Consider the following 115,043-nt stretch of genomic DNA (forward strand, 5'->3'; position numbering starts at 1 on the left):
TTTTTTTTTATATAAATAATATTAAAAAATATAATTATTTTTAATATATTTTTTTTTATTTTAAAAAAATTTTATAATTTAATTTTAAATATAAACATAATAAATATAATTACTTTTATATTAAATAATATTTTTATAAAAAATTTTTATTTATTAAATATTAATATTATTTTTATTAAAAATTTTTTTTTTAAATAAAATTCCTCCCGTTTTTTTTTTTATAATTTATTAAACTTTTTAATTAATTATTTAATCGTAATAAACCAATATAAATAAACATTTTATTTTTATTTTAACATTTTATAAAATATAATATAAAAAACTTTTAAAAATTTAAATTATTATTATTAATTTCGGTAATAAAATAAAGTTAGTTAATTTTTTTATTATTATATTTATTTTAATTTTTTTATAAGTAAAAAGGTTAATTATTTGTTATTATTATATTTTCGTTTAATTAAAAAAATTTTGCAATTTAAAAATATTAATAATTTTTTATTATTAATATTTTTTTTAATAAAATAAGTAAAAATATCGTAAATATTACGTTTATATCGTTAATATATTTTCTTATTTTTTTTACGTTAATTAATATTTGTTTAGTTAATTTTTTAAAAAACTTTTTTATTTAAAATTTATTGATTATTTTTAAAATCAGATTTTAGTTTATCGGTAAATTTAAATTAATTTTTACTTTTTAAAAATTAATTTTAACTTAAATTAAAATAAATTTTTTTACTATAATTTTATTAATTTAATTTTAAATGTTTTGTTATTAAAACAGGCTTTTTTTTTACTGTTAAAAATTTTAAATTAATTAATATATTTTTGTAAATTTAACCGGTTTTTTAAATTATAATAAAAAAATTTTCGTTGTTATTTAAAATTTTACTTTATTTAAAATATATTAATTTAATAATTTTATCGAAAAAAGTTTTAATAATATAATTTTAAAAAATAATTTTAAACTATTAAATAATTTTATTAAAATTTAAAAACTTTATAATATATTAAATTACGTTTTTTATATATTTAAACTTGTATATTTTTTTTAAATTTTTATATTTTTTTAAAAAATCTTTAAATCGTTTTTATAAAATTAACACATAATTAATTTATTAATTTACAAAATAAAACCGTTTAATTTAATTAAAACGTTATTAATGTTATAATTAAACTTTATTTATAAATAACAATTTTATCCAGTTAATATAAACGTAATTTTTAAAAAAGTTTTCCGTATAAATTTTTAAATATAATTTAACTTTTATTTATTAAATTCGGAATTTAATAAAATCTTTACTGTTATATGTAAATAGCTTATTTAAATATATTAAATTAATAATTATAAAAATAAGTTTAATAAACTTTTTTAACGTTTATAATAATCGTTTTTTAATATTATTTATACGTTAAAATTTTAAATTTTATTTAAATTTATTAAATCTTAAAAATAAAAATCTGTAAAATGGTTTTTAAAATAAACCTTATAATTTTTAATTATTATTATTATTATTAAAATTTCTTAAATTTTTTTTTAAAACTTTTATTAATATATAAAATAATTTTAATTTTTATTTTTATTTTTTTTTAATATAATAAAAGATTTAATACGTACTTTTTTAAATTAAATATGGGCATTTTCCAAAATTTATTTAATTTAAATGTTTTATAATATTTATATTAATAAAATGCTTTTAATTTTAATTTTTAAACTAAAATATTTAAATAAAAATATTTTCGTTATTATTAATTAATAACTTTAAAAAAGTTAATTAAAAAAAAGCTTTAATATTACCTTTTTTTTAATATTTTATAAAATTAAGTTTATAAAAATAAATTAATTAATTGTTAATTTTAAAATAAACTTGGTTAATATAACTTTTATATAAACTTAAAATTTCTTTAATTATTTTTAAAAATGTTTATTTATATATGTTAAATTAATATATTTTTAAGTTAAAAGGTTATTAATTTAATTTTTTTTTTAAATAATTTAAATTATTACCTTTTTTAACAAATTTTTTTAAAATTTTTATTAAGTTTAAAAGTTTAAAAAAACTTTGTATTATTTTTAGGTAACATTTTTTAATTTAATAATTGTTATTTGTTATATTTTATTATTATTAAAAAAATATGTAATTATTTTTTAAATTTTTTAAAAAAATATTAAGTTAAATTATTTAATTTATTATTTAAATTAAATAATTTATTTAATTAAAACCGTTATATTAATTTAATATATTTATATTATAATATTATATATTATTTATAAAGTTTAATATTATTAATTAAATTAATTTTAACTATTTTTATAATTTTTATTTATTAAACGTATAAAAAATTAAAAAAATTTATAAATTTTTTTTATTTATCCATATAATTAAATTAACTAATTAAATAAATTGGTAATAATAAAATTAATAATGTTAATTTCGGATACGTTTTATATAATTATTTTATAATTTTATAATTTATATAAAATAAAAATATAACTATTGTTAAAATATATTAAACTTATATTATCGGTTTAAATTAAAGGTAATTTCGAAATATTAAGTTAAATTAAAAAACATTTTTAATATTTATTTTAAAAATACTTTTTAAAAAAGTTTTAATTAAAAATTGGTTTAATTATACGTTTATAAAATATAAAATCTTTAAATTTTTTCGTAAATTTTTTTTCTAATTAAATAAAAAAGGAAATAATTTTTAAAAGTATAAGTTTTAATATAAAAAAATACCTTAATTTAGTTTTTTCTTTAATAAATAATAATAATAAAAAAAAATAACTAAAATAAAAAAAATTTATTAATAAAAAAAAATAATAAAAAATTTTCTTTAAATTTTATTAAACTTTAATTTAAAATTTTAATATAAAATAAAATAAATAATAATTTAAAATATATATATTATTTTAAAATATTAAATCTTTTTAAAATAATAAAAAATTATTTATAATAAAAGTTATAAAAAACTTAAAATATAATTAAAATTATTAATAATTTTTTAAAGTTTTAAAGTTTTTAATTTTCCTTTTTTTTTTTAAAAAAAATCTTAACTTATTTATAAATAATTTAAAATATATATTTATTAATTTAGTTAAATCTTTATCGATATATTAACTCCGTTTATATATAACTGCATAATCTTGTAATATTCTTTATCCAATAAATCCTGAAATAATTATCTTATATCTCTTATTGGTTGTTTTTTTTAACCAACAATCTCTTGGCATTACTGTCCGTATGACATATAGCATCTTTTCGAACGACGTTAGAGGACGCGGACTTCCTGTAGGCCGGGCTCTTCGGAGGTTTGTATCAAAGAGTCGATGGAAACCCTCGATGCTAAATCGTTAGATAGTCGAGCTCTTGGTATAATAGCAACTGGATCCCCAGTCCTGGTAAATACGACAATTGGCCGAATCTTTCGGTCATGTCGTCTCTGGATGTAGCTTATTACCAGATGATAAAGCAATACTCCGCTTAAGATTCTAAAGAAAATGATATATTAGCATATATAGGTAGTACCTTAGGCAGGCAAATCATTTCAATGGAGACCTTACACGACAGGGACCCATAGAAGGGTTGCAGAAATATCAATAGCGATGGAACTATTCAACTCTAGAGAAGACTTGTCTTGATACGAAATAACAAAATACATCAAAACAACTATTCCAAACGGTATAGCTACCTCTATGGAGATAGATGTTTTAGATGCCGTAGTGTAGGGACTGTCGCTCTTTAAGCAAAACTTTTCTAATAAGTCCCATAGTACGAGAAATCCAGCCTGATTTTGGTCAACTTGGGTTCTCTTTCTTATTTGAGAAACATGGATAGGTAAGGAACCTACGACAGAAAAATCGACCATAATATCAACGATAGCGTTATCATGCAATAAGTTAAGGGTCAATTGGGTAAGGTCAAAGAAGAGTCGGGTTCCATTAAATAAAAGACGAATCGTCCGAACTGAACTCCATTTAGGCGCCGGGAGGGGTTGTAAGTCGTTAAAACCCTGGGTTCTGCTTGTACTCTCTGTTCTTGTTCTTTCAAATGCTCCGGCTTCTATACATTGGCCTTGGGCTGTCCTGAGTTCGTATTGGTTCCGATCCTGTCGCCTTAACGAGTAGATGTCTTCATTATCCAAACGTAATATACTAACAATTGGGAGTCTCATGTTCCTACAAGATATCGGAAATTTTGATAGATTATACTACTGTGCGGATATTCTGGTTTTGTCGCTACCAAGTCGCGATACCGTTGTTATATTTCCTACTCCGAGTCGTAGCATAAGCCGCCACTTGTGTAACTGATATGCTGTATTAAGGGGTAGATAATATTACTTTAATTCTTAGTGCGGTGGCTGAGACAGTAAGGCAGATTTTCAGTTCGTAGGCGATGACATCTATTATTTCGCTTCTAACCTCCCTAGTGTTAGTTTCATGGGCTATTTGGCCTATGATTATTCTTATTTAGTCCCTATCTGCAATTTAAAAACATCGAAGTGAACATGGTATCATCCAAAGACATTGCGCAAGACGCTTGGCGGCGGACTGGCTCCATCAATATCGCTCTAATATCGACGTGCGGAATTTCGTTGTTGGTATGTCTTATCATAAGCCTCGAGAGACCAGGAACCTCCATAAATGGAACTACTATTATATTCGAAGGAGAATGCAACCGCGCGTCTGGGCTTAACACGATACTTCACCTACTTCTCAATATACTATCAACCGGTATCTTGGCGTCCTCCAACTACTTCATGCAAATTATAAGCTCCCCATCACGTAAAGATATCGACAAAGCTCACATGTTCCTACACTCTCTAGATATTGGAATACCGTCTTTTAAGAACATGGGGCTTGTTTCCCATTTTAAAAGAACGTGCTGGAGTGTCTTGCTCTTATCATCTCTTCCTATACATCTTTTTTTCAACAGTACTATTTTCGAAACACAATTCCAAGGCTCGAATTGGCACGTTACTATTGCAACTAAAGCTTTTACGCAAGGCGCGGACTTCTTCCCCCCAGGGGCTAGCCTAGCACCTGCCGGATCAACACACCCTGCGTATTATCTTTCCAATGAATCTTCTCATGGTAATTGGCCCACCGGCTTCGGCGGTATGGTTCCCCTGGAACAATACTCGGATAAAATGTCAGAGCCTATGCAGGATATCAGCAAGGCAGCAACAAATGGGAGAAACTGGGATAATTTGGATCCCAATACCTGTCTTACTGAGTATAGTTCTTGCAAGCCGAGAAACCAACACCGCGACGTGGTTATCGTTGTTGAGAAAGGCATTAACAATAATACAAGGGGATGGAGTAGGATCGAAGTCTTCAACTTAACTTATGACCTGTCTCTGCAATGGGACAAATACGTCCCTCCCAATCGTGTCAACTCGTTATGGTACTCTACACAGTGCAACATAACCCGAGCAGAAAGATACGACGAGGAGGATTGCAATAATAATTGCAGGGAAATATTTCCAACCAACAACATGACGAAAGACATAAATGGATCTATGTCATCAGACTGGATGATTTCTTTACACCAAGGGGTGGAGTTGTCTCCAGTTGTAAAGGCTACATTTGGTTTTAATGAGAAGTTTGACAACTTGTCGGTCAAGCACTGTCTTGCCGAACCTTATCCAAGAGTCTGTAAGGTCGGTCTATCCAATATGTTGTTGCTTGTTGTCATTATCTGCACATTTACCAAAGTTATCCAGTGCGCCGTGATTCTCTGGAAGCTACCGGAATACACAATCGTTACTCCAGGTGATGCCATAGCATCCTTTATAACTAAACCCGATGCCCACACGAGCGGGCTTGGGTCACTGGATATTCTTGATAGCCATCGGCTTAATAATCAACCTCGCCGATTCTGGTCATCAGATGAGGTATCTTACTTAACAGAAACGACAAAACCTCGCCAGTGGTTTGATCAAGAGAGGCGCTATATATCAGCTATACCTCGGGCTGTATGGATCCGTACGTATATTTTATTACTGCTGCCTTCAATGGGACTACTATCTGCAGGGTTGGCACTCTCTTACGAGGCAAACAATTTTTCCTTGTAAGTCTTCAGGAGTTTACAGTTTAATATCGAATATCATAGATATTAATTCCGCCTAGCCAGGGTCCATTCGGTCAGTCCGACACAAACCGAAGAAGTGGTGGAATGGACGAGGCTGGGTATCTACTCGTGATTATTGCTGCTAATAGCCCCCAGCTTCTATTATCAATCTGCTACTTCTCTTACAATGCATTTTTTACCCGCCTCCAAGTTGAGCGGGAGTGGAACTCCTATAGCCTAGAATATCAACCCCTTCGGGTTTCTCATCCTAGAGGCCAGCAAGTCTTAAGCTATAGGTTACAGCTACCTTATAAGTATAGCATACCCCTCATAGCTACGAGCGTGGCCTGCCATTGGCTTTTGTTTAATGCATTATTTTTGTATATAATCGAAGGTGGTATGTAAGATAAATCACCCCATAACGGCCATACCTTATAACAATTATAAGGTTTTTAAAAATACGTTTAATCCATTTATTAATTTAAATTTATTTATAATAAAGCTTTCCCACAACTTAATTTTAAATTTAATTACATTATTTTATTACTTAAATTTTTTTTTTTTTTATAATATATAACTTTTAATTTAATTCCGCGCAATTACCGTTATATACGACGTTAAAAATAAACAATTAATTTAAAACACGTTGTAATATTACCAAATTAATCGCATTTATATACGACGTCGCATTAAAAATATTTAAACAAAAAAAGATTATAATAAAACTCGTTAAAAATTATCCAAAACTTAAAAAAATTATTTAACCTGTTAAATCGTTATATAAAATACATTAAATTATACGCCGTTACATTTAAAATTTAAGTTATTCGTTTAACGTTTACTTTTTTATAACGGCGTATATATATCATTCGAAAAAAACTAACACGCCGGTTTTTTATGTTATTATTTAAAAATAAATAATATAAAAAGTCGTATAATAAATTATAAACGTTTAAACAACGTTACAACCAAGTCGTTAAACAAATTATTTAATTGATTAAACCTATTAAAAATCGCCGACATCTTTTTTACGTTACGTATAAACGCCAACAAGTTTAAGTTATAAAAAAGTGTTAAAAATAATACTTTAATATTTAAAAAAGCTTATTACAAATATATACTGCTTAAAAACCTTTTAAAACAAAAATAAATCATTATTTTAACCGTTATTATAACCGTTAATAAAACGTTACCACCGTTAATAATTTTTAACGGCGTTAACGTATAATAATAATGGTTTTTTAATATAAAAGATTAACTGTATAAATCTTAGTATTTTATTACGTTTTTTAACAGTTAAACAAATAAAGAAATTGCTTTTAAATGGTTTAAAAAGGTTTATTTACTTTATATAAAACCCGAAAATTTTAATTAATAAAAACTTTTTATATTTAACGGTTACGGTAATTATACAAATAATAAATTTATATAAAAATACTTAATTCACAAAGTTTATATTTTATTCCTTTTAACCCATGTATTTTATATATTTTAACTTTTTAATGTAAATATATTCGCCGTTTTTAAACGCTTTTTTTAAATTTTATTTATAAATGCGTTTATTTGGTTAATTTTTATAAAATGTAAACAAAAAAAACTTTTTTTAATTGTTTGTAAAAACATAACAATCGATAATAATATTAAAATATATTTTTATAAATTGGAAATATTTAAGATTATGGTTAATATTACCGGCGCAACCGTTAAAAAACTTATATTTAATACAAAATAAAAACTTTAATATTATTATTTTATTATTTACCATTTTTAAATTTATTAATTTTATAGTTATAATGGTTAAAATCGATTTTAACACGTTTAAATTATTATAAAAGTTAAAAATTATACAATTAAAATTTAATTTATTTAATTTTATTTTTTTAACGCTTATTACGTAGCTTTTATTTTATAAATTTAACAAGGTTTTTAATATAAAAATTAACGAGTTTACCGCTACCGAGTTTTAAACCGAGTAATTATAAGTTACATTAAAAAAAATAAAGTTTAAAAAACGTTGTAAAGTCATTTTAAACTTAAATTAAGCTTTTATACGTATAAAAAATATAAAAAAAGTTAAGGTAAAATTAAAGTTATGTTTAATAAAAAAGCCGATTAATATACTAGTAAATATAACCTTAATATAATAAAAAGTTATTTAAAATAATTGGAAATTTACGTAAAAGTGTATTAAAGTTGTATTGGTAAATTTTGAGTTAAAATACGAAAATAGTGGTGAAGAAATAAACAAATAGATGTAAATAGGTTAATTGACGATAGTTTTAAAATTGCTATGGCTGTTATGGGGTATGGCCGTTGTGGGGTGATTTATCTTATCTCTAAATGGCTTCTTTACCAAGAGCATGATAATAATGGATCAACAGGATTCTGGGGAAGAAGCTATGCAGCAAGCACGAAAGCATATTTCCGGGTTTCTGACAACTCTTTGGTTGCTTTCGGGTATTCACCGCCTGCTATGCTGTCCATCTTTATTGTTTGTTGTGTCCTCGTACCCTTACCACTGCTCTTCAGCCTGCGAAAGCCCAAAGGGAAGATGGTGGTAGGGGGCTCGGACTCCTTGGTTGTGTCAGCGGCTTGTCATTGTCTTATATCTTCTTCGACCGAAGCTCAAAGTCAAACAAGTCCACCCTTGAACAACGAAGGCAAGTTAAGCATATACATTTGTAAGCAATGATAACTAGGACTAATAAGTTTAGTGGCCGTGAACGCCCAAGACCTTGAAGATGATACTACGAGGTTAGCAACAGATGATTTCGATGACCGGGAGGAAGGAATGCTGCGAGAATTGTCTCAGTCGAAATTGAAATGGGGTGCTACATCTCTACCAAGTGACCTTGCCGAGGCCATGAATGAGCAGAGTGGAAATGTAGTAATGCACCTTGGCTTCGGGGGTGAATCGTCTAATGTTAGATGTCCTGAAGAAGGGGAATGGTATGTGTAGTTTATGGGTATAGCAACATATGGTGTCTTGTTCACCGCCCTCGCTCTCTATACAGACTAGAATCATCTCTTAGTGGTTTTAGACAATAGATTATGAGTTAACGTTTATAACTACTTTGTTTTCTACACTTTAAAACATTACGTTTTACGTTGGCCCCTAGAACAAATCCTTTAAACCGTTAGTTTTATAATCTTTTGGGATACTTGGTTTAAGGTGTTTATAGATTAGGTACATCCTATGTGAATTAAAATATGATTGGACCTAAGCTAATCCTTTACATTCAGCGGGGCTATACATGTTTTTCAATCAAAGTAAGAGATAGAGTTTCCCCATAGGAGATAAGCGTAACCGAGACAAGAACGTAAGCATTAGGTACTAACTTAGGTAAGTGCCTAGACTTACTAGGTAGCACACTTACTACAACCCCCGCCGATGAACGCGCTTACCTGCGGTATCACATCTATCTGTACCTGTAGCATGCTGTTAAAAACGTAGTTACTGATAACGGGCTGTGTTGATGCGGGGAACCTCTTGCCACAAAAACACCTAGGTGCCATTCGTCCGCCCGCCTGATAGGGAGAGAGCGATATTATAAAACGAGAAGTGGGAAACCGCTGGGAAACCGCTGCCCCTCTGGCCATGTTTCAATCTATTGCCAGAGCTACTATTCGCGCTAGTTTGACATCTCGCCGTCTAAATAAAAACAACAACTTATCTAAGCTATTATCCACCATGGCAGACTTAAAGGTTGATCTCACTGCCCCAAACGGCAAGAAGTTCACCCTCCCTACGGGTCTCTTTATCAATAACGAATTCGTTAAATCAAGCTCAGGGGCCAAGATTGCGAGCATCAACCCGACGTTAGACTCCCCCCTTCCCCCTTCCCCCTTCCCCCTTCCCAAAATATAACCACTTAGATAGATATTAATCAATTCAACTTTAGAAATGAGCAAGAAATATGCTCCGTTGAAGCAGCTAGCGTCGAAGACATTGACAAAGCCGTAGCTGCTGCGAGGGCTGCATTGAACCATGAGTCGTGGCGAGATATCTCTCCGACTGATCGCGGTAGGATGATGTATAAATTGGCGGATATAGTCGAACAAGAAGAGGATATCCTAGCTACTATCGAGACTTGGGATAATGGCAAACCACTCGGCGACTCTCATGGAGACGTATCCGAGGTCATCAACACCATTCGATACTACGCTGGCTATGCTGACAAGATCCACGGCGAAACTATTCCCACCACAAGCCAGAAGTTTGCCTACACATTGAAACAGCCTATTGGAGTCTGCGCTCAGATCATTCCTGTAAGTGCGACACCTCGTGACATCCTTCACTCACCTACTAGTAGGATCTGACATGTGATATAACATGTGCGGTCGAGTGCTGATATCTGGAAAATATAGTGGAACTACCCAATGGCGATGGCGGCGTGGAAATTGGGACCAGCACTTGCCTGTGGAAATACAGTTGTGCTGAAGCCTGCTGAACAAACTCCTCTATCCATCCTATACCTAGCGAGTCTCATACCCAAGGCTGGCTTCCCTCCCGGAGTTGTCAATATTACCAATGGGTATGGTAGAGAGGCTGGCCATGCACTCGCAAGCCACCTGGATATCGACAAGGTTGCATTCACTGGCTCGACTGTAACAGGAAAGCAGATTATGAAGACAGCCAGTGTCAACATGAAGAACATCACTCTCGAAACTGGTGGCAAATCTCCTCTGCTAGTCTTCGAAGACGCTGATATCGAGCAGGCAGCGAAATGGGCTCATGCCGGAATCATGAGCAACATGGGCCAGATCTGCACGGCGACCTCGCGTATCCTTGTCCAAGAGAATATCTACGATAAATTCGTAGACAAGTTCCGGGAGGAGGTCAAGAACACGAGCAAGGTCGGCGACCCCTTCGAGGAGGGCACATTCCAAGGTCCTCAAGTCACCAAGGCGCAGTACGAGAGGATCCTGAGCTTTGTGGAATCAGGTAAGTCGGAAGGGGCCACGCTGACGGACGGAGGTATCCCCTGTCCGCTCAATGGAAAGGGTTACTTCGTCGCGCCTACCGTCTTCACCAATGTGAAGAATAACATGAAGATTTACCGAGAGGAGGTGTTCGGGCCTTTCGTTGTCATCGTGCCGTTCAAGGCTGAAGATGAAGCAATCACGATGGCGAATGACACCACCTACGGGCTAGGCTCAGCTATTTTCACCCAGAACCTCGAGCTTGCTCATCGTGTCGCTGCGCGCATCGAGGCGGGCATGGTCTGGATTAACTCTTCCAACGATTCTGATTTCAGAGTCCCGTTCGGAGGCGTGAAGCAGAGCGGTATCGGCCGAGAACTGGGTGAAGCTGGTCTCGCCGGATACATGCAAACCAAGGCTATCCATGTGAATCTAGGTCAAAAATTGTAAGAACATCAAAGTCTATCGCCCTCGGAAAAGTACGGCAGATCAATCCTATAATGATATCAACTGTTGGAGCTTAATAGTCTAACTTAATCTTGCTTTCCAATTTGTGTTATACCGATCTTACATGTTTCCTCTCATAGGATGAGGTGAGAGCCCCATTGCTAGGTGGGGGTTAAGCTGAAGGATCGCGGCATTGGGAGCTTAAAATTGCATTGCTTGGTTCGGCTCCACACGACGATGGAAGCAGGATGGAAGGAATACATACCTATGTATGCGAAAATGAGCTGCCTCTTCCTTGGAAGTCTGCTGTTCCTGACATGACAGTATGATAAGCATGCCATCGTCTGAATTACTTGAACTGGGATTCTTTGGCTCCATTATTGAATCCTAGTGTCTGATGTCGCTCGTGATTCGTCAATTGATCCATATTACTTGCCATCGTCTCCTTTTCGTAGGGCTCAGCTAACATCTGTACGAAGTAAGCCAGCAATTATGATCGCCTTGTTATAGTTAGTCGTTATTAGTAGAAGTTCGAAGTTTGACATGTGCTCGGTCCCAGAGCTAACTCTGTATTTCTCGCGCGATCCCACGAGCTAGAAGGTTGTCAGGCATTGCCACGCGGCTGCACGCGTTAAATTAACCCACGAACGGGGCTAGTTTAGCCTTTAGGTACCTAGTTTGTTGACGGTCTTCCCGTCTTGACAAGGGGGCTTTCAAACTCTCGTCGGCACTTGTAGCCGCGACGTCAACGCTAACTACCGGCGAACGGACGTCGACGATGCCATGTACCGGATGCCGTTAGGTAACTTAAATAGGTAGGTAGGTAGGTAGCTAATAAAATCGTCCGTGGGCGTGGGCGTGGAATATCCGGCGCTTGTCTATGGGCTAATTCGCGTGGCCGAGTCTTGGGCCGTTACACTAAGATATATTGACATTTTCCCCAGATGTTGATGCGACCTCATACCGGTACTGGCTTGGTGTAATAGGCTGACTGACTGACAGGTTCTCTGGTGGCGTTGGCGTTGGCGTTGGCGTTGGCGTTGGTACGCTATGCTACCTTATTGTCACATGACTAGGGTCCATATGACCCACTATAAGTCCACACAAGTACCCGGATCTTACAGACATTAGAGAATCCCTCAGATACTTTCACAATACAACAATAATTCATGATAAGATGCCTATATAGCCATCATACCACACTTATGCTGGCATTCTTTCGGGCCTTGGTCCAATCGGTTTAGTCCACATAGGGTAAATCATGGGGTGAAGATCCCTTCCGCATTCTCCTAGGTACAATCCTACACGTTCACTGTCTAGGATCAATTGCCAGGGTCGCTTTGGCTTTGGGATCTTTTTATTTTTATTTTTAATGAGCTGTCCCGAAAAGAACATTGCCCTGGGAAGCAAAGATTAGCCGAGTGGGCAATTATTCTCGATCCTTTAGACGAGAGAAGAGGAACTGCATTAATTAACGAGCCAATCAATCATATCAATCTCGTTAAGCACGTACTGCATAGAGATCTACTTGCCCATTCCCGTGTAGGGGAACGATACATAAAAAACGTCTAGAAATAAAAAAGAAAATAATAAAATATCCTTCCCCGCCACCTAGCTTCTCTCCAGGTCCAACAACCTTCGTTCAACTATCCAAAACCAAGTACCCGTCCAAGCGGCTGTCAGTGCATATCGCCTTATCACGCAGTCGTCGCCGCAGAACCGACCCGACGGCACGGTCTAACAAAGTAACGTTGCGGCGCGTGCTAGCGGGAGAGATAGCGAAGGACGAATCCCGGCATCTTGGGGGCAGCTTTCCGACCTATTCGGCCTGGCCTCCCATCCATCGCCTCTCGGGCGGATTGCCTATAATTGCAGGAGTAGCTGCGCCCTAGTCCGGATAGGAAGCCGGCTCCAAAAACCCGGTTCGCGACGCTGAGAGGCCACTTCGTACAGCTGTCATAGGGACACCTCGTAGTTGGAGTTGGAGTTGTTTGTTGGAACGGCAAACGGACCCCGGCCTCGAATCAGCTTATCGTCGCAATCGTTGGACGCGCCTAGCTAGCTGGGGGGGAAGCATTGGATAAGATCTGAATTAAAGATCGATATCCACTCCTAGACATTCATTAATTCCATCCTCCCTCCGTCTTTTCTTGGTTTTCGTGTTCTACAACCTTCTACCACCGGCGCCATGTGGTCGAAAGCTGTTCTCTCATTGTTATTGCTTACCGTCACGTCGGTCCAGGCTATCTGGCCGATTCCGGAGTCCATCAGCACGGGCAACTCCACGCTTTGGATAGGAGACGTTCTATTAGTCACTTACAATGGAGATAAAGTATGCTAGTCTTTCTTTTAGACATCTAGGCCGTGCTGCAAATGTTGACATAAACTGACTAATTTGGTAGATTCCTTGGATTAGGAATTACATCCCGTTCGGTGGCCCCAAGTTCTCTAGCAAGGAGATCGTCAAGGGAGGAGTCTCACGTATGGTGAAGAATATCCTGGATAACAACTATGTCCCGTGGAAGTTATACCCGCGACTAGCGCTCGAGCAGACGGAACCAAGTCTCTGGCAGCACAAGACTTACATAACTTGGCTCGAGATTGTTCAGACTGGAAAAGACACGGCAAAGACGTTTAAGCCCCTCGCGGGTGATGTTGACGAGTCGTACAACCTAACTCTCAACGCCAACGGCAAGGCCAGGATCACAGCCGTCTCCTCCACGGGTGTTCTTCGAGCTCTTGAGACTTTCTCGCAGCTATTTTTTAAGCATTCCAAGGGCCCTATTTACACCAAACTGGCCCCGGTCAAGATTAGCGACGCGCCTCAATATGACCACCGAGGTATCCTTCTCGACGTTTCTAGAAACTACCTCCCCCTCGACGCCATCTACCGAACTATCGATGCCTTATCGTGGAGCAAGTTGAACCGACTTCATATCCACGCCACGGACTCACAGTCCTGGCCGCTGGAGATCCCCTCGCTCCCGGAACTCCACCAGAAAGGCGCATACGCTCACGGAAAGACATACTCGCCTATCGACGTGACAGCCATCCAGACGTACGCGATACAGCGCGGCGTACAAGCTATTATCGAGATCGACTCTCCCGGACACTTTGGTATCGCGGCCCTGTCGCATCCGGACTTGGTTACAGGTTGGGGCGCATCTCCGTGGACAAGTTATTGCGCCGAGCCTCCTTGCGGTCAACTCAAGCTCAACGAGCCTAAGGTGGATCCCTTCCTCGACACGCTGATGGATGATCTCCTGCCGAGACTTGCGCCGTACTCGGCTTACTTCCATACCGGTGGTGACGAGGTCAACTTCAACGAGTACAGCCTCGACCCTACGGTCGGTACGAACGACTCATCGGTAATCGTGCCACTCCTGCAAAAGTTCATCGACAAGCACCACGCGCGAGTGCGCAAGGCCGGGTTAGTACCTATGGTCTGGGAAGAGATCCCCGCGAGCTACAACGTTACTATCGGAGACGACGTTGTGGTCCAGTCTTGGCTCGGAGACGAAGCTATTAAGAGCCTTACGGCTAATGGCCACAAGGTCATTACTAGCAACTACAACTTCTGGGTAAGTAGATTTAGAGCTTCCAAGTCAAGCCGATTTTGAGCTTCTGCTAACAGTTATTCTAGTATCTCGACTGCGGCCGCGGCCAATGGCTCAATTTCGCCGAAGGCGAGTCCTTCGAGGAGAACTACCCATTCAACGACTGGTGTGGGCCAACCAAGAACTGGCGTCTGATCTACTCGTATGACCCGCGGGCGGGCCTAACCGACGAGGAGGCTAAATTAGTCATTGGCGGTGAAGTCGGTGCCTGGGCGGAAACTATCGACGAGATTAACCTTGACAGCATCCTGTGGCCGCGCTCTAGTGCCGCAGGCGAAGTGCTCTGGTCGGGCCGCCTAGACGCTGCGGGCGAGAACCGAACGCAGCTTGATGCGGCGCCGCGCCTGGCTGAGTTCCGCGAGCGCATGTTGGCGCGTGGTGTTAGGGCCGAGCCAATCCAGATGGTGTACTGCACGCAGGGTATGGATGCTAATACGTGTCTCTTCCAATAAGGGACTATACCATCACGCCTCAAGAAATATAGGGGCCGCGCTCGTCGCGTCAACGGCGATTTTCTTGTACATACTTAATACTTTTGCATACCTAGCTGAAAAGGGGCTAAATATGGAGGACAGACAGATTGGTGTACATCCAGACTAATACATAATGACAGCTTGATCCTCGAGTTGATGCTTGCTGTGTTGGAATGTGGCATAAAGTCTACAAGGTTAGTACTTGTGATTGACTGTGTTTAAGTATGTTTTTTATGACAATAGGTAATGAAGGAGACGCAATTTCCATACCCGTAGGATTTATAGTTTAGCCTCGGCTGTAGTGCCAGACTACCTTCCGCACATTCATGACTCGCCAATGAGAAGCTGCGCCTCTATACCTTAGACTGTAAAGTTTAATAATGTATCTTCATGTCAGCATTGACATTATGCACCTCAGTACCTATTCGTGCTTTACTTCAACGGACATGGAAGAACTTGAGTCCCCATTTGTTGTGTTCGGAATCGGCATCATCCGTAGCTATGTCCTCAAGTGCGAGGGAGATACGGTACATTATCTACTTACATCTGATTTGTTGAGACTTTTGCACCATTCCTAAAGTGGCATGTTTTGAGTCTTTTCAAAGTCTTAATTTGTCAATATAAGTGGAATATGTACCTGTATCTCCCTTACACTTGAGGACATATCTATGTCGTATTTAACTCAAGTACGGATTAATTATGGAGTCATCGCTTCGTCGAGCTACGATGACCGGCTCGGCAACTTTTCTCTAGCGAGCTAGACTGACGAGATACAGATGTGTTCTTAGGCAGGCGTTACACGACGATAGTTACCTTAACTAGATGCGATAACCCGGCCAGGTTACAGTTACCTAACTTACCTGTCAACGGGATAAGAGCGAGATCTGCGTCACGCCTTTTTAATACGTGCCAAATGCAAGCCATGTAATACGTCACCCCGCACCCGGTTTCTGAGACGCCTCGGTATTACCGTATTCGCACACCTAGCACGTCGATCTCCAACGTCCAAGTGGGTAAGGTGAATCGGAATACGGATCCGTAATAGGCACGCCAAACATAAAGAGTATAGCTTCAACGCTTCTCGAGGACCATAAATCGGCCGATCTTGTCAATATGTAATCATCCGACTTCTCGGCCTCCCGTATGTTCCTCCCCCCCGATTGGATATACCTTGGATATACCTAAGATATACCTAGGATACACCCCATGAACGCTGTAAACCGGCGAACGCGATACCGAATGTGTCCGTGTCACATTACTCATGCCGACCGCTGTTTGTCGCCTAGAAGCCTGTCCTCTCCTAATGACCTGGTTTCTACCCCTGGGGTTTCCTCGCCCGCGGACCCCGCGGGACCGTATCGCTTCGAAGTTTTCTGTCTAACAAAAAATATTCCCTCTCGATAAACCCAATGTGATACACAATGTAAAGTAACCGTAGATGACTGATCTCGTACTCTCCTTATGCTCGCTTAAATATAATAAAGATTGGCATAAGAAGTCAAAGACTACCTAGGTTAGATTCAACAGCCATCCCAAACCTTCGTCCATTTCGTTTTGCTCGTTATCATGGGGTTGATCGAAACGGCGCTGGACCATGTGTCCTTCAAATCCGCCTTTATAGTCCTCGGTGTCGTCTATGCCTTGTGGACTATATACGTCAAAATCGACGAAACAGCTCGACTGCGACGGCTCGGCGTCCCGGGTCCACAGATCAAGAGCAATGCACCGTTCGGTAAGTATCAATGAAAGATAAAGGCCATCTAGGGATTAGTACCCTAATGAGTAGAACAGGCATAGATATTGTCAAGAAACAGATCGTCGGTTCCATCACTCACACAAGCTATGAGGTATTCCTCCAGTTTGTGGCCGATAAACCAAACTACACCGCCGAGTCCGTCCTTCTCGGAAACCGCGTAGTCACGACTGCCGACCCCGAGAACATTAAGGCGGTCCTCGCTACCCAGTTTGCGGATTTTGGTAAGGGCGAGCAGTTCCACAAGGAGTGGAGCGAATTCCTCGGCGACAGCATCTTTGCTACCGACGGCCACCAGTGGCATGCCAGCAGACAGCTCATCCGCCCTCAGTTCTCGAGGGAGCGTATCAGCGACTTGAACTGCTTTGAGTCTCATCTTGAAACCTTCTTCAAAGCTATAGCGAATGGCGGTGTTCTGGATGGCGAGGAGCAAAAAGTCGATATCGAGGCCGGCAACGGTAAACCATTCGATATCTGCGATCTCTTGTATAGATATACTCTCGATGTCGCCACCGACTTCCTGCTAGGGCTGGACATACAGTCCCTCACGTAAGAATGCCCTGCGTTTTCCCATCTACCCTCGTCAAGGGACAGAAATGACTTACACGCAACAGCAAACCACGCGAGCCCTTCGCCGACGCCTTCAACGAGGTGCAGAGAGTCCAGAATATCCGAGCGCGTGCCGGCCCGCTCGATCCGTTCGTGCCTAAGAAGACCTTCCGTCAAGGCCTCAAGGTGGTCAACGAGCTCTGCAACATCTACATCGACCGCGCACTGCGCCTCAGCCCCGAAGAACTAGCGTCCAAGACCAAGTCCGATCAGGACTACACCTTCCTACACGAACTTGCCTCCTTCACCCGCGACAGGAAAGTCCTCCGCGATCAACTCGTCGCCGTACTTCTCGCCGGCCGCGACACCACCGCCTCCACGCTATCCTTCACCTTCTACGAGCTCGGCCGCCACCCGGAGGTCGTGCGCAAGATCCGCCAGGAGATCGTCGAGCAAGTCGGCCTGGACCGCACCCCCACGTACGCCGACCTGAAGAGCATGAAGTACCTCCAGAACGTAATCAACGAGACCCTGCGCCTGTACCCCGCGGTGCCGTACAACGTGCGCACCGCGCTCAAAGACACGACGCTCCCGCGCGGCGGCGGGCCCGACGGCTCTCTACCGCTGCCCGTGCTAAAGGGCACGGCGATCGGGTACTCGACGCTGGTGATGCAGCGCCGGCCCGACCTGTACCCGCCCGGATCGAGCCCAGATGCGTATTGCCCGGAAAGATGGTTCTCCTGGCAGCCGAAGCCGTGGTGCTACATCCCGTTCAACGGGGGCCCGCGCATCTGCATCGGCCAGCAATTCGCGCTGACGGAGATAGCGTACGTGCTCACGCGCGTGTTCCAGCGGTTCGAGCGCGTCGAGAGTTTTATGCACGAGGTTGACGGGGGCAAGCCCAAGCTTAAGTCCGAGGTTGTGATTAAACCGGGGGATGGCGTTAGGGTTGCGCTGTGGGAGGCGAAGAAGGTGTGAGGTGATACCTAGAGGAGAAAAAGGAAAATGGAATATTAAAAGAATGAAAGGAAGAAGTAGAGACTTCGTAAGAGAAGCTGTTTGATAGAATTCAAAGTCCCCGTGACTTCACGTATATATCAAATATCAATCATACTGTACCTTTTAGCATTAGGTCAATTCTGCTATCGCGCAGAATACGAGAAACGAAGCTACGACAGGCAAATTTCTGTATATAGGCTGGTATATATAACTCCAATTGACGCCGGTGTAAAGAATTTTAGTTGCGTCCGGGCAGTCATTCCTTTAAAGTATTCCAGTTTGCCCGATTTATTTCGGCCGAGCTGACGGCATAGGTATATTAGGTGTGTATGTAGTAGTGATGCGCCGCTGACGCTGACGGACACAGTAATATGTATGCCGGAAGGATTGAGCTGCTTGCTTACCTATGCGGGGGGTCTAAAGTGCATTTTTGGAATGTCACCTGAACCTTTATATAAAAGTGTCGAGTTGGAGTGTGAGTTTCCAAAGTGATAGATCATTTTGGAAGAAACGGGCATGTTACATTTTCATTTTTATCCGACGTCGTCTTCACCGTTTCCGATAGATACATAGCAAATCGATGCTTATTATTATGGCTCATCATGTGATTTTATATCAAATGCTTAATTAATGTAGACCAACTTTTACTAGACCAACACTATACATTTATTTTACTTCGTTAGTATTTATGCTGTTGTATAAATGGGGAAATTAGGTAGGCACCTAGTGATCAAGCAGTAAGTATCAATATTCTAAAGAGCGATTGTATTAGTATTGTAGCGCAAGTGTACGTTAATATTCTACGTTCGACTCTTTCTTATATCATTATATTGTTTGTCAGGTTCAATTTGTGAAGACGAGACAACATAACAAGTCAGTAACAGTCTACCAAGATACTACTAGAGATAAATATAGTGTCAAGTAGAAATGATACACACAACCGTGGTATGTCTACTACTTCCGCCTTGGGACTCCGCCTGCATTGGTTCTATTTAACTGGTATATTATTATAAAGCGAGTGTTAATGGCACCACGCCGTTAGATGGTAGATTCTATAGTATGGCTTTACATGGCCTCCTTTCCTTTCCTTCCCTTCCCTTTAAATACCTCCCCCTTTATGAAATCAAATTACCTCCTCCTATTAATTTCTCGTAGGTATCTCTAATCATTAGCAGCTATAGGCGACCCTGCCGCTAAATGTGTGAAGTCGGAACCTCGAGTACCGAAAAAAAGAGAGGATAGAACACAGATATTGAAAAAGACATGCGCCAGCCGCACTAACAGTACGGTAACTGCTGTCAAAGCGTCGTTTAATGAATATCTCCGCGTGGAAACCATGCTAAGTAATCAAGAGCCGCGGGAGGAGGAGGAGGAGGAGTAGTTCTTAACCTCGTGGTAGAAACAACAACCGGAAATCACGTATCGAAGGATATTCCCTTCTCGTTCATCACGCTCATAGTATAGACGCCTTGACACCTCTCTCTGTTTGAGACCCATCGTGCTCCTACGTGTCCGATGAAGCTGCTAAGCATGGCGGCGCACGAGGCCCATGGCACGATGCCCAGTGTAACCACGTTGGCGCTGATACCCGTTCCCCAGCCGATACACACGGCCCAGACGATCCAGGCCGCGAACACGACGGGTTGGTATGGATCCCGATCCCGCCGGCGGTGCGTGTACGACGACAGACAACACCCCAACACCAGACAGGAGCCGAGTGCCAGTCCCGGTGGCACGTTTTTTAACAGCAGGTCGAGTCTAACTGCGCGGAGGAGGCTTTGGCTATAAGACTAGAGAGTCGGAACGGTTGCTTTCAGCGGGAGGGTATCAAAAAAAGGGGGTTGGGCTGACAACGCACGTCGATATTTACAAGGAAATCCTCCCGCGCCAATTCTGCGCGAACGATATAACACGTCGTAAGAAAACTACAAGTCACGGCGGGAACTAGCTCAGCAAGTTCTGACAGCGAAGGTTTTCGCCGTGACGGTAATATGTATTGTTGGTGATAGACCTGGTTTCCAGGGGGTCCGAATGAACGACATGTTGCGTACATCTGAAGAATGTGCGAAAGAAAGATCGGTATATTCAATTCAGACACATCGGAGGATACGATATAGGCGCACCGATTGAAGATGCCAGCGATCAAAATACCATTCTACCACAGGATCCTTATACTCTCTCCCGAGATGCCCAAGATCAAGTTTGGTGCTTACGCGTTGGCCAATGACCTTGCCGAACTTCGCCGGCTTGCATGGCTACAGAAATTGGAGTCTAGATGATGCAGTCTGGGTTAGCTGACACTCTGACTATCTTCGTCTCACATCATGGCCATCATAGCGCATTTTACGGAACACAGGGCGTTGTGTTACTCCGCATAGTACCAGTTGGGCTCCAAGGGGGCGCAGCAAGTTGCATATCCGTGAGCTGCAGCCTTCGATGCTAGGCTGACTGCGAGGCTATATGACAATATCTTCCAATATCTCCCAATAAGATGTCTACGATGATACATTGGATTTTCGGTGAGTATTCCTTCGGTGTATATTTGTTGGTTCGACTGTAGTTAGGCAAACCGCTAACAAGAAAAGACCTACTTATATGCCATTCCGGAATGACTCAAAGGCAATCCCCCTCGTCGCACGGCAGCGAAAAGACGTGTATAGACATTGGGCTGCAACGCGATAGCCTCTATTCTACTCGGATAGGGTGGGTTGCCTCTTTTAGTTGATTGTATTGTTATGAGAACGGGTGTCCTCCTAAAATCGCCTGCTCGTTAAATAGAGAGGCCTCTGGCTAGACAGACAAACAAACAGGCGTCGTTTCCTCCAGCCACACTCAGCAGGTAATAATCTCCCTCCTCCGCATTTGTAGAGATCCCCTATTGCGTCCACTCATTCAGCTGTTTATTGAAAATTATATGATATATGGTATACGGGCGGCTTTTGATTCGTACTATCCCCTGACTTTTAATACGGCTAGCCGCCCCGGTCGGTTTGATTATTCTGAGGCACGTATGGCCGAGGCTAGGTTCGACCGTGCTAGAGTGCTATCTGGAGGCATCATGGTCGGTGCTGCCATGCTCCTACCAGCTTTCCAGCACGAAGAGGCCTTTTACCGATACCTGTGAGGTACCTAACTCATCGTTGATTGAGTCGTGCTGACACTGTAAGCATTTTATGGCTCTTCGGGATCTCTACACTCGTCCACAATGCTCTTATTTGGGAGGCCGTCGTCAATTACTTTTTCTTGGCCCTGGCTACGACCGTTGCAGTTATCTTCATCACGATACCGCATTCCAACGTCTCGGTATCTTTCCTGCTCGGCCGTGCTCCCCTCTTAATAGCTCTAATGAGTTTATTTGTTGATGATTGTTCAAGGTTAGTAGATTATCTTAGACAACTTTTGGACGCATCGAGGTGGACCTTATACTAAACCATCTAGGCGCTTCAACCAAAATAGTCACCACAGGAAAAAAGCACGAGACCCAAAACTGATACCTCCTGGCGCTGAAAGTGATGTGGATGGACACTCGTTCTTCATGCTTGGCCCCCATGACGAGCTATTTTCTCACATGAATGGCGGCGAGATGCGACAATATAACGCGCCGAGTCAGCACTCATCGGAGATATCTCTATCAAATCTTGGACCCGGACGGTTGCCGTCGTCATGCGGTAGTATGATACGCGATTTCTGGCGCGATGACCTCAATGGGTGTAAAAAGGAGGAAGGGCAAGGTGAAAAAAGCCCGGATCTTAATAAGGCTGTTTCGTTTTGGTGATATGTAGTCTGCCTCAAAAGCAGGCTAGAATAGCCTGAGAGTTCGTTCCGTTCCGTTTCGTTTCATTTCCTTGTATACTAGTAGAGAATACTTGGAGAATACTGGCTAACACTGTAGAGCCTCGGAGTTCTGCGGTTATTTTACCAAGGTCCAAGGACAGTGTTATGAAGCCAGTATCAAGGGAAGACATATATATATGTCGGTTAACATTATCATATTATAGGGTGACATTCGGTTTCTAGTTCCTCATGCTCATACGAGAAGAGGCGAATGCGGAATATCAATATTATTTTCGTTCCCGGACGGGCGAGAATTGTTAAATAGTTGCTGGATTACTTAGCGCCTGAACATCATAGTCCACTTACCTAACTATTGAATTGCTTTTCCACTTGGACTGTGACTACGGATGACTGGAACATGGAAGTAATTGTAGAACTAAAAGGAAAAGGAAAGTTGACTATGGTGGTAGGTTTGACGTCAGTCGCTTCGGATGGTATTGTTGGATGTGATTGTTGGATGTGATTATGGTCAGTGCAACCTTGGACTCTGTTTGAACTTTGAAGGTGTTTGATTGGTGGAGAATAAAGTGACGTTGGTAGAGCAACTTTTTATCGGATCTCGATAAAACTCGAGGTCCACTACATATAGTTCGTACGTAATGTTCCTTCCCGATAGGATCCAAGATTTCGGGTTAGGGCCGGTTAGGCGTTGCCAACACGGAAGGAGATTGATTCCATTAAATTGTCCTAAGCGCCTTGCTTCCCGACATTTTCCAGCCACCTTTAAAAAGTCACCTCCAGCCTCATGGATTTATCCCGGCACAGCTGTTCCGGGTACGATGGGTCCACCTTGCTAGCTTCTATGAGCCATAAAGCCACTTGGCTTGGCGCTACTTGGCGCTATTTGGGTCAACTAAGCTCTACTAAACTTTAGCGTGGGACACCGTTGGTCGCATCTTAACGTCGCAACGCCAGCGGTCAGTAGTTGACCTACCATATGTCAATATCGTATGCCATGGAGGAATCATCTCACCTTGGGCCCTTGGCCAACTCACATGCACATACAATTCACATTCGTATTCCAGGTCTGGACCCTACTGTTCCACTGTCTTCCATTTCCTGGCAGGTGTTGTTCACATCTGTCGTATTTCTTTTCAGTCGGGGATGACGACGATGTATCAGCGTAGTGTTACCCATGCTGCCATGCCGCCATCTGCCATGATCTTACATGGGCCATGAATATGGGCCATGGATATATTGGGTGGTTGGACCTCTCTTCTTTTCTCATCGCTCTCCAAATCTCCCTTGCTTTGCTTCCTATTGCTATTCTTACCCATACGAGTTGAGTTACTTGCATATTTTCTGCGATCTGTAGAACCCTTCTTTTACCCTTTTGGCAAAAGATAATCTTCTTTTTGCGCATAACGTCGTACAATACTGTACATACACCGTTACCATTGAGGGATCATTCCGAGGATCACTGTATAGCACCATCCATGACCTACTTTCTATACCAGTGTAACCAATAACTTGAGTGTTGACTCGGAGTTCTGACATCTGTTTCTTCTCCCCAATACACGCACCATCCCCGTATCCTTGTAGATGCATGCTCCAGCTATCATGGCTTCTTCTATTTGGAGATGCGCCATACTAGCCTCTGTGCTGTTCTCAGGCCGGAGTATAGCCCAGACATACACATCATGCAACCCTCTAAGTTCAAGTAAGTCAATCTTCCTAGTCTCCCAGGTTGGCACTTCAATGGCTTACATCTCTTAGCCTGCCCCGCGGATACCGCCCTCGGCATGGCCATAGACGTCGACTTTACCCAAGGAGAGGTGAACTCGTTCACTACATCAGGCGGTCAACCCACATACGGCTCCGACGGCGTAACGTTTACGGTTAGACAGAGCGGCGACGCGCCGCAGCTTTCTTCTGTCTTCTACATCATGTTCGGCCGAGTCGAGCTTAGCTTGAAAGCTGCCCCCGGCGCCGGCATCGTGTCTTCCCTCGTATTACAATCCGACTGTCTCGACGAGATCGACTGGGAATGGCTGGGCGCTGACTCGACCGAGGTACAATCGAACTATTTTGGAAAGGGGATAACTGCTTCCTATAATCGCGGACAGTTTCATGAAATGGGAAACAACCAAGACGGTTTCGTTACCTACGTGATAGATTGGACAAGTGATCGAATCATCTGGACCGTGGATGGGACCGCGGTGCGGACGCTCCAAGCTTCGGAAGCCGAACAGGGCCAGTACCCTCAAACGCCAATGCAGGTTAAATTCGGCGCATGGTCTGGGGGCGACTCTAATAATCCCCAAGGCACGATCGATTGGGCGCGCGGCCCTACCGACTACTCCCAGGGGCCGTTTAGCATGAGCGTAAAGAGCGTCAAGGTGACAGATTACAGCACAGGTCATTCTTATACTTACGGTGATACTTCCGGCACATGGCAATCCATCCAGGCGGACGGCGGCCAGGTCAATGGTAATTTGGGTAGCGCCGGCACTCTTACTACCACCGCGGTTGCGAGCGGTTCGACCGCGACCGGATCGGCTAATGTTCCTGCCGGCGGCATAGGCGGTTCAGATAACCAGGGTTCAACCTCCTCTAATAACTTACCCGAGGGTTGGGTTATGACTTCGGAGGGGAAGATAGTGCCATCAAGTTCGACTATCTTACGTATGTTCAAAGTCCCCCCCGCCGCTTAGATATGAGACTAACATGTGTACTCCTTAGGCCCTACATACCACTTCATCTTTATCTTCACTCTCTGCGCTATCTTGGCGAGTAGCCGAAGGTTTTGGCCTTGAAGCACTGCGGTATGACAACTGCGCTAAGGCAGACAGCGGAGTAATAAACGATGAAAAGCAAATTAAGTATTATCATGAGGATGACTTCTTATGAGTAGAGGATTTTACGTTTTACGACCGAGTGCGTCACAAATTCTCCTGAATCGGAGACTGCAAATTAGTAGACATATGCTTTAGTCGTGGGACTAGGGAACGTGTCCGCGCAGGGTTACGGTTCCGTCTATCAACAAATCAACTGGCTAGTCGATACGAGCCTATTAACCCCAGTCCGACGCACCTACGGCCCCCAATCCGACGGTCGCTGCAGGAAGTACGTACAAAACGGGATTACACTCGAAGATTATCGCGGCGACTAAGGCGGAAAGGCCGTACGTATGCAAAGACAACTGCCTCTTCGGGATTTGCACTTTAAAGAGCGCAATCGCAGTGTCAGCCTGGGTAGTCGAAGATTCACCGCCTCATCACCGGGCTTTTCGGTACCTTAGCGCCGGGATATGGGCCGTCGTCGTAAAGATTAAACCAATCTCCGTTAACTTATCTAAGAAGGATCCTTCTTTCTCAACGTGCCATTTATTCTAGATTTTCGACATTTAGGGACATATTTTCCTTAATCATCTATGGCTTACTAGGAGCAATTTATAATATTATCGGTAGAAGCGCCTGCGGAAATAAAATAGACATCGACTCGGGTCGCGGGATAGGTAAACACTGGCGTTGACATTTACAAGCAAAGGGCGTATAATGGAGCAAACAACAAGCAAAAGTCTAGACTTGATACGGATGATGGTTATAGATAAGAGATATGACAAGGCATCGTATATAGGGCGCCGTATGCATTATGAGCTAGGAAAGCATAGTTTATTTAGCATAGTTATAGATAGGTCGGAAGGTGAGTATCATAACGTAATTGATGGTCATATCTTTATAATCCCGAGATGAATTAGCTAGGTTAGTACGTATTCGCATTGGCATTAGCATTAGCATTGGCATTGGCATTTGGAGATAGTTACGAGATGGAAATACTATAGTAATTTAGGTACGTATGACCTAAAGCGTCAATGGGTGGTATAAACCGGGGAATGGTATTGGTTACCTGAGGCCGGCTACAATCGGCCGGAGCCCCACTATCGTCCCCCGTTATCGCACCGAGGCCCGTGTGACTCGGTGAACAAAGGAAAGCCGCATTATGAATTTATGACAACAACTTTTCGACCACGAGTCTACGTTTTTCGGGTCTCTTAGGTAATCATTAGTTTTGAAGCCTGTAATTAATATATCTTGTACTCTAGAACTCTTGCTCCTGGACATAATGCCGAGGCTTAGCTGCAATCCCTATCGCACCCTCTCCTCGTCGTTGTTACTTGTTCGTTCGGCTCGACGCTTTGTACCGGCTTCTGGAAAGTACTTGTTCTCTACTAGTTCCCGGCACCGTCAGTCTCCAAGTATCGCAGGCGAGATGCTGGTGGAGAAGAAGGATCCTGCTGCTGGCCAGCAGGCCCGCGAGCGACTGACGATCGATGGCATCAAGGAGCGGAGGACAAGGGCAGGCAAGCTATATGCTCCTACGGCGTCTTATTCGGATAGTGACATGTTTAAATCTCCTGTGAGAAACTCGCTATCTTCCCGTCCCATGCCATATCTAGTTTTATTTATTTGTTAGAGTTGTTTAACTGACGTTTAGTATGAATGTTGCGATATAGCAAGCACACGATAAGCCCAAAGCAAAACGATGGGATCGTGAGTCAAACTTATCTATCCTCTCTCGCTTATATAGGTAGCAATAACGTCTTAGCTCTAACACCCCCCCCCCCCTCCCATCAGACCGTCTCAGCCAAGAGTCCATCGCCCGGGAAGCCTGCGTGCTCAAGCTAGCGGCCAAGCACCTCAAGAAGCCCGGGCTCATCTCCCTCGGCGGCGGACTGCCGTCGGCGGAGAACTTCCCCATCGACTCCCTGAGCATGCACGTGCCTACACCGCCGAACTTTACCGAAGCAGAGACGGCCTTGTCGGGCCAGGACGTCAGGATAGGCAAGTATGATGTTGCGAATAACGAGAATGGCGGCGTGTACGATCTGTCTATCGCCATGAACTACGGCCAATCTATTGGTTCCGCTCAGCTGTTACGTTGGGTCACCGAGCACACGGAGCTTGTCCACCGCGGCCTGCCGTACTCGGACTGGCGATGTGCCTTGACCATCGGCAGCACGGGGGCTCTCGAGCAGGCGTTGAGAATGTTCTGCGATCGCGCGAGGGGAGACTCGATACTCACGGAAGAATACAGTTTTTCCACGGCTCTCGAGACGACCGCCCCATTAGGCATCCAGGTATTTGGCGTGCGTATGGACGGACAAGGTCTGCTACCCGAGAGCATGGACGAGATACTATCGTCCTGGGACGAGGAATCCAGAGGCGCCAGGAAACCCACCTTGTTATACACGGTGCCCTCGGGGCAAAACCCCACCGGCGCAACGCAGAGCGAACAGCGCCGCCGGGATATCTACGCCGTGTGCCAAAAACACGACGTCTATATCCTCGAGGACGAGCCGTATTACTTCCTGCAGATGCAGCCGTACACCGGGCCCAGCACCCCCGCCGTCCCGCCCCCGACTACCGTCGACGAATTCCTCGACAACCTAGTCCCTAGTCTACTCAGCATGGACGTAGACGGGCGAGTGATGCGCTTAGACTCGTTTAGCAAGGTGGTTGTCCCGGGGTCGCGGGTCGGCTGGATTACCGCCAGCGAGCAGATCGTCGAGAGGTACATCCGACATGCGGAGTGCTGCAGCCAGGGCCCCAGCGGGCTCGCTCAGATCCTCATGTACAAGCTCGTGGACGAGACGTGGGGGCACGAGGGATATCTGAGATGGCTGATGCACATGCGGCTCGAGTACACGCGGCGAAGGGACACCATCCTAGCTGCGTGCGAGAAGCATCTGCCTCGCGATATCGTGAGTTGGGTTCCGCCGGCTGCGGGTATGTTTGTGAGTTACTCCCCGTTTCTTATACTCTCTCTCTCTCTCTCTCTCTCTCTCCTTTACTACTCTACTCCCATTCGCACCACACCCCCCCTGGATCAGAACTAACTAACTAACTAACACCCACCCCACCCCCCACAGCTCTGGCTCAAAGTCGACCACACGCAACACCCGCAAGCCTCCACCAAATCCATCCTCGAAATCGAAGAGGAAATCTTCAACTCGTGCATCGACAAGGGCGTCCTCGCCATCCGCGGGTCTTGGTTCCGCGCCGAGCGCGACCAGCCTCCCAGCGGCCTATTCTTCCGCACCACATTCGCCGCCGCCTCCGAGGCCGCCATGGACGCCGCCATCGAACGCTTCGGCGCTGCCGTGCGCGAGAGCTTTTCTACCGCTAACGGCCACTAGGTAGGGAAATTGCACTTGCTTGTGCTCGGGAAGATTACTTATTTACTAGTTGGAGTTGGAGTTGGAGTTGGAGTTGGAGCCGTGATACTTACCCCCTTAGCCGTGTAATTACATATACATACACCCACCTACATAAATAGCTATCCCATCAGCCTAGAGGCTTATATCTGTTAGCTTGGCTGTTAGACCCTTAGAAAGAGTTAGGCGGTAGCATAGCATACAGGCCTTGTGAAAAAAAAAAAAAAATTTTGAGCCGCATAGGATTCGCATAGATAGGACATGGATGGACGAGAACGGAAGACCTCTAGCTGGCTCTAGCTCATGCATGTTCTACATACCGGCGAATCAGACACGGGTGGCTTGTATGACGTGTGGGCTGCTGCGGTGTAAAAGATCCAATATATCGAATTAACCTGTATGGTCGGGCGCTTCGTCGATGCCTAGCTGATGTGTAACGAGTAAGCGCATATATTGATTCTATATTGATTCCGTGATGTTCTGCCTAGTCGTAAAGAAGGCTGGATAGGCTATTACTTGCGTAGATACCACTACCCAGCCATATTGGCCTACCGCTATTTTACAATAGATCCGTTCCAAATAGCCTCTAAGCACGTATATAACAATTAGGTAGGTAGATAACTGGACCCTAGCTAACATACCTAGGCACTACGTATGGTTGTAAGGTAATCACTACTTCGTAAAATCAGTCCAAGATGACGAAATTAATAATGCATCGTATTTCTGTCCGTCTAGAATTACTCTCTAGTGGAAGCGACACAAATCGAATTGCCCATGAACCGACCCCGACACTCGCACCCCCCGGAATGCACCGCGCCATGCTAAAGTACCTGGCTCGTCCGATCATGCTCGTCGATCGTAGCTGGTCATGCTGTAGAAGTGTTTTTATCTCTCCTCTCACAAGCCCTTGCGCCTTCTTCCTTTCCCCGGTCCGCTTCTGAGACCACCCATCCCCGGCTCTCATCTCTTTTCTACGTCTCTCTAACCATCGAACGCCATTAGCGGGATGTGTACTATACAATAAATATACTAATGATGCGCCAGAGTAATAATAATAGATGGGTAGCTCATGGCTTTAAAATTCCCAGTGATCGTCGTCCTCTATCGACTTGATAGCCCAGTTGAACTTCTCACGCAGAGTCTTAGAGAAGAACTTCTCAATAGGAACGTCAAACTTCTTAGCAAAGACAACGGTGAGACGGGGATCGATGTAGTTCTAGACACCAAGTTAGCATCCGCTTTGATGAAAGCATGTCTCTAATATAACTTACGATCTTGGAAGTGCCGAGAGCAACCTCCTTGTTACCGTCACGGTCGGCAGCTTGAAGCTCCAGGGTTCTAATGCGTTCTTCTATCTTCTGGATGTTGCCTTCAATCTTCTCAATAGTCGGACCTCTTCCTTCGGCTTCTACCTTCTTAGTCTTGTTCTCTTTCTTGAATTTCTTCGCTAGTTCATCTGCAGCTTGGAGACGCTCCTTGAGCTCCTTATCAGGGAACGGCTTCTCGCCATCCTCCTGGCGCTTCTGGTTGTCTTTCTCAAACTTCTTTTGTATCTTCGTTCGCTGCTCTTCGACTAGAAAGTTCTGATGCTCTAGGATCCAAGCTTCGTTGAGATCCGAGTCCATTTCGAAGAAATCGGCGCCCTTCTTCTTCTTCTGCTTGGGGTCCACATCCAGGAGCATCATCTTGTTTCGCCACTTCTGATACTTAAGGCCCTTAATACGATCACCAAGCTTTTCCATCTGTGCTTCATGGCTTGCACCGACAGTCCGCTTGTGATTACAAAGAATAGCGACCTCCCGATTGCAATCGTTGTATAATTTGATCTTCTCCGCCATGGTAGCATCTGAGACCTTCAAGTCCTTGAGTAGGTTCGACATGGTGTAAGAAGCATTATATGTACGGAAGACCTTCGCAGTCAAACCTGCCATGTAAGAGGAAAGATGTTTGTTCAGCTGCGCAGTTGTTAGGCGATCAAAGATATCATCGCCCTCCTTCTTCGGTGGCTTCTTGAATACTCGAAGGTTCTTAAACACCTGTCGGTCAACCGTGACCTCATCGTAGAATCTAATACTGTCTTTACCCAAGAAATCGAAAATGACGGTATTGGGCTCTTGGAGGGTGACATGTTCGTATTTGAGCGAACAACAACCCACCGTCTCGGCCTCGTTCTCGGTGTCCTTTTCGTTACCAGCTCTCAGAGCAAACTTGTCAATCAGGTAGACAGCTGTGGCTCGCTGACGGTCAGCCATGGCTTCTGCCTTTAGATCCTTTGTATAGTCCTTGCGGATCCTTGCGATGTGCTTCTTCAACTCTCGAGCTTTTTCGAATTTCTTGAAGTCGCTCTGGCCCTTGACAGCACTGGTCGCGCCGAGCATGACATACTTGTATGAACCATTGATGTTCTCTTGCCACATTGCCAACCATGTGGCTTTGTTGTCGTGTTGAACAGCCTTCCATTTGTGGCCCTCAGGTGGGACCGGGACCTGTGCGTTCTTGCCAATGTTGATGGTAATCTGTTCAGGCATAACTCGTTTCTTGACTTTACCAGTCTTGGGATGCTCGCCACGACCACGGAATAGCCCGGGAGGTTCGACTCGAAAGTTGCCGACCTTTTCTTTGCGACCATCCCATTTGCAGTACATATACGGGGCTTCAGCCTTATCCCTCTCCGCTTTCTCCGCCTTCTTTTCGGCAGCCGGGCGGGCCTTCTTCGCCTCGTTCTTGGCATGATAATATTCGAAGATGGGTTTGAAGTCCAGCTTGGAAAACTCTTTGATGTTGACCTTGTTGCCTTTTCGATCCGTTGCTCCACCTGTCTTGTCGAGCACCTCCTTGAAGTCGCTGAAGAAATTCTTTTGGAAGGTAGGATTCTCAACGTTGTGGGTCGAGTTGAGCATCGATCCGAAAAAGCCAGCAACTTCCTCAGCTTCAATATGGAGATTTACCGGAGTACCGTCGTAAATGAGCTTCACGTCTTTTGGAAGGGGTTCGTAGGCCGGAGGGAAGAGAACACCATTGTGCTCAAGAGTGGTCCACTTGACGCTGTCGTCCTCTTTCTTGGGGGCGTCCCACCAACGGTACTCTTCTTCCTCATCTTCGCCTTCGCCTGGCTCTTCGCTCACCTCCTTCTTGGCTTTCTTGGCAGGAGTTTTCTTAGCTGGGGTTGACTTCTCAGCCTTCCCATTAGCCTTGCTAGGGGCGGTCTTTGCCTTCTTGCGAATAGGTGCGTCGGAATCAGACTCTTCTTTCTTGACACCGTTAGCCTTCCCCTTTCCATTGACGCCGTTGGATGGTCGCTTTCTCCCCTTGGCACCTGCTAAGGGCACATCGTCATCAGACTCGTCCTTAACGGCCTTCTTTGGAGTAGGCTTCTTCGATTTGGAAGCGTTCGCATTGATGGCCTTTGCTTCCTTCTCAGCATTCTTCTCGATAGCCTTCCTCTTAGAAGCAAGTTTGGCATTCAGCGGCTGATCATCGTCCGAATCTTCTAACATAGAAGTCTCATCAGCAGCAGGTGGTAGCTTAGTCTTTCTCTTGCTGAGAATCTCATCGTCGGAGTCGTCGGGAACAACTTTTCTTTGACGCTTCGCCTAATTTGCGGGTTAGTATAGACGTTTCTACCTTGCGGTACGGTTCTGGCGTAAACACATTCGAACATACCAATCGCCCATCTTCAGACTCCGACGCGTCCTTGTAGCTTACGTTGTTGGTAGAAGCCCGCGACTTGCGCTTTCCATTGCCGTTTGTTTGCGGAGAAGCATCGTTGACTGGCCCGTTGCGAATGGACACGGGAGCAGGCTTAGGCTTGGTAGCGCTGTGGTTCATGGCTTTACCTTGGGTCTTGGAATTACTCGAGGTCGAGACTAAAACATCGGAAGGCGCGTTAGTAAAAGCGAGGCCGAGGGAAACTAAAAAGGTAGGTAGATAGGTCCGAGTTTGACGAGTGAATGAAGGAGTATGAATTTGGTATGTTGGGATGGCGCAAGGCAAGTAAGTGACACTAGTATGATAGACTACCTAGATAAGTCACAAGTAAAGAAAGTCAACTTACGATGGCCGTTGGTGCGAGCCAGAGGCATGTCGTCGTCAGAGTCGGACATTGTGGGCGCGTAACGTCGGGAAGTTGCGAGTGCGAGATGTTGACTTAGCAGGGGATTCGGGTAAGAATTCAGGATTCGAGAGGTAAAGGTGCGAATAAAGAGAGCGCGAAAGATGGGTTTGAAGTGAATTTTTGCGATATTGAATAGTAGAAAGGGTGGACCACACCGTAGTGCACCACCCTATTCTATAAGATGAAGAGAACAGACAAGCAACGAGAGTGAAGAAGGGGGAGAAATGGTGAGATTGGAAGGGGAAAAGTCAGAGACGACGAGTGTGAGGACTTGGAAAAGAAGGCTTCATTGGAAAGTCTAGCCCGTTAGCCACAGGTTGAGTCCGCTGCGGATCCTATTGGCCAGGTGTTGTCCTTATGAGTGGAGAAGAGATGAGTAGGGACTGGGTAGGAAGAATCCAAGAATGCCCTGCTGCTGCGGCCGGGCTGGTCTGTTGCTACGTGCTGGACTGCTGGCTGCTGGCTGCTGGGCTGTATGTGGTAGAAAGTAAAGGAAAAAAAAATGTTAGTGAACCCGGTCAATCAAGACCAGGTAAAGAAGAGCCCAAAATGGCTTAGAGCGGATAGAAGAATGATTAGATAATATATGATTAGATAATATAATACAGGCTGCATGAGATGAGTCGCTTCCGAATTAGTATGGATCGTAACTACTTGTACCGTGCGCAAGGACCACCAAGTGTACATAGAAAAGATACAAAGTACGTGTAGCTTAATTTGCTTGGCAAAGCGGTTCGTCTGGGCCGAGAAATTTCCGGACGTGGGAGAAAGCGCAAGTGTGGCCCGGTCGGGAACTGGAGGAAAGAAGCTTTTGGTGGAAAAGAGGAAAAGAGGAAAAGAGATCAATCGAACCTCCATCGAAATAATTAATCCCAGAGTCACCAATTGATTGCGCCTCCCCATCGCATCGCATCGCAATCAATCCTTAATCTAAGGGCTCAGGACACGACTCACCCTCCAGTTCTTCAAGATGCTTTCAAGGGTAGCACGACCGGCTCTGAGAGCTGGAGCTGCGGCTATTCCTGCTCGGTACGTCGGATCTTGAAGTGGGATGGATTATGAGGCAATTCGCGGGCAATTCGCGGACTAGCCTCAAAATGCATCCCGACCACGTCTAAGAATAAGAAAGTAAGAAATTTAGAAAGAAGGACGTACTAATAGTTGAATTGGTACAGTGCCGCCAACAATGCAGCAGCTGGCTACGCTACCCTGCGAGAAATCGAAGGTCGTCTAAAGTCTATCAAGAATATCGAGAAGATCACCAACACCATGAAGATCGTGGCCTCCACCAAGCTGACCCGTGCCCAACGTGTCATGAACGACTCTCGAAAGTACGGCCAGACCTCCAACGAAGTCTTCGAATCCGCCGAGACTAAGCCCCTCGAGGGTGAGGGCAAGAAGACCTTGTACATCGTGTGCAGCTCCGACAAGGGTCTCTGCGGTGGTGTTCACTCCGGTCTCTCGCGTTTTATGCGCCGACAACTGGCTGCCAGCGATCAGCCTGCCGACCTAATCCTCATCGGAGAGAAGTCCAGGGCCCAGCTCAGCCGTACGAACGCCAAGGACATCGTCCTCAGCTTCGCCGGTATTGGAAAGGATATCCCGACCTTCGCCGATGCCCAGGCCATCGCCGACCAGGTTACGCAGCTTCCTACCGACTACGCCGACATCAAGATTGTGCACAACAAGTTCATCAACGCTACCAGCTACGAACCCATAATCATCGAGGCTTTCTCGGAGGAGGCCATTGCCAACTCCCCCAACTTCTCCGCCTTCGAGGTCGACGAGGAGCTTCTGTCTAACCTCCGGGAATACGCCCTAGCTAACTCTCTCTACTGGGCTCTTGCCGAGGGACACGCCTGCGAAATCTCTGCCCGACAACAGGCTATGGATGTAAGTTTAGACCGTCAAACTTAACCTCGTCAAACTGCCAGGCCCCCACCTCTAACCTTCTTCATAGAACGCCTCCAAGAACGCTGGTGAGATGATCAGCAAGTACCAGATTCTTTTCAACCGAACTCGTCAAGCCGTCATTACAGGCGAACTGGTTGAAATCATCACTGGTGCCACCGCCTCGGAGGACATGTAGAGCGGGTGATAGAAAAATAGATGGGGTGGTGAATAATCCAATCACATCTTCCCTTTGTATCAAAGTACCCTAAGCAAAACCTCGGCGCTGTCGCCTTGGATGTATCAATTCAATGAACTAGTTCCTCAGCCCTGCTTGCCCTCTTTGTCCTCTTTGTTTTATGTGACGCGGTTCTGCATCCGACTGAAACATCAACTTACCCCCGAAGCAGTGCTTGGAGGCTTTCTGCGCGAGTTAGCTGCAGTGTATAATCACCTAACCTACACCGACCGTCCCCATTAATAAGGTGAGAGAGCAGACTATATCACTACTAGTACCATATCATATAGAGATAGACAAGGTACCTCCTATCATTTTCGACCACCCGTGCTTCAAGCTCACCTGGACAAACTACCTACGCGACGGCAATCTAAAAGGCATCTATCTTATCGCGTGAAGCCGTCTATCTATCCTCCCCCCTACGCTTTAGCGTTTGTAGCCGCTTAGTTGATATAATTTGAGATAGGCAGGTTTACCCCTATACCTCCAACAAACACCACTACATCCTCAGGCTATATCAACTAGCTGAGCCATGTCTTGACTCACACGTCACAAGCCCCCAGGTCCACAGGCCCGTTTTCCATTATCAATTTGGATACTCAAACAAATCATGACAGATTCAGAAGCACCCTCCCGCGACGTTACTGTGTATACATACCCCTTTCACGGCAAAAATACTAACCAACTCCAGGAAACTACATATGGACATATAGCAGAGTTTGTGACATTATTCCAACATGTTTGCCGTATAGTCTACAGGAGCAGTCTATATCCTAGAGCTTTTGCTGACTATAGTATGTTGAATAGGTATCTAATATGCAAGTTTCCTAAAACACAACACCCACCTCACCCTGTTTGTTAGCTACTAGGTTAATATAATAGCATACGGCTAGTCGCAGCACATGATATAGCACTTTCTCAGACTATTTACTTCTATGTATAAGGGTTCACGTTACCACTTGCTTGTCAGTAAATCCGATGACTTCCTAGCCAAGGGCAGTATCACGAGCTATCAACTTCTCAGATTCCTAGTCCCTAAGGTAAATAGTCAAATAATCTAACAAATCACGAATCTATAGCCTTATTTACTTCTGTTGAGAAATACAAGTCTATATCTTTTTCTAGGAGATAATGTGTGGGTATCACAATCTAGCTCAAGTCACTAATATCACTATTTACGTTAAAGACACAAGCCACAATCACACTCAAGCAAGAAACATATATGATAAATGCATCGCAATAAACGTATTTCAGAGGCCCCGTGTTAGGCTTCTAGCAGAGCCCTTAGACCTTAGCAACTATGTACTTCAGGAACCATCACACGCCGCCCCAACGCCCCCTATGACTACTTCCGATGCAAAGCCCGTACGCCAACGACAACGTAAATGTGCCTAACCCCTATACGCGCTAGCCGGTGGACCGGTGCCTTGTAGTAAATCTTTTTGTACAACTCCTCCCCCTCTAAATCGAGGTATCATCCCAGAGTTTTGGTTATGTATAGGTACCTAACGTATGTATGTAATCGAAAGGGAAGCGGACGTATTGCCCTAGCTCCAGAGTTTTACTTCTCCATGTCGATATCACTTCCCTCACTCTCAGCATAGTTGCTGACCTTGGCGCGTCTCCGTTCCCTTCCGCTCTCACTAGTAGGGCTTCCCTCGTCCTCGAACACGAGCTTATGGTCTTTTTCATATTCGCCCCTTACTACGGGGTAACGCTGATCCCACTCCTTGACCTTCGCCTCCCAGGCCTTTAATGCTTCATTATACTTCTGCTTTTGATCGGACGCTTGATCTTCAAACGGCTTTCGATCTTCAGGAGTCGCCTCCTTCCACATCTTACTTGTCATGACTCGTACTTCGTTTGGGCCCGGCTTGCCCTTACCAGCTCGGCGGCCCTCTGCACACCGCTTGCGTGCCGTCTCGAAGAATGCCTTGCTATATAGGAGATAGGCATTTCCCGCAACTTTCTGGGGTCGCCAAGGTCGCTCCCCGATTTGCGCTACGACATGTCGCCAAGCGGCGGCTTCATACTCGTCAATACGAGCCTGTTTGTTGGATTTGGGAGAGATGACTGATGGACCATCTCCAGGCTCCTTGCGCTTCAACCCCTGGGAAGAGAAGGCGGACTCTTTCCGTAGTATCAGCGGAGTGGGGACCTCGATTTGGCCGATCATGGTATCGATTACTTCCGACGCTACACGTAGTCCAGATAGGTATGCGCCATGTACTGTGGCGGGGTGAGTCTCGGTTGTGTGCTCGCCTGCGAAGAATAGGTTGCCAACTGGTTTAGCCATCGTTTGATAGTCGTCCGGACGCATCGAAGGGCCGGCAGAGGAATAAGACCCTCGGGCAAATTTATCAGAACCCCAGCGTGTGACGATCGAATGGATCGGTTGGGGAACTTTAGCACCATATACACTCCGGAGGACCTCGGTGGCTTCAGCCACGAGCTCATCATTGTTAGAATGTTCAGTATCAAAGCCAGCGTCTCCAGCCATCAGCCCAATAAGTACTGGGATGCCGCTTGTATTTGACGTGTTAAACCACTGGAAGCAACGCCCACGCTGTGAAGTGTACTCAGACTGCTTGAGGCTATGGCGAGAATTTGGAGTTCGTAGGCAGCCGAAGATGTCTCTGCTCGTATCCCAAAAAGCCTCTGCGTAAACTAGAATAATTTTGTTAAGGATACCGTAACCTAAGCGACTAATAGCGCCTGCTTTAGAAGGCGGCAGAGGAGGGTTGAATTCAACATTGCCATGTTTGAGAACTCCGAGAGGAATTGTGGAAACCACATAGTCTGCCTCAAAGGTCGAGCCATCTTCACATTCGACACGTGCAGCTCTTAGTCCATCGGGATCGTAGAATATTTGTCTGACGCTGGTATTCTTCCGAACGTCTAGTCGCGAAGGCATATTTGCCAGACCCCATGCGACATCTTGGTAGCCACCAATTACCATTGTGTGTTTACCTTCCCACTCGTTACCAGCATCGATATCCCAGCCTCCGATACTCAGTTGATTATAATTGGTTGCGTTGCTATACTCGAGATTGGCTATGTGCCAATTCATAAGTCGAAAGTCTTGGGGCGTAAGATCAACGATATTCTTGTACTGCGTAATTGCCTCGTCCATGACAGAGCCAAGGGTGGCATCAGGAGCTTTGGCTGCTTTCTCAAGGTCTAAATCATAGTCCTCAGTCACATGTTCCTTGAGCGCCCAACCCATCAGACGCGCTTTAAAGGCTGCCTTGAGGGTAGCTGGGGTACCCGGCTCAACATGGGTTCTACCAGTTGCTCGGTCCGTAGAGACGGGGACAAGACTAATTTGGGGCCCTAAGCTCTGCTCTGAGACCGGTGGTGCTTGCGGGAGAGCAGCCGTTGCCTCCTCGACCTGAGCGATAGTCTTTTGACCTTCAGCTGAACTATCTCGACCTTCATCCATCAAGTCCTTGTTGCCTTCAATGAGCTTGGACGGCGGGTTCTTAAACTTATAGTCGCTTACTCGTTCAAGGCAATCGTTGTAGAGCTTTTCGACAAGGCGATCCCGTACATCATCCACAGCCTTGCCATTGGCGTCGTAGAGGGTGGTGTCCGGTCGTAAAGCATAATAAGGCAATGCCATCTGTCCTCTCACTAGAATATTTAGTGGATTACCTCGCTCGAATCCAGTGATAATCATGCCTCCACATTCCACACTATGCCGCCGGCCTTGAAATCCTATCAGATGTTGACTTTTGCTACCATCGAGTGCACGTGAGTACACACGACCGCCTAGGCGATTTCGACCCTCGAGGACAATTATCCTCGGAGCTTCCTCTCCCGAATTCTGAAATTGTTTATCATATTGGCCAAATAAGCTCTCTAATTGCCTCGCACACCCCAGGCCAGCCATCCCGGCACCAATGACAACTACTGTCTTTCCCTTTTTGCTCGTTTTGGCATTCGTCGGCCGCTTCCGAGCTGAGGAAACTTCTGCGCAGCCGAAGTTGATATATCCTGATCGGACGAGCCAGTCGTAGCATACGCTTGCAGCGTCGAACCACCTTGGATCTTTGGCACATCCAACAGCTTCTTCACGAGAAACTCCGATTCGGGGGTTATTCAACCATAATCGTAGGATCCCGTTTCGGATGTTCAGATAGGTAGTCACCTGAGCATGACTGAGATGGTTTCTCAGCATCAAGTACTCATCCTGATGTAGAGCATAAGGATTTAGTCGAGAAGACTCGGCTGCGGCTATGCATTGGTTGGCATACTCTTGTGGAGAGATGTCTGTCGGGATAGATACTCGTGGTCGCACGTCGAATGGGCGTCTTTTTGTCTTAGTGGTGGTTTTATTGTCGATGTGGGTCCCTAGCGGTTCTTGCAACGAATCCATGTCAATCGGCGTCGTCGCTTTACTTGAATGCGACGATGATGGTGGAGATGTCAATTCTGACTGATCTGACATGGTCGAAGTTGATGACCCGAATGAAGTTCCAGAGTTCTCGTGAGCCTTTGAAGACTTGGAATTTATTGACGGTGATTGACTATGATGAGACCTATTATCTGTTTAGGATATAGAAACATGATACTAGAGTTTCGAGACTATGATGGGAGTGGTTATTACGGATATATCACATGAGAGACTTACGCGGGATCTTGTCGTGATACAGGCGCAGAGGCCATATCGTCCGGAAATACGTCCATACCGTCAATTCGAACAACTATTTCAGATTCTGTCTTCGGGGTGTCTCTTGAGGCAGATAGCCCAGGATTATATGATTTGAAGGAGTCCGCAAGGAGAGCTGCCGGAAGAGTTCTCGTGATATCAGCCGGAGAGGCAAGTATTGATTCTAGATGATGGTCCAATTCCTCTAAATCCATCAGAGGGCCCGACCCTATAAAATTACCCTCCTCCAACAGGACCTCCTGAGTGCTGCTCATAGCTGACGAGCTCAGATTCCGTGGTGGCCGGAGACATACACATGCATCGATATATGGGTATGAGCGAGGTCGTCCGGGATTCGTGTATGGGGAGTTTGGCCAAGACTCAAGACTCCCATTGAATAATCAAGTATCTCGTTTTAGATTGGTTGTAGGAAATTGACACTTAAATGTCATGCTGACCACCGCACGTTGTCGGCAATTTGGTCTCTGGACTCTTGTGGACTCTAGAGAGTCATGTTAGTCGACATACAAGACTTGCCTCATCAGATTTGGAGGTTTATTAAAGTATCGAATGATCACGCACAGTTAAAATAAGCGGGCCTCGGTACTGTACTCTTATGAAATGTAGATCTCGACTCGATTATAATCGGTTGTTGGTTTAGGTCTCGAAAAGATTGAAGAATTGGAACCTATTACAATGATTCGAGAGGTATTATTTTTGCATTAATAGAGGTCGGAAAGGTTCCCTTCGGGTTTTAATATCCCAATCTCGAAGGGGGAGGAGAGGGTACGATTGATATGGACATTGGCGTATTAAGACATGTACACACAACATTCAAATCTGCATAAGTAATGCCATATAACTGAAAGCTCCTCCTAATCTTGCGCTAGCCGCTAAACCCATCCTTACCCACTTCAATTTTTGGTCTTCTATGTAGCGCAGGTGCTCCGTGCTCCCCGCCGCTACTGCACGTGATCCCCTAGAGTCTTCTATGTATCAACGTAAACTCGTCATCTAATTGTTGACCTACAGATTCGCTCATCTTCAACAATTGACCTTAGGTTGTCGTGTCGCATCTATAAACCAGCGATGCGCATAATAGTTAGAATAAGTACAATGCTAAATATGTCCTCAATTCGCATCCGCTAATATCCCTTGGGTCTAGATCTTAATAAACCTCATTCACCTTGCCAAGCATAGGTACCATTCATTATCCCCCTACTCGTTGTCCAGCTATTATATATATATATATATATACATAAATCAGAGCCATCCTTCCCACATGATCGTACACCGGATGCGGCTGCTATCATCTTGGTGAATTTGACACACGGGAAATAGTTCCATTACTAGGCCGTAGACGAAGCAGCAGCCGGCTTAGGTGGCTCCTTCGCAAATGATTTCTTCTCTACCGCAGCATCCATCATCTTATTCCCGCTAATGATTGAAGTCGTGCAGATTACAATATTCCTCTTACCTAAAAACATTGTTAGTTGGTCTGAAAGAACATATCATGGGGGTAAACACGGTACCGACCTTCTTCCTTTTTTGCGATAAATCGTAGCGCAGCGATCTCGGTAAATGTTATTCCTCCCACGAATACAACAAACACCGTCTTCTTGTCGCCACCTCCAGATAATAGGGCTCGAGCTTTGACTGCTTTGTCTTCGCCCTTCTGTAGCTCGTCAAACGTCTGGCCTCGTGCATGTTTCACAGCCTCATCGAAACCTCGCCACCCTTGCGCACCACTGCTAGCAGCTGTGCTTGCGCCAGTCGTCCCGTTGCCACGTGTAATGGAAAGGAGATATTGCTTCTGCAGTATACATTGTACGAGACGGATCGAAAGGGGCGCATAGCCACTATATACATATGCGATATCGTTAGGGTCGTGCTCATTCACTTCGTCAACGATTAAACGAAGCTGCTTGCGTAAGTAGGCGTAGTTTGTCTTAGTTCCGGCTGTCGTCCCCGAGCCGGGCATAGGGATCATGCTTGCCATAGGCGAGGCGCGAGATAAGAATAGCTGCAGCTTTTCCAAGTTAACTAAGGTTAAGAAATGTTGGTACCCGTAGCCTTCTAATATCAAGCGTCTAAAATGATCGAAGTCTTTTGTTTTGATACCACCGGATATGCATGAGTATACGCATAAGAGCCTCAATATCTCTTGCAACGGCACATCTCTTGCGATTAATTCTTCAATAGCCTCAAATTGGGAGCTGGGATCGGCACCCGCAGCGAGGTTCTGTTGGACCTCTAGCATGCGACTGAATTGATCTGCTCGTGTATGTTTCATAATCTCCTCAGCAAGCCCAGTATGTATTTTCAAGCTCTGGTGCTCTGTTTGATATCCGGGTAACTTTTTCACAAAGTCTTTAAGCTCCGCGGTTGTCCTAGATGCATGGCGGCTATCATAGTCGCTTTGCAACCTCCGTGCAACCTTGTTGAGTAGTGTACCAACAATTGCGAAGTTTGCATCGCGGAGTCCGTCGTAGAGTTTATCTGAAGAGTCCAGTTGTATTTTACGCTTCCTCGAAGGGGCATTAGCTGTCGGAGTAGACGCGCTCTGAGATGCGGGTTGTGGCGGAGCTCCCACGATAGTAGAATCAATATCAGCTTGATTATTCTGAATCCCCCAGACCTCATCAATCAGCCCTTCGTATGTCAGTTGCGTGAGTAAGGGCGTAACGAAATCGACTTCGCGGTCAATCAATATGACACTTTCTATCGTGTTGCTTGGTGTAAGCCCAGACCGGGCATTTTCACTCGCATCCTCCCCAGCCAGTATCTCCTGTCGCATTCTAGCGAGTAGTTCCGCCACGCGCTTCGCATTGTCGCCCTTTCCAATGACGCGCGGAAATAGTCCGTGTTTAGATTGAATTCCCATCAAGGCTCTCGCCATCAGAAATGTTGGTGTTGTATCTTTGAACAGAAAAAGATCCTGAAAAGAGTCGTCGAGCTCTAGGGATAGGACATCTCGCTCAAGCGGGAAGAAATATAACGGGAGCTCCGCAATGTTCACATCGCCTAACACACCGGCTTCCTCTAAGAGCTTATCAGATACCAGGGTACGGCGGGGTACCCAGAAGATGTGGAATTCGTGACCGGTCTGGCTTTCGCGTTGTAGCCGCTTAATATGCTCTGTACTAAATGTCAGTATTTTACGATGGTGTCTTTCGCATCGACTCTAGCGAAGACACTATAGGTCGTGCTCATAAGATTTTCATCTTAGGGCAATATTGACTAGTATCGTAAATTGGAAAACAACTCCACGGTGCCTACTGAGAGCCCGTGATTCTTCGACATTGAGAGAGGTGCCGGAGGATGAGAGCGAGGATGAGTATGAGGGAGACGACGAACCTGCTATGGATTGAGCGTGGCGGGCAGACTCCCCTCTTGCCATAAACACGACATTGCGTTGGCTCGTGTCGGCATTCTTATTTTCGAGGATGAAGAACTTGTCTACGCCATAATCTTGTAGGGTTGATACCTTGACTACGACACCGATTGGGCCAGCCAAGCTACGCTCGATGACGAGATTCTTCTTCCCGCGAACCTAAGTAGTCGTGTTATTCCCGATTGTCCAAACAAGATAGCAGAGGTTTAAGGCAGCCTTACTTACGCCTTCGAGAAGATAAAGAAGGTCCTTTCGAGCCTTGTCTCTGATCTGTTCGGCGTCGAACCCCGCATGAGGAGCCATTATGAGCTCTTCATGGGGGTGGTGCTTGTGAGCGAAAGAGACGGTGTATAGAGTTGGCGAGTTGTGAGCTGGAAGCTGGAATTGCAACTGGAGCTTTCTGGAGGAATTACAAATTGAACTGGGGGGGTAGCTTCAAGCTTGGGGAACTTTGGGTTAACTTGGGTAAGGTTAGGTGGGTTTGACGAGCTTATCGCTTATTCCAATTTAAGTTAGCCCCACGGCTAGATAGAGATCCGATTGTACAAGCAGGAGGGACACGACGTCACAGCTCCGCTCTATAAAATAGGTATGTACATGCATCCTGCAAGTTAAATAAATGCCATACTTGAGCCATCACTGATAGGAACCGTCTTATTGTCGTATCTATCATTTCCCTGCGAATAGCCGCATGGTCGTAAGATATTAATTTGGCTGAAAAAGACCGTATTGTTTGAATTCTACGAGGAAGCGACATCTAGCTAGGAATGTTATCGAAATGTTATACATTGACCTCGGCGTCACGATTTTGCTCAAGTAATAATCGTGTCGCAAAGCCAAGGTACAATTACTCGGAACGTATGATCATGATTGTAGTCGTAAAATGCCATTTGCAAAGGGACCTTTGCTCCTATGTAGATGTCTCATATGGACGATCGCATGCCGCCTATCCACGCAATGCCTATCAGCTTCATGCTGCTAATATCATAAGAGGATTCAGCCTGACTGGATGAATCTCGTATACCTTTAAGTGTCCAACAAAGTACGCTTCGCAAATCTAGTCCAGGCAACAGTTATGCAAGTGAAACAAGGTATTTCGAGTCTCAGAGAACCGCCAAGTTGTGAAACCGCCACTGGTAACCCGACCAGGGAATATAGAAGATAGAAGATAGACACGATGCTTTTATACGGTGTTATCGTGATAATAGAAATCTATGTCTCTAGGTCGCAAGCGGTTTCCGCGTACGAATTCTTCGTCGCCGGGTGGACGTTCGCTCTTGGTGTTTCCTGTCAACATGCTCTGGATGCTCATGCATACGCTCTCCACGTTCTGGACGGGGCTCCATCCTTGCGACCCGAGTAAGTCGAGGCATATGATTCCATTTGAGTAGATGTGAGGGTGCATGGGTATCGGGCGGTTTTCTAGCTTCACGAAAGTCACTTCGGGGGGTTCTATCGCATTCGCATTAGTTCTCCGTCTCCAGCGAAATGGATAGCGGGAGCGCCTACCAATGGGATACGAGGTGCTGAACTTGAACTTTAGACGGTACGTCTGGCCTGCATAGATTGGATTCTGGTCCAGAACCTGGATGTCAAGAAACCACTCTTCAAGGTTATCTGCAGAGACTAAAGCAATACCGGGAGGCAAGCTATTTGAGATCTGAAGGCCAGAATCTTATTAGCAACGTCATATTGCGAGAACAATTTTTTCTTATAAGAATCGATAATACCTTAGCTAGCTCCTTTGTCAATCTCCTAGGACCCAAGTTGGCCATTTTGACGCGGGGGAACAGGCACGCAAAGAGGCGCAAGTAGGTTGATGTTCGACGTTGAGTGGCGTTGCTCGACTGTACTGCTAACTAGGTTAACCCCCGCGATTTGAGTTGTTTGCCAAACTTAAGCGGACTTCGAAGCAACCCGAAAGAACATTAAGTAATCGGGCGCGGTTAAGGAATGAGGCAACAGTACAGGAAATTCTTCTGGACAAGTTAGACGGCGCACAAGGCGGTTTGGAGAGCTCAAGCTTAGGTCAAGGTACCTTGCGGGTTGGAGTAGCTAAAGTCAAATTGAGGTGCACATTGTCTGTCCAACCTAAGCTCCTCCGAGACCAAAGACGGCAGGTCTAGGGAGGAAAATAACCGATATGTTCAAATGTACTGTATGATTTTATTGCAGGAAGCAGCAAGTGAAGGTCCCCCTAAAGCTTGAAAATAGAATTGCCCCGCAAAGTCAAGTTTCAACAAAGCTACCTGAAGTAGGCGCGTAGTATTCGGCCTGACTGCCAGGTGACGTTAGTATTTATACCGACCTACCTACACGAGTACCTAGCCGAGTACCTAACCTATGGATCCTGGTTATCGATAATAAGCGCCTCGCAGATGACTCCTTCCGTTAGCGTATAAGGCAGGAGGTAGGTACAGTTAACATTGAACGTCACATACATGTATGTATTGTACAACTGCCATAAGAAAGCAGGTGGGCCGCAGAAGGGCAAATTGTCCAAATTCGCTACAAATAATAAAATATTACTTAAGTACTTAAGTCAAACAAGTTAACATGATCAATCCCATAATCTTATAAAGCCTGATATATTGGAACACCTTAGTCATATACATACCTGCTACTCTTTACCTTGGGGGTGCGCCGCTTCAAGTTAATATTACCTACCTAATGTTTTATATAGGTTTCTTGCATGTGATACGGCTGTTGTTAGGTAGTCCGCACCGCACTAATTACTCGTGTAAGCCCATTATTCTCAAAGGTGCTTGTAACTGACATACGTGGTTATCCAAATAAATACACATGCAGGCAAAGGATTCTTTTTATCCTTTTTCTTTCGAAGCCACATCATAGATAGAGTGTGGCATTGGCATTGGCATTGGAACTGAGTTATGGAAATCTTGAACTTAGGTACTCCAGAAGGATTATCATACTCAGCCACAGCCATATATATCTTCTAATGAGGCAACCCAAGGATGGCTTGCTGCTCGAGTACATATGCTGGCGCGAGCTAGTCGTGGCCGGCATTCCGGATTCCGAAGATGGGCGTGAACCAGGTCATCTAATTACACACACTCGAGCCATCCACTGAACTCAATTCGTGGATGATGAGTTATTGGAGTTATTGGGCTGGGACTGCCCCAATATTGCGGCTGAGCCGCCCTAACACATACGCTATTGAGGGTTACTTAATAACTAATATCATCAGCAATACTGGCGACGATGCTGGGATGCACAAGCTGCCTCTCGATAGGCGCAATGCAATACGCGGTATTCACAACCCCACCTAGTTGGGCAAGGTACCCGGCAAGGCTTTTTCCGAATATATCATAATCATATCACAGAGAGGCGACTAAACACAAAAGGGTTACCTCCAAACTCAGCCTACCCAGCTAGGGTGTTACCTGCAAAACACCTGAACACATGGGATTGTAGGGTCATACCTTTGTGGACCTAACATCTAGCTACTTCGTACAGCTGATACAGATAGATATATTTCTCCCCGTCTCTCAACTCTTTTTATGTCCACAAATTACACAAACTACCTCATCTTCCACGTCAAGTGATTATTCAGTACCAGTGATTATCAAATTAATACGGCAAACATCGGCAACTGTATGACGGAAAGCGGAAAGCGGAAAGCCCCTCGATCCAGTTTTATAAGAGTCGATCAAAATTCAGCTGTTCCTAGGTACCCTAAAATAATTAAGAGGAGGGGTCCATCAGGCGGAACCATCAGAGGGGGGCCACTTCTTAAGTTCTACCACTTACAGATTTACCCCATAGTACAACATTTATTAACTACCTTATTATAATTTACAACAAGTACGAGTACAAGTTACGTATACGCGTATTATATGGTATTTTACATCAAATCCACGTACCCGTACCCGAACTAGCACCATTCGGTAGGTACCCTGTTACCTATCTGACAATCCACCTGCGGCTTGCAATTCATTCATTCATTCACTTTTCAAGCCCAATACCTACCTCTTTACCGTACATGTATTGTACCTAACATACATATCTCTGACCTGCATACATTACAGAAAACGTTATCTAGAGCAGCTGAAGCCTCGTTGTCTTTTTAACGGCCTGTGCTTTCGTTCTCTGTAACTTCGATCCTTTCTACTTAACTTCCTATTCTCCTTCTCCTTCTCCTTCCCCTTCTTTGAGAGGGGATCGTTCCTTTTTCCTTTCGACTCCACGAACCTATCGGCCAAAATAGCATACGACCAACCTAGGAAGCCCCTCACCATTCATCGATTCTCCCTGTTCAGTTTACCCCACGTCGCAATGAGTTGTGAGTTCTCTCTACAATCCTCACTTGTCATCTCAGCCCCCAATGCCTAATCCAATGTGTCTCCCCTCTCTATTTCAGGGAAAAACAACAAGGTTGTCTCGGCTATGTCCTCGTCGATTCGCTCGTTGCTGGTCTCGATCCCTTCGTCGAAGCGTTGAGTGTATAATGCCAATCTAACCACCACTCTTTACTAACCACAACACCCCTATAGTTAACGCGATGTTTAGCAGCCTTCGAGGCCAGCCAGAAAGTTACGAAAGAAAAGCGAAGTACAGATTTGGTCGAACCCTTGGTGCGGGCACATACGGTATCGTGCGCGAAGCAGATGGCCCCAATGGCAAGGTCGCTATTAAGATCATCCTCAAGAAAAATGTCAAGGGGAACGAGCAAATGGTCTGGGACGAGCTAGATATGCTCCAGCGTCTCAAACACCCTCACATTGTTCGCTTCGTGGATTGGTTTGAGTCAAGGGTATGTCCTACTAATCCAAGTATAAGTGCTCTCGAGCAGACTTCAATTGACCCTGTTACGTATAGGATAAATGGTACATTGTCACCGAACTCGCCACCGGCGGTGAACTTTTCGATCGCATCTGCGAACAGGGCAAGTTCACAGAGAAGGACGCTTCGCAGACCATCAGGCAGGTCCTCGACGCCGTCAGCTACCTCCACGACAGGAACGTAGTACACCGAGGTATGTAGCAAAAACAGCACCGCCAGTAGCTATATAATAGTTATCTAACTGTATGCCACTAGATCTTAAGCCCGAGAATCTCCTCTACCTCAGCAAAGACCCCGACTCCGACTTGGTCTTGGCAGATTTCGGAATTGCAAAGATGCTTGATACCAAGGATGAGGTCTTAACTACAATGGCGGGGTCTTTCGGTTACGCAGCACCGGAGGTCATGTTGAAGAAAGGTCATGGCAAGCCTGTGGACATGTGGTCGTTGGGTGTCATTACTTACACTCTTCTCTGTGGTTACTCTCCCTTCCGCTCCGAAAACCTGCAGGATTTGATCGACGAATGCAGTAATGGGAAAGTGGTCTTCCATGAGCGCTACTGGAGAGATGTGAGTGACGATGCGAAGGACTTTATTATGCGCCTCTTGCAACCGAATCCGGAAGACAGGTGGTCCAGCAAGGTATGTCGCGCTCATCTTCCACCCCAGTTTCTACGCCCCCGTATTAATAATCTCTGTAGCAAGCACTTAAGCACCCCTGGCTCAGCGGCGAAAACGCCTCAGACCACAACTTACTTCCCGAGATCAAGGCCTACATGGCCAAGGCAAGACTCCGTCGTGGCATCGAACTCGTCAAACTGACAAACCGTATCGAGGCGCTCAAGATTCAAGAAGACGACCCAGAGCACCCCGACTTTGCCGAGGATTCAGCAGCTCCAGCCAGCCAAGGATCAGACAAGCCCACGTCACCGAAGCAGGAGACCGGCAAGGGCAAGCTCACACGCGCAATGAAGGGTGCCATCTTCCGCGAGGTGGTTCTGGCTAAAGTCCGCGAGATGAAGGAGCAGGAGCAGACCCTAAAGGTCACGGAAGAAGTAGAAAAGGAGGCGAAGCGGAAGAGTTTCCAGGGTTGAGCAAATAAACCAAAATTGTGCTAGACGCATCTTAGCGATATAATAGATACCCCCTTTCATACTTGGAAGGGCAATGGGAATGGAAAGATATCAAGGACGGCATGATGAAAATCGTTTGTCATAACTGAGACATTACAATGCATAGCAGGGCTGACAAGACGGAAGAAGTGGTTGGCTATTCGTTCGGGGAAGCAGAAATTCCTCGTGTTCTTTTCTATTCCTCTTTCCTCCTGATATCCGTTTCGCGTTCGGTCAGTGCTTGTTGAGCTTGGCTTTTATCAAATATTCCGTTCCTCTTCGTTTCGTCTAGTTCCTCTTGCGGTTGCTGACGGTTTATTAATGCGCCACGGACGTGTGTTGATTATTTTCTTCGATATCATAGGGGATACTACCTAGTGAGTAGAGTAACCTAGGTCAGAATAGGTAATTGAAAGTGGCGAGATCAGTTCTGCCCCCATCTTAGTTCTTGAGTTTAGCTGTGGCATGGTATAGTTCGTATCTTTACGCACGCTTTAGTTGATTGATTCTTTACTTCACGGCTATAAGAACGGAGCGTTTGGCAGGATTATTTGATAATTAAGTCGGTATGTACGTATACGTGTAATAACGTAAATCATTAAATGTATATTTCTCCCCTCTCCCTTCTCCCTTCTCGTTCGGTCCAGCGGGAACAGAGAGAGGAACATGACGGGAATCGTAATCCCGTAACAACGACAACAGACATACACGTACAAATACATTTCCTCGTGCCAAATTCATCATGTCTCCGCAAGGACAGCTTCTCCTCACAGGCATATTCACTTCCGCCTCTCGTCCTCCTCATCTTGGCAGATTGTGCCCGTCCCGTTGGTTTGCTTTGGGTGGCCTCATAGCCGGGTATAATGATTACCAGGTGAATGAAAAAACAACATGCTTCCCCGTCGGTTTTTCGTCGCATGCAGTTTTGACTCCTGACTCCTATTTCCGTGTCACTCCTTTGCCTTCCCTTCCGCCCCCCCTTCCTTGAAACAAACGAAATAAATGTACTAATGGTGTGCAATATACAAAGCAAGAATCGAATCAAGCATAATCTTTCCCCCTTTCTAATACACGGGTGGGTAAAGAGTTCGGTGTCTGAGCTAAGTGGCTATGGTCAAGCACATGTGAAGCTGGCAATGACTATTCGGTTTTTAAGCCAAGATTTGCGCTGTCGGATAAGGTGCTTGGTGCGAAGAGCATCCTATGCAAGTTCACCAAGGGCCTGTTCTCGCAGGGCTTCGTATCGTCTGCTATCGAATCGCTTCCTCTGCCAGCCGTTGGCGCGCAGGCGCTCTATGCGTTGCTTTAGAGCTTCGTCGGTACAGCGAATAGTTGAGGCTGCAGATGCCGGTCGGATGATCGCTCTGGGACTGTCTGGGCCGGGTGAGTCGGTGAAGCGGTCTCGTTGACCAGAGGTTGTCCATGGTAGCGAATCTGATCCAGCCTCAACGGGCAGAGTATTCGCACGAGGTAGTCGCATCCCACCAAGGGGCGACGAAGGTATAGGGGAAACATCTTCTGGTAGTGCTGGCGCAGGTACCTCCGATGTATCATTAGGTCCAGCGAGCAAAGCCTGAACTCCGTCGCGATGCCAGGAGATTTGCGAACGCAAGGCCGAAAGCTGTGCACACATCCTATTCATTGAACGTGTCTGCAAGAATGCGTCGAGATCGAATTTGTCGTCTGCGATGCTTAACTCCTCTACAGACTGGGAATCACGAGGTACGGAGCGCTCTGGTATTGTAGGTTGTGGTTCGAAAGGCGGTTCTGGTTCTTTAGGCTCGGATTTCGACAAAGGTGCCGACTTCAACTTGTTTGCTGAGAATAGGGGAAGAGAGCTATCCGAGTGGTGAGGAAAGATGTCATCCTCCCATCCCAAGGTAGGGCTGTCTGGGCGAATATATGGTTCAGGTTGGAACTCGATAAGATCGGTTAGTCCGGAAAAAGAGACCTTCTTCTTAGCCTTGACCCCTGATTTCGGACTTGGCTTTATCACGGCCTCGTCTCCTGTTGAACATACCGATGACCTAGGTGATGAAAATGTCGTGCTTGAGACTGATGATCGTACACTAGGCGACAATTCTGGGGAGTGTAGGCTAGAAGCAGTGGAGCATGACGACGTAGATCTTGTCTTTCGAGTTATGTTTTCCTCCGCGTTCTGGATCAACGCCTCGGCCTTACCATAGTGGATCTCGGCATCGCTAAGTAACCTGGTGCGGTAAGTGGATGAGTACGATAGTGGCCTGGCGCAAAGCTCGAAAGAGGAGGCGGCATAGAAGTGTAAGTAAATTAAGTAAAGAGGCTCCACATCGGATGTGTCTTTGAGGTTATCTATAATCTCGCAGCATCTTGCTGAGCATGCTCGGTACTTGTGGTTAAGATACTTTCGCTTGACCTCATCTATAGCATTCTTCCACTCCGATGGGGTGGATGGAATAATGGATAAGGTGGGTGATTGAATAAGAGAACCTCGTCTTGCTGTCCTAATGGATGGTAAAGACTGTTGCCGGCGATGAATTAGGGATGATGGTGGAGATGATGGTGGAGATGGAAATGAAGACGGAGCCAGTGAAGCTCTTCGGTTTATCTCTGTAGTAGAGCCAATGGTTGATTTATACGCCGCGGAAGTTGGTAGTAGCAACGGTATTAGACCACTCATGATTCCTGTTGCTGAAGCAAACGTGGTTGCAATCGTGGTGTGATAATGATGGCGTCTTGGATTCGGCGAGGGCCCACGTGAATATACTCGTCCCGTTATCCGATGTTGAACCAAGAGTGACAAGAGTGAGACAGCAGCTGAGAGTGAAGTCGATCGACAATGCAGGCTGCCGAGAATTGAGGCAGCACGACTAGGTTTTCATCGGAGAATCACACAATAGTGGCGAAGCGCGTGGGTCTGTATATCGAGCAAGCTGGAAATCTGTGAGACCGATATGTATTTGATGGTGGATATTCGGGTATGACAGACGATGGTCGAGGCTCCGGACTAAGATGACAGCTGTAATTCGAAAATACCGGAGTGGTCTTAAGTTATTTTCCAAGCAACTCCCGAGGTCCCTGACGCGTCAACCGTCCCTGTGGCGACTCCGAGCAAACCCGGATCGACGACAACGCTCAAGTTAACCGAGTCACAAGAGACGTATCCCCGGAAACTATTCAGTCAGGATATTTCCGCTTTTTTAATCAACCCCTAATCCAATAATGGAATCCGATGTCCTCCAATGCCGATAAAAATTGACCCGTTTTTGGACCCCTTCGTGCCGTTCTGAGGCGGCTGGAAAATACAAAGTCGATAAGCGCAGGCTGGGGATCTGACACAAGCACCCTTCACTTCTCAAGTTTGTGGAATCGATTGAGAAAGCAAAGTCCGAGAGTTTAAGATGACGACACAAACGAAAGCCAACGAGGCCAGGTTTACGTACTGTACGAAAGTATATCTAACAATAAACTCGAAAAAGAGAAGCAAAGTTGCTGCAGATGTGGAACAGGGGGGTTGTCCCTATTGACGCAGATACTGTCAGAACTGTCAGAAGCAAAAAAAAGAATGTATTTTTTTGAACAGTGTCTCAAGCAAAAGGACAGACGAGATATACAAAGGAGATATCCGGGTAGCATCTCTATGTATATTTTAATCTTACAATTTCCGAGTACCCACGAGTTGGATATTGGTGCCCTGTCCCCGTTTAAGTCTGGGGTATCGTGTGTAAATTTACTTTGATGAGGTCAAAGCATCCGCCCGCAGGACTGTAGGCTAGCCTTGGATTGGGTGTGGGTTCGTGTGAGGAAAGTGATCGACACCGGCATGGAATAAGAGAACCCTCGAAAGGTCAGGGATTATGAGATGCCAAAGTCTAGAGGGCTAGAGGCTGGAGCACGATGCTACTACAACGTAATACCCAGCAAGACCTGCAAGACCTGCAAGACCTACAAGACCTAGCAAGCAAATGTATGACAACCTAGGACAACCAAGTTCAGGATGAAGTCAACATTCAAGCCATTCCGTTTCCGTCGACTTGATTTCTTCTTCCACCACTCTTACTTTTACTCTTACTGTTTGCTGCAATGTGTCGTACATAACGCACTAAGCTAGAAGCCATTTCTCTTTGCGGGCTAGACTGATACGGATGGAACTGATGACGAACCGGAAAGAGTCAAGATCCGAGCGGTAGAAGAAAATGACATGGCGTAGAAAAGGGATCGAATTCTATCATCTATGAATTCGTGGCGGGTGGAAAGTGTCAAAAAAGGCAGGGCCAAGTTGACCTCAGGCAAGAAGTGGCGGGCCGCATGGCGGCAGGTGACAGGTGGCAGCCATAGCCATAGGCAGTACATAATGACAGCCGGTGGCATTAGCGTGGCATTAGCGTTACTTTCGAGTCCGTTCCATCCTTGTTTAACATCCTTGTTTAACTGGCCGAGATGCGTGGTTCAAGGTTCATAATGCCCATCTTCCCTTGCAGACAGGCAGAAAATCCCAGGGAACGAAGCTAGAGAAAGTGCCCCTTCTTCACATCCCTGTCGCGTACTCCTTATGTACACCATAAACGGTAACGCTATTCCGTACAGCAAATTTTAAGATGATACCTCTCTCAGATACTTATAAAAAACGGAGATAGCCTAATGCACTATGCCTCATACAGGTACGCAAATGTTATCTACAAAAAAACATTTCTCCTATTTTCTATTTCTAATTACGAGCTGATACCTACCATCATTCTTCTACTTTACGATATATGCGCCAGCGTATCCTTAAATTCATAGGTACTACTTTGACTTCTACACTACCTCTTCTACACTTGCCTTATAGGTAGCAGCAGTGCACGGACAACAGACGAGCAAAGTCAATAAGAGCGTAACATGGTGGCATATCGAGCTGCATGCACACTGACCCCTATATGATCCAAGGTTCACAAGCCGATAAGAAAATCCGCATGTCCAAACTCGTGTTACAGTGATACGCTGCTGCAGGAACATTTCGTCGATAAACAACGATAAACAACGCTTGTTGCTGCGATGCAACTTGTAGTGCATATATTATTAATTACGTCGTAATGGCTATCTGCCGCTGCGCGCCTGCAGGGTCCGGCATCCACAAACGGCAGGGGAATTTCTCGCGTGGTCTGTTCGCCAGGCCAACGGAACAACCCCCTAATGGTTTAAATATTCAACATCTGCGTCGTCTCCTGCACTGTTGACATGGCTTACTATGTAAGTAAGCTTCATGAGACTTAATGTACCTACGCAATAGCGATGAGGGGTTCTCAGCGAATCTTTCTCAAAACGTTATGCGGGGTGGAATATCTTATTCTTGGCGACATCGTGATGGCCTCATCTGGAGTAGGTACAGATCGCGCACGTCCTATGATTCCCACTCCTATCACGGCAATATCCTAGCCTAAGCCTTATTCTACCTTGTTCGTCGCAATCAACACCATGGCGGACATTGCTGCGCGTTTGCTCTTGTTGCGGTTACATTCTGAACGCTCCTCTAGAGCAACTTGATGAGATACCTATGCCAAGAATTTAACTTCACGGCAGAGCCCTTTGCAGAAAGATCGACAAGCAGAATGCTCGCGTTCTTTTACCCGTTATGTCACTTGTAAACTCTGCCATTCCGTTAGTACATTACAAGACGAAAATGAGTTGGCCAAAGGTAAACGACGATCTGTTCCCATTGCACAAACAGCCATACGGCACAGATAGCAAACGATATTATTCTCGTAGAATATGGATCTCGTTTTCATGTAATCCGTAAGATTACCTACATACTGCTGCCCGATATGTTCGCTCATAGCCCTAGCGTCCGGTCCGTCTCTTGATTTTCATAATACCGGCGCAAGACCGCTTTAAGCCAGAGCTATTCCCCGTTCTGCCATGGCGAGTGGAGCGTCGGAATATTTATATGCAATATTTACACGCGAACCACTCGGAAACGGATATTAGACCGCTGGTAGTACCTGGCCGCTTTGACGGAGAGAGGCTTTGTAAATCATAGCGTGGAGGATTCGAAACATAGTTGCGAAGGGGTTTTCTATTTACGTGCTTAATTTTCCGTAGTTCTGGACTTTTGAATATCTCTTACTAAATCGACCGAGCCGGATGTTGATACCTGAAGTTGATACCCGAAGTTGATACCCGAAGTCGATACCTAAAGCACCGTTTAACCTATCTCGGATGAGAGCAACACCGGCACTACCGTTTCAACCGTTGCCGCAGTCTCGCCAAGTCATGTGCCGTAGCCTTTCTTAAACATCCAGTTCGTGCTATTTGAACCCTACGAAGGACCTCACAAAGATTAACCGCGACTCTTTCTTTTTCGGTGGGGTAATCCCAATGGTATACCTCGTCAATCCTTGCGTAGTAATGTCTTCCTAGCTCGGAATAACGACAAGCAAGATATCATAGGTCTCGTGATTCTTTGAGGCGACCTAATAAGTAACCTTAGTTTGACTTCGTAGTTAGTTAGTTGATCTCAAACCTATCGCCATGCTGCTAGTGGTCGGCGTCTCGCATATGCAAGCCCACCTTGATCTTCCCCGGCAGGCAGAAACCCTGATATGTACCGGCTTCCTTCCGTCGCCGTACCCATACCTGCACAGCCCTACATGGATTTCCTTGGTCTACCTAAGCAATTGAGATAGGTAGGTCATGTTGAAACTTGACGTGCATATGCTACATAGATCTGCGAGATAGACATGCTGCGAGTGTTCGTCTGATGTCCCTCTGCCTCTGCAAAACCCGGCTATGACCCCTGGATCTTGCTAGGAATTACCTGCGAACTCGTCGTCGTAACCGTCTCGACAGCGACGAGTCGTTCGATACTGACGAACTTAGTCGGAGCTCGCGGCCGCTTCTGCTTCCGCAGCTGTAGGTGCGGATTTCAGCGGCGAGGGGAGTTGGCGCCAGGGCATGACCTTCATTAGCAGTTTTCGAGGTCAGAATGTTGCGTTACAACTAACTAGTTCCGCTCCAGACCCTTTTTCTAGTAACTTTTCACTGCCTTCGATATATACAATGGAGCTAGAAGGACTCCCTAACCATACTTCCAAAGAGGACTACCCCTATCTAGTACTCGCAAAATACCTTACTGAAGCTTAGCAGTCTAGTGGCGCTTAACTTATAGCACGTAGCTATGTGTCTCGCTATATTTTAAATAGGAAAGTAGCGTTAAGGCGTAACGCGAGTAGAAAACTGCGGGATATTCCTAAGAGCACTCATTTTGAAGAACACTGCTTGACCTCACAGCCATGTCGCTATACGAAACATTCTACTCGGGATTTTCAGCTTGTTTTACTTCTCTTAGCAACTTCCCAAGTAGATACGAATAAGGTAGGAACTATGAATCATGATTCGCAATACATATTTCTAGCAACTTATTACCAGAGCAAAAGGCTAAAGTTATTAATAACAACTACCTTGGCTAGTAACCGAATACACAAAGGACGACATGTAACGCGTAAATACATCGAGTTCGTATAAGGACCCTAGAAAGTACAAGCCGTTAACATTTTATCAAATCGTATCCTGAGGGATAATAGCTCATGTCAAGGCTCCGAGAACATTGAAGTCGGTTATATTCTCTCGCTATTAGTCAAGTTACCAGCACGCCGTTATCCAGGACTAGAAATACATCTTCCAACCCAGCGTATAGTGTCGAACTAGATTACTGATAGGGATCGACCGTAACTAAGAACTTGTGTCAAGTCACGAGGATTCCAAATTATACTCAAATCTCCTAGAGTACGGATTTATACACATCAATCCTCAACTTGCCTCATGACTACTAAGAAACACAGCCCCGAGTAAGCACAGTAGCATCTCTACGTCCCTGGCTATTGTGCGAATGCCAAACTTAAGCTCTCGAGTATTGCCTGGGCTATCTTCATTCCGGGCTTGGTTATATGACGTAGCATTCAAGACCCCCGAGATCCACGGCTACGTTATTTGAGTTATCATATACCATCTTAGTTACTTTTGGTCGGGCAGCGGAAATGCACGCAATGATACATAGTTTGGCATGGTATTTTGCGTGATGTCTGCATCGAGCCTGGCATTCTAAGCTGTGGTCCTATTCGTACGCACGAATAGTAAATTCTAAATTAATGATTACATTAAAATGAGTACGTAAACCTAGACAAGATGCATATATAAGTAGCTATCATCAACCGGCGTTGATGCGCAGTCTGGTAATTCAGCACCTCATCGAAAAGGGGGATAAATCTAACCTACGGATGTACCCAAGTACCTGATAAAGGGGGAGCGTTGATTGGCTGACTGCAAATGCGTAGACTTAAGGCATGATAAGAACGTAAAGCAATTACTGCAATCAAGCCAGTTTGGCCGAGGTATGTTTTTACCAGAACTTTCCCAAAACAAAGAAAAAAAATCACGCACTAACAAATCCGTAATAGTGGTCTAAGGCGGTGGTTTTAAGTCTTCAAGATCTTGAACACCATTATCGAGAGATGCGCAGGTTCGAACCCTGCAGCTGGCAACTTTATTTTTTCAATTTTTTGCTATTTTTCATTTAGTTTTTGTTCCGTTTCCGCTCTGTTGTTTGCTTTTGTTTGTTTTGCTAGATACCTATGTGGGTGATTAAGGATATACACAACTTACTCTTTACCTTGACCCTGTTGCATACGGATCAGTTCAGGTTAATGTTATGAGGTAGTTACTAGCTGCAGGCCTGCATCATATCCTATATAAAACTATTCTATATACGCCTTTAAACAGATGCACATCCTCTCCTCATCGTCTATCTACTATCATCTACCTCATTCCTTCACTCCCCCTCCGCTTTCTTCGCATCCTCAACCAACCTCGCAGCAATCTTCCTATGTATCTCCCTCCAATTATTATCAACCTGGCCTTTCACAATGCCTAGCAGCAGCTTAGAGCAACTAATCGTAACATCCTCCACCAGCTCCAGCCCCCCTTCTTCTCCTTCTCCTTCTCCTTCTCCTTCTCCTTCTCCCTCTCCCTCCCCATTATCCCCCGTGCCCTTCCTCTCCCGTATCGTCCACCTAGTCTCCATAACCACCGACAACGGGCTGCGAATCCTCACCCACAAGCCATCCTTGAAGTCCACAAACTCCTCGTTGCTCACGACGCTCGAGCTCCACGCCGGGTTTGGCACATGGTCCACGACCTCGTATAGCTTGACGGCGGGCTCGCCCAACGGCTCCAGGTCCCGCGGCAGCTGGTATGCTGATTTGGCGGCGGCGGCGTCGGTGCTGGTGGAGGTGGGGGGTAGATCCCGGTGCGAGACGTAGTGCGGCTCGCACTTGAGATAGAAGACGTGGTCGTGTAGGAGCTCGACGGCGGCGGCTTTAGTGATGCGGGCGTGGCCCTCGGAGGGGATCGGCGAGGTGTTAACGAGCTTGGTCGTTCCTGTGAAGACTTAAGTCCGGAGGGTTAGTCGTTTGGTTATTCTACAATAGCTACATAGCTATCTAAGTAGCTAATATGTATATACGTGTGTGCATGTCTATAGTGATTTACGAGTGTGATGTAGATAATGAGGGTATATTGTGTATAATAGCACTAATGCAGCTGAAGATGCGATAGCGATATCTCGCGGGTGGCTGCGCTGCGGGGGAACAGGAACAGGAACATGAACGGGAACAGAACAGAACAGGAACAGAACAGGAACAGAACAGGAACGGGAATGAGAAGGGCAAATCAGAGGTTAGGCCCGTATGTATAACATAGAACTTACACGACATTATTCAAGCTGAGCCTGCAAAGTTTCGATGTGATATAATATCTTCAAGTCGAATTGTTAATTATTTCGAACGTAAATATCGGCAGTCTACGATATTTACCTACATATATCTATCTTACCTACCTCGTACTCAGCTTTAGCTAATAGAAACACGGATACGGATACCCTGACATGAACCATAAACGGCTAAAGGGGGCTATCATATGGCTGTCATGCTCCCAAGGTTACATTTGTAGCGCCTGGATTAGGTATAACTTATACTAAAACTACAGGGCCTTAAATAGCACGGTCCGTCGCCGCGAAACCGCTATTCAATCGGTTCTGGTTTCAACCCGAAAGGAGAGTAGATGCCGTCAACCTTACATGTTCCTAGTAGTTATAGGAAGATTTTATTAGTAGTTTCGGTTGTCCTCCCCGTCTTCGTTAACCAAATTCGGATAGACAAATACAATCTTTACCTTAGTTACTTCTGAGCATCCACAACGCATACACTCGTCAAAGTCATCGCATCACCGCTCAGAAGAAAAAGCGTCCGGAGAATATAATCATTACTAATAATTTCATTTGTGACTTTCGGGCGATGGAGGCAACTCTCCTGTCGCCTCATGCCTCTGTTTCCTAAGGGTATCTCAAGTATGGCCGGCATCCCCGATTCACATCGCAGTCTCTCTAAAACTTTTTGGTCGTATACCTGCTTGCTCCCTACGCCATCACTAATTTGTTTCCTCTTCCGCCGCCTAGTCATCCAATACCACGACTTGGTCCGTCTGCATTCGAACCCTACCGGCTGCCATCGCCTTATGATACATAGCCTGGGTTGGGTTCTTAGCCGGTACCTGGCCTTTGGGATGGTTCTGTTTTAAAAGCGTTGGTGAGCGCGTCAAGAGCCGCCTAACGCTTTCGTCTACGGCTCTAATCATATCTCCCACGCGGTGGTCCGTCTTGCACGCAGCCGCGTCAAGCAAAGAATGCCACACCTTATTATCTGCATTCCAGACCTTTTCGAGTGCCTGCTTAAACTCGTCATCGGGTTTCTTTACCGCGCCGGCTTCCTCGCGGGACATTACCCATTCAACGCTATCACGACGTTTTTGGAGTCGGATCTGTAACGTCAAACGGCGCGTGACGTGTGAATTCCTACTCGGTGGAAGATAGTAGCGTATATCGAACCAATCCAGGTGCGCTACGAACACTTCGACGCGACCTTGATTATTCGTCTCGAGACCAGCCCAAGCATCCTCGACTGAGTCTAAAGCACGATGGATTGGCAACGTGCTTGATAAGAAAAATGGTAACTTCTCGCAACGAAGGTCCGAATTGACAAGTTGTCGGAATAGATCCAAGGCGCGTAGCTGGGGATTGCCCTTGTCGAACAATAGCCTAGTTCCGTTCGGACCTAACTCTAACGTCGCCTTCCAACGGGGACCATGTAGCTGCGCTGCCGTACCGGCCTCCGATTTTAGTCGGTCTGTATAATTAACCACGATCTTTGTAAGTGTAATCTCCTCGCACTGGATGTCCCTGTCGCTTTGGCGTATCGCATCGATGCAGTCGGCTAGCTTATCAATGGCCTGTAGGCGTTGAGCAAGTGTGTCCAGCATTGTGCCTCCAATTTTCTCCTCCAGACGAAGCGCAAATACCCCTAACCGTCTGCTATATGCCACATCCCGTTCAACATGTCCCTTAAGCAGGCCAAACCTAGAAGGTTTGGAAACCTGAATCCGAGCTTCTAGGAATATATGCAAAGACTCTTTTTGCAACGATGCATTTCCCCCGGTACCCTCAACAGCCATTAAATGACGGTCTGAAATCTGCGGTTTAGTAGACGGGCCACTTGCGCCTCTGAACATAATCTGCACGTAGTCATGTGCCCAAGATGCAATTCGCCGACCGGGCTCGTTCGATTGGGGTGGCCTCAATATATCCGTAAGCCTTAGAAAGATGGCTGGAACCTTCAAGCCCGGGGGGAGTGCGTAGTTGATTCCAGCGTAAGTGGAGTGTTTGACTCGTCGTTGATGGAGGGTCCTCATGTCCGTTATATGAGATATTATAGCAGCAGTAAAGATGGTTAAGTTGGAGAAGAACTTGTTTTTGAGGTTTGGCATGTAAGAGCTGAACGGTAACTTGGTAAATGATGAGAATCGCGGGTCTCCTGTAGGAAGATTATAGCTGTGCAATATTTCATTAGTCGTAGGCTCAGAAAGGGACGGTCTTCAAAACTTACACTTCCGTCAAGCACCACATATCCCCGCTTAAGCTCATGTTTACCATCAAATACCACTGGTCTGTCCAACCACGCCGCCTGAGCCACACAAGTTGGCCGACTTCCCGTGACCTTAATGCTTCCTTAACAGCCTCCGTTCTCACGGGCGCTTTGCAGACGAACCAGCCTGTGCTCTTCCCGCGTCGGATAATTTCGTCGACGACGTAGTGACATCTTACACCTTCTACACAGACAGCCCCGTCTTGGATAGGATCTTTCGACAGCCAGTTTAACCTGTGCTCTCCTTTCCAAGACATGCTCGACTGCGGCTTCATCGAGAACAATCCGGTGATGGGGCTGACTCTAACGGTCAGATAGTGGTCGTAACCTATTTGCACCCTGAGCGACGATTGTGCCGGGTCGTCCTTTTGTACGTCTAGAGCAAGGCCGGCTTCCCGCTTGGTAAATCGTCCATTCGGTTTTAACTTGGAGTATATTGAGCCAAGGATATGTCCGATATGCCTTCCGATGACACGGTTCAAAAGATCCTCCGTTGAGATAACCGCATCGTCAAGTGGAACCTCTACGTCCTTCACCTCCTTACTATCCCTAAACCAACGTAAGGTAAGATGACTCGTCGATTTAGGATCCTCGGGTGCATCTGCTTTCTTGCCGGTACTAACACCTAAGATAATCCAACTCTTCGGGCCCTCCGGCGGGTAGCGGCCCACCCAATATTGAATAGCCAAAGCCCGGTTAAGCCGCTCGACCTTGAGGGTATCCACCCAACGATCCCTATTCAGCTCGAAAGCTTGGCGCAGGTATTCCGTAATCTTGTGAGTTAGCACCAGCTCGTGGAGGAATTTATAACACCCCCTGAGGCCTTCTTTTTCTAGCATCTCATTGACTTTGCCTTCCAAATGCATTCTCATCGAGTCGGATAGCTCAGAGGGTGCCGGGGTGAAATCGAACCGAAAGTCGATGAACCAGAACTGCTTCTCGAAGTCCTCGTCGGCTATTGTGAGGTCTACCTCGAACTCACCAGGAACCTTGAAGGTGACGCGCCCAGAATCGATGGTGTAGTCTCGAAAATGGTAAGGAATATTATCATAGTCCTCTAAATTCAGTCGAATCGAAAGTAGCGTGTTCAGGTTTTCGATCCATTGCAGCTGCTCTTTTTGAGTCAGAGGAGGAGGGTCAATGTAATTGAGGTCCGGCATCCAGGGGGCGGTTCCGGTGGAAAGTACGTGGAGAGCAGTTCGCAGGTCGGGGTTTGGAAGTCGCGCGAAGGCCAGGGACCATCGATGATCTGCCATAATGGCCATAATATCAAAGTACCTCTTCTGCTCCATTCTGATAAAAGAATGCAAGTCGATCAGACTGCTGACAGATGAGGCGTTCCTGCTCCATCTCGCAATCACTGTCGCTTTTACCCATTCGGCGTGTTTATCCTGGATGAAGTTTAGAATTCTAGTCTTCTTGCTGAGATTTTCGGGTGAAGTATCGTCTGTTATGGCGGGACCGTGTGAGGAATTGCCGTTAACAGCAGAGGACGGCGCCGGCATCTTAGCCAAAGCAACGATCTCATCCGCTAGCTGGTTGTGGGTTTTCTGCGCGAGTCGCGACAGCAGCACACTCAAGGGAATGAATCCATCTGTAATGTGCTTTATCTCATCTGGGAGGTCGTTCATACGCGACGGATTAGAGCCTGTTCGCTGTAGCTGCGCTACATTCGCCGCGTCGCCGTGTTCTTTCCTGTTCGCCATGGAGATTGCTCCGTTATTGCTACCAGCCCCAGCCCCGGCCCCGGTAGAAACGCCATTGCCATTGTGTCGGTCAGGAGCGGATTGAGGTGCGTGATTCCCGTTGCCGTTAACAAATTGACCGTGGTCTCTGTCATGATTTGTGGGTAGCGACGCCCGAACGCCGTTCTCCATCATGACGACACCAGGCATCATATGCCTCGAACCCCCTTCCGCCGGCGCGGCGCGAGACTGAAGTTGGGCTCACCAGGGCCTCTGCGATATCGATCGGAAAACAAGCGGGAGATATCGATGCTCTGATGCTCTGAGGCATGTGTATATTTCGTCGGCGAGGGGGGTGCGAGGTCTCCTTTCGATGTAGTCTGGTTTTTCTAGTGTCTTTGTCCTGTTCGCATGGGAGTTCTCGTCGTAAAATTCAAAAAGTCGAGGGGATACGAGGTACAGAATTAATAATGCCTCTTTGGTCCCTCTAAAAAATAAATGGTATTCGGTAGTGCGTGTTTGGCCTATATGCGCAAAGCGACGGTGAGGACTGTACGTAGCGTAAAGGGAATGGCGGAGACGCGATGCTTAGCAAAATGTTCGTTGGTACAAAGAATGGCGAGAGGTGGAATGAGTTCATGCGTAAAGGAAATCGTCGAGGCGAGGCAAGGCAAAGGCGGGTACGGATGACGGACAGAACAACAGCGACCAGTGCGTTCTTGCCTGAATGAGTCTTGGCGTGATTTGGACTTACCTATGCAACGCCTACAAGGTCGCTGCTGTGGTACAAAGATACAACCTAACTTTTCCAGTAAGAATCCCAATTTTAGTACTAGCCACGTTTAGTAGAACCTATCACAGCGCGACAGCCACATATTATTTTTCACCGATAGCGATAAAAGAGACCTGAGGTCCATCAATCATGCCCAAGAATCCCATACATTAGGTACTATTTTGGTTCTTGATCTCCGCAAGGTTGAATAGAAACATACAGGGCGATGGTGAATTCTTTAAACATTCACCGGAGCTAGGTCCAGGAACCAAGACTTTTCTCCTCATCTATGTGACTATATCATATCATGTCATGACATGTCGTGTCTTGCATTTGACAGTATTACATGTACCTACCTACCTATTTGACTCCCTACCTACCTTTGTCAGGCTTGCCTTTTATACTACCATACATTAGCTTCCTACTGCTGTGCTACGCATAATCATGGCCGCAATAGTTAAGCCGAGTAGCGGAGGTGGCTCTTGGGCGGCCTATAGGAATCATCCCGTGACCGGGAGTTGCTGTTGAAGCATTCTCACACCATTACCTATTACTACTGTACATGCCCGCTGCATACCTGTCTAGCTACACATATGAAATATTAAGAGGTAGGTAGTACCACACTATCATCGTGGATATGCTTACTCATAAAGGGAGGTATTCAGCAAAGAAGGTTGCATACCTCTCTTATAGCTTGATTAAGAAAAGGATATGGCAGGCAGAACTAATATTATTGACTTTTGATTAGTAGCAATAAAACAAACACAAATAGTATTATGGGGATATCCTAGGCTTTTATGCCTTCTATCTTAATAAAGAAATATCTACCTATAAGCATAAAATGAGCGGGAAGATCTACCCCTCGGCGTCCTCCGGGTGGGGCCGCTCTCGGCATAGGTTAGGTACGGCAGGTGTGACGTCGACGGTCGACGTCGATGAGGTAAGAGAAATAACACCCGGTACCTTGGATAGATTAATAAGTTCAATAATTCCGAACCGTACAATGAATCTCCGCGCTATAAATTCCCCAACCTCGCATCTAATTACCCGGAGCCATTATGTCGCCAAGCAACTTCTCGCTAGCCAGTAAGGTCAAGGTAAGTGATGTATCATCTTTATAAAATGCAATATATCGCAAGCCCCGTCTCACTCAGCTGACGTTGAATTGGTCAGCTGCCGAATGGCAAGCTCATGCCCCAGATCCAGCTGGGCTTGTACTTGATGAGCCGCCAGGAAGTCAAAGCAGCCGTGCCGTGGGCGTTGGCTGCAGGCTACCGGGGCTTTGACAGTGCCCAGATGTACCGCAATGAAAGGGAAGCCGGGCAAGCTATCCGGGAATACCTTTCCGGCTCTAACGGCAGTACGGGGGACCTCACGCGCCTGGACGTATTTTACACCTCGAAACTAGCTAGCAATAGCACATCTTACCAGACCGTGCGCCGGTCTATACGGCAGTCTGTTGAGGCCTGCGGGCTCGGCTATATCGATCTGTTTCTCCTCCATAGCCCGTATGGCGGTCGCGAGGCTCGACTGACGAGTTGGAAGGCCGTTGAGGATGCGATCGATGAGGGGGAGGTCAAGTCGGGTGGAGTCAGCAACTACGGAGTCAGACACGTTAGTCGCCATCTTTCAAGCGGAAGACGTTGCCTAGGGAGAGCTTTATTTGACTAACCGCTCAGCTGGGCTTAGATAGAAGAGCTCATAGCGTCAAAGCCAAGGATTGCTCCAACGGTCAACCAAATCGAGGTACACCCTTTCAACACGCAAACTGAGATCAGGGCCGCATGCGCCAAGTACGGAATCGTCGTCGAGGCCTACGCTCCGCTAGCTCGAGCCATGCGTATGAAGCATCCGACCATCGTGGAACTATCAAATAAGTATTCGTGCACGCCTGCGCAGCTAATGATTCGGTGAGTTAAGTCTATAACGACGAGAGAATTTCTACGTTGGGCATCGATATTAACGGTAGATAGGTGGTCGCTTCAGCACGGGCTCGTTCCTTTGCCGAAGAGCGCAAAACGCGAGCGTCTGCTTGAAAACGCGCAGGTAGGTGGCTTTGAGATCTCCGCGGAGGATATGGAGACGATGGACGGACTTGATGAGAAACTGGTTACGGATTGGTAAGTCACGCGCAATAAATACTACCGACTATAGCCTATGTTGACAACGAGCTATAGGGATCCTACCGATGCGCCTTGAAGCAGTGGTAGAACCATGAGCCATCGATGTTGAACTATATTTTATAGGGTAGATTGGGTTGCACGTTTCTTATAACTAAAAATTAAAGGGGGGGTCACTATCACTTCATTGTCTATATTCACCAAAATCTTCTCTAATGGTCACAGACAAACCTGTATATAAAGATCAGATTGGAACCAAACCAGTATGTAAATTCTACATGTAGTCTCTGAGTAGCTCGACTTTGAGAGAAATGCCTATGTCATACTTTTGCTAGAACTCAGTAGCGATTGTGAGAAACAGACAGCACAAACCCTATAGTTGACAGCAAGACAAAGTATAATGAAAGAAACTCGAACAGGAGCTCAACCCAAGCTAACGAGCACGGCACAAAGGCCTTGCTACGTAAATTATGAGAACTTCCATTGTCTCCCGAACAGCTCCTAGGTCAACTGTTTCTACCTGAAGCTAGTTGTTACACCCTATTAAGAGAATGTCTATACAGAAAGATTATCCAATGGCGTTGCATACCGCCTCTAGTGGTATGACGATAGACACAAGTTCTTGAACCTAGAATATACTCGTCAAAGGAAGATGTAGATATTTTTCTATATGAACTGCTTGTTCCCTCTCCTAGTACTCCAAAGTACCTGTACAAAGCTCCTGGAGAGATTTTGGAACACAAGGTTACGAATAGCTACCGACTCGATGCATCACGCTGCTAGCGGCGTGGGATACTTTCTAGGAGAACCATCCTTAAACCATTTACATTATCATATTACTATCACGGCGGGGGAAACGTTACAAGTGTCGTATCTCCTCCCTAGGCTCTCAACTGGCATATTCGCCGTCCCATAGTTGAGTACCTAAACATATTAGTTTACAATTAGCTACCTCTACCTGATTACCAATACCAATCGTGTCCGGCACAGTAGCTTAAGCAATAGAAATTTCCTCGTGCTACGTATAATTCACAACCAGAAGTAGTTGTAGCGTAGCATAACTCCTCTCAACTCTGCTGCGAATGGCTGTAACCGTACCCACGAAGCCTGGAAGCGATGCAAAAAGTATTGCAAAACCAGAGCCGGGCACCACCAAAGAACAAACCGCAACTGGGACCAACGGGAGCACCGGGGTTCGGACCTTCATCGACAGGAGAAAAGGCGAAGAAGTCTACGAGGCCATATGCACCGGTGGGTACCAATGCGGCGGCACCCTGAACGACGGGATGGGGAAAGCTAATAACCGCAGGAGACGGGACGTGCGAAGGTGGCTTCTGATACAGATGAGAGGGCCGAAAGACGAGGCGGAATATCGACGACTTATGTCTTCTACGGACCCTACAAATGGTGATAGATATCTATACTCATGAATAGATTTACATATTTTGCATAATCCAACGTACAGTCCTCGCACAATGTAACATCGTCGTCTAGAATTACTAAACCGCGTGGCTGTATCCGCCCAACCGCCTCCGTCCGTATTTGTACCATTTCCTAGCCTCGTCTGCCCAGAACACCGAGCTCGACAATGCGACCAACCTGACGAGATCAAATAGCCCCAAGGCTTCCGTCTGGAACACCTCCTGGAGCCACGGGAAGTAAATAACAAGCAGCTGACCAGCTATGCTCAACGACACTGCCCAATTGAATAATTTGTTGGAAAATAAGCCCACTTCACCCCTGAAAACAGATTTGCTCTCCGACCGGCACGTTAACGCGTTGAACATATCGAACAGCACAAAGCACGTGAATGTCATTGTCGTATCCCGTCGTGAGACTTCGCCATCTAGCATTTCGCGAGTATATACGACCATGGTACCCACCATAATGATGGCAGCTGAGGTCAAAACACGTTGAAGTAGGGCCTTCGTAAGCACCGGCTCACTTCGAGATCGTGGCGGTCGGGACATGACATCGGGATCTACTCGTTCTACACCTAGAGACTGGGCTGGCGGGCCATCCATAATGATATCTTTGAATTTAGTGTTAGTTGTAGAATAATAATAGAGAAGCGGAAGTACTTACTGATCCAGAGAATCTGCATAGCATTTAAGGGGGTCTTGAACCCCATGCAGGTGCAGATGAAGACTAAAGCTAAACTAGCTACGCTGGTACTAAGCTGGAATGTGATGAAGTTTTGGATGTTGTTGAATATGCCCTTGCCTTCTTCGATGGCGCGAAGGATCGTAGAGAAATCATCGTCCGTTAGAATCATATCGGAAGCTTCCTTTGCCACGTCTGTTCCATGCAAACCCATAGAAATGCCAATGTCAGCCTTCTTTAACGCTGGCGCATCGTTAACTCCATCCCCAGTCATGGCAACAATATCGCCGCGCGATTGGAGGGCTCGAATGATTTTTAATTTGTGATCGGGGTTTGTACGTGCAAATATAGTCGTGTTCTGGATCGCGGCCGCGAGGTCGTCATCACTCATCGCATCAAGTTCGTCACCCGTGAGTACGGGTTTCACCGCAATTTGGTTTGACGAGTGTTCACGAGGCGTAGCAATTTGCATGCCGAGTTCTTTTCCGATAGCCAACGCCGTAGTCGCAGAATCGCCAGTGATCATTATGACCTTGACTCCGCCTCGCATCAATTTTCGAATGGAACGAGAGACCCCAGGTCGCGGGGGATCGCTCATCCCTACCAATCCGGTGAAAGTCAACCCTCTATACAATTCTTCGTGAGACGGCAGCCCTGGGCTTTGACTCCCATCTCGACTAAGTGGCGTAGTACTTCGTGTAGAAACACCATGCCCGGATTTGCTTCGGAAGGATTTGGTGACTGGACCGCTCGCGAACGCCAAGACTCTGAGTCCCCTTTCCGCCATTTTTTCGGCTGCCTGTAATGCCTCCTGACGCCGGACAGAGTCCATGACAATCTCGCGGCCGTCGGCAGTAAGAAACGTGTCGCAAGCATCGAGGACCTTATCTATGGCGCCCTTCATATAGGCATATTCCTTGTCGCTGTTCCCGGGTTGCGCGCCGATTACCACACCCATCCACTTCCTTTCGGAGCTAAAAGGAGTCTCAGCTGTTCGGGGACCAATCGAGTCCCTCACGTCGTGCTCCTTAAATCGGTCGAGCAAATCGAGCATTGCAACATCAGTTGGCTGCCCAACCCATCGCGTATACGGGGCAAATTCTCTACCTTGAGAATCTGGTAGTACGGTTTTAGCGGATTGAGTAAGGCGCGCATTGTTTGCGATATTGCCGATTCGTAGGATCCCCCGTACCGCGGTATTAGGCGTCCTTTCTGCTGCTTCGTCGTCCGAATCAACATCAACCGGATCTTTCGTGCCAAAATACCACATCTTCGCTGTTGTCATATGGTTCATGGTTAGCGTCCCTGTCTTGTCAGAGCAGACAACGTTAACGGAGCCTAGCGTCTCGACACTTGGCATTTTTCGAACGATAGAGTTATGCCTCGCCATGCGATGGACACCGAGAGCTAGGGTGACTGTCACAATAATAGGTAATCCTTCGGGAATCGCAGCAACAGCAAGCGAGATGGATATAGTAAAAATCTCAAGGAGGTTCTTGCCTTGTAATAGCCCAACTAAAGAAATTAAAGCGATTATGCCGAATGATATCTGGCTGAGCTGTTTTCCTAGATGGTCCATACTTATTTGAAGGGGAGAACGGGGGCTTTCAGTGCCTGATACGCTCGTGGCGATCGTCCCGAAATGGGTGTTGCCGCCGGTAGCAAAGACGATACCTTGTCCATGACCAGACTTGACCAAAGTTCCCATGTACGCAATATTGTTAATTCCATGATTGCGTGCATCTTCTTTGGTTTCCCCATTATACGAAGGGGGGGATAGGGCAGACGGGATAGGGAGTCGTAATGCACTCTGGTCAAACGCTGATGGTGCATGGCTACGGAATCGCGCATCGGCAGTCATTCTTAGCGGCTCGTTCTCCCCCGTGAGATTCGATGCATCAATGGTCAGATCGGCAGCTCTCGTAATCCGAATGTCAGCCGGGATACGGTCGCCCGTGGTGAAAAATACCAAATCCCCCGGGACCAACTGGGCTGCCATGACCTTTGACGACGTAGCTTCCATTAATTCCTCTCCTGGCGTCTCTGATTCAGATCCGATAGGTTTCTCTTCGGGGTCGCTAATGGCGGGAGGCCACGTTGAATTCTTAATTCCTGGCGAAGGCCGCGTCGGTTGCGCCCTGACCAGATGAGCATGGTTGGGAACTAGATGGTTGAGAGCTTCGATAGATTTTTCGGATCGATATTCTTGCACGAAGCCAACGGTGACGACTATGGTCACAGCGATGGTTATACTGACAGCATCGTCCATATTACCAACGAAGATCGAGAGGAAGGCGGAGGAGAGGAGTAGGATAATCAGAGGCTCTCGGAACTGCATTATGAATCGAAGCCATAGTGGATCTGGGGGATCGTGAGGGATCTCGTTCGGGCCAAAGTCTCCTAGTCGCGAGAGGGCCTCGGTAGGCGAGAGGCCGTAAGTTAAGGAGGTTTGAAGCCGCGCTGCTGTTTCGGCAGGTGTTAGAAAAGAAAAGCTATCTGCTACGGACTGCAACAATGAAATATGTTAGCAGCTTATTCCAGCTTGGTAAACCATTAACGAAAACCTCTTGGGCCATCGTTCGAGGTGTCCCTGGGGGGGAAAACCTACCCGTGATTGAGCAGATGTGGTACGGGCATGGCCCGATCTTCTAGTGATCGACCGCGACCGTTCATCAAAGTCGTCTCCATCTTGGTTATAGTCTCGATCTATTCCATTAATGTTGGGTATCGCTATAGGAAGCAGTGACTCGTTATCGGTCTCGCGATCGCGCCACGGCCATGGCATCTTGGGAACGAGGGCGACAGGCAAACCGCAGAAACGCAGTGCTACATCGGGGGGAGATCTAGTTACATTAACAAACACACTAGCAACTTAGGATTGCTTGAGAAGATAACAAAAATGTACTCGTAGAATTATGAAGTATATAAAGCAGTAGAAAAATGCATATTAACGAGCTGGGTTGAGTAGAGTGACGTCTGTTAGTGATGTCTAAAGAAGATCGCACCTGGCGAACTTTTTGGCCAAATGCGCATCTGGACGACGTGGACGGTGGACCTTTTTCCCCCAAAATTGGGGCCACAACCAATACTTTGGGAGTGCAGTGCCCTGTAAGGCAAGCTCGGATCTTGGAAAGTTGCTTGCCGATTTCGTACCTACCAAGCTTATCGAGCCTACCTCTAACGTTAGGTAGTATTTAGCGCCATCGTAGCACGCTAAGGCAAGATTAACCCCTTGTTGCAGCGGTGCAGCGTGCTGCGTGGCTGCAGACCTTCAGCCTCATACCATGAACAACCTCAGTTTTTATGAGGTACCTAGGGATACAAACTCGTCACAGGTTACCTAAAAGTTCATGTTGCGCATCAAGCATAACGCGTATGCATAGGACAGCCCCGAGCTTGATGGGATTCCTTTTGTAAAACCTAGTTAATCTATATTAAAATCATAGTTTAATGCTATAGACTTTCTCGTTGAAAAGGGGATAGCTTGTCCTATAGCGAGTTTCGTTTCCGGCTTAGAGTTAGATTCCTGCATAAAGGTGTCAAGTTTATAGGTTATACGACATAAAGCTATAAATATGTTTTCTAAAAGTCGTTAGCGGCTCATGTCTCAAATGGAAGTTATAAAACGAGCCAGTATTTGCATTTTCAGATAACAGTTCTGGTATGTTACCTACCTACTCACTTATTCATATACTTATTGCTAATGTACCTAGTTATACAGGTACCTATTCCAACTTAAGGCTTTAAATGTAGCTCTACATAGATGTGAGTAACTTTTCAAAACTTGGTATATAAATGCAGTTATCCACACTTTATACTCAGGTGTTAACGTAGGACTTTATACCCAAATGGTAATTTTATGATCTCAATAGATGAAGTTAAGCAAGGTCAAAGACGCACAAGTTGCACCTCTAAAGATATATATATGTTGAACAAAGGCACTATAAGATAGGTATAGGTTACCTAGGTTAGGTACCTAATGTAAAGTATTACCAGCCACAGAATTTCGACCCGGAAAGAGTTTAGTCCTAGCTTACATTCGTAATCATTTTTCCAACAAGATTTCTGGGGAGGTACAATTCAGCACTGTCTGCAGGTAGCAGCCTGGAAATACCCAATTAAAAGTCATAGTCCAAGTCACAGGAAACCCAATTAAATGGATTATTCACCTTAGCTGCCCCACTATGTACCCTAGTAGACCTCCAGCCACTTGGATTTTAAGCAGGGAAACGGATGATTTTTTTTTTAGTCGCCCTGCTCAGCAATCTTTCGCTTGCGGTCAGTGGACGACCCAATCTCGAATCACTTTTTCCTACGCTGTTCCCCCCCCAAAGATCCCCCCTCCACTTCTAATTTCAGTCTTTCATTCAACTCATCTGCCCTCTTTCCGACCTTGCAAACATCCACCACCCCTACTCAATATATACTTGCTATCGCTCGTAGCTTCAATCCCATTTACGCGCGCAATACTACGATTGCGCATCAGTCGCGCCGATTAAACTGTGGGTTTCAAACTAGCAAAAGTCGGTGCGAGCGCTGGCTTCCAACGCGGTCTGCGCCCAAAACAACGCGCTCCTATTCCCTTGTTTACACCACCCGATACCTCCCGCCTTTCGTCATTATCTCAGACAAGGGGACCCGACCCTAACGCGTTGTCGCACCTGCAAAGCCCTTATCATTTCTTTAATGTCATAATTATTACTCGGTTGCCTTGCATTTCCCTATCATCCTAACCCTCTGCTCCTCCAAGCCACTCCGTCATCGCTGTCGCGATGTTCTATTCCGAGACTTTGCTTCAGAAGACAGGGCCTCTGGCCCGAGTCTGGCTGTCAGCAAACTTGGAGCGCAAACTCTCCAAAACTCACATTCTGCAATCCAATCTGCCTGACAGTGTCGATGCCATCATCACTCCTAACCAAGCGCCGATGGCGCTCCGCTTAAGTGGTCAGCTCTTACTTGGTGTTGTCCGAATCTACAGTCGGAAGGCCCGCTATCTTCTGGATGATTGCAACGAAGCTCTGCTCAAGATTAAAATGGTTAGTCTTTCCATACGGGTTACCCCTTGCCTCGCTAACTGAGTTGGTAGGCTTTTCGTTCTACTGGAAACAATGATATACCGGAGAATTTGAATATGCCAAATCGGGAGGCATTGATGCTTCCTGATCGTATTACCCCTGCCGACAACTTAAACATTTTACCACCACCAGATGCCAATTGGTTGCTCGGCCAGATGGAAGATGTGAACGCCCCCCAGAGTAGCGCGGGCTCTCGAGGCCGTGGCCGACCGAGCAATCGCGATATCAACTTGCAAGAGGATTTCAACAATAGTCAGTTTTTACACGAAGATCATATGGATGAGGACGAGGTAGCACTTGCTCCTATGGACGACTTGGAGTTAGACCTGGATTTTGGAATGGATATCGACGAGCGACCCCGAGGGGACAAGAGTATCGAGATGGGTCGAGACGCACCTGCACCTCGAGCGGTTGAAGATGATATCTTTAGCGAGCTAGATGTTGCGCCACTGGCAAAGGGCGCGGGCCGTGAGCCATCGCTGACTCTCGACTTTGGAGACGATAATGTTAGGATCGCGGACGGGGATGGTGATATTCCGATGGACGATGATTTCCAGTTTAATATTGGAGATCAGTCAGTAGCGCCTGAGATGGGTGGTGCTCTTGGCCTCGATCGAGCTCGCATTTCGGAGTCTCCTCTTTCTGATATCGACGAGAACGTAGCCCGGGATGTAGAGGAGTGGACGCGTCTGAACAACACCAGCATCTACGAACCGGGCCAAGAACCCGAGGAGCCTGAACCCCATCCTCAGAAGAGGTCAAAGAAGCGCAAGATATTTGGGCTGGACCCATCTACTCAGCTTACTAGCGCGCACATCAAAGAACAGCAACAGAGCCACGAAAATATTCTGAAGGCACCCACCTTTATCTCGCGAGATCCTTATTTCCTAGCCCTAATTGAGCTTAAGAACAGCGGCAGTTTTGTGTCTAGCATCATGGGCGACGCCCGTAGCAAAGCCTGGGCTCCGGAATTGAGGGGACTGCTATCACTTGATTCTATCAGACCAATCAATGACCTAAAGCGAAAGAGAGATAGCGGTGTTGCTGATGTTGGCGAAGAAGAGGACCAAGGAGCATCTAAATCGCCTCGCTTGGACATAGGTGACGACGACGACGGACTAGTTGTCGCCGGCGCAGGCCTGGGTGATCGCAGCGTTGCCCCCGATGGCACTATCCTTGAGATTCCCGCAGACGACACTATCGTACACCAAGACGACGATGACGATCATCAGCCACGTGAAGGAAGCCCAATGCCGGCGTTTGACGAGACCACAGCCCCTATAGTACACCCCGCTGATAGTGGCCCAGTCTCCATGGGTACGAAACATGCGGTCCACGTACTTCGAGATCTGTTCGGCGAAGAGGCAGCTACCAATGAAGAGAAGAGGAAGAAGTCGGTAGTATTCCAGGACCTTCTCCCCGAAGGGAGAACCTCCAAGGCGGACGCTACGAAGATGTTCTTTGAATGCTTAGTGTTAGCAACCAAGGATGCCATCAAAGTCGAGCAGAAAGAAGGTACGCTCGGCGGTCCTATTCGGGTCAGAGGAAAGCGTGGTCTATGGGGAGCCTGGGCCGAGACAGAAGCTGGCGGAGAAATTGCGAACCAAGAACAAGCACCGCAAGCCGACCAACCCGAGCCTGCTATCGCCACGCCTTCTCGAGCTGTAGCGGCGGCAGCATGATTGCTTATTGCTTATTACCGGGTAATTGGTGATCGTGGTGATAAAGATGAAGTAATGGTTCATGTATATACTTCGCTGCACTTGTTGGGATATTCCCGAGCGGTTCTAACAAACATAGTCTAACGGTGTCACGGCGCATGGGAGATACGGGGCTAGGAAGATACCAACAGCCGCGGGCGTATTGGTCGTCAAAATCATGATGGGAGTTTCATTCGGGTCGGGCTGGGTTGGTTGCATTCTGATTATGATTTAGCCTTAGATAGCTCCCGGGCGACAGAGTCTGATATTACTGAGTTAATACATCGCAAAAGCGTTGTTTTCAAACGAGTTCAAGTTCGTATGTAGTATAGGTAGTTATGCGGATATCAGTAACTACGTTTTGAATATTATATGGTAAATAATTAGTGATGTAAATAGCTTATACATTTAGTGTAGTAAGTTGAGTGATGTCCCATATGGTATCCAGTAATGAGCTAGTTATACTTTATAGAACTATAGCGTTAGTCCTTAGGTCTATCTGACTATGCCTGCTATAGTATATATCTACAATTATGACTTTATTTACACCCAAGCTAGCGCAATAAAGTTTTGACTTCCTCAAAACATTTGTGGCGCATATCCTAGTCATTAATGTGCGTATTACCTACACAAAGGTTAAGACGTAAATAGCCAGGTACATAAGTAACGTAATATACTAGCGTGAACCGTAATGTAGCATGCTCTCGGACCGGTAGGGCCACCAAACAAAAGTTAGTATCGCAGATCAGCGACCCACGTGTCAGCCTCAACTCCAACTTCATGACTACATCTTCTTCCCTTTGAGTCTTTGTACGAGTATAGAAACAATGTGCCGGAGCTCCAAAGAAGCCACCTCCTTAGCTTTCAATTATAATACCAATAAACTGTATAGTACATGTTTATTCTTACCGAAATACTACTTTAATTCTAATAGGTCGTCGCTACTACTTGGAAACCTTGATTCGCCTGGATGATCCAAGCATGTGGATATCCCATTCAGAACGGCAAGGACGATAATAGCATACTCGACAAGAACGAATGGGCCACTTCCCAGACGAGAACTAAGCTGTCAATAGAAACTGCGACGCTCATTCTCCTCGTACACTTCCTCCATTGTCTTCAGACTATATCCTAATCGACGGCTTCCATATTTACTCCCAGAGATACCACATATCCAGTTCGGAACTCCTTTCCCTTTGATCGGAATTATTACTTTATCGTCAAAGTAAACAAACGTAAATAATAAACAAGGGAATAATAAACAATACGAGTCCGCGAACTCGCTTTCAGCGGCTTACCCAGGCTAGGCTACTACAACATTTTATTGTTTTTTTGCCTCTTGGGATCGAAACTACAATGGTCAAAACTTTAGTTGATCTGTGCACCAATGTGTGCATTAAAAACGTCAAAGGTAAGTCACTAATCCCATCACTGCTGTTGTACCGCACACCTCACTATCATTCCACCTCATTATTATCCCACATATTGTCAAAGCGCTTCCCATCCCACCAATTCTACGCCGTATTCTCCTTCCAATTTCCCACATCGCACAATTCTTGTTCCTCCTACAAACTTCGCAAACAACACTAACATAATGGGTCCTTCGCTAGACATCTCCGACGTAGGCAGCGCGCCTTACTCAATTCTGCGCTCGATCCTTCTGAAGATCGACAATCCCGCGCAACTACGAGAGGTGGAGGAGAGATCTCCTCACATCCAAGGCGATGACGCCGAATGTTGGCAGCGTCTCATCAACCGCGATTTCCCTCACCAAGTAAAGAAGCATAACTTCGAACCACGCAACCCTACCCTGTGGCACAAAGTCTACGACAAATACAAGAAGATCGAAGTCGAGGAGAAGCGCGCTGCATTGGAGAAGTTGACTTCTAGCCTGAAGACCATTAAGAAGGAGAAGCAGGAGAAGGCCAGCAAGGTTATCAATTATGACGCAAGGATCCTCGGTCCCGCACCAGGTCGTCGCAAAGGCGTGGGCGGACGAGAGGTTGCTGGCGCGGGCGGTCTTCGATGGGGTGGCGGATCGCGAACTAAGACGACATCGGCTCAGAGCATTATGCAGAAGGCTAGACGGGAAGCAGCCGAAATCAGTCGCCGAAATAAGCTCATGACTCCCACCGGCCAACTACCGGTCCGACGGGGACAGATCGTCCAAGCTCCGCTTGGTATGCGAGAGGAGCATCGGATCAAGACTCTTCCTACTATGCCTACTCCGAGGAGAATTCAAGCGCCCCAGCCGCGTACCGGAGAGCGCTGGGAGCGAGAGCAGAAGGAACGTGAGGCTCGGTTGCTCAAATTGAAGAACGGAACTACTACGAAGAAAACGACTATTATCTCGGACGACGAGTTTGATGAAGACGACCAGTTCGACGACGACGACGACGAGGTCCGGGAGGGAGGTAGTTTGAATGTTGAAGAGCTAGAGGATCTCTTTGACGACGACACGCCTTCTACATCCAATGCCCCCAAACCCATCAAGACTGCCGCGGTGTCTCAGAATAAGCCCTCCTCTTCGCACTCATCGGTCACCAACCTCAGCCTTACTCGCGCATCTGGTTCATCCGGTCTCGCTGGGATGAAGATGGGTCACTCCTGGAAGAACAACCCTATGAGAATTGTTCCCATCGAGTCGCCTACGCAAAAGACGGCTTCTAAGTCATCGGCATCTTCTCCGCCAGCGGCCAAATATACGGCAGCTTCTCCTCCCCTACGACCCTCGATGCCATCAAAAGCATCCTCTTCGCATCCTCCCGCGGAGGGCTCTACCTATACGGGTACTAGCAACTCAAGCGCCGACCCTAAACCCAAGCCCAAACCTATGCTCGGACAGAAGCGAAAGGAACCTCCTAGCGTTTTCATGAAGCCAAAGTCGAAGGGCCGACGAATGTCCTAAAGGACATAATGTCCAGCGCGGGTTTTAGATTGCTCGTTAGGGGTCAAGACGTATGCAAGATTCTATCTATTAGTACACGAGACCGCTAAGCAGCCGGCTTCGGCAAACTCATTCTACGACGCTTTCGTCACTTTCTACGAGATTTTCTCTTCTTTTCAACCACTACTAAAATCGGTTTAATCTCGAGGGATTCTCTACTATAGGATGGGCGTAACGATGATATCGGATCTATCGTTTCTCTGTACAACGGTTTTTTTTCTTCTCTTTCTATTCCCCTTACGAGGGTACGATGATTTACACATGGCGTCGGAGGATATGACATTTGCAAGGAGAAAGGCTGCGTTGCGTTGCGGATTTGCTTCTCTTTATTCCAAGAAGGGAACAGAGAAGGCCAGTTACTAGATATGACATTGATGCCTGTCACCTCTCTCGATACTACGGCATCCTGGTGGAAATGCGCCACGGAGGCTGGCCTGTATATGCATAGCTCGGCAGTAGGAGGATGGATATATACTGCGGAAAGGAAGTAGCGGATGAGCACGCTGCGTTTGTATTTAGTCCATGAGCTGCGGACTTTATAGACAGCCACTGATTTATAATGAGATGCATTGGGTTTTAAAAGCCAGGCCTATCCTATCTTTGTGTCTACGTAACGTAAACCATACTACACATATACTTATCGTAAATTGCAGTCAAGACTTAGTAGACACTATCCCTTAGAACTCCTCCGGTGCTGTCACGGCTAGAAATAGCCAGATTACTGACAAAATAGCGGGATATATATCTCGGCCGGCAAAGCCAAGCACGGAGGCTCACAGCTGGATCAGTAGTCAAGATTCATGTAGTTCATCTTAATTCGGAACGCTACTTCTAGGTGCGTGGGTCCGTGTACTTATGTGGTCTATTAGGTAGCGGCAATTCCGCGATGCCAACCAAGTCTACCTAGCGGAACAGGAGTCTTCCGTAACAGCAGAGAGCATAAGTTCCAATATGCGCAGGCTTATCCACGATCTTTCCCGACGGCAGCACTATTATTTCCCGCATAAACGCCGTAGTAGACCTTGTCATCCCTACCGGTACTACTGCAGACTCTATCTTATAAGAAGTAGGAGGTGTGACGGCTGCCTAGGTAGGTATCGAGGGCGCAATGTGACAGATACGTGGCTGGGAGCTGGGAGTTGGGAGTTGGGAGTTTAGAATCCAGAGGGAGGGTCGGAAGGGGTGGGAGGGAGGGAGGTGTCTAGCAGCAGCAGCAGCCGCCACGCAGGGTCAGGACTAAGTGCAGAGTTGCGTCGGGAACGATGGCGGCTTCCGTCATGGTTAACTGGTCGTGTCTGGGTGTATCGTATGGGATTAGTTATAACTGTTTGCGTAGAAGGTAGAGGGTAGAGGGTAGAGGGGGAGGATATGAACTAGTAGTCGGAATAAGCGGGAGAACGGGAGAGAACGTACAGTTGCTTTCCGCCGTAGATAAGTCGCTGCTGATCGGGTGTGATTCCCTCCTTCTCCTCGACCTTCTTCTTGACATCCTCGATCTAGGGAGATGAGATATATGGTTAGCACCCTAACATCTAATGCCGTTTATCTGTCTGTCTGTCTGTCTGCTTGCGTGCTCCTCGGGAATAGAGGTAAGATGGCGCAATGCGGTAACAGTTCGTCGGCACTCCTTCAAACGAACAAGAGACAAGATAGGCCAGCGTACCTTGGAGGTAGGCTCGACATCGAGCGAGATCAGCTTGCCCGTAAGGGTTCTCACTCTGCGCCGTCTGTTAGCTCCGTCCGTCCGTCCGACCTCACGGGCGCGGTGCCGAAGAAGAGAAGGGCGACGTACTTGATCATCATCTTGGCGGTGTTGGAGGGTGGCGACCTGGGGGGTTTAGAAGTGAGTGGTTTTGAGGATGTTGTATCCGCAGGCAAGTGGCAGCGTATGTGTATGACGGGAGATGGTTGGCTTATGATAAGTGACGAGAGAGAGGTACCCATGGTGACATGGTCCCATACTCGGGCATAGTGGGGTGTCTACCTGGGCAGGTGGGGCTTATAAGGTATGTACCCCACCTGAGGCAGCCTTCACTTGCTGAGTGCTCACTTAGGTAATGGACTCATGCCCAAGTACATGTACCTATGTGTTTGTTCCAAATGGTATCATATATCCAAAACGCCTCACTTAAACAAATCAAACTCTTAGTTTCGGATATCAACATATTTACCAACATGAACGACTACCTAAGGTAAGTGAGTAATCATATTCATACTCCTATAAAATGCTCTCCATCTATGTGTAAGCCGAGTGGAGATCAGTTTAGGCTATCTTGTGTAGTTTGAATATAGCAAAGCGTTGCATGTGTAAGCACTAAGCTGTTTTTCTCATCGAAGCCTGAGCCTATAAAGCAGGACGCAGTCGTAAATTCGTATTTTACAAGTATTATTTTAAACATACAGTGGAGATTTTAGCTACTCCTAGCCGCTCGTCCCTATTGCTTGCTGTTACGGTCATCGCTAAACACATTTAGGCCGAGACCTTCCGAGTCGAGTAGCAGTCTGTTTCTGCCACCTGCTTCTTGCAATTGGGCGGCAATGACTCTTGCGTTTTCGATCTTCTTCAACTCGACGTACGCCTTACTCTTCTTGATCGCCTCTCCGATAAGCTCTGCTGATCGTGCTTCACCCTGCGCCTTAACGACCATGGCCTGCTTCTCTTGTCTCGCCTTGTCGACAACGAAGGCCGCCCTCTGAGCCTCCTGCTGCGCTACCTGCTTCGCTTCAACCGCGGCAGTGAACTCCGGGGAGAAAGCAAGGTGCTAATAACCAAAATTAGTAAATTAATCTTCTACTCTCATGCGAGCACTCCTAACGTACCGTAAGAGAAACGTCATCTAATAAGATGTTGAATCGTGCAGCTCGCCTCGACAGGTTGTCTCGAACTAGTCTAGCAACGTTCTCTCGTTGCGTGATCAGCTGGCTGGCATTGAACTGTGCTACCACGCTCTTTAGAACCTCATTCACGATAGAAGGCAGAACTCGCTCATCGTAGTCCTGTCCGAGCGTCCTGTAAATCTGCGGGAGCGCCTCGATGCTAGGTCGGGAGAGCACACGGCAAGTAATGTTGACCATCTGTAAATCCTTGGTGCCGGTAAGAGACGAAACGTTTCTCGGTTTTGCTCGTACGTCATAAGTTATCGGAGTCTCGAACCAAGGGATCATAATATGGGTTCCTATAGGTAGCCGTGTGAGCATGGCATTTTATATAGTACGACAGAAGTTAGGAACCCGGACAGGCCGGACTAACCTTCAGTGTAGATTTCCTTGCTGACACCACTTATTCTCCGGTACTTGATGGCTCGGTGACCACCGTCGACGTTGAATAGGGAGTTCTGCAGCAGAAAAATCCCACCACCAATTAAGCCGACAGCTGCTGCTGCCATACCCGCACCGCGAGGAGGGCGGCCACCAGGAAATCCACCTCGGTTCTGGCGCACCATCGACCGCATCCTCTCCACGTAGTCGTCCATTGGAGAACGCGACATCTTGGGCAGGGTTATGCGATGTCAAATGGGAATGGTGGCGGTTTCGTTGGTGATGTAGTGACAAATGAGGATGTGGTGCTAGAACGTTGAAAAGATCCGGAAGCTCTTAACTCCAACCAATCGTGTTCCGGTTTTTTTCCCCTCCGACGTTGCTCAATGGAGCTGAGATACATGTACCTAGGTACCTACTAATCCATCCCAGGCTCCAGCACCTGTAAGCGGCCCGTGCTCGCGGTAACATTAGTGAACGCGACTTCTACATATGCCTTATCGATAACCAAAAACGTCGATCTCGGATCCTCAAAGCTACGACGCAGACCTTATCCATTATCCAGTATCCAGTATCTCTTGTGCTTGGTCCGAACCAAACCAATTCACCTTCCTATCAGCAGCTTCTTCTCCCCTTTCCCTCTATTATACCTCGGTTCTTCTTCGACCTTCAATCCGCGAGTCACTCTCGACAACAATGTCGACAAAACAACCGTCGCGTGTCGTCTTCGTCGGAAATATTCCCTATGGATTATCGGAAGAGCAGATCACCGACATCTTCAGCACTGCTGGCAAAGTCCTAAACTTCCGTCTCGTCTACGATCGCGATACCGGTCGGCCCAAGGGCTTTGGATTTGCAGAGTACCCCGACGCAGGTAGGATCTTGGCCTCTACTACGGTTGTACATCGTACCCATACTTACTGCTTCTCATTCTAGACTCGGCAGCCTCAGCAGTTCGCAACCTAAACGACTACGAAATCATGGGGCGGAAGCTCCGTGTCGACTACAGTACGGAAGGTCGGGTCGATGGCGATGACTCTAACAGCGCATCCACGACTACTGGCCAGCCCGCAAATGGCGCTTCGTATATCGTTCCTCAGACTGTTCCCGCAGGCTCGCTACCCCCTCTCCCACCCGGAAAAGAGCTGCCTGCTGGAGTGAGCGCTACCGATGCTATCTCCAGAACGCTCAACACTCTACCTCCGAGCCAGCTTCTCGATATTCTCTCTCAGATGAAATCTCTAGCAACAACCGACCCAGGCCGCGCGACGGAACTGCTACAGCAGGCGCCACAGCTATCTTACGCTATCTTCCAAGCTCTATTATTAATGGGTCTCGTCTCTCCCGAAGCTATACATTCTGTTGTCGATTCTTCGGCTGCACCGCCCCCAGTCCAACAACCCGTACCCGGCTATCCCCCCGCGTACACGGGTGCCACGACGGTCACACCCCCAGTCGCTGCACCGTATGCGCCGCCCGCTGCAGCAACTGCTCAGCCTGGCTATGCGCCTCCTACAGCTAGCACGCCGGCCATGGCGCCACAGCAGGATACGGAGGCCCTGATGCAGGCAGTCATGAACTTATCGCAGGAGATGATCGATCAGCTTCCCGAGGCGGAGCGCCAACAGATTTTGACTCTAAGAGCGGGCATGATGGCCCAAAGACGCTAGGTGCCTTGGTGGCCATGAGGTATAGTCATTTTCTGTCAATTTTCTCATACCCCTGCGGACAGTTGCAAGTTGGCGTTCAGGTTACGGTTCAGGTACAAAGGCATTCGGAACACAAGGCATCGCGCCCTATCTCGAGGGAGTAGGGCTGGTACTACGCGCTATATGTAATAACGCTATTGGTGTGCCATGGGAGAGTAAGATTTGGCATTGATAATAACGTAATGCCGAATACTAAATCTACGATATGAACACATCTAATAATGGGTTTCTATTCATCTCGAGAGCTACGCTTATACGCATATTCCGTACTAGAGTGGCACCAAAAGTTCAACGGATATATTTCGGCGTCGTACCTAGAATATGCTTCAGCTTTTAACAATTCATCCTTTCGTATTCTGGTTCGTAGAACGTGGCCCTCATACCATTTTACTAGCACTGACTCAATAAGGCAACGCTACTGTCAATATTCTAGTCCAAGCGTGTCCCATGATGATGAGTTGCCGTTGTTTACTCTTGGACCTAATATGAACTCTAGATATGACCCCGATTACGCGTCGTTACTAACTTCGAAGATAGCCGCGCCTCTTTACAAAGACATCGGAGCCAATGATATGTTTCCTATATTTGATTAGATAGCATAAGGCCAGTATCTTGGTTCTACCGAAATACTGTTGCTTGCAACATTGAAGTCGATCGAAGAACAAGACGAGGTTGTATTCCGTACATAGTAAATAAACCAACGTTCGACGATATGTATCAAGCCAGCATAATGCAAGCCCTTTATGTAAAGTTACCTTACCCACTTAATGTTCTCGGCCAAAATTGGAAGCTACCAAGGCTTATCTTGCAGGTGTCCCGTCCCGTTAGGTACCGCATTCTAGATCGATTCAAGGTCTTTAAGAATAGCAATCTTTGGACATAAATTAATTTATGAATTTATATAAACCGAATAGAAGCATTCATGAGACGTCTAGATACCCCAGAAGCAACGCTCAAGCTTAAATTCTACATACCGGCAACCACCGATCTTGCATATGTCTCCACAAAAGTACACTTTAGGTAGGTACCTAATGTACCCGTCTACTTCCGTTGACATCACCACCGAGGGATGTGCTAAGAATGAGCTAAAGAACTAAGCTCTAGCTTCAATCCCCCCATTATCTCCTTGCTTATGAAATGGAACTTAACCTCGACTTCATCCCCGAGCGTTTGCTGCCAAACAATTAGTTTCTTCTTAGACTTCTTACAACGAGAATGCGTATCCGCCGTTATGTCTAGCAATCAGTTTTCCATTCTCGGTTCCTCTCGCGCACCGGCTGACCCCTCGATCTCTTCCAATGCGACAGCATCAACCAACCAGACACCCAAGAAAAAGCATCGTGCAGGAAGAAAGCACAAGAAAGCGAGACGGAAGTCCTTCGCTGCTCCCCCAGAAAACATCCCAGACCAAGATATACCTCCATCCAGCCACAGCGGTAATAGGCCCGGTTTCTACATGCGTGGGAGGAATCTAAGTAATACAAGCATCGAAAGCGAAGCGCTTCTCGACCACAGGTTTGTTACGGCCTTCAATTTATATCCATCATAGCGTTATAACTAATTTGAACCCAGGGAGCATCAATATCCTCGCCCGCGACGACCTTCCACCCTCACGGCTTCCCTTCACATGCCGCAATCAAGCCGATCGCGTATAATGCAGGGTAGTCAGAGCCACGACCACGAGGAAGTGGAGGAGGACAATAACGAGACCGCACCTTTGTTATCTAGCTCTCCGCGACAGGATCTTACCTCTTCGCGAGGCTACGGGTCAGGAGATGGACGACGGAAGAACGATGCATCCATCAGTCGTGCCGGTTCTAGCAGATCGGGCAAGAAATCCCAAATGGCTCCTATAACACCATCTGATAAATATAATATCAACTATCCACCATCCATTCCCGGAAGCCCTACGCTCGGGCCTTCAGATCCCCTGGATATGAGCTATGGGGATAGCTTGATGAGAGATGATCTCGCAGAGGATGCAACTCGCCCCGATAACATACTAGAATCGAACAACGACCCGCTTCGCGACCAGTCTCCTTTTGAGAGACGCCATACGATTGCACTGCAGGCACAGGCGGATGTCTGCTTTCCTCAAGAGGGAATGTCAGAATTGGCCGAGGAGGACGCCCGGCAAGCTCGCGACAGCCGCAGTATTCGGGCCCGACGCAGAAGACGAAACAAGTGGCCGGATTTGGCCATCCTCGAAGAGTGGTCCCGGATCGAGAAGGAGGATCGGAGCGAAGAAAGACGAATGAAGAAAATCACGGAGCCGCAATTGGTGAACGGCAGGTTGCGGCCGATCCATAAGGGGTGGTATCAAACAGAAGAAGACGCTCCGTACCGATTCACCTACTTCAACGAGGAGTTCCAAAGCACGATCCACAGTCAGACCATATCGGAGCTTGTTCAACCAGACGCAGGCTTCAAGGAACTTTTCCTCCCAGATCCTCCAATCCTATCCGATTCATCCGACGACGACGATGATGATGAACCTCTTACCCAGGTTCCAAACTTAACTAGAAATGGCGGCGCAACTACCAGAGGACCCTCTCGCCAGCCATCTTTCACACCAAATTTCCCAACATCTGACCTTAATCCAGGTGCAGCTTCTAGACAACAAGTCTCAACGTCTGCGAGTTCCTCTGGAAATCACTCGGGTAACCCCAGCCCATTGCGGTCCAAGTCCCCATTCTCCGGCATTAAATCACCTCCTCCAAACGGGAAGAAACAGCCTCGATACGGCGAACGTCCCGTATGGTGGTTAGATGTCTTGAGCCCCACGGAATCGGAGATGAAGGTGCTCGCCAAAGCGTTCGGGATTCATCCTCTAACCTCAGAGGATATCATGCTCCAGGAACAGCGCGAGAAGGTTGAACTATTCCGACACTACTACTTCGTCAATTACAGGTCTTTCGATCAGGACGCCGAATCAGAGAATCACCTCGAGCCGATCAACATGTATGTCGTGGTTTTCCGCGAAGGTGTACTCTCGTTTCATTTCAGCCAGACCCCGCACCCGGCACATGTTCGACGCAGGGTTCGCCAGCTTAAAGATTTTATGATCCTCAGCGCAGACTGGATCAGCTATGCAATTATCGACGACATCACGGACGTCTACTTCCCTCTCATCCAGACCATCGAGGAGGAGGTGGATGATATCGACGACAGAATCTTACAGTTCCATTCTCACTCTGATCCTTCTTTGTCGCCCGACGAGAAAAAGCAGAGAGACGGCGAGAAAGGCACCGAAGCGAATGCGGATAATGGTGGAGACATGCTCCGTCGCGTCGGCGACTGCAGGAAGAGGGTTATGACTCTATACCGACTTCTTGGAAACAAGGCGGATGTCATTAAAAGTTTCGCAAAGCGCTGTAACGAACACTGGGAAGTTGCTCCGCGGTCCGAAATCGGGCTATACCTTGGCGACATCCAAGATCATATCGTGACTATGACGGCCAACCTTAGTCATTACGAAGTGTGAGTGTTAACCCTTTGGTCCCCCTTTTGGAATTACAACTAACCTGAGCAGGATTCTCGCCCGTTGCCATGCCAATTACATTGCACAAATCAATATCCGTATGAATGAACGACAGGAGCAGACCGCCGATGTTCTAGGCAAGCTAACTGTCCTCGGTACTATCGTTATGCCTATGAATATCATCACCGGTCTTTGGGGCATGAACGTCTGGGTCCCAGGCCAAGAGTACGAGGGCGACCTGAAGTGGTTCTTCGCCATTACCGCAGCGCTGCTACTATTCGGCCTTGCCTGCTTTATCATTGCGAAGAGGGTATATAACATCGTCTAGACAATAACTACCGATATTCGGTATCGTGTATATGTTACACATGTCCCACGATGGGGGCAAAGTTCGGAACAAGCGCAGCATCTTGGTCCGCCCTAATCGGCGTGGGCGCCCATTCATATTCAACAAAATGCCGGGTACTTGCGTGATAGCCCATGTCACCCGGCCACCAAGGTCATCATCTTCTTGGCTGCTTCACCGGCCGAACAGATTTCAGCAGCACCACCAGTCGTACCAAAAAAGCTTATCAATATTATTTTCATTCGGCACTATGGAACGCACATGCCGCGACGCGCACACACTTCAATGGGTATACGGGGAATAGACACGGGCGTCCTGGGATAGGAGATAGGGAATTGGAGGTAGCATCTTTGAATAATTGGCTAGTATATACAACGCCGTCATCTTATATTCATATGGAGTATGGGGTTGAATAGAAACGTTTGACACAACGATATCCACCGGATATCTTATAAGAAAATGTGTTTACTTTATTTATTATAATAACACCTTGCTTATGTTGTATTCTATAATCTATATATAGCCCGAATTGACTCTATCGATCGATAGGAAGATGAGGATAATAATATTGTCTCTTAGACTTTGGTTAGTTATCTGATGTTGTTTCTTGGCAGTTATTTCATATCACCTCTGGGTCTACGGAATAATCTTCCCAACTAGGCTTTGAGTATTAGCACCTTATGAATTACTAAACTATTTATCGAGAGATCATAATTAATAATGTATTTCTCAGCCAATTCAAAAGATGGCACGACTATCTTGAGCAGGTGAAGCTGATTAATCTTGTTATCCGGACTTAAGGTGTGGCTGTGGAAGTATCTAGATGTGGCGAGTGACCTGCTCATAGGTAGCTCATGCCTCATCATACTGTGGTTGGCCAGCCTCGCTACTGCCAAGCTTTTTGGTTGCGTTGTAACCTGCATCCCGGCTCCACTTAACTTCAAGCTCTAAACTTTATCTTCCCTTTCCAGCGTTTCCTACTGCCCAGACCGTTGGAAATTTCGCCTCCCAAATACAACAACCAACCAACCAACCGATCAATCGTCGCGATCAATCGTCAAAGAAACGCGACAATTCAAATATCCTCCCCTCGACCTAGCCATCTTCGATAATCAAATACTCATTCCCCCATCAATCAATTCGGAAAAAAAAAAAGGAAAGGAAAGGAAAAAAAAAAAAAACAATCAACACAAACACCCCCCCATCAAAATGGCCAACTTCCTCGCCTCCATCTTCGGCACGGAGCAGGACAAAGTCAACTGCTCCTTCTACTACAAGATCGGCGCGTGCCGCCACGGCGACCGCTGCAGCAGGAAACACGTCAAGCCGTCGTACTCGCAGACGATCCTGCTACCATCCCTATACCAGAACCCCGCGCACGACACGCGCGCGCGCCTGACCCCCGAGCAGTGCGCGAACCACTTCGACGCCTTCTACGAGGACCTGTGGTGCGAGCTGTGCCGGTACGGCGAGCTCGAGGAGCTCGTCGTCTGCGACAACACCAACGACCACCTCGTCGGCAACGTCTACGCCCGCTTCAAGTACGAGGACTCGGCCCAGAAGGCCTGCGACGAGCTCAACTCCCGCTGGTACGCCGGCCGCCCCGTCTACTGCGAACTCAGCCCCGTCACCGACTTTAGAGAGGCCTGCTGCCGGCTGAACAGCGGCGAGGGCTGCGTCCGCGGCGGCTTCTGCAATTTCATCCACAGGAAGAATCCCTCCCCCGAGCTCGAGAGGGAGTTGACCCTGTCCACTAAGAAGTGGCTTAAGATGAGGGGCCGCGACGCGAAGAGCGTTAGTCGTAGCCCGAGCCCGGAGCCGACGCGGAAGCGGTATTAAGGCAGGATGACGTTGTATTTATTTATTTATTACTAGGAGGGGGGGAAGCAGAGATCGATCGTTTCCTCGAGGCTGAGACTGAGATTCTTATTTTATGAGAGCGAAGGTAGTACCCAATTAAGATACGGAAGGCTAGGAGACGGAGAAGGCAGCATACGCACGAGCGCGGTCTATTAATATACTAGGAGACGGGACGTGATGAGGTGAGGTGATACAAGACGGAGGCTAAGAAAGCAGGCAAAGCAAGCAAGCAAGCATTTACGAGACGCGCTCGTGTGAGAAATACGCAGGATTCGGGATAGATACCCTTGGACCGGTTCGTCTCTCTATCTTTGCGTTAACACTACTACATTATTAGGAAAAAAGACATGCTGAGTGAGTAAATAGGCTGTTCTCAATTATACGTGAAGCGGCATCATTTGCCCGCCTACGGTTTCTCGATCATAAGACGAGTATGTATGGTGCTTAAGGGGAAATGGGGAGAAGAAGGGCTCTCAGAGCAATTCATATGTAAAATACTCGATTCATTAGCAGCCCTACAAGGATTAAATCAAGATAATATCCACCTGAATCTTATGGTCATGATAGAAGTCACGATATTCCACAAGTAAAGCCCACATAGCTTGTCAACTTCATTAAACAGGGTCTCCTTTTCTTCATACTATATCTAGTCTACCGGCTTCTAAACCTAGTGGTTTGCCCTGCCCTGCCCTGCCCTGCCCTGCCCCTATTGCCAGAAAGCAAGATACCTACCTACCATGCAGCATGCTCATACACCACCAACCCAATAATCACCCCAGCAGCCAAAACAGCCAATTGTTGAATAATTATGTAAATCCAGCTCATGAACCCTCTACCCCGCAGCCAAAAACAGCTCAATCCAGGCGAAGCGAAGTAGAGAGCTCTAAAGCAACGGGTAATCGCGAGGGCACAACATTGGTGTTTTCCTCGGCTTTCCCCTGAACTATACTATACGTGCTGTACTAACACAGTCGACTAATCACCCCTCGGCATCGAAGAACGTATTATTACTGTCTGCCGTATCCTCCTTTCTCAAGTTACCCTTGGCCGGAGGCAAGTCGTTCATCAAATCGCTTGTGAAATCGAGCAGCGGGCCGTCCTCCGCTTTTTGACCCGTCGACTGCAGAATCGTGGCGATTTCTTTACTACCCGTCTTATTGAGCGGCGGCGACGCGGGAGCATTATGCGTTGTCTGGGCTTGCGTATTAGTATCGTTCTGGCCGAAGTCGATCAGATCCTGCGTCTCGCCTTGGGGAGCTGAAGCTTGCGCCTGTTTCTCGGTCGCTTGAGGATGCGGGTGCAGGTGTCCGCCCGGCGGGATTATATTCCAGTCGCTGGTCCTTTGTCCGGGTATGACCGGGTATATCGACATGATCTGCTCGGCTTGTTCCTCAGGTGTTGTGGCGTCGCTAGATCTAGAGTTAGTAGTGATATCTCGAAAAGGCCGTCAGCTATGGGGGCGCCACGCACATATGAGCGTTGATAATCCATTCCAAGTGATCCATATCCTCTCCCGTGCCGCCGTAGTCTTTGTCTACCCTCCGGAACAGCCGCGGATGCCATTCTACGCCTGCAGCGGCCCTTTTCGCTGCTTCCTCTCTCTGCCGGTCCTCGACTTTGGTCTTTTCGTCCGTCGCCAACTCGTGATTCCTGTCCTTTACTGCTTGCGCTGTTTTATACCATAATTTTTGCGACTCTCGCTCGTCTTGTTCCTCGAGCGGTCGAACGCGCGGTTTGGAAGGTTTTACTTTTCGGGCGTCGAAGAACATATCCTTATGTCCGTTCTATGCAGCGTTAGATAGCGACGAGGCAACACTTTTACGGGTCACCCACCCTAAGATCCTTGACAAACATTTCTTCGCTCCATAAACCCGACAATTCGAAGAGCACTTGTCCAGTCTTCTCGTCTTTTATCGTGCCGCCAATCGCATTATACGTACCGCTGACCCATCCCTTCGTCTTAAAGTCGACATCAGCTGTGAGGCCTAACTCGGGACACCGCACCACGCTGTGGTCGCCTAATTCGTATTTCATGTTGCCAAACAGGATTCCTCTCGCGTACATATTGGGTTGCGTTAACCAGCTAGAGATACTGTTAGTTCATGTTTCGTGCAAAAAGCCTTGTAGATCCCACGTACTATCTTTCCCCTTGCTTAGGATTTTTGCCCCTATTCATGAGGGTAAGCACGGCGATTCCTTCCATAAGACTTGCGGCCGAATTGCCTAGGAACTTGCTCCTAGGTTTTAAAGTACCGTCGATACGGATATGGTGCTCGGGGGCCATGTAAAAATAGCTCGACTTAGGGGGGTGATGCGATGTCTGCTCAGAGATATAGTAGGCGCGGGTATTGTCAGGCAGGTCCCAATAGCACGAGAAGACTTCGCCGAGGATCGGGTTGAGAGGTTTTTTGACTCCCCTATTTTTGTATGTTAGTAAATATCGAGTGATTTATAGAGTGGACTTAGGGGTGGAAGCTGGGGGAGCTATACGGTGGTCTAATATGCCATCCGCTAAGATAAAATTTGACGACAGAGACAAAACGTTCGACGGGATCTTCGATATGAGGGATAGGGAGGAGCATTTCCGGATGGCACATGAAGCTATAGTTCTCTAAAGTTAGCATCTATACAGTAGACTATAAAATAATAGTTTCGGAGTACGCACTTGGTGATTCGTTCTAACATACTTCGGGGTTCGAGAATAAACGTAGGCAGAACAACTCGGCTTAGATCAGCGCCAGGCCGCAGTTGCGAGATAATATGTGTTAAAACTGCCCAGGCCATTCCGTTAGCCGCAGTAAATACCAACATATCGAACAGACTCACCGTTGCCCTGCTCGGGCTCTATAATGGAGGTATCATCGTCATCGACGCCATCCCCAGACGACCTGCTGCCTATGTGCGGCGGCATAAGTGTCAGCGATCTAGTATGCCTAACAGAGCAAAAAAAAAAAAAAAATATAATATCCAGCAAAGAAGAAGGGTGCAATGCGCCAATAGGAAAATGTAGTCCGAAGTCGCAATACGTCGTTTAGAAGAAACAGAAAAAAACCCGTTACATACTAGCATTCGACTGCGTCCGGCGACGACGGGCCAGACCCGACGCGATCTTTCCCGCGTGCATTTCTCTTTTATATCGAATGCGCCTAATAAGGGAGAGGGGGGGGATATAACCTTAAAGAAGCTTGTCCACAATAAATGTTGCAGGTAAAAGGTTGTCGAACAATATCGAAAAAGGGCTGGAAGGGTCGCAACTAAAGGGTAACGCTGCTATGTAAGTCCTGCCCTAGGTCCTAGGCACGCCTATAGTGCCTATAGTGAACGTATGTACCCCTCCCCACGCTGGAGAGGGCTGTCGGGTTGTTATCGATTAAGGATCCTTGTACTTACAGTTAAACCTACCCCTAAAGCACAGGGGGGTTGACCGATGACCTCACTGACACGAGCAAGGTAGAATAGGAAGAATGGATTACGAGGAAGAGTTTTACATTAGTTACATTAAAAAAGAAGAAGAAGAAGAGGGAGCAAATATTATCAAGCTAGCAGCAGCCTAGCTTAAACATGCACAAATAACATGCACAAATAACGATGCCTGATTTGTGAACGAACAAGGGATGGTGAGCAATCCGCAATGCATCTATTCAGCTCACTAGGTACATGAATAATCAGTGGGAAATCTTAGGCATTAACCTAGTGACTAATCCGTAGTGACTGACTGCAGCCTTTGCACATTTTGTGATTACGTAGTGGGCTTTGCAAAGTACGGATCCGTACCTAAGCATCCACTAAGCTGGAGGCCACGAGGTCCAGGGGGGAAACGATGACGTACGTCAATTAGGTGTATCATTTATCTACATTCAACCGAGACTAGGTCTGTAAGGTCTTTGATAAAAATTGAGGTTTTCTTTCTATCGAGGTTCAAACCCTGCTTTCAGTTTAATAGATATATGCAGACAGTTCCAATTGTCTTCAACAACCAAAGTCTAGATGCAAAAGCCGATTGTCGGCTAGGCTATTTTGTTGCCATTGTGTTTCCTTGCGCCTCTCGGGAAGCGCCTCATTTGCTCGAATAACCGCAGGGGGTATCAGTAACTTGACATAGCATTACTACAGGACTCAACGCCCTTCCGGTGCAAACTTTATGCAGACCATCTGCATGAATCATGTTCTCGTTCAATCGTGCCGAACTCCATCATTTTCCCCTACTGAGGCGCGACCCTTTGACTGGCGCGGGTAGAACCGAACAAAGTCTATCTCTTTCTGTATAACCGTGTTAGTCCCTGAAATAAAACAGATTCAAATACATGGTAAAACTTACCAAAACTATCCTCGAATAATATCGTTATGTCATCATGTTCGCCAGCAAAATCGGGCATGTCCAGACACAGGAATGCCATCTCATCCGTCTTGTCACCGCCTTCATGCGGAGTCTTCGGCAGCGGGAACTTGGCGTCAGCTAGTTTCAAGCCCGCTTTCCCATTTCGGCTGAACGACTCGAACACATCGGTTCCCTTGAGTATGAACCCCATGCATTGTCCGTGGTTCCAATCTTCAAAAAATGCTAGTAGTTGAACCGTCTTTTCTTGCTGCACCACCTGAACTCGCGTAGTGCCAGCCTCCCATTTCTTGTGAATCGGTACTACCATCCTTCGCCGCGAGATGTTCAGGCTTGCAGCGATACCGTCGAAGAGTACCGAGTATCCCGTGAGCCCCGCTTGGAATGCATGCAAGTCCCGGAAGCTCGGAAACCTGTAGGTACGCACCGTTGGCCCACGCTGGATCGTATTCTGCAAACCCTGAAATTCGCGATGCGATTCTCGAGGTACGAGGCTCTCTAGTATGGAAACCGTTAGATCGGCCTGTGCGTGTCGTAGAACCTGCAGTGTCAGAATATCTTTGGTACCTAGCCTGAGCTTCAGCTCGCCAGGCGCGACATTGACTCGGTCCGTAATGGTGCTGACCACACCAACTCCGCCTTTATCCAACGATTCGATTTCAACTCTGAGCTTCTCCGCCAATACCGTTGGCGGGACTTCTGAATACTTATCGTTGATGATACGAGCACGCTGCCAAGGTAGGCGCTGAATAGCCGGAAGGCCTCCTTTCGTATCACCGACACCGTCTGATATGTTCATACCCTCTAACGGGACCTCTGTAACAATGTCCTCATCCTGGTTGATATACGTCCCCGTAATCATTTTCAATACCATCTCGCGCTCTCGATCATCATCGAACGTCAAAACCATCCGCCCTTTGTCTTTCCCGTCGTTAAAATCAAGTTGGAGGACCGGGGCGCGTTGCTCGCCCCGTAATAGGGCGAACTTGACAGGAAGTTGTGGCGAGAACAAATGAGTTACTCCGCTCAGCGTTCTTATTCTCGGTCCGGTAACCACGGCGAGTCGGAAACCCCGGTGGAAGGTCCTAGGTCCAGTCGGACTATTCTCCTTGAGGAGTTTCTCGAACAACCCTATAGAGCATTGTCCTATAGGCTCCTTAGGGAATGTCCTTCCTTGAGGGTTAGCATCGAAATAGTGAAAGCCGCGAAGGACGGTAGTATGCTTCACGACTTCATCCTTTCGCTGATATAGGTAAGATTGGACTTTGGAGCTAAAGTCGTACATGCTCCATAGCATCCGGTAGTCTTGCTGCGAGCATTCGATGGCAAGCATAAAGCCTCGGGGTAACTTGATATCTAACTGGTGCGAGTCTGGTCTCCATTTAACATCTTGCCACGTTAGACCTGAATTCTTGTCTGTCTGTATGCGCAACGAAACGGAACCGTTTTGACTAGCAATAACGAAGTTGAGGTTTGGATCATTCTGCGATCGAACAACAGACAACATGCAGGGGAAACAAGCCTGTCTCGAGTCCGTGCCCTGTTCCATGAAGTATACGTTGGTCATCACGCGGCCAAAATTAAAATATTTAGTAGTATCGCCAATCGGGAGGGCTTCTAGCGCCTCCATAGAACGAGTTGGCTGATTTACGGCGGCAACAGCCGAGCCCCAGACTCCATTGAGAAGGGCAACTATATCTTGGCTCACGGCCGGGTACTCTACCCAGATAGATTTGTCCATCGTTTGCGGGAGGAAAGGCTCCTCGGGCGGTAGGAAACCATTTCGCTTCATAGACCCAGATAGTTTCCTCAAGTTAGATATCAAAACTTGCCTAACTTCGCCCAATTCGCCATCTACGGGGCTATACTTGCCTTCCGCAATCTCGGGAAGGGCATGCTCTAATAGCCAGTACCCCTTTGCCAAGTCCGTATAGGCTTGGTACCTGGCCATGAGAAGACGAGGCTCGTCGGGGTCTGCTGGACGACTTCTAATAATCGTCTCCAGAGCTGTTCTTCCCTTCAGGAACCACCACAGAGCTGCTCGGCACATGTCATCAGGCCGGGAGGTACCTAAGGGCCTATATTGCTCCGCGTGCAGACGGAACAACTCGTACAAGTGCTTAGTACGAACAATAAATAGTTCTAGTGCATCAACGTCAGGCGCAACTACCGCCTCTTGAAGCCTGCGAGTAGTTTTTTCTGGAGAAGGTGGGAATCCACGTGAAGGATTCCGCGTAATCGGTGTTGCTTTGTGTGAGACATCGGGAGTCGAATGAACAGAGTTTGAATACAGGGACGTAGGACTGTCAGCGGTGTGGGTTGTTTTGACGCGTACTTCGTCGGGTGACACTGGTCGTTGTGACAGAGTGGGTACCATGTCGAAGTCTGGCAGTGCATCGTGAGTAGGCAAAGGAGGTAAAGCTGATCTATTAGAGGAAGATGGGATTTGTGGTAGAGGTAGTTCGTGGTAAGGGGGTGCTGGTGAGACGGTGGAAGGACTTTTCGATGCTGCTTGCGGTATGGGTGAAGGCCGCAAGGGAGATCTCGTAGATTGAGTTCTTAATACCGAAGAGATGGAATCCTGTAGCGAAGGCGATACTGAAGACTGGTCACGGTGAGACATGGATCTTTCCGGAGGTGGTGTCGGCTCCTGCATGGTCGGCACCTGAATTTGCTTGAGGCGCGGCGGTGTATCCCGGACCGGCTCGGGGGAAGAAATCTGGTCGTCCCATTGGTGGTGAGAGTTGGCGCTAGCAGATCGCATCGCTTCTGCAAACGCCATTCCTTCAGCCTGCCGTTGCTCCTGCTGGTGGATCTCGATAAATGAGCGGCGGTTTTCATCCTTCTGACTACTAGTACCTAAGAAACGGGACTGGGCTTCGCCTGCCGGGACGGCACGAGGCTTAGGCGGCGGCGGATTAGGAATAGGGGCAGGCCCCGGCTCCTCCAACCGGAAATCTGAGATCGTAGAAAAGCCCGTCTGGGTCCGGCGTATAGGACCAGGTACAAATTCATCTTCCTTCTTCTGTACTTCTTGAAATGCCCCAACTTGCCTGGCATATTCGTGGCCTTCTTTCGTAGGCGGTATCGGTGCCGAGAGTGGTGTAGATTTAGATCTCTTCCTCCTACCGATCTCGGCAACGGCAGTCTCGCACTCGTCACCTCCTTCGCCAATGATCTCGGGATAATTATCGGCGAACCGGACAACAAGTCCTTTGTTTTTCTTCGGTCGGGAAGGGCTGCGTGATCGTGCCCGCCGTTGAGATTCATTCTCAACCCCTAGAGTTTGTGGGAAGCGGCTAACTTTGGACGTATCAAGAGCCAGAGACGGTGGGCCTCTGGGAACAGTCGACGGGGGTTGAGGAACGGGGTGAGAGACGGTCAGTCGGTCTGAGTGACCAAGAAAGTCGGATATTTCGTTTGCACTCTCTTCGTGGGACAATTTTTTGTCCCTAACCGTACTGCTACTGCCAAACAGCTTCCCCATTATACGATCCCGTCGTCGGGGGCCTTCATTATGTGCATCGTTCTCCATCGTCGGCCGTGATTTCGCGGGGTATACCAACATGCGCCTAGATAAACCATCAATTTGCCGTGGTTCTGGCGTGTAGTTGCTAAGTAATCGTCGAGAATATCGCGAAGCGAAGTAATATTTACTAGGAAGGGTAAAAATAAGTTAATTGATAAGACGAACGGCTTAGTGGTGTCGCGTGTTTGTCGAATGTATCGAATATAATAGGTAATGTAATGGCTGTAAATGGGTTGGACTAATATGAAATTTCGGCGGGAGTTGTCGTGGAGGGTTGTATTTGTTTACTTGTGTGCCCAGTTTCCACCCGACGGGCTTTCGAAAGCGAGATTGTGATGTTATTTAGTTTGGCTGTGATCGTCGTCCACCAAGGACCAAGGGGGTGAATAATGATACAGCGTATGTAGTAGTACAGTAGTACAGAGGCGCGCACAAGCAGGCGGCCAGCCAGAGGGTTAGTTCGTCCTTGTTACCCACTATAAATCTACCAAAGAAGCCAAAGAAGGTGGCGGGGGGATGCGACAAGACTGTCAAAGTGATGCCGAGGTGAATTGGACAATAGACAAGAAGGTAAGGGAAGAAAGGGATGTTGGATTCAATCTACTTTGTTGGACGGGATCGTATGAATAATGTGTCGTGTGTCGTGTGTCACCCGTCGCTGTCTACCCTCTCGTTTTATTTCTGAGGTTCGGGGGTGCAAGTTCGAGTACATAATGTAACATACAAGTAATACAAGTAATAAGGTACATGTACGTATGCTGGCGTGGAAGCTGGCTGGTACCTGTTGGTTTGTGGTATTGAACTAGGTAACTATATGTACCAGGTAATTGCCTGCTCCTGCCGCTGCTTCTATCGTACTATGCTAGGTACATGAATTGGTGTGCAGATCGGCCAAGTTTCAGGTACACTTACAACTCACTGGGTCCGGGACTAAGGCGAAACCCGCATCTTTCAAAGGTCCGACGTCCCAGTCCTCGACACGTGCATATATCTTAAATTTTTGGGACTCTTTTGAAAATCTAGTTCTAAAAAGGACTGGAGCTGTCGTCGATTATCTAAAATGAGATTGTGATAATAAGAGTACTATAGCCGTACTTGAGTCCAATAGTAACTCACAATTACCTAGGATGTACAAATATTCCATGCTTTATCAGTGATGCCTCCTACCACTACTATGTACGCTACTTATACATATGTAGGTACATGTACGTACGTACATAGGTACAGAGGTAATAGATTAAAATCTTCAATTCTGTACCACTCAATTGGAAGTTTATCGCAGCTGCGCAATAAGATTTGTACATACATGTATGGATTAGGTTGTATGCATCTTGGCATATTAAGACGAATCGAACGAGACCCTGACATTCGGGTGGACCCTAAGCTAGTGTGGCGCCCGCCTACGTGCATACCATAGTTACATATCCTCGTTCAGGGGACCACCCTCTTGGGTTATTCTTGGCGTCGCCGTTACGAGGCAACTAAAAGGAGATGCTACCTAGGTAGGTATAATACGTCTTCGTGTGCTCGTACACAACCCTTAGCCCGCGAGGCTCATCACGATATTCTCCCCATTCTAAAATTGGTATGTTATATGATACGAATCCTTTTGTAAATAGTATGCCTTAAGCGCACCTCAGCATTAGAATTCAGTACGAAGTACTAGCAGACAGACGCTCTGCAGACGCGCATAGCCGCCGGTCTGGATTGCTCTGCTTCCTCGGCTCTCACTGACTTTTATATTGTGGATGCTGAGGTATCCTAGGAGGTCCCTAATACTGCGATAGCCTATCCTCTTAAACCAAGACCCCTGAATTTTACCATATGCTTGTCCTTACTAATATATCTCCTCGTCAACATATCCTGCTCGTATTATCAAGCTATATTAGTGAACATCATGAAATATCAGTCTATCTTGTATAATTTGCTAAAACACTGATAGCATATGGGCCCACGTTCTCGACCACCGTTGCCTGCACATTGATATAAAAAGATATGCATAGCATGCCGGAATTCATAGCAGCGTTGCTATTTAAATGTTTAGATGCCGGTATATGGCGAGGCTAGTTGAGCGCTTCAAAATTAGATGTGCGTAAGGCTACGTTGGGTTACATTCTAAATTGGGGGCTGTGAGACGGCCGATCTGGTGGTGTTGGGCTGACTCGCCAGATTGGTTACGAGGCAGACCTGTAAACGTTATGGTAAATCTAGATAGGTCTACCGCGATGTGCTACATATTATCGTAACGTCCCGTCAGCCCCTTTCTAAACGCACACCAGCGGGGCGGCGTTCGGTGTCACCGGACATTCCCACTTCTTCTCGCATCCGATGTGGTCCGCGGGCCGTAAAGCCATATCGGGGATAGAATGCCGAGCTCGGCAATCGATTTCGACTTTCAGCCTATCTACCAGAAATTCCTACTCCGTTACGGCTCGTCTAGCCTCACCCTCGCGCATTTTTCTGAGTATGTGTATTTTCGGCTCCATCCTCGGACCAATCCACCAACCACCAGTTAGCGCTCTAACGGAATTCTTCACTCTTCTCACGAGAGCCCCTCTGCCGAATACTCTGTCTTGGCCATTCTCGATGCCGCCGCCGGGGGGTGCACTCGGTTTGATTAGCTCAACTCCGGCAAAACCTTCCACTACACCAACTGTCTCCCAAGGGCCGATAGCCGAAGCCGGATCTTCGGCGAGCACGTAGTCGAACTTCTCCCAGAATGACGGGCTCCGTAAAGCGTTTTCATCTTCTGTCTTATCGTAATTGAACGTCAATCCATTTGCCGGGTGCCGATCATTAGGGGGGTAGGGATGTTGCCCAAAGAGTGTTACTCCTGTCATACATGACAGTACGTCCGTATGAACCATGATAGTCTGAAGATCGGACGAGGAAGACGAAGTAACGAGACCACGAAGTTCCGAGAGCGCTTCGCCACCGGGATAATTGAGAGAAGATATAATAAGCATGGCAGCACTAAGGCCGAACGAAACAAGCACCGAGCCAACTATTGCGATGGAGGTAAGTAAGAAGACGATAGACTTATTACGTCTTGCGAAGATGTAATTTGCCCCCAAAGCCGCTGCTGCTGTCAACGGTGGTGCGACATAGAATATGAAACGAGCTTCCTTGTGCGGCTGAAGAGAGTATATCGCCACAAACAGAAGGCTAGGGATCACTAGCGATTGAGCCTGTTTTCTCGTCCCAGCGTTCCAAAGTGCATAGGGAACGAGGACGCTCGAGCTCAACGGGTTCGTGAGGATCTTAGGTAAGGCGGATGTGAAATAGTAGTGCCAAGGAGAAACGCCCCATTCAGAGGAAGAACCAAGAACGGCGTTATAATAAAATCCCCATAGTTCCGGCCACAACGGCTTCTGCCAGAAGTAAGAGTCGATTGGTATCGTGAGTAACAACGACATGGTAAAGAAGACGAGGAAGGTAGGGATGATTTTTACCAAGGAGATATGCGAGAGAGCTAGACCATAGAGGGTGATGGTTACCATGAGGATTGCCAACTCGGACCTGAATACGGCGGTAGCTATAGTGAGATACGCAATAGCCAATTTATATCTCGAAGCCTGCACGTTTTGAGATGGGTCTCCAATTAGTTGAGAAAAGGCCAACGTCGCTACGAATTGTCAATATAAAAGACCCTCTCAAAACTTAGCGACCACTTACTCAAGCCGAAAGCGAACATATTAGGTAGTGTCCTAGAAGCGTAGAACAAGATATGAAACTGGCCAAGTTGCAATAACGCATACCACCTCGCAGTCGACCTTCCATACGCCTTTTCCACCTTCGACTTAAACACCAACAGCGCTCCAGCATTGATGAGCCCCAGAATACCTCTCACGATAAGTTGTGCATACCGGAAGCCTACCAGCGCGATGATAGGCTGGCTGATCCCCGCTAGTAGAACTGGGCCAATAAAGGTGCGAGGGACAGCACCAGGGAAGTCAAAGTGGTCATACTGAGACGAGAGCCGTTGATACACGTCCTTAGTGGGCGTCCCGTACACTAAAATGTCGTGAGTCGCCTGAATGTTGAAAGACTCTTCGACTTTGGTATATGGAGCCGCCAAGAGGTGTATGATTATTAAGGCTGGTATAGCCAGCGACAGAAGTAAGTCTATTGCCATTGTAAGTTACTATTTCGTTAGTAAATACCGTGATACCAATAACATACCGAGAGCTGCCATTGGTAGCTTATATCTGGAGAACGCGAGGGTATGTTTTCATAACAGATGCACTCGATATAACTCAATTGATATCAATTTGTAACGAGTGCATATGGTTAGATTATAATTTCAAACCCCCATTTTGTTGACAGACCTGCTGTTGTACTACTTCAGTTCATCTCATTTCGAGAAGTCTGTGTAAGGAGTATCTGTTCGAACCGAGTTACACGTGGCTGATGCAGTAAAGCACCGCCACAATATTTCAATAGTGTTTACATAAGGCAAATGGACAGTTCCCGCAACCTGGCGCCGCACCGTCGACACCTGTCTACTACTACGTACATGCAGATATACAACATTTGATTTATCGCCCTTTGACAGAAGCAGTCTCACGCTTTCTAACACGTCGCCCAAGACTCTAGCCCGTCAAAATGATTCTCCTCGGGAACCTACTCTATGGTATAGCATCTCTTAGACGCCCTACCGGAAACCAGCAGCTAATGCGATCATAGTCTCTATCCTCCTTATAAACGCAATCGCCATCCTGTCCGAAGACCGCTTCCTAGCACGCAGTACGAATTCCTACCATACAAGACCCATCCCTCCGTACTAACGCCTTCTCTGTAACTAGTAAACCTCTCATCCACCTCCTTCGACCCGGCATTCGGCGCCGGCCCCGACTCCCAAAGCGTAAAGGCGAAAGTCGTCAACCTAATTGCTAGCGTCCGGATGGTTATGAGAAGTACGTGCTTGGCCTATTTGCGAGAGAGAAGTCGCTTTACGAGGTAATAACACCAAGCTAACCAGCAGAGCAGTTCCTCTGATAGCGATCAACACTTTAATAATACTCTACGAGCTGGTCTTGGGTTAGAGAGGATATGCAGGTGTTACGAACGATGACGGACGTATAGGGGCTTGCATTCGGTTTCAACCAGGCGTTCGGGTGTACATACACTTTGGTTTGGTGTAATATGGCTAAAATGAGATCGGCAATGTGAGACGCGCGGTCGTGCGAAGGGAGGTTTCGAGTGACAGCGACACGTCAAGTCAACACTATACAATCAAGATTCGGTCCAAGATGATGGCGATGAAGGCTTTGTCTTTTCTTTCCTCGTACCTCTGCTACTACAAGGGGTATGAGCTCCGGCGTCTGGCCTTATTATACAGAATATCCATCACAACGTGAGCAGACCTCACGCTCATAGTGCTACTGAGAAACAGAAGCAACCTCGTTCTACAGAGTATCCAAAACGAATCTCGGCTTTGGTGCGCGTCCTCCGTAAATGCTCAAGAACCTTTGCATTTCTTTTGATACCCCCCAGAACTCCGTATATGCCCCATCCCCCTTGCGCTAATTAGCTAGGGTATGAAGAGTAACGATACCGTCAAAGATATTCCCCTAACTCCTATGTATTTTTACGAGAGGGTACTATGGCTTTTTCTTCGCCCAAGACTAAAGCTGAAGCTCTTCTTAAGCTTGAACTGTTGCTCTGGCTTGTCGTGGCTGGGCGCCGCGCTCTCGCCATTCTGTTTGTTTTCGGGTAAAACCTCTAGGCTATCCCGTTTTGCTTTGTCTCTATTTAAAAACCCGAAGCTCTTTCTTGACATGGATCTGCTACCCCTATCCGGCTTCTGCAGCGACGGGACGCTGTCATCTTGTTCTTTGCGACTGGCTTCGTCTTCTTCTTCGTCCATCTTTCTACTTGCCTCGATGGCTTTCTTCAATTCCTCCTGTTCGGCTTTGCGAGCTTCGCGCAACCGCGCGTCGGCCTCTTTGCGCTGCTTCTCCTTGGCTTTGAGCTCTTCCTTTTCTGCCACCTTGCGTGCCTTTTCTTGAGCCTTGGCTTCTTTCTTTTCTCGGTTCCTTTCTTCTTTTGACTTCGCTTCGCCCTTAGTCGTATCCGTTCTTTCTGAAATCAAGGGGCTGGGCGGTACCGCGCCGTCTAGCTGAGGTAATAACGCCGGGGAAGGAGCAGCTGGATCGATGAACATATCGGGTGCCGTAGCAGCGTGGTCTAGAGTGGTCAGTCCTTCGCGATCTTCGGGTGGCCGAACCGGCTGTGTTAGCTGCCTTGATAACCCGGAAACCGAACCGTTCGGCTGACCATCCTCTTGAGCAACACCGGCCTTTTCACTGGCGATCCTGACTTCCTCAAGACCCTCCGCCTCTTGCTCGGCCCGCATCTTCTCGTAAGTCGTTTCTTGATAAAACAACACGTACGCACAGGCCATACCCGGTTTGTCCCCAAAAAAGTTTCGGACGTAGTGCTTATCAACGGGCTCGACCATCTCATCGTCGAATAACAGCCAACCTCGATCTTCCGTTTTGATGACCGAGACATAATGTCCGTGGTATGCGTTGCCGCCGATGTGGATAACAACAGCGTACAGTTCGTACAGCCGATCTGGGTCCTCGGCATCCTCCGTCGTATTAAACATCCTCAGATGATACGGGTATACTACACGATGGAACAGCTTCTGCAGCCGACTATAGTCTTCCGTATACTTGAACCTCTTCAAGTGCAATGCCAGCACTTTAGGCAGTCGTTTAATCTTCATTCGCTTCTCGGCTTCTTGTAAGCCACCGCAATGGTCGCAATGAAATTTGTTTCTCTCGCAAAGCATCTCCTCGGCCGAAAATTTCTGTAAGCACGCAGTTACTGAGGTGTGCTCCTCCAAGTCAATCGATAAGTCTAGGAACGTCTCATCTCGCTGAGAAGCAGTCTCGCAAGTGAGGCATTTCGTCTCCGATGTTAACACGCCTTCGAATATATCATGCACCCAGCCTGTCCCCGGAGAATTTATACCGTTCGAAGCGGTCTTAGCAATTGCTCCTAAGGCTGCTTTGAGCGATTCTTCAACACTACCGTTACTATAAGAGACCTGCTGGTTAAGTAACCGCTTAGCCGTGCTCTCCACGTTCGATATTATATCGTTTAAAACGAGCCCGTAGAATTCGTGCGCATCCTGGTGCATCGAATTGCGAAACATTTCGTTATCGCGCTTGAAGATCTCAAGGAACCGCTGCGGACTAAGAACCCCAGTACGAACAGTACTATCTACGAGCGTCATAAAAATATCTCGTAGGCCCGTGAACGTGCACTCATCCATCCCGTAGGTTTCGTGGCTTTCTTGTGCCAACTCTAATATAGGACCCTTCAGCATCGCTTGCTTCTTTTTATATTCGGGGGTGTCGGGCTTATCCTCTGGCCGAACTGGCTGGATTTGGCCCGAGTTAATCTGTTTCCTCTTCTCCATCGCATCAGCTACGGAACCTCTCTTCGCGTTTGCGCCTCCGTGTGCGCTTCCGTTCACAGCTGGAGCTCGGATTTGGACGTTAACCCTAGGTCGGCTTCCGTTAGGGGTATCTGAGGGTGATAATGGCGGGAACTTAAGCACCTGCTCTCGAAATGGTACGGTATAGTAGAGGGCTTGGACGATCGAGTTGCAATAGCTGCGTCTTGGTCAGATCATGGCCTTCAATGCGCAAAATAAACGTCTTGTCTTTACCAAGTATTCCCGAACTATGCAATTGAAGTTAGTGTTGTTACTCCAAAAATGATGGTATATACATGTATATGGTAGGTAAACTTACATTCTCCATGCCGAAGAACTTGTCGCTTCCATCTTGCCTGGGCGCGCCAGCGTTCTGAAGCATCCGTTCCAACGGGGTGACCTCTAGCGGAGTCTCCTCTTTCTTCTTGGGTCCGTCTTTGCCTGCCGAACTCGAGGCCGCCTAGAAACGCATCAGCATGTTTAACAATCGCCTTGTGCGTAGCTCGAGACCCCAGAGGTGCACTCTGTCAAGTGAACACATCCGACTCGGCGTTAAGCTTAAAGTTTGGTAACATACAGCGCCGCTGGTCTTCCATTTATTTAGAAAACTCGCCATTGCGAGCGTAGAGGCGACCGGATTGCGGTATTGCGCGAGTTCGACCGAGACAAGCCAGCGGCCGAGCGCGGCAGAGGGTTAGCGAGGACGGACGAAGTCGATGGGGATAGTCATCCGAAGGACTCTGCCTCGGCAGTAAACAGCAGGAACACTCTCGGATATCAGATAATACACTAGACGATATAAGTTCGCGCTTCTTAAGCCGTAGGTCCCGTAAGCGAAGGACGTTGGAATTGTTCGTCGTTCCAGAGTCTATATTATTCGAGGTCGCCAACTAAGGAGAGCGTCTGTAAGAAGTAGGTACGTAGGTGTTCGAACGTCTTAGACGAGCCGACAACTTTCTTTGTGGTTTGTGCGGCAAGTAAGCGAATGGCGCGGGCAAAACTTATAAGATGACAAACGGTAATTTGTCGAGCGAGAGGGAATACGAGGTCGAAGTTGTTAAAAGGAGTTGCCAGCTAAGAATCGAAAGAGAAAGCGAGTGACTATTGCTGGTTCGATGGGAAGAGGATTCGATCGGGGGATAGATTGGAAGGAGCCGGAAGTGTGACCGGGTTGTCGTGCCGCTGACGGTACAACTGAAGCACCCTGAACCAACGCCACAAATTTAGCACTGGAGCACTAGAGAGCACTGGGAAAAAAAGCCTGGAGATTCTAAAAAGATGGGGTAATACCTTGACCTAACCAGACACTTACATGTACCTAAGGGGTAACCCCCAGAGAAACTAGCGCTCTTCGGGCTAACACCCAGCCATTTCTCCACTGGAGACCGTGGTTTCCTTTTTGAAGTTTTCTGTATTTCCGTATTAACATTTCTGTATTAAGCGCGTCGTGTAACTGCTGTCGTAACTTTTTGTTGTAACTCCAAATACAAGCCCAAATATGTACAAGCCGCAGTGCGTCGTCAGTCGTCATGAAGCATAAGGTGCATTTCTCATTATTACTATGTTAGGTACCTAGTCAAACTACGTGGGATGAGAATAGTCTCTCGGTACCAAGATTGCCTATCTAAACCTAAACAACCCAACAAAGATAGTCTCTGCATATACATATTCCTACATTTCCCGGCCTCTCTGGCTAGTATGGGTAACAGAAGGTTGGTGCTCTAGTTTCGATGTGACAGCCAGTCGGGCTTTCGATCTGGTTCCAAAAACGGCAGTTTTCCCATAACGGGACTCACCTTACATCGAGGACGAGGAACTCAAGAAAATCACAGCACGCTCGAGTTGGTTACATGCTCATTACGCGAGGCAGCGATATTAGGTCGTCTACTACGTACCGCGCCTGTTTACTATTTCTATTGTAATTTACTTACTCATATTCGACTCGGGAATTTCCCCCTTAACGACTCTCCCTGCCGCGTCGTAGTCGGAGCTTTCAACTTGGTACTACGACCTTGAAAATGAAGACCTATCAAGCCCACGTTACCGCAATTAGCAAGCGGCGACTTCGTCAAGGTGGGGGGACCGGGGAATCCAGTACGTACATCCATCCACATCCATCCACGAACAGGAGTTTCTTGGGAACCTTTTTGCAATTTATGTCTCAACAAGCTCCACTTACCACGCTTCTAAGCAGAGCCAAGCGTCCTCTCTAGACTTGAAGGGGCAGGTGATCAACATGATGCTACTAGGGACAACTTGGTCCCAATGCTTTGGATACAGACAACTTCCATCGTGCTTCCAGCATTCTTCCTAACTCAGGGGCGGCAACATTAAGACGGGAAGAGAAAGTACATCGATCTCACTATCGATGCAGAAGTGTAACGACTACTACTATAACTGCTACAGCAATGCGGTGGACTCCCACCATCACTTAGTTATCAGCAGTATGTAAGACGGTAACTTGCATCTTGCTACCGCAAATCGTATCAGGCTTCTTCTCCGCAGGCATCGGTTCCTTGTTCACTTGGCGTGACACCAATTACTTAGCTTAGGACTATGCATGCTACAATGTATGCATCTCTGGTCTGTCTGAATATCGACTTTTGTGGGGTTATTAGCCGCCAACAACGGTCGTGACGGACATACGGTATGCAAGCGGGCAAACTCCCACACAAGAACGGAGATAGTTCGCCATGCTAAACCCAAACCTGGCCCAAACTTGCCAGGCTTGCCAGACTTGCTAGCCAGCGACAATCGCTCCATGACCCTGAATACGGTCCTGCAAGCGCCCATGAATAGCAAATCAGCCCCCAAGGCTGACGAATGCATTCGGCCGAATATCCCATCTCGATCGCAGGAAAACGAAGACTACAAGCAAGCAGACTACACTACAACAACATCACAACATTCCTCCGCGTGCTTACCTATCCTCCCGCTGTCGTTGTCAGGTGATGTTGGCTAACCGCTAATACGAACGTCAGCCCAGAGGGCAACTGACGTGAAAAAAGTGAGACGCCGCAGCTTGCTTAAGCTCTCGCACTTGGCTTTTTGTGTCACTCACGCGATCCCAGGACGATCAGCACGCAGGACAGAACCGAGAAAGCGCCGCCTTGCATCGGGAGCGAGCCAACGAGCAAACCTGTCACGAGCGAGCTGCAGCCGTAAGGTGTGGTAAACGCGCGATGACGGAATACAGCGGCGCGGGCGTCCATAGCCCAATCCCGCTCCGCGCGGTCTGAAGTCCCCCAAAGCCCATGTGGCAGGCCTGCAAGGGCTGACCAGCCAAGCTGCGAAATATCTGCTGCTGCCCCCTTCGTAGGGCGCCTTCTAGAAGGCACCGATACAGAATCCGGGCTACATACCCGCGTGCGTTCCGTGCGACCTCGAGCTGATGTGCGCTTGAGGCCTTTTCCAGGAAATACGGGCAACCTAAATCATGGCAGCTGAATACCCCGCTCCACCATGATATGATTATTGTCACCATCACCTATCAGCGTTGCATTTCATATATATTATCAGGTATTCGCCTATCTATATACCAATATATATTGCAGTTGGCCACTCGGTGCTATTAATTCGATCCTAAGGCACGAATCTTATACGAATATGCTATAAATTTATACATACTGTAGGTAAGAGCCGCGACTTGTCTCAATAAATCACCTTATAGCTTTACTGTACACGTGAGAAGACTCGCTGGGCGGTCAAGCTCATAATTGCAGCGAAGTCTAGAACGAGCCATCAACATTCTTACTATTAGTTTTCATTCCACTTAGCGTCCACCCACTGGAATGTGTAGTCCTGCAAGGGGTGATCTATCAGGGGTCTTTCTAAGAGATCATACGAAGACATATACCATTTGGTTACGTTACTTACATAAATCACGCAAGCACTTTTACTCATGGATTCCCAATAGGCGTACAAGACTTGGAAATAACGTTTCGTTAAGAGTAGAGAGGTAACTAGTTCGCACTATCTAAAAGTCCAAGGCAACATTACGACATGGGAATATTCAGTAGTAACAGGAAACTTTGCTAGGGCACAAAATAACTATATACGTAAGGGAGGGCAGCAGTCAACGCAAACGCCTAGACCCCTGATTAGAGCCTAGGCAAACCCGACTGCTAAGATTTACGCGATGAAGAAAGCGGGCCGGATCAGCAAATATCGCAGCAAGGCATGTACCAACGCATCCGCCTGGATAATTCTCATACCATCTCGCTTTCTGCACTTCTTCTACCTTACTTCTCCTCCGGCGGCGCGGGGCCACCCGTCGTCGGGAAACCCATGAACATCTTGAAGTAGTCCTTATCGCGTCGTTAGCACATCGCCCAATTAACTAATACGGATTTTGTTCCCGTGGGAAAAGGTAATATTTGACACTTACATAAATCATCCACTGGAGACCAGTGAGAGTACCAATCATGACGATTCGGACCGGCAGACCGTTCCACAGTCCCATAAAGCCTATATCCTTGTAATTTCGGGACACGGCGGCACCGAAAGCCTCGCCGGGCTTGCGGTTCGCATTGAGCTTGCTGACCAGCACATCGGCAGGGTGAGAGACGATGGCGCAGAGGATACCGGCCAAGTATCCACCGGTGAAGGAGACGGCCGTCTGGGCGCCCGTGCCGTAGTCGCTCTTCTTACCCGGGAGGCGCTCGTAGATCTTCTCGACAATAGTCTCGAAGGAAGCGAACTTCATCATGGTGTAGGGGATTTGACGACCCCAGAGCGGGTATAGACCCTTGTACAGTCCACCGATACCCTCAGCCGCTGTGATCTTGCTGATGCCGTCGAACGTACCCTTGTACGGTGGCGGTATTGTCGTCTGCAAGCGGACTTTGACGGCTTCGAACGGACATAGGGCGAGATCGGCAAGGAACTCGGCGGAAGCAGAAGCAGATAGGTATAGTAGCGTCTTGTACTTGTACGCATTCTCGGGGCCCGCGAGATCAGAGTACGTCTTTTTGAAGTACTCGTACCAGCCGTACTTGAACGCTCCCTGCGCCGAGTATCCGAACAGCGTCGGGCTCCAACCAGTGAAGATACCCGGAATACCCTCTTGTCGCAGAATTATGCCCCACGCTTGGAAGTTTCCCTTGTACAACTTTGCATCGACTTGCCGACGGCACTTGACGAGATCTAGGGGAGTGACGGCGGTATGAGTCAGGCCCTATAGTTCTAATATGAGAGATAGTTCTCGAAAGGGATTGCATGATGAGTTTATTCACTTACACATGCGAGAAGACCACCAAATGTGGCTGCAGCGTAGAAAGTAGGGCTGTAAAGCTCCAGCTTTTTGCTGTCACCCTTGACAGCATCGCTAGCTTTGTCAAGCTCCTTTTGAGCCTCGGCGCTGAGCTGCTTCGTCTTGTTCTTCGCGTCGTCAACGACGGAGTAGGCTGCGTAGAGCTCCGGACGGGCCTGGTACGGAGTGGCCTTGGTAGCCGGAGTAGCCCGCGCCTTGGTGTTCAACGGCGGGCCGAAGGACTGGTGGAGGATATGCTGGTTAGGAAATAAGTATGACATCGTGACTAGGTCCGATTCGATCTACTGCCGCTCAGTTAGCATGAGACATTTCATTATCAACAATATCAACTGTTGCCTTGAAGTGCATTGCTCTACGGCGCAATATCTTCAAACTTGGATAATAACTCAATGGAATAAGATACCGCAATATGTTAGCGGATTTAACGGGCAACGTACTGTTTCACTTAGGTAGGTTATTCTATTCCGATCAATTCGAGGTCGGTCGCAAACCTCAGTATCCCGATGTCAAACACGCTACTACGATGAGGCGACTTGACAAGTTGGGGATCGCGAATCTAGTTGCCGCTGCACAGAAGGAAATGAATGTTATTCGGGAGAAGGATTCTGGAGGCTCAAAGATTTAACAGGGAAAAAGGAATGAGGGAAGGATTCTCCGGAGATAAGGTATGGTTACTACCAAGGTAGTCTCAGCGTCCAATACGATTCCTTCCCTTGTCGAGGCATCTCCTGTTAGTGACGTCGGAGGGGTCGGCAGGCTTACCCTGTTACAGAAGCCCGGGCCCAATGATTGATTAGACTTTCCGATTTAGCGGGGTCAAGCATTGAATTTATAGACAGATAAGCTCGTTTATAGTTTATATAAAGATGAAGATGAGTCTTCTTCCTTTTTACCTCGCCGGATCAATTGGGATTTATAAAGTCATCTGCTGCGGCTTTGACTTCTTGCGCGAGATATCTAGTAGTAAGTGACGTAAAGATGCAATCAGAAGTGCTACCTACTATGTTTCTCGAGCACTCGAAGGACGACCATTCTCTAGTATGCTTCCGCGGGGTAATTTCAACGCATATTGCTAATATTGCTATTAAAGCATACAATACATTACACCTTAAAAGCCAATTCTAATTCAACGGGCAAGTTCAAGACACGTGCGTACCTCGTACCTCGTACCTAACGTATAGCAGCTTCTAAGTTAGTGTGGTTTACACTAGAGCTGTGTTACCGTGGGGCATCAAAAGACCAGGAAGGGCCCCACCTCGAAATTGTCAGGAAGGCTAGCTCGTGATATCTTCCGTCATCCCAGACTCCACAAAGACTCGAGCAAATCCAAAATTCTTACTCATACGTTGAACTACCTAACCTTTCTAATATCCGCGAGACGGACCCTTAGCATTACGAGGCCACCTTTAGGCGAAGAGGCTGTTACCGAAGATAGGCAAACCTTTCATTCGAGAAGGATAGACCGCCTTAATAAGCTCTTTGCCAAGGCCAGGATTCTCCGATCTAGCCCCTGCTGCATCATTTCTATACACAATATACAGACATGGCGCAAACGATCAAGAGTTCTGCGCACGTCGGTCCGTCGCCTCTAGGAGGCAAGCCGTTCGTGTCGAAATGGTCTTCCCGATATAGAGGAGTATGTCATATTACCCCTGAGAAATTGAGTCTAATATCAATACTCATACATCTCCCATTCAATACCAGATGTGCTCCCGAATATTAACATATTACGTTAGGCTACAGTACAAGATCTCGAGCCTCCCGCAGCTCTCTCGCTAAACCCCTCGGACCCCGTCTCGCTCGCCCTAATCTCATCCTTCGAGCGCGACTACACGCACCTGACGATTGTAGACTCGGAGACTCGTGCGCTGCTAGGCTACGTCGCCATACCGGTGTTGCAGGCACAGCTCGAGACGGGCAAGGTAAAACCCGAGGACCCCATCTCCAAAGCCATGGCGCACTTCGAGCGCAAAGGCAAGAAGTACAAGGTCATCACGATGGCCACACCGCTAGAGGAGCTCGAGGAGTTCTTCGAGGGCGGCGCTTCTGGCATCGGTCAGAAGCAGGAGTTTGCTGTTGTAACCGACGAGGATAGGAGATTCGTCCTCGGGGTTGCCACGCGGAGTGATCTGGAGGAGTTCGTCAAGAGAAGACCAGCGTGATGGATGAGTGAGTGGATGTAGCGCCTAGGAGTTAATCGACGTGATCTAGACGGGGTTCGATATCAGGAGGGTATGGCAAGCAATGGGCTAAGATCGGGTAATTAAGGGAAAGGCGCTATAGGAAGAAGGTACTTTATCACACCGGGCTCGAGATTGTTACGGAGCATTCCTTACATTGAGGGATTCAACACCTCGGGCTGGTTATGCTATAGGGGCACCGTTCAACATGAAATGGAGGCCACATTCGAGCAAAGACGAAGTCGCAAATTGTACGTAATACGCTTCAGATTGCGAGCCAACACGAATAATTCTACCGTAATATAGACATTCATATTTACTCCCTTAAATATCACTCGCTCGAGTAGCTCGCCCCAACTCACGGCTAGATGAAGAGTGAGTGCTTCACACCCGAGAAACTCTCAATGATGCAGCACACTACTCGGGGACCCAGTCATACACCATCTTAAAGTTGACAAACGTGCCGTCCTTCGCCACGACTACATTCCGTACATACCTCCTCTCACCACCCACATTCTGGAACCCCCAGACCTGCAGCGCCGTCCACCCCGCATCCAAACTCTCGACATGATTCAAGATATGCGTCTCGCCCAGCGGCCCGCCCTTCTCCTCCTCCCCCTCAAGCCAATCCCTCGCCGCGAAATCATCCTCCACAACCCCCGTCTTGCGCGCCTCCCCGTCGGGCCCCACGTGCGCAGCTAATTCCTCCGAGCCGATCCAGCGGCTCCGCCCGCGCACGCGGCCGAACAGCCAGTCGCTGTGCTCGCGGAACTCGTAGTCCAGACACCGGTTCTCGGCGGTGCCCTTGACGCCGGCGGTGGCGATCTGCTGGATGTCGATGCGGGTTACGAGCTCGGTGCTGGTGGTGTTGGGGGGCGTGGCGGCGCCTTGGTATTGCTTCGTTGCGAGGGTTACGGTGGCGGCGCCGATGGCTTTGCGCACGAGCCAGCTTACGCCTTGGAGGGAGAGGGCTGGGTCGACGGGGTCGGAGAGGGTTTTGTTCTATGGGAGGGAGAAGTTAGTGGTTGAACGGGAGACGGGAATGGCTCGGGACGGTGGTGGTGGTGGTGGTGGTGGTGGTGGCTTGCTTACCAGAACCCACTTCCCGTTCAGATCGCCAATTGTCTTGGATGCCGGAGCTGCCATGGCGTTTAATGTCTCAGGGAGCTGCGTCTAGGACTAAAGATGAAAAAATAAATTCAAGAGGAAGCTTGGGTATATAAAAGTTAGCTAACTAGATAGGCTAGGCTAGGCGGTATAACTCGTACGACGTCGAAGCTCAAAAATCGTATCGAAGGTATCACAACCAGGAACAAGAAAAACAGAAAACAAATAGCTCACGTTCTACGACCTGGCCAGTTGAATTAATCCCAAAGAGGTATGTATTTCTATAGCTGGCAGCGATCATATGCTTCTGCAGCACCAACTCAATCGTGGGACGACCCGAGGCATGACGCACTCCAAGGTACAAGCTTGCAATCTGAGGGATAAGCGGCCGTTCGGTGGAGGGGTCAATTGCCTGATTTGGTTATGCGAAGCTACTATGCACCTCCTCTCTAGGTATGCGGGGTACGCTAATAGGTAAGCGGGCTTGGGATGGGAAGGAAGCTACTGTCGACAGCGGCGTCTTGGAAATGTTATTATTCTAGTGTACATGTATACGGTAAGTACAGGTAAGTACATCTTATGTGGCTTACATGTGCTTACCATAGCGGCAAAGGGTGGTTTTAAAAAACGGTTATCGGACGTAAAAATCATTTTATACCTGAAAATTATTTTTTAGTAAATAATCATTATTAGCTAAAAAATATTTATCCGTTTAATTTATATAAAAAAGTATAAATATTAAATATAATATTTATATTAATAATTGTTTATATTTAAATAATGTATTTTAAAATTTTAAAAATTAAATAATAATAATATATATTATAATTATTTAAAGATTTAAATAAATAATATATTTTGTAAATATTTAATATTTTAAATTTATTTTTTTATTATTACTTATATATTTAAATATTTAACCTTTTACCATTATTTATATATTTTATTTAAACTTTTATTATTATTTATACGTTTTATTTAAACTTTTATTATAATTAATAAAAGTTTTAATTATAAATAATTGTTTATTAAACGTATATAAAAACCATAAAATATTTTCGTAAACACGTTATTTAATACGTTATTAAATATGTTAAATTTTAATAAAATATAATTAAAATTATTATAATTAATATTATAATTAAAATTTTAATTAATATTATTAATTAAACTTATTATAAATTTAATTAATTCGAATATAATATATTTTAAAAGCGTAAATTTTATTTTAATATTTAAATAATTATAACTTTTATAATTAAAATATAATTAAAATTTTTTAATAAATTATTTATTTTTTTTTAAAAAAATAAACGTTATTCGATAAATAATTATTAACGTTATAAATAAAGTTAAAACCATTATTATTATAATTATTATTATGTTTTTATTTTAATTGTTTTATATGTAATAAATAAATTAATTTATTACATTTATAAATAAAATAATTATTTATATTTTACTTTATTTACTTAATATATAATAAGTAAATTATATTAAAATAACCGTTAACGTTATTTTATTTCATTTAATTACGGCCCTGTTTTTACCCGGTAAAAAACTAATAAACATTAATTATTTTAATAAATAATTAAATAAAGTTAATTTAAATAAATATTTTTTTTTTATATTTTTTTATTTTATTATTAAATATAATAAATTTATAAATAATATATTTTATTTTATTATTAACGTATTTAACGGTAATATTAATAAACATTATAATAACGTTATTAATAAATATAATTTAAATAAATTAAATAAAAAAAAACTTTATAAAAACATAAAAAAATAATAAATAACGTTAGTTTTACAAAAGTTAAAACCAAAAGTTTCGCACATTTAAGCTTAGCAAAACCACGTGCAAATAAAAAAAAAATTATACGGTTTTATTTAAGCTATAATGGTTAATATTGTTATAAATATAATGGTAAACCATTTAAACTTAATAAACAAGCCATTATTTGACTTTTAACTTAACGTATGGTTAATACAATATTAATAAGTCGAAAAACGTATAAAATACGGTGTTAAAATTTAAACATGTGCAAAACTTTTGGCTTTAATTTTCGTAATATAAAATAATAACTTTTATATTATTATTATTAATTTTTTTACTTTAAATTAATTTTCGAAAATAAAATAATTTTATTTTAATTATAATAAAAATAAAAATTATTATAAAATTATATTTTATTTAATAAATAAATTTTTATATTTTATATTTATTTACAATTAAAATAAATATACATATTATTTATTTATAATTAATTATTAATAAATTTAAATATAATATACATATTTTAAATAAAATTATATATTTTAATAATATAATAAAACTTTTTACGTAAATTAAATGTAATAAAAACGTTAACGTTAACAAAAAAAACCCATTAATTTTTTAAAAAAACTTATAATTTTAATAATTTATTAAAAATAAAAACTATTTAATTAATAAATTTAAAAACGATTAAATATAAAAAATTTATTAATAGTTAATAATAAAAACGATAAAAAAAAATTAAAACCCAATTTTATTTATATTTAAATATGTAAAAATAATAACGTTTTAACGGTATAATATTATTTATAACCTTTAATTAAAAATTATTTACTTTAAAAAATTTAATAAAATATAAATTAATAAAATTAAACTTGTGTTTTTTTATTAAATTTTATATATTTTTATAAAATAAATAATAAGTATAATATAATAAAATATATTATAAACTATTTAAATTAATTATGTTAAAAAATAAAAGTAATAATAATAAAATATAATTTAAATAATAAATTTTTATTACTTTTTTTAATTATTAACAGTTTTTTTTAATAAAAAAAGTTATAAAATTAATAATTGGTTTTAATTTTATGTTAATTGTAATAAATTAATAAAATATATTATATATATATGTTATATTTTATCCGTAATAAGTTTAAAATTAATATATACAGTAAAAAAATATTTAAATTTAAATAAAATTAAAAATTTTTATTTATAAAATTTATAAAATTTTTATTATATTTTAATTTTATTAATAAATTTAATATATTTTTTAATTTATATAAATTATTAATAAAAAATTATATTATATT

General features: G+C 46.1%; 31 protein-coding genes across 31 annotated transcripts; 17 read left to right on the forward strand and 14 right to left on the reverse strand.

Annotated features, from left to right (window-relative positions):
- Positions 1 to 4,512: 4,512 nt before the first annotated feature.
- On the forward strand, positions 4,513 to 9,036 carry F4817DRAFT_369272 (uncharacterized protein; the record flags this gene model as incomplete). Its single annotated transcript, XM_049307337.1, has 4 exons — positions 4,513 to 6,077; positions 6,137 to 6,474; positions 8,459 to 8,758; positions 8,843 to 9,036. 4 exons carry the CDS (start codon positions 4,513 to 4,515, stop codon positions 9,034 to 9,036), a joined length of 2,397 nt encoding a protein of 798 aa, XP_049154142.1.
- A 141-nt stretch (positions 9,037 to 9,177) lies between these two features.
- Positions 9,178 to 11,529, forward strand: F4817DRAFT_295777 (aldehyde dehydrogenase). Its single transcript, XM_049299739.1, has 5 exons — positions 9,178 to 9,264; positions 9,321 to 9,347; positions 9,426 to 9,896; positions 9,980 to 10,346; positions 10,446 to 11,529. The coding sequence occupies exons 3-5, from the start codon at positions 9,676 to 9,678 to the stop codon at positions 11,448 to 11,450; spliced, it is 1,593 nt and encodes a 530-aa protein (XP_049154143.1). The 5' UTR covers positions 9,178 to 9,264; positions 9,321 to 9,347; positions 9,426 to 9,675; the 3' UTR covers positions 11,451 to 11,529.
- Positions 11,530 to 13,537: 2,008 nt separating this feature from the next.
- On the forward strand, positions 13,538 to 16,132 carry F4817DRAFT_352906 (glycoside hydrolase family 20 protein). Its single transcript, XM_049305285.1, has 5 exons — positions 13,538 to 13,559; positions 13,674 to 13,694; positions 13,768 to 15,027; positions 15,090 to 15,724; positions 15,808 to 16,132. The coding sequence occupies exons 3-4, from the start codon at positions 13,931 to 13,933 to the stop codon at positions 15,514 to 15,516; spliced, it is 1,524 nt and encodes a 507-aa protein (XP_049154144.1). The 5' UTR covers positions 13,538 to 13,559; positions 13,674 to 13,694; positions 13,768 to 13,930; the 3' UTR covers positions 15,517 to 15,724; positions 15,808 to 16,132.
- Positions 16,133 to 17,022: 890 nt separating this feature from the next.
- On the forward strand, positions 17,023 to 18,913 carry F4817DRAFT_295842 (cytochrome P450). Its single transcript, XM_049299741.1, has 3 exons — positions 17,023 to 17,269; positions 17,329 to 17,839; positions 17,905 to 18,913. Exons 1-3 carry the CDS (start codon positions 17,104 to 17,106, stop codon positions 18,815 to 18,817), a joined length of 1,590 nt encoding a protein of 529 aa, XP_049154145.1. The 5' UTR covers positions 17,023 to 17,103; the 3' UTR covers positions 18,818 to 18,913.
- Positions 18,914 to 21,422: 2,509 nt separating this feature from the next.
- Positions 21,423 to 23,308, forward strand: F4817DRAFT_352921 (uncharacterized protein). Its single transcript, XM_049305286.1, has 4 exons — positions 21,423 to 21,677; positions 21,815 to 21,958; positions 22,006 to 22,212; positions 22,277 to 23,308. Exons 2-4 carry the CDS (start codon positions 21,849 to 21,851, stop codon positions 22,611 to 22,613), a joined length of 654 nt encoding a protein of 217 aa, XP_049154146.1. The 5' UTR covers positions 21,423 to 21,677; positions 21,815 to 21,848; the 3' UTR covers positions 22,614 to 23,308.
- Positions 23,309 to 24,007: 699 nt separating this feature from the next.
- F4817DRAFT_296007 (glycoside hydrolase family 16 protein) lies at positions 24,008 to 25,748 on the forward strand. Its single transcript, XM_049299742.1, has 2 exons — positions 24,008 to 24,332; positions 24,389 to 25,748. The coding sequence occupies exons 1-2, from the start codon at positions 24,215 to 24,217 to the stop codon at positions 25,324 to 25,326; spliced, it is 1,056 nt and encodes a 351-aa protein (XP_049154147.1). The 5' UTR covers positions 24,008 to 24,214; the 3' UTR covers positions 25,327 to 25,748.
- Positions 25,749 to 26,509: 761 nt separating this feature from the next.
- Positions 26,510 to 29,276, forward strand: F4817DRAFT_352932 (PLP-dependent transferase). The gene is made up of 4 exons (XM_049305287.1): positions 26,510 to 27,031; positions 27,129 to 27,165; positions 27,250 to 28,409; positions 28,545 to 29,276. Exons 1-4 carry the CDS (start codon positions 26,738 to 26,740, stop codon positions 28,809 to 28,811), a joined length of 1,758 nt encoding a protein of 585 aa, XP_049154148.1. The 5' UTR covers positions 26,510 to 26,737; the 3' UTR covers positions 28,812 to 29,276.
- On the reverse strand, positions 29,275 to 33,474 carry F4817DRAFT_352933 (uncharacterized protein). Its single transcript, XM_049305288.1, has 4 exons — positions 32,884 to 33,474; positions 32,493 to 32,695; positions 30,101 to 32,422; positions 29,275 to 30,045 (listed from the first exon to the last, which is right to left on the reverse strand). The coding sequence occupies exons 1-4, from the start codon at positions 32,930 to 32,932 to the stop codon at positions 29,905 to 29,907; spliced, it is 2,715 nt and encodes a 904-aa protein (XP_049154149.1). The 5' UTR covers positions 32,933 to 33,474; the 3' UTR covers positions 29,275 to 29,904.
- Positions 33,475 to 33,742: 268 nt separating this feature from the next.
- F4817DRAFT_352935 (ATP synthase F1 gamma) lies at positions 33,743 to 35,382 on the forward strand. The gene is made up of 3 exons (XM_049305289.1): positions 33,743 to 33,972; positions 34,119 to 34,836; positions 34,904 to 35,382. Exons 1-3 carry the CDS (start codon positions 33,914 to 33,916, stop codon positions 35,030 to 35,032), a joined length of 906 nt encoding a protein of 301 aa, XP_049154150.1. The 5' UTR covers positions 33,743 to 33,913; the 3' UTR covers positions 35,033 to 35,382.
- Positions 35,383 to 36,632: 1,250 nt separating this feature from the next.
- On the reverse strand, positions 36,633 to 43,419 carry F4817DRAFT_362265 (vacuolar protein sorting 33A-like protein; the record flags this gene model as incomplete). Its single annotated transcript, XM_049306510.1, has 6 exons — positions 36,633 to 39,612; positions 39,705 to 39,872; positions 41,085 to 41,199; positions 41,259 to 42,860; positions 43,080 to 43,275; positions 43,342 to 43,419. The coding sequence occupies 6 exons, from the start codon at positions 43,417 to 43,419 to the stop codon at positions 36,633 to 36,635; spliced, it is 5,139 nt and encodes a 1,712-aa protein (XP_049154151.1).
- An 880-nt stretch (positions 43,420 to 44,299) lies between these two features.
- On the reverse strand, positions 44,300 to 44,891 carry F4817DRAFT_320814 (ubiquitin conjugating enzyme; the record flags this gene model as incomplete). Its single annotated transcript, XM_049301224.1, has 3 exons — positions 44,300 to 44,568; positions 44,626 to 44,776; positions 44,847 to 44,891. 3 exons carry the CDS (start codon positions 44,889 to 44,891, stop codon positions 44,300 to 44,302), a joined length of 465 nt encoding a protein of 154 aa, XP_049154152.1.
- Positions 44,892 to 47,507: 2,616 nt separating this feature from the next.
- Positions 47,508 to 49,320, forward strand: F4817DRAFT_296441 (calcium/calmodulin-dependent protein kinase 1). Its single transcript, XM_049299745.1, has 4 exons — positions 47,508 to 47,890; positions 47,956 to 48,112; positions 48,175 to 48,560; positions 48,620 to 49,320. The coding sequence occupies exons 1-4, from the start codon at positions 47,639 to 47,641 to the stop codon at positions 49,010 to 49,012; spliced, it is 1,188 nt and encodes a 395-aa protein (XP_049154153.1). The 5' UTR covers positions 47,508 to 47,638; the 3' UTR covers positions 49,013 to 49,320.
- Positions 49,321 to 50,090: 770 nt separating this feature from the next.
- F4817DRAFT_296281 (uncharacterized protein) lies at positions 50,091 to 52,132 on the reverse strand. The gene has a single exon (XM_049299744.1). The coding sequence runs from the start codon at positions 51,687 to 51,689 to the stop codon at positions 50,232 to 50,234; it is 1,458 nt and encodes a 485-aa protein (XP_049154154.1). The 5' UTR covers positions 51,690 to 52,132; the 3' UTR covers positions 50,091 to 50,231.
- A 5,680-nt stretch (positions 52,133 to 57,812) lies between these two features.
- On the reverse strand, positions 57,813 to 62,894 carry F4817DRAFT_362269 (MED14-domain-containing protein; the record flags this gene model as incomplete). The annotated part of the gene is made up of 3 exons (XM_049306511.1): positions 57,813 to 58,429; positions 59,539 to 60,923; positions 60,979 to 62,894. 3 exons carry the CDS (start codon positions 62,892 to 62,894, stop codon positions 57,813 to 57,815), a joined length of 3,918 nt encoding a protein of 1,305 aa, XP_049154155.1.
- A 1,654-nt stretch (positions 62,895 to 64,548) lies between these two features.
- F4817DRAFT_353007 (aldo-keto reductase family 1 member E1) lies at positions 64,549 to 65,976 on the forward strand. The gene is made up of 4 exons (XM_049305290.1): positions 64,549 to 65,088; positions 65,164 to 65,384; positions 65,448 to 65,594; positions 65,652 to 65,976. Exons 1-4 carry the CDS (start codon positions 64,666 to 64,668, stop codon positions 65,671 to 65,673), a joined length of 813 nt encoding a protein of 270 aa, XP_049154156.1. The 5' UTR covers positions 64,549 to 64,665; the 3' UTR covers positions 65,674 to 65,976.
- A 1,082-nt stretch (positions 65,977 to 67,058) lies between these two features.
- F4817DRAFT_296965 (calcium-transporting ATPase type 2C member 1) lies at positions 67,059 to 70,582 on the reverse strand. Its single transcript, XM_049299748.1, has 3 exons — positions 70,306 to 70,582; positions 67,680 to 70,203; positions 67,059 to 67,626 (listed from the first exon to the last, which is right to left on the reverse strand). The coding sequence occupies exons 1-3, from the start codon at positions 70,480 to 70,482 to the stop codon at positions 67,094 to 67,096; spliced, it is 3,234 nt and encodes a 1,077-aa protein (XP_049154157.1). The 5' UTR covers positions 70,483 to 70,582; the 3' UTR covers positions 67,059 to 67,093.
- A 1,751-nt stretch (positions 70,583 to 72,333) lies between these two features.
- F4817DRAFT_296993 (Rec8 like protein-domain-containing protein) lies at positions 72,334 to 74,875 on the forward strand. Its single transcript, XM_049299749.1, has 2 exons — positions 72,334 to 72,733; positions 72,784 to 74,875. Exons 1-2 carry the CDS (start codon positions 72,470 to 72,472, stop codon positions 74,452 to 74,454), a joined length of 1,935 nt encoding a protein of 644 aa, XP_049154158.1. The 5' UTR covers positions 72,334 to 72,469; the 3' UTR covers positions 74,455 to 74,875.
- A 373-nt stretch (positions 74,876 to 75,248) lies between these two features.
- F4817DRAFT_353012 (RNA polymerase II transcription factor SIII subunit A-domain-containing protein) lies at positions 75,249 to 78,001 on the forward strand. The gene is made up of 2 exons (XM_049305291.1): positions 75,249 to 75,883; positions 76,083 to 78,001. The coding sequence occupies exons 1-2, from the start codon at positions 75,829 to 75,831 to the stop codon at positions 77,378 to 77,380; spliced, it is 1,353 nt and encodes a 450-aa protein (XP_049154159.1). The 5' UTR covers positions 75,249 to 75,828; the 3' UTR covers positions 77,381 to 78,001.
- Positions 78,002 to 78,105: 104 nt separating this feature from the next.
- Positions 78,106 to 79,377, reverse strand: F4817DRAFT_353016 (ubiquitin-related domain-containing protein). Its single transcript, XM_049305292.1, has 4 exons — positions 79,212 to 79,377; positions 79,083 to 79,137; positions 78,833 to 78,915; positions 78,106 to 78,714 (listed from the first exon to the last, which is right to left on the reverse strand). Exons 1-4 carry the CDS (start codon positions 79,361 to 79,363, stop codon positions 78,621 to 78,623), a joined length of 384 nt encoding a protein of 127 aa, XP_049154160.1. The 5' UTR covers positions 79,364 to 79,377; the 3' UTR covers positions 78,106 to 78,620.
- A 13-nt stretch (positions 79,378 to 79,390) lies between these two features.
- F4817DRAFT_353019 (band 7 family-domain-containing protein) lies at positions 79,391 to 80,986 on the reverse strand. The gene is made up of 3 exons (XM_049305293.1): positions 80,670 to 80,986; positions 80,240 to 80,595; positions 79,391 to 80,181 (listed from the first exon to the last, which is right to left on the reverse strand). The coding sequence occupies exons 1-3, from the start codon at positions 80,905 to 80,907 to the stop codon at positions 79,855 to 79,857; spliced, it is 921 nt and encodes a 306-aa protein (XP_049154161.1). The 5' UTR covers positions 80,908 to 80,986; the 3' UTR covers positions 79,391 to 79,854.
- A 142-nt stretch (positions 80,987 to 81,128) lies between these two features.
- On the forward strand, positions 81,129 to 83,068 carry F4817DRAFT_353020 (hinge domain of cleavage stimulation factor subunit 2-domain-containing protein). Its single transcript, XM_049305294.1, has 3 exons — positions 81,129 to 81,551; positions 81,614 to 82,745; positions 82,796 to 83,068. The coding sequence occupies exons 1-2, from the start codon at positions 81,374 to 81,376 to the stop codon at positions 82,345 to 82,347; spliced, it is 912 nt and encodes a 303-aa protein (XP_049154162.1). The 5' UTR covers positions 81,129 to 81,373; the 3' UTR covers positions 82,348 to 82,745; positions 82,796 to 83,068.
- A 549-nt stretch (positions 83,069 to 83,617) lies between these two features.
- Positions 83,618 to 86,195, forward strand: F4817DRAFT_362276 (cora-domain-containing protein; the record flags this gene model as incomplete). Its single annotated transcript, XM_049306512.1, has 3 exons — positions 83,618 to 83,901; positions 83,959 to 85,866; positions 85,919 to 86,195. 3 exons carry the CDS (start codon positions 83,618 to 83,620, stop codon positions 86,193 to 86,195), a joined length of 2,469 nt encoding a protein of 822 aa, XP_049154163.1.
- A 976-nt stretch (positions 86,196 to 87,171) lies between these two features.
- Positions 87,172 to 88,623, forward strand: F4817DRAFT_353026 (putative splicing factor U2AF 23 kDa subunit). The gene is made up of 2 exons (XM_049305295.1): positions 87,172 to 88,368; positions 88,440 to 88,623. The coding sequence occupies exon 1, from the start codon at positions 87,423 to 87,425 to the stop codon at positions 88,050 to 88,052; it is 630 nt and encodes a 209-aa protein (XP_049154164.1). The 5' UTR covers positions 87,172 to 87,422; the 3' UTR covers positions 88,053 to 88,368; positions 88,440 to 88,623.
- Positions 88,624 to 88,749: 126 nt separating this feature from the next.
- Positions 88,750 to 91,701, reverse strand: F4817DRAFT_353030 (uncharacterized protein). The gene is made up of 8 exons (XM_049305296.1): positions 91,137 to 91,701; positions 90,900 to 90,968; positions 90,739 to 90,844; positions 90,564 to 90,674; positions 90,212 to 90,490; positions 89,907 to 90,156; positions 89,544 to 89,857; positions 88,750 to 89,482 (listed from the first exon to the last, which is right to left on the reverse strand). The coding sequence occupies exons 1-8, from the start codon at positions 91,195 to 91,197 to the stop codon at positions 89,053 to 89,055; spliced, it is 1,620 nt and encodes a 539-aa protein (XP_049154165.1). The 5' UTR covers positions 91,198 to 91,701; the 3' UTR covers positions 88,750 to 89,052.
- A 177-nt stretch (positions 91,702 to 91,878) lies between these two features.
- F4817DRAFT_353032 (uncharacterized protein) lies at positions 91,879 to 96,680 on the reverse strand. Its single transcript, XM_049305297.1, has 2 exons — positions 92,392 to 96,680; positions 91,879 to 92,333 (listed from the first exon to the last, which is right to left on the reverse strand). The coding sequence occupies exons 1-2, from the start codon at positions 95,975 to 95,977 to the stop codon at positions 92,266 to 92,268; spliced, it is 3,654 nt and encodes a 1,217-aa protein (XP_049154166.1). The 5' UTR covers positions 95,978 to 96,680; the 3' UTR covers positions 91,879 to 92,265.
- A 1,264-nt stretch (positions 96,681 to 97,944) lies between these two features.
- Positions 97,945 to 100,305, reverse strand: F4817DRAFT_353033 (glycosyltransferase family 22 protein). The gene is made up of 3 exons (XM_049305298.1): positions 100,121 to 100,305; positions 99,614 to 100,063; positions 97,945 to 99,563 (listed from the first exon to the last, which is right to left on the reverse strand). Exons 1-3 carry the CDS (start codon positions 100,131 to 100,133, stop codon positions 98,356 to 98,358), a joined length of 1,671 nt encoding a protein of 556 aa, XP_049154167.1. The 5' UTR covers positions 100,134 to 100,305; the 3' UTR covers positions 97,945 to 98,355.
- A 238-nt stretch (positions 100,306 to 100,543) lies between these two features.
- Positions 100,544 to 100,983, forward strand: F4817DRAFT_320831 (Yos1-like protein; the record flags this gene model as incomplete). Its single annotated transcript, XM_049301225.1, has 4 exons — positions 100,544 to 100,571; positions 100,625 to 100,684; positions 100,744 to 100,854; positions 100,928 to 100,983. The coding sequence occupies 4 exons, from the start codon at positions 100,544 to 100,546 to the stop codon at positions 100,981 to 100,983; spliced, it is 255 nt and encodes an 84-aa protein (XP_049154168.1).
- F4817DRAFT_297185 (cysteine proteinase) lies at positions 100,892 to 104,196 on the reverse strand. The gene is made up of 4 exons (XM_049299750.1): positions 103,966 to 104,196; positions 103,708 to 103,848; positions 103,623 to 103,636; positions 100,892 to 103,566 (listed from the first exon to the last, which is right to left on the reverse strand). The coding sequence occupies exons 1-4, from the start codon at positions 104,002 to 104,004 to the stop codon at positions 101,529 to 101,531; spliced, it is 2,232 nt and encodes a 743-aa protein (XP_049154169.1). The 5' UTR covers positions 104,005 to 104,196; the 3' UTR covers positions 100,892 to 101,528.
- A 3,128-nt stretch (positions 104,197 to 107,324) lies between these two features.
- Positions 107,325 to 109,120, reverse strand: F4817DRAFT_353044 (mitochondrial phosphate carrier protein). The gene is made up of 2 exons (XM_049305299.1): positions 108,627 to 109,120; positions 107,325 to 108,564 (listed from the first exon to the last, which is right to left on the reverse strand). The coding sequence occupies exons 1-2, from the start codon at positions 108,918 to 108,920 to the stop codon at positions 107,728 to 107,730; spliced, it is 1,131 nt and encodes a 376-aa protein (XP_049154170.1). The 5' UTR covers positions 108,921 to 109,120; the 3' UTR covers positions 107,325 to 107,727.
- A 650-nt stretch (positions 109,121 to 109,770) lies between these two features.
- On the forward strand, positions 109,771 to 111,247 carry F4817DRAFT_297467 (uncharacterized protein). The gene is made up of 2 exons (XM_049299752.1): positions 109,771 to 110,296; positions 110,397 to 111,247. Exons 1-2 carry the CDS (start codon positions 110,204 to 110,206, stop codon positions 110,820 to 110,822), a joined length of 519 nt encoding a protein of 172 aa, XP_049154171.1. The 5' UTR covers positions 109,771 to 110,203; the 3' UTR covers positions 110,823 to 111,247.
- On the reverse strand, positions 111,150 to 112,538 carry F4817DRAFT_353047 (uncharacterized protein). Its single transcript, XM_049305300.1, has 2 exons — positions 111,933 to 112,538; positions 111,150 to 111,842 (listed from the first exon to the last, which is right to left on the reverse strand). The coding sequence occupies exons 1-2, from the start codon at positions 111,984 to 111,986 to the stop codon at positions 111,258 to 111,260; spliced, it is 639 nt and encodes a 212-aa protein (XP_049154172.1). The 5' UTR covers positions 111,987 to 112,538; the 3' UTR covers positions 111,150 to 111,257.
- Between the last annotated feature and the right edge of the window lie 2,505 nt (positions 112,539 to 115,043).

The sequence above is a fragment of the Daldinia loculata genome (assembly GCF_022478755.1).
Source record: "Daldinia loculata strain CBS 113971 unplaced genomic scaffold F4817scaffold_89, whole genome shotgun sequence".
NCBI classification, from domain to species: Eukaryota; Fungi; Ascomycota; class Sordariomycetes; order Xylariales; family Hypoxylaceae; genus Daldinia; species Daldinia loculata.

Bases quoted from the DNA above. Each gene is read 5' to 3' on its own strand.
- F4817DRAFT_296965 (XM_049299748.1), bottom strand. From the start codon at position 70,482: ATGCCATGGCCGTGGCGCGATCGCGAGACCGATAACGAGTCACTGCTT. The intron at 70,204-70,305 runs GTAGGTTTTCCC...TCATTGTTGCAG, and splicing joins CCACATCTGCTCAATCACGG to TCCGTAGCAGATAGCTTTTC. The intron at 67,627-67,679 runs GTAAGTACTTCC...CTAAATTCAAAG, and splicing joins TATGCAGATTCTCTGGATCA to ATATCATTATGGATGGCCCG.
- F4817DRAFT_353033 (XM_049305298.1), bottom strand. The intron at 99,564-99,613 runs GTAAGTGGTCGC...GACAATTCGTAG, and splicing joins TATGTTCGCTTTCGGCTTGA to CGACGTTGGCCTTTTCTCAA.
- F4817DRAFT_353007 (XM_049305290.1), top strand. From the start codon at position 64,666: ATGCCCCAGATCCAGCTGGGCTTGTACTTGATGAGCCGCCAGGAAGTC. The intron at 65,089-65,163 runs GTTAGTCGCCAT...AGCTGGGCTTAG, and splicing joins GCAACTACGGAGTCAGACAC to ATAGAAGAGCTCATAGCGTC. The intron at 65,595-65,651 runs GTAAGTCACGCG...AACGAGCTATAG, and splicing joins GAGAAACTGGTTACGGATTG to GGATCCTACCGATGCGCCTT.
- F4817DRAFT_353026 (XM_049305295.1), top strand. From the start codon at position 87,423: ATGGCCAACTTCCTCGCCTCCATCTTCGGCACGGAGCAGGACAAAGTC.
- F4817DRAFT_352921 (XM_049305286.1), top strand. From the start codon at position 21,849: ATGGCCGAGGCTAGGTTCGACCGTGCTAGAGTGCTATCTGGAGGCATC. The intron at 21,959-22,005 runs GTGAGGTACCTA...TGACACTGTAAG, and splicing joins GAGGCCTTTTACCGATACCT to CATTTTATGGCTCTTCGGGA. The intron at 22,213-22,276 runs GTTAGTAGATTA...TAAACCATCTAG, and splicing joins TTTGTTGATGATTGTTCAAG to GCGCTTCAACCAAAATAGTC.
- F4817DRAFT_296441 (XM_049299745.1), top strand. From the start codon at position 47,639: ATGTTTAGCAGCCTTCGAGGCCAGCCAGAAAGTTACGAAAGAAAAGCG. The intron at 47,891-47,955 runs GTATGTCCTACT...TGTTACGTATAG, and splicing joins TGGATTGGTTTGAGTCAAGG to GATAAATGGTACATTGTCAC. The intron at 48,113-48,174 runs GTATGTAGCAAA...GTATGCCACTAG, and splicing joins CAGGAACGTAGTACACCGAG to ATCTTAAGCCCGAGAATCTC.
- F4817DRAFT_295842 (XM_049299741.1), top strand. From the start codon at position 17,104: ATGGGGTTGATCGAAACGGCGCTGGACCATGTGTCCTTCAAATCCGCC. The intron at 17,270-17,328 runs GTAAGTATCAAT...TGAGTAGAACAG, and splicing joins CAAGAGCAATGCACCGTTCG to GCATAGATATTGTCAAGAAA. The intron at 17,840-17,904 runs GTAAGAATGCCC...TACACGCAACAG, and splicing joins CTGGACATACAGTCCCTCAC to CAAACCACGCGAGCCCTTCG.
- F4817DRAFT_296993 (XM_049299749.1), top strand. From the start codon at position 72,470: ATGTTCTATTCCGAGACTTTGCTTCAGAAGACAGGGCCTCTGGCCCGA. The intron at 72,734-72,783 runs GTTAGTCTTTCC...CTGAGTTGGTAG, and splicing joins CTCTGCTCAAGATTAAAATG to GCTTTTCGTTCTACTGGAAA.
- F4817DRAFT_353044 (XM_049305299.1), bottom strand. From the start codon at position 108,920: ATGTCATACTTATTTCCTAACCAGCATATCCTCCACCAGTCCTTCGGC. The intron at 108,565-108,626 runs GTAAGTGAATAA...TTAGAACTATAG, and splicing joins TTGGTGGTCTTCTCGCATGT to GGCCTGACTCATACCGCCGT.
- F4817DRAFT_353032 (XM_049305297.1), bottom strand. From the start codon at position 95,977: ATGTTGGTATACCCCGCGAAATCACGGCCGACGATGGAGAACGATGCA. The intron at 92,334-92,391 runs GTAAGTTTTACC...ACGGTTATACAG, and splicing joins ATTATTCGAGGATAGTTTTG to AAAGAGATAGACTTTGTTCG.
- F4817DRAFT_353020 (XM_049305294.1), top strand. From the start codon at position 81,374: ATGTCGACAAAACAACCGTCGCGTGTCGTCTTCGTCGGAAATATTCCC. The intron at 81,552-81,613 runs GTAGGATCTTGG...TTCTCATTCTAG, and splicing joins TGCAGAGTACCCCGACGCAG to ACTCGGCAGCCTCAGCAGTT.
- F4817DRAFT_353030 (XM_049305296.1), bottom strand. From the start codon at position 91,197: ATGCACGCGGGAAAGATCGCGTCGGGTCTGGCCCGTCGTCGCCGGACG. The intron at 90,845-90,899 runs GTGAGTCTGTTC...TGGCCTGGGCAG, and splicing joins AGAGCCCGAGCAGGGCAACG to TTTTAACACATATTATCTCG. The intron at 90,491-90,563 runs GTATAGCTCCCC...ATACAAAAATAG, and splicing joins GGATGGCATATTAGACCACC to GGGAGTCAAAAAACCTCTCA.
- F4817DRAFT_353047 (XM_049305300.1), bottom strand. From the start codon at position 111,986: ATGGCAGCTCCGGCATCCAAGACAATTGGCGATCTGAACGGGAAGTGG. The intron at 111,843-111,932 runs GTAAGCAAGCCA...TCCCTCCCATAG, and splicing joins TGAACGGGAAGTGGGTTCTG to AACAAAACCCTCTCCGACCC.
- F4817DRAFT_295777 (XM_049299739.1), top strand. From the start codon at position 9,676: ATGTTTCAATCTATTGCCAGAGCTACTATTCGCGCTAGTTTGACATCT. The intron at 9,897-9,979 runs GTTAGACTCCCC...ATTCAACTTTAG, and splicing joins ATTGCGAGCATCAACCCGAC to AAATGAGCAAGAAATATGCT. The intron at 10,347-10,445 runs GTAAGTGCGACA...TGGAAAATATAG, and splicing joins TCTGCGCTCAGATCATTCCT to TGGAACTACCCAATGGCGAT.
- F4817DRAFT_297185 (XM_049299750.1), bottom strand. From the start codon at position 104,004: ATGGCGAGTTTTCTAAATAAATGGAAGACCAGCGGCGCT. The intron at 103,849-103,965 runs GTATGTTACCAA...ATGCGTTTCTAG, and splicing joins AATGGAAGACCAGCGGCGCT to GCGGCCTCGAGTTCGGCAGG.
- F4817DRAFT_352932 (XM_049305287.1), top strand. From the start codon at position 26,738: ATGCCGAGGCTTAGCTGCAATCCCTATCGCACCCTCTCCTCGTCGTTG. The intron at 27,032-27,128 runs GTGAGAAACTCG...GTTGCGATATAG, and splicing joins GTGACATGTTTAAATCTCCT to CAAGCACACGATAAGCCCAA. The intron at 27,166-27,249 runs GTGAGTCAAACT...CCCTCCCATCAG, and splicing joins CAAAGCAAAACGATGGGATC to ACCGTCTCAGCCAAGAGTCC.
- F4817DRAFT_297467 (XM_049299752.1), top strand. From the start codon at position 110,204: ATGGCGCAAACGATCAAGAGTTCTGCGCACGTCGGTCCGTCGCCTCTA. The intron at 110,297-110,396 runs GTATGTCATATT...ATATTACGTTAG, and splicing joins GGTCTTCCCGATATAGAGGA to GCTACAGTACAAGATCTCGA.
- F4817DRAFT_352933 (XM_049305288.1), bottom strand. From the start codon at position 32,932: ATGTCCGACTCTGACGACGACATGCCTCTGGCTCGCACCAACGGCCAT. The intron at 32,696-32,883 runs GTAAGTTGACTT...CCGATGTTTTAG, and splicing joins GGCTCGCACCAACGGCCATC to TCTCGACCTCGAGTAATTCC. The intron at 32,423-32,492 runs GTATGTTCGAAT...CCCGCAAATTAG, and splicing joins AGTCTGAAGATGGGCGATTG to GCGAAGCGTCAAAGAAAAGT.
- F4817DRAFT_352935 (XM_049305289.1), top strand. From the start codon at position 33,914: ATGCTTTCAAGGGTAGCACGACCGGCTCTGAGAGCTGGAGCTGCGGCT. The intron at 33,973-34,118 runs GTACGTCGGATC...GAATTGGTACAG, and splicing joins GCTGCGGCTATTCCTGCTCG to TGCCGCCAACAATGCAGCAG. The intron at 34,837-34,903 runs GTAAGTTTAGAC...CCTTCTTCATAG, and splicing joins CCCGACAACAGGCTATGGAT to AACGCCTCCAAGAACGCTGG.
- F4817DRAFT_296281 (XM_049299744.1), bottom strand. From the start codon at position 51,689: ATGAGTGGTCTAATACCGTTGCTACTACCAACTTCCGCGGCGTATAAA.
- F4817DRAFT_353016 (XM_049305292.1), bottom strand. From the start codon at position 79,363: ATGGGTACCTCTCTCTCGTCACTTATCATAAGCCAACCATCTCCCGTC. The intron at 78,916-79,082 runs GTACGCTGGCCT...TCATCTCCCTAG, and splicing joins ATGTCGAGCCTACCTCCAAG to ATCGAGGATGTCAAGAAGAA. The intron at 78,715-78,832 runs GTACGTTCTCTC...CGATACACCCAG, and splicing joins ATCTACGGCGGAAAGCAACT to ACACGACCAGTTAACCATGA.
- F4817DRAFT_353019 (XM_049305293.1), bottom strand. From the start codon at position 80,907: ATGTCGCGTTCTCCAATGGACGACTACGTGGAGAGGATGCGGTCGATG. The intron at 80,596-80,669 runs GTTAGTCCGGCC...GGCTACCTATAG, and splicing joins CAAGGAAATCTACACTGAAG to GAACCCATATTATGATCCCT. The intron at 80,182-80,239 runs GTACGTTAGGAG...TTTGGTTATTAG, and splicing joins TAGATGACGTTTCTCTTACG to CACCTTGCTTTCTCCCCGGA.
- F4817DRAFT_352906 (XM_049305285.1), top strand. From the start codon at position 13,931: ATGGTGAAGAATATCCTGGATAACAACTATGTCCCGTGGAAGTTATAC. The intron at 15,028-15,089 runs GGTAAGTAGATT...ACAGTTATTCTA, and splicing joins ACTAGCAACTACAACTTCTG to GTATCTCGACTGCGGCCGCG.
- F4817DRAFT_296007 (XM_049299742.1), top strand. From the start codon at position 24,215: ATGCATGCTCCAGCTATCATGGCTTCTTCTATTTGGAGATGCGCCATA. The intron at 24,333-24,388 runs GTAAGTCAATCT...TACATCTCTTAG, and splicing joins ATGCAACCCTCTAAGTTCAA to CCTGCCCCGCGGATACCGCC.
- F4817DRAFT_353012 (XM_049305291.1), top strand. From the start codon at position 75,829: ATGGTCAAAACTTTAGTTGATCTGTGCACCAATGTGTGCATTAAAAAC. The intron at 75,884-76,082 runs GTAAGTCACTAA...GTCCTTCGCTAG, and splicing joins GTGCATTAAAAACGTCAAAG to ACATCTCCGACGTAGGCAGC.